This window comes from Dendrobates tinctorius, unplaced genomic scaffold (genome assembly GCF_039654945.1).
Source record: "Dendrobates tinctorius isolate UK_male_01 unplaced genomic scaffold, ASM3965494v1 ptg000038l, whole genome shotgun sequence".
In the NCBI taxonomy this organism is placed as follows: domain Eukaryota; kingdom Metazoa; phylum Chordata; class Amphibia; order Anura; family Dendrobatidae; genus Dendrobates; species Dendrobates tinctorius.
This window is the reverse complement of record NW_027361706.1, coordinates 28,057,971-28,179,866: the sequence shown is the minus strand read 5'-3', so window position 1 is coordinate 28,179,866 and position 121,896 is coordinate 28,057,971. Positions and strand designations below refer to the sequence as shown.

General features: G+C 46.2%; 1 protein-coding gene across 7 annotated transcripts; it reads left to right on the top strand.

The window, feature by feature from the left end:
* The first annotated feature begins 554 nt into the window (after positions 1-554).
* NISCH (nischarin) lies at positions 555-110,829 on the top strand. 7 transcript variants are annotated; one of them, XM_073574323.1, is made up of 21 exons: positions 555-858; positions 3,275-3,358; positions 4,495-4,677; positions 7,312-7,360; positions 10,647-10,810; positions 18,064-18,159; positions 24,210-24,305; positions 25,324-25,476; positions 25,559-25,627; positions 26,196-26,381; positions 26,915-27,043; positions 28,645-28,758; positions 34,083-34,176; positions 58,358-58,470; positions 59,334-59,389; positions 66,708-67,973; positions 82,128-82,299; positions 84,282-84,435; positions 85,489-85,614; positions 88,412-88,573; positions 104,645-110,829. In XM_073574323.1, exons 1-21 carry the CDS (start codon positions 772-774, stop codon positions 105,262-105,264), a joined length of 4,173 nt encoding a protein of 1,390 aa, XP_073430424.1. In that variant the 5' UTR covers positions 555-771; the 3' UTR covers positions 105,265-110,829. The 7 variants fall into 7 exon arrangements, 6 of the variants coding, with proteins under 6 accessions (XP_073430424.1, XP_073430423.1, XP_073430425.1 ...); XM_073574322.1 differs by having other exon boundaries at positions 556-858; positions 82,125-82,299; XM_073574324.1 differs by lacking the exon at positions 58,358-58,470 and having other exon boundaries at positions 556-858; positions 34,083-34,184; positions 82,125-82,299.
* Positions 110,830-121,896: the final 11,067 nt, after the last annotated feature.

Below are 121,896 nucleotides of genomic sequence, written 5' to 3'. Positions count from 1 at the left end.
AGTCCGACGCTGCACACACGCACGGCTCCGCTGTACCCACGTCACACACGCACGGCTCCGCTGTATCCACGTCACACACGCACGGCTCCGCTGTACCCACGTCACACACACGGCTCCGCTGTATCCACGTCACACACACGGCTCCGCTGTATCACGTCACACACACGGCTCCGCTGTATCACGTCACACACACGGCTCCGCTGTATCCACGTCACACACACGGCTCCGCTGTATCACGTCACACACACGGCTCCGCTGTATCACGTCACACACACGGCTCCGCTGTATCACGTCACACACACGGCTCCGCTGTATCCACGTCACACACACGGCTCCGCTGTATCACGTCACACACACGGCTCCGCTGTATCACGTCACACACACGGCTCCGCTGTATCACGTCACACACACGGCTCCGCTGTATCACGTCACACACACGGCTCCGCTGTATCACGTCACACACACAACCCCCACTTCGTCTCAACTGCGCACGCGCACTGCACCACGTGACAACCACTTTCCCCAGAGATCACATACAGACACCTGCTCATTCCAAGCTTGGCTCCGCCCTTACATGTGACATGTGATCACATGACCGTGACGTCACCGGAGGCACCTCACCCGCTGTCAGTGGCACTGTGTTATCTTGTGGACATGTCAATAAAGTTTGTTGAACTGTGATCGCTGCGTAAACAAACATGGCGGCTCCAGCAGTGGGAGAGAGCGACTGACCCGGGGGACTGGGCTCATTCTCCGTTCACACCGGCCACCATGGAGGACAAGGCGGGTTTTACGGAGGATGGCGAGAAGCAGCCTGAGGTGAAGGTCATCGGCTCGGAGTTGGTGGAGAATTACACGGTGAGTGGCCGGGCCCGGGCGTAGTGATCTGTGTGTACGGTGGCCCCAGCTGTGCGGAGTAGTCGTGTATGGGACTATTCACTTAAAATAATTGTGTCTGGCTGCACTGCAAAACTACAACTCCGAGCACTCTTTTAGAGCCAGCGGCTGCCAGGGCATGATGGGAGTTGTAGTTTTACCACAGCTACAAGCAAAAATCAACTGCAGAAACTTTTGGGGGTCAGTTGTGTAGTTTTTCAGTGATATTCCACCTCCCCAGTGTATCCTGTCCTCACAGCGGCAGAATGGGCTCCTATGGGGAACCTGTAGTACCTCAACACTGGCAAACCGAGGACCGAACCCCAAAATTGTCAGTTCAGAGACTTATGGAGAATTGCATGTTAACCCCTTCCCAACTGGAATATTTTACATTTTTGTGTTTTTTTTCTTCCTCTTCTTCCCTAGAGACATAACTTTTTTTACTTTGACATCTACGGAACCATTTGCAGGTTTGTTGTGACACCGTACAATGCACTGAAAAAAGGGAAAATTATACCAAATGAGGGGGAAAAAAATTCCGTCAACGTATTTTGCTGTTTAGATTCTATGGCGTTCACTGTTGCTTAAAAATGACCCTCAGACGTAATTCTCCAGGTCTGTGTGATTACCGCGGTACCAAATGTCAGACATTATGTGTATACCTATATGTATTTGGTTTTAATAACTCTGAACTCTGTGAAAAAAAAAATGGAATTTTACTTGTGACGATGATGGATGTTGGTCGAGCCGTAGCAGGGCTTCTTGTTTGCTTGCCGAGAGGTTGTTACCATTTTGGTGCACATAGAGCCTTTTTATTGATTTGAATTGCATTTTTGAGGGAAGAGGGCGCAGCCACTGGAATGAGGCAATTTTGTCATTTGTTTTTTTTCTACCGTACAGAGTTTATGTTTTAGTTAAATAATATTAGATTTAGAATTTTCAGACCCGGAAATATCAAATATGTTTATTTTTTATGTCTGATTTTTAATGTGAAAAGGTGGGGGGGGTGATTGAAACTGATATATTTAATCTTGGGAACTTAAAAGACGTTATCCACTACTTTAGCATTGATGCTATCCTTGGTATCTGATGGGCCGGGGTCCTGCACCTCCACCAATCAGCTGTTAGCAGCAGCTGGAAATGCTCAGTTGCATCGCTGCTCCATCTTCTGACTGTGGCCGCCGCATGGTACTGTACATCTGTCTCCTATTGACTTGATTAGGGAATCTGTCACCCCATTTTTCGAGTATGAGCTGCCGACACCGCCATCAGGGGTTTATCTACAGTGTTCTGTAATGCTATAGATAAGTCCCCGATGTAATCTGAAAGATAAGAAAAACGAGTTAGCTTATACTCACCCAAGGGCGTTCTGGGTCCAGTTTTGGTCCGATGGGTGTCGTGCTGCAGCCACTATCAGTAGACGGAGCAGCTCCATGAGTCCTTGCAATGGCGGTGAAAGCTGATCTTTCGGTGTCGGACCACGGCCGATCAGGTATTGACAACCTATCCTAAGGAAAGGTCATCAATGCTAAAGTAGTGGACAGCCGTTTTAAATCTATATACTGCAGTGCTTCAGTTTTGTGGCATGTAATGGGAGCACTAAGATGGTTGTGCCAGCCATATATTGAGCGCCCAACATTTGCAATAAAGGGGCCAAGTCCAGAAGTTAGGAGCCAACATTGACATGCCTTACATCAAATGATTTATTCTAGAGGCTACATCTGGGGATGTGTGGGCCTCACCTTACACATCACCTGAGATTTTCCCCCAATAATAAGACGTGAGCTCCCCTGATTAACAACAGTGCCCTTTTTCGCACAATTTTATCTGTACTCACTTAATAAGTAACTTTGTTACACCCCCACTATTACTTCCTGGAAAAACAAAATTAACCCCTGTAATTTCCCCGTTTGGTCTTGGCGGCGGCTCCCTCCCTTCCCCGTTTGGTCTTGGCGGCGGCTCCCTCCCTTCCCCGTTTGGTCTTGGCGGCGGCTCCCTCTCTTCTCCGTTTGTTCGTGGGTGTGGCTCCCTCCCTTCCCCGTTGGTCGTGGCGGCGGCTCCCTCCCTTCCCCGTTGGTCGTGGCGGCGGCTCCCTCCCTTCCCTGTTTGGTCTCAGTGGTGGCTCCCACATATCGCTTTTCAGTTTCTCTGCAGTCTGTGGCCATTTTTGCATGGAGTGATGGAGCTTCGTTCTTACAGTGATTATATAGTGCCATACATTCAGCACCAGCTAGAAACACCCAGACATGGAATGCACGAAGAGCAGGTTTGCCAAGACCAATTTCCTAGTTACCTGGCTATTATGTTGGGCCGGCCCTGATTTATATTGTATGTATGGAAGGCCTATAAATATATTGTGACCTACATTTTCTTACTTTTTGTTGTTTATCTGTCTTAGGTGTATATCATTGAAGTTTACACTGGCATATATAATTGGACTGTAAAGCATCGCTACAGTGACTTTTACGATCTTCATGAAAAGGTGAGTATTAAAGCTAGACTCCTAATTGAGCCCCTGTTTCATTTCTGTGCTTAAGCTCAGGTCTTGGAGACCGTCAGCATGGATGATTGTCTTACAATACACTTATAAAGAGATCTCTGAGATTTGGGGTATATTTCATTCTCTGTTAAATGAGCTGTAATTTCTGCTTGGATTAAGGTCACATGAGAAGACGACTAGGGTTAACGTATAGTTCCATCAAAACAGTATATAGTAAAGCTGGAGTCACACATAGCGACTTACCAGCGATCCCGACAACGATATCAACGTGTCCGGATCGCTGGTAAGTCGCTATGTGATTGCTGGTGAGCTGTCACACAGACAGCTTCACCAGCGATCAGCACAGAGACGCCGCGCGCACGGCCTCGCTGTGTTCGTTAGCGCTGATGCCATATTCATGTCAAAAATAGAATTAAAATAAAAAATATTGTTATTCTCACCTTCCGACGTCCTGCGCAGCATTCCCGACTCTCTCCACGCTCCGGTCCCAGTAATCTTTTGCGAGAATTACCGCGATGACGTCCGTTCTTGCGGGATCGCAAAGTCTCGCCGTCATTCTTGCAAAGGATTACTGGGACCGGGAGCGTGGAGAGAGGCGGGAAGACTGTGCGGGACGCCGGAAGGTGAGAATAACGATATTTTTTTTTATTATTTTACACCTGATCGCTGGTCTCCCGCCTGTCACACACAGCGATGCGTGCTGGCCAGCGGGAGATCAGCGACGAAAAAAATGTCCAGAGGTTTCTTGCAGCGATACCGGCAGGGGGGCCGATCGCTGTCACACACAGCGATCTCGCTGGTGAGATCGCTGTTGTGTCACAAAAGTTGTGACTCAGCAGCGATCTCGCTAGCGAGATTGCTATGTGTGACGGGGCCCTAAGGCTTGGTTCAAAAGAGGATTGTTTGTTTTTTAAGCACAGAAGAACTGAATGTAACTGATCAGTTCAACATCCCATTGATTTCAGTGGCTGGTTGAAATGTTCGGTTTCGTTATGTTAATTTTTCCTTTCCTTTACTTGGAAAGATGGTGCAGCCTGCTACCTCGGAGGACCTGCTCCATGAAATCAAGTTTTACAACATGATTTTTGCCCTAATGTTTATCCTATGTTGGGTTGCAGCTGAAAGCGGAGAACAAAATCGAGTGGAATTTATTGCCTCCGAAAAAGATAATCGGAAAGAACTCCAAAACCTTGGTGGAAAAAAGACAGAAGGATCTGGAGGTCTATCTACAGGCTCTGCTCACAGCATTTCCCACCAATGTACCTAAAGTTTTATCACAGTTCCTGCATTTTCATTTATATGTAAGTTCATTACAAGGTACTATTAAAAAGATCTGCTACTTTAATTCATCTGTGCACAGACATGCTGTCATTAAAGTGAATGAATTCTCTCCTGGAATGGAGAAATTGATGTTTATTTTCACCATTTACATAGGCATTGGATTAAAGTAGTTTGATGGTTGCACATTAGTGATGAGCGAGCATGCTCTGTTAAGGTGTTATCTGAGCATGCTTGTGGGATAATGGTATTCGAGCATGCCTGTGGAGAAACGGGGTGTCAACCGGCGCCCAAGTCTGATAGCCGAAACCGCATGGACCCGGGGTCATACCACTGAACACTCGCTCTATCTCCCGGTGGGTAATACACTACACAGACAACACAGGGTTAGGGTAAAACAGTGTGGCAATATTTACTGAAACACATCACCCAATAGCAAACAAAACAATCCCAGCAATTACCCCAAGATGGTGCACATTACAGGGTTTCACCCTTCCCCTGTCTTGCCGGGATAATGGTAGATGTTACGTCAGATTTCCCAGGGTCGCTATTCCACCTGTGATACACAGAAAAGAGATATCGACAAGCGTAGGGAGGTGACAGAAACAGTTCATGGCGTCCGTACAAGGTCCAAAGCCAGTTGACAGTCACCACCTGGCTTATCCGACCATCTCCATGGAACAAGGCGACCAGCGGGTCCCAAAACCTGGCTTTCTCCAAGCATATCCATGGTTCAGAGATGGTCACTGGATCAGATCTGTGTCCTTCCAACAGGAGCCGAAAACCCATAGGTTTTAGACTCATAGATCCGTGTCCCTTGTGATGGTGCCATGATGAATTGGCTGCAGTCCTGTCTCTCGTCCGTTGAGTGTTTATCAGAATGTCCAAATGGTAGCTACAGCATGTTAAATGGTATGCAAGTCTGTCTTCTTGACCCACCAGATATAAACACTTAAATCCACAAGCCAATATACAGATAAAACGTCAATTCTTCTTGGCTTGCAAAAACATAAGTCATCTGGGTAATTAAAATATACTCTGGTGTCTTCACAATGCCGAAGATACTCTATGTACGACTCCCCGCGGCTGCATGTTCGTGGCTGTTCGACAACCGCAACACATGCAGGGAATGCCTAACAAACAGGCCACCCCTCTGTGTGTTGCAGCTGTCGAACAGCAGCGAGACATGCAGCCTCAGGGACTCGAGAACATTTTTCGAGCACTCTGAAGATACTCTATTAGCATACAAGTATGCTCAGATAACACCTTATCAAAGTGGTCATCTTCCGAAAAATCGTTACCCCATTGCAGCCGCAGACGTTTTAGTCTTGATTTGGCTATTACAGTTGTTCAGCCTGGCACTATGAGCTCTTACACCAGGCAACGACTAAAAATCTGGGTGTAGTATTTTAATGAAAGATCTTTTGTTGAATGAAGGATCTATTTGGCGAACAAAACTGCATTCATGGGTGGCTTTATTTTTAGACACTGATGGTCTATGATCAGTCATCTAAAATGAGCATTTGTTCTTTAGTTCATGAACTCCAACCAAACCGAAAGTTAATGTAAAACTTGAGTCTAATGTCTAAGGGTACCTGTGTAGGATGCAGATTCTCTCATCAGAGAATGAAGTATTGGGGTATCCCCCAATTTCGAGGATGAAGGTGCCAAGCATATATTTGCAGGGGTCCGTTGTAGAGTTTTTTACAACAGCAACTTTATTTTTACTCCTATAACCCAGCATAGAGACAGGTTATTAAAGTAGCAATGATGGAGTCAGACCCCCAAATTCCCTTTTCTTGGCCTGAAAGCATTTTAAACATTATTTTATGGCTTTTTCTGACAGTTCCATTCAGCTCTATAGAGATGGACTGTGAATGCATGCCCTGCTTTCTGCCTCCAAACTGAAATTTAGGGTCCAAGTACAGGACCAAGCTTCCACGTTCTTAATCATAGATGGTTATGAGTGTGGTAGTGCTTGAAACGTGTAGGCCTAATGCTATGTTTGTTTGTTTTTTTTAAGCATTCAAATAAATGATAATCTTAATTTTTCAACTGTTTTTCTAAAAAAAAAAAAATTTTTGCGGAGCTGGACTTTGTCTTTATGTCTACTTACCTGAAAGCATAGCCAGGATTTGTCCGTGCACCGTACGCCTTGTGGATCATTGCCTGCTCTGGTGAGCGGATGTGAACTTTGTTTCTTTCTTTTACTAATGCACAAGATATGCAGGTAGAGGATGAACCTATTGAGGCAGCAGCCATGCTCCGATGTTTCCGTAACCTTCACATATATCTCCATATTTGATTGCACAGAGCTGTACACTTCACATGCAAAGCCAGGTCTCCATTATTTGCCCGGATTCCCTGACTTGCGGCCTCCTCATTATGCTGTTCAGGGGATTGCACAGGGGCCTATTGCACATATCGGGTTGGCCCAGAGTGTACCTAAAATTTCATAATTTGTTTCCTTACAGTACAGATATCAAATTAAAGATGTGGTTCACTCTGATATATATAACTGTTTTTAGAACCACTGGGAGCTTAGAGTCATCACGAGATAACCTTCCATTTCCGTCTGTAAAATTGACGTCTGACCGTCTGCATGTCATGTGCTTGGCCGGTAATAAAGGATCCTTTTTGTTTTTTGTTTTTTTCAGGAAATCCATGGAATTGCAGCTGTTTTGGCTGAGGAGCTTTACCATAATGGTAATTTTACACTTATTAAACTGATGAGAAGATGATCTTCTCAGACATGTAACAGAGTAAATGTGATGGAGAGAACATTTGACTTTGCTGTATGGCACATGGATTGGGAGCTGCAGGAGTTGTAATAAGATCGGGACCTTATTCTTCCTAATCCTATTGTTATTCATAAATACTCTAGTGGCCGCATAATCACTTTTATCTATATTCTTATATCACAGGAGGAGTGCTGCTCTCCAATGCCCTCACATACATTCTCTAGATCTATCTTGGGCATTGGGAAACAACAACTCCTCGATACCTGGGATGTATCCAGAGTAGTGATGAGCGAACATGCTCGGATAAGGTGCTATCTAAGGCCTCTTTCACACCTCCGTTGGCGGCGGTCAGCTGCAATCTGCCAAAGGTGAAAAAAACTGAACCGTCACCGTACAGAGAAGAACGGACAACAGCGGACCGCGGAAGGAGGAAAGCGGCGTCATTTAAAGGGACCGCTTTCAAAGATCTCGCGGGCTTGAATGCATCGGCGCGATATTGCTGGATTCCAAGCACGGCGCGATGTCGCGGGCCTCCAAGAGATCTTCGCCGCGATCTCGCGTGCTGATAGCAACGAGATCCGCGCGATGTTGCGGGCCTCCAAGAGATTTGCGCCGCGATCTCGCATGCTGATAGAAACGAGATCGTCACGATGTCACGGGCCTCTAAGAGATCTTCGCCGCGATCTCGCGTGCTGGCAGAAACGAGATCGGCGCGATGTCACGGGCCTCCAAGAGATCTTCGCCGCGATCTCGCGTGCTGATAGGAACGAGATCGATGCGATGTCGGGCCTCCAAGAGATTTGCGCCGCGATCTCACGTGCTGATAGGAACGAGATCGGTGCGATGTCAGGCCTCCAAGAGATTTGCGCCGAGATTTCACGTACTGATAGGAACGAGATCGGCGCGATGTCGCAGGCCTCCAAGAGACTTTAGCCGCGGTCTCGCGTGTTCATAGTAACAAGATCGGTTGTGTATGGCGAGGGTGTTATGGTTGTCGCAGTTGAAGCCCAGGTGAAGATAGAGAGGGATTTTATCAGCTCCCGGAGCGGCATTTATGGGTTAATGCTGAAATTAGCGGACCGTCAAAGCAAAAAAAGTTGCAGGGTCCGTTCCATCCGCCCGGGAGCCGCTAAAATCTTCGCGGATCAGTAAAAAAAAATAGGAGGGGAGGACGACCGTCAGTCAAGATCCGCCAACAATGTAAGTCTATGGGGGGAAAAAAACGGATCCGCCCCTTTTTTGGCGGATCCGTTTTTTTAAATTTGGCGGATTTTGACTGAAGGGAAAAAACGGATGTGTGAAACAGGCCTAAGCATGCTGAGGGCTAACCGCGTGTCTTCGGCATTCTCAAAAAATATGTTTTAGTCCCCGAGGCTCTTCGACAGCCGAAACACATGCAGGAATTGCCTGTTTGTTAGGCAATCCTTGCATATTTTGAGGCTGTTGAACAATCGTGAGACATTCAGGCTCAGGGACGCGAACATATTATTTGAGCACGCTGAAATCACTCAGCACACGAGCATGCTAGGATAACACCTTATCAGAGCACATTCTCGCTCACCACTAATCCAGAACTTTGTATGTGATGACATTAGAGCACAGCACTCCTCCTTTAATGTCAAATAGGGGTCCTGGAGTGAGTAGATATCATTGTATTTAAGTTTAGACATCATTTTTCCCAAATCATACTGAAAAAGCCACTTCTAACCTGGGTGAGCTCTTACTTTTTTTTTTTTTTTTTTACACCTGTATGATTCTACCTTCCTAGGATGTGGCAGTGCCATACAGGGGAAAAAATAAACTCCCCCAGTGAAGAATGTCCACTATGTTGAAGGGTAAAATAGGCGCCCTACAGTTTGGAAGCCAATATCTGCTCAAAGGTTAAGTTAAAAAATAAAAACCTGTTTTATTTTTAATCAGTTCATCAGTCCCTTAATAATAACATGGGAAGATTTAACCCCCCCCCACTACATCCACCATACATGTATGGGGCAGCAGGAAGTGCGTTCCCCCAAACCACTGTACATTTGCGGCACGATGATCAGAGCTGGCAAAATCATCAACGGTTATCAGTTATATATAGGGCTGGCAACCAGCAGTATCTGGCGCCGATGGCAGGCGGTTTACCCTTCTGATGCCACTGTCAATAGTGACGGTGACAATGATCTGCTTATAGAGGGAGGGGCTTCCTCTTTGCTCCAATCTGCACAACTTGATTGCGATAACTTCATGACGATGGTCTTCATAGTGATGCAGGCCGAATAATGGCTGCGGGGTCACCTAGGTATGGTGTCCTGTAATTTTCTTTCTTCTGAGCCCTGTCATGTGTACAAATAGTAGTTTCTGACCATGTATTGGGCATTGCATCATGTCAGAAGAAATTGCTTTATAAATATTTGGGTCCATTTCTTATTCAATGTGAAAATAAAAATTGGGGCTAAAACAATATTTTGTGGAAAAAATTAAATTTTTCTTTTTCATGTTTCAGTGTTATAAAATCATGTGAATAACCTGTGAGTTTACATTGCTCACCACACCCCTAAATAAATTCCTTGAGGGGTGTGGTTTCCAAAATGGGGTCACTTGTGGGAGGTGTTTGTTGTTTTGGCACCATTGGGGCTCTTCAAATGCTACATGGCGTCCGCAGTCTTTTCCAGCCAGAACTAAATGTCCAATAGTGCTCCTTCATTTCCAAGCCCTGCTCTGCGCTCAAACAGTAGTTTTTCCCCACATATGGAGCATCGACGTTCTCAGGATAAATTACACAACAAACTGGGTGGTCCATTTATTCTTGTTTTGTGAAAGTGAAAAAATTTGAGCCTAAACCAACATTTTTGGTGAAAATATTATATTTTCCTTTACCCAAGACAGCACCACATGAAAGGGCATCCACCCATCAAGGATAGTAACCTACTGAATGAAAGGGTGGCACTTCTCCCCATCATCAGTTTGTTCTTGTCCTTGCGGGATCCTGTATCTGAAGAATCAGGTGCGGAAAGGAAATGAGGAAGCTTACCGAGGCCTGGAGGTTGCCTGGAAGAACGGCTCCTTGCTTGTAGTGCCAGCGTGAAACTGCTACTGGTCCAATGGGGACATGAGCGGCGGAATGTTTCCATGTGTCTTCTGGCCGCCGCATGATCCCAGGTCTGCGGATGAAACTGGGAGTAGCGTGCCTTGATGACTAATGAAGAGATTAATATTGATTTGATGTTATTGTAAAATGGTTATATTGGACTTTGACTTTCGTCCAGGTGAACAGTTACTCGTAGCGGGTGAAGTGTTTCACATGAGACCCCTCCAGTTATACGCAATAACGCAGTTACTACGGCATGCCAAGCCAACATGCATCAACGGAGATGCCAAAACCGACCTGGGACATATCCTGGACTTTACCTGCAGACTCAAGTACTTAAAGGTAAGTGGTATAAAGATGCAACATCTGATTTTAGTAGTACCAGTTGATCCAATTCAGCAGCAGAACCGTATATTAGTAACCAGGTTTTCTCTATCGCTTCATTGGGGGACACAGGAATCATGGGTGTATGCTGCTGCCACTAGGAGGCTGCCACTATGCACAGAAAAAGGTTAGCTCCTCCTCCGCAGTATACACTCCACCGACCAGCACTAATTTCATCAGTTTAGCTTAGTGTCAGTAGGAGGTGGACACGGGTCTTTCATTAGACCCATATCTACCTCAGTGTGCGTCGTTTCTTTTCAGGTTTCCGGAAGGATACAGAGTGAATGGTCACATCTGTAGTCCCACAAGAGACTATGAGTACGGCGTGTACTGCCACCCCGTATCCTCATAGCTCTCCACAACAGGACCAAGAGCCCCTAACACGGATGCGTGTCAGGCGATCCAGACTGGTCCTCGTCCCCCGTCTCCCACCAACTCGCCCACCAGAGCCTGTCGGTTTGGAAGAGGCGTGGACCTCCTTCTACAGGATTCATGGACACCACCTGGATGATGAAGGTACCTCTTCCTTCCCCAGGTTTTTCCTCCTCAGAAGATGGAACAGGCAGAGGGTAAGTATGGGGCTCCTGAGTGGCAGGTCTCCTGAGGCATCACGGCTCCTCTTAGCATTTGCACCCCCCCCCCCCCCCCCCCGGCTGCACTTATCTTGTTCCATCTCTGCAGTCGGGCTTCAGGCAGGGATCCAGTTGGGAGCGGTCGCCGCGGCAGTTCAGTGATATCTCTGCGCCGCCCCGCGCGCCGCTTTTACTCCAGGCCCCGGCTTCAATTTGGGCCTTGCTCTGCCTCGCGGCCACGCCCCCCTGCCTTCATCCTGAGGTGGGCTTCTCTCCCGCCCGTTTTAGGCCCGCCCACCGCTCTCTCTCTGTGTTATGCGCCCCTGGGGCAGCGCTCGGCCAGGGCGGTACGCTCCCACTCCTAGCCTGCCTTTTGTCTGCGGGCGGCGCCATCTTCGGCCTCCTGACGGTGGTTAGCTCCGCCCATCCCTCGTCCTCGGTCTCATCAGGAAAGCGCGTGCTTTTCTACCCTGCTCTTCTCAGGCTGCCTCCATTTTCTCAGCCTGTCAGCCGGACTCCTCCTCTGCCTGTGGCTCTGCAGGTCCAGACGAGCTGTGCAGCATCGCTTGCTGGAAGTATCTACAGGACACCGGACCGTGAGTAGCTCTGCACTGCAGACTGTCCCCCAACCTTCCGGCACTGCTTCAGTGACTTTCCTTCATTATGTCTAACTCTAAGCCTGATCGTGCTCGTCCTCCTGCTTCCTCCACTTGCACTTTAGTCAAGTACTTTAGTACTTTGCATGTTCATCTTGCAAACGCAAACTTCCCTCAGGTCAGGTCAGTCCACTGCCCTCTGCCCCGACTGCAGCAATCCCATTGATCCTGCCGCCCAGGAGCCACCTATTGCTCCACATGAGAGTGAATCCCCCATTCCTGGGTGGGCTTCTTCTCTATCAGTGGCGGATCTCACCAGGGTGTCTCAGTCCCTAGTGGCCGTTCTTGATAAGGCCTCTTTCACACTTCCGTTTTTGACCATCAGTCAAAATCCGCCAGCTTTTGAAAAACGGAACCGCCATTTTTTTTTTTTTTTTTTTTGGCGGATCCGTTTTTTTCCCCATTGAGTTGCATTACCGGCGGATCTTGACGGATGGCCATCCGTTGGATCCGTTTTTTTTGCAGATCCACCAAAATGTTTGCGTCCGCCGGCATGCCTGGGCGGACCCTGCAACGTTTTTTTGGCTGTAGGATCCGCATTTTACAGTGCGCATGCCCGGAGAAAGGAAGTGAGCCGGGGATTTAACCCTGAAATCCTTTCTTGCGGTGGAAAAAATTTTTTTTTTCTTTCTTTCTTTCTTATTCTGCATTCAACGGATCCGTCAAAATAACGGTCCGGTGTCATCCGTTTGCATCAGTTACAAACGGATCCGCTTTCCGCCATTTTGGTGGATTTTAACTGCCAAGAAAAAACGGAAGTGTGAAAGAGGCCTAAGTTGCCCTGGACGCTTCTGCAGGATCCAGCAGGTCACAAAAGGCTCCATCTGAGCCAGCCAGCATTAGCCGCAAAAGGCCCAGGCAGGATCTCCGGCCGGAATCGTCTCCTCGCCACATCTCACCACATAGTCCTTCCCAGCAGTCTCCTTCCCGTGCCTCCTCCCCCGAGTCACGCGAAGCGTTCTCGTATGCGCCATCCGAAGGGATTTTAGAGCTGGATTTGGACCACACTTTCGAGATCACAGACTCCCCTGCAAAACCCTCAGATCAGGAGGTTTCGTTCAGACGGGCAGAAGCACCTTCCAACGTCTTCGCTTCTCACTCTGAGTTTGACAAGCTCCTTACCAGGGAAAGAGAAAATCCGACCAGGCACTTTCAAAGAGGGAAGCGTCACGGCGTGCTGTATCCATTTTCTCAAGAGCTCACCGACAACTGGTCGGCTTCCCCCTCTGTAGACGCTCCTGTTTCCAGGCTATCTAACAACACAGTACTTCCGATCTCAGGTGTGGCATCTCTGAGGGATTCTAACGACAGGATCATAGAACCTTTAGCAAGTCAGCATTCGAAGCGGCTGCGACGGTGCTAAGTCCGGTTTTTGCTTCCACTTGGGTAGCAAAAGCCATAGCTACTTGGGCAGAGGACCTCCGCCAAGGCATTCTTGATGGAGCCCAGCTGGAGTGGCCAGATCTCCCATGCAGGTGAATATTTGGTCTCTGCCTCATTAGATTCCGCGTCTTGCGCAGCTCAAGCGTCCAGCAACTTAGTTGCAATCCGGTGTACAATTTGGCTTAAGGTTTGGCAGGCGGATTTGTCATCAAAAAAGTCCCTTACCAATCTGCCTTTTCAGGGAGCGCGTCTCTTCGGATCCCAGCTGGACCAGATTATTAAAGACGCCACTGGGGGCACAAGCTCTCTTCTCCCTCAGTCCAAACCTTGTAGACCCCCTCCAAGGCGTCAGTTTCGGCCCTTTCGGTCTTTCCGCCGCGTCGCGACGACAGAACCTTTTTCCAACCAACAAAGGCCGCAAGCCTTGGGTCAGGGAAGTTGTATCCTCAGGATACAAGATAGTTTGTTTCTCGGCCCCGGGATCTCTTCTTCGAGTCCCGACCTCCAAAAGAGCCCGCCTTAATTCCGGGTTTCTTTGCATCCATCGCCTCTCTTCTCAGTTCCGGGGTGATTGTGCCCGTTCCCGAAACAGAATGATTTACAGGGTTTAACTCAAACTTGTTTGTAGTGCCGAAAAGAGGCGGCGCGGTTCGACCCATTCTGGATCTCAAATTACTGAACAAAAGGGTCCGCCTGCGACATTTCAGGATGGAGTCCCTTCGTTCAGTAATCGCTTCCATGGAGGTGCAGGAATTCATGTGCTCAATAGACATTCAAGATGCCTATCTGCATGTCCACATCTTTCCCGGGCATCAGAAATTCCTGCGTTTCGCAATTCATCAGGACCACTTCCAGTTTGTCGCCCTGTCGTTTGGTTTCGCCACCGCGCCCAGAGTGTTTACAAAGATCATGGCGGCGTTGATGGCCCTGTTGAGAATCAGAGGTCTCGTCCTCTTTCCGTACCTCGACGACATTCTAATCAAAGCTCCGTCTTTTCCCCAGGCTCTCGAAAGTCTAACCATCGTTCTCGACACCCTGTCCAGATTCGGGTGGCTCGTCAACAAAAGGAAGTCCTGCCTTGTTCCAACACAACGTCTTGTGTTTCTAGGCTTATTGTTCGACACCCTTTCTCCCCGAAGAGAAGATGATCTCTCTTTGATGGGATGTACGATCGCTGCAGAGCTCCCAGCTTCCATCTTTCCGGTCAGCCATGACAGTCTAAGGAAAGATGGTGGCGACGGCCGAAGCGATTCCCTTTGCTCAATTTCACTCGAGACCGCTTCAACAGGTCATCCTGTTTCGGTGGAACAGGTCTGTCTTTTCCCTGGATCGTCCAATTCGCCTCTCGTCCCGGGTCAAACAGTCAATTGGTGGCTGACGTCACCGCTCATTTCCCTAGGCCGGTCATTCCTTACGATTCACTGGCAGATTGTGACAACAGACGCCAGCCTTCTCGGCTGGGGTGCGGTGTTTCGCAGTCGGACTGTTCAGGGTCGGTGGTCGACACAAGAGACAACTCTGCCGATCAACGTCCTCGAGATACGGGCGATTTATCTGTCTCTTATTCACTGAGAAAGGCTTCTCGGGGGTCTGCCGATCCGGATTCAGACAGACAATGCCACAGCGGTGGCATACGTCAACCACCAAGGGGGGGACACTGAGTCCCTTGGCACTAGCGGAAGTGTCCAAGATTCTCCACTGGGCAGAGGTATCAGTCCCAGCGATATCCGCAGTGCACATTCCCGGCGTGGACAACTGGGCCGCCGATTTTCTCAGCCGCGAGGGCCTCGCAGCGGGAGAGTGGTCCTTACATCCGGACGTCTTCCATCAGCTTTGCCGTCGTTGGGGGACTCCGGACGTAGATCTGCTGGCGTCTCACCTTAACAGGAAGGTCCCACAATTCGTCTCCAGGGCCTGAGATCCTCTCACAGTGGGCGCCGATGCTCTGACCATTCCCTGGTCTCAGTTCAAGCTCCCCTATCTGTTTCCTCCCCTTCCTCTTCTTCCCAAGCTGTTGAAGAAAATCAAGGCGGAAGGGGTACCATAGAATCATAGAATCGTAGAGTTGGAAGGGACCTCATGGGCCATCATTCTCATTGCTTCGGATTGGCCCAGAAGGTCTTGGTTCGCGGACATCGTCAACCTTCTCACGGACGCCCCCTGGAAGCTTCCAGACAGAGCAGATCTGCTGTCTCGGTCCAATTTGCCACCCCAATTCTCGGCCGCTCAATTTAACAGCGTGGCTGTTGAAACTGCAGTTCTGAAACAGTCAGGTTTTTCAGATCGGTTATTCACACCATGATCCGGGCTAGAAAGCCATTGTCTTCCAGAATTTATTATCGTACGTGGAAGGCCTATTTCACTTGGTGCGATGCCAGTGCCATTCCGCCCATGTCCTTTTCACTCCCTTCTATCCTGGCGTTCCTCCAGGCAGGCCTAGACGCAGGCCTTGCCCTCAGCTCTTTAAAGGGTCAAGTCTCTGCGCTTTCCATTCTTTTCCAGAAGACGTTATCCTCCCGACCGCAGGTCAAGACTTTTCTTCAGGGGGTGGCTCATGCGGCACCTCCGTACCGCGCTCCCGTGGATCCATGGGATCTCAATCTGGTCCTCGAGGCTCTACAAGGTTCACGCTTTGAACCTCTCAGGGAAGTTTTCCTATCCCTCCTCTCCTGGAAAGTAGCCATTCTGGTGGCCATCACCTTCATCCGGCGCGTGTCGGAATTGGCGGCCCTTTCTTGTCGCCCCCCCCCTTTCTTGGTGCTCCACCAGGATAAGGTGGTCCTGCAGCCCCCGCCTTCCTTCCTAAGATGGTGTCCACTTGCCACCTAAATGAGGACATTGTTCTTCCGTCCTTTTGTCCAGGTCCAATCCACCCTCTTGAGCGCACGTTAAACAAGCTAGACCTGGTCAGGGCGATGAAGGTCTACCTGGCTAGGACGGCTCCCTTGCCGAAGACAGACTCACTTTTCATCATTCCAGATGGTGCGCGGAAAGGTCAGCTGGCTGTTATGAATGGGTCACCGAGAAGGAAAAAAGCAACACACGCTAAGTCTCAGAAAACCAGAGAGGTTGGTAACTATGCAGACTGCAGAGCCCTGATCTTAACACACAACTAGAAGCAGTCGTGGAGCGTGCCTACGGTGGTCCTGGACGCCTCGTCACAACCGGAGAGCTAAATAAGCCTAAAGTAAGAAAAGAGGAAAACTTAACTCCCCAGAGCAGACCCCAAAGGAAGACAGCCCCCCACATGTATTGACGGTGAAGCAAGATGAAAACACAAAGGCAGAAAAATAGGCTGGGGCCAAACTAACTTGAAAGGACAGGAAAGGAAAGATACTGTCTGCAATCTGCCAAAAAACCCTACCAAAAATAATGTCCAACGCTTCTGATAACAAAATTAACCCTGAAATCACTAGACTTCTCCCACTATATCAGCACTCTGGAATATTCTGAGACAGAGCAAAAAGAGGCCAATCTAATAAAGGACAAAAAGGCAAATTGGCAAATACAGATAAATAAGAGTGGAAATTCAGCACAGCCCAGCCGGGCTGGCTGACCACACAAAAACTGAGTTGACCAACAAGAGCAAGTGTGAACATTAGCAAAAAACAAACTTAACTTGAGATGACTGGAGCAGAGCTGAAGTCCAAGACCTGAGAAACAGACTGAATCACCTGCAACAGGATAGGGAGTTGGCTGTCTTATATCCAGTCTGATACTCCAGAGATCCAATCACTATCCTCCTCGTCAGGTGGCAGACCATTACCAATTAAACTAACCTCACTACCTCCTGTCACTACCAGAGGGAGAACAGAAGGAGAACTCCCAGCTGGTGGAGCAGAAAATGAGCTCATAACAGCCGGCCTCCAATGCTACTATTGCTCGCTGGATCAGATCGGCAATTTTGGAAGCCTACCGGTACAAGCATCGAGTGCCCCCTCCTGAAATTAGAGCTCACTCTACCCGGGCTGTGGGTGCCTCCTGGGCGGTGCGCCACAGAGCTTCTGCGCTGCAGCTTTGCAAAGCTGCAACCTGGTCTTCAATCCACACGTTTGCCAAATTTTACAAGGTCCACACCTACGCTTCAGTGGACGCCAGCCTAGGCAGAAGGATCTTGCAGGCGGCGGTGGTGAGTTCTCAGACCTAATGGAAGTTTGCTTCTCCCTCCCAGGGACTGCTTTGGGACGTCCCATGGTTCCTGTGTCCCCCAATGAAGCGATAGAGAAAACAGGATTTTTGGTTGCTTACCATAAAATCTGTTTCTCTGAGCCTTCATTGGGGGACACAGCACCCTCCCATGTTCTGCAACACCTGTTCTTATGTTGTTTGTTGGTTACAGTTGAGTTGTCTGTTCTGTTTCACTCTATTTTGTTACTTCTCCTACTGCTTTCTCACTAACTGACGAAATTAGTGCCGGTCGGTGGGGTGTATACTGCGGAGGAGGAGCTAACCTTTTTCTGTGCATAGTGTCAGCCTCCTAGTGGCAGCAGCATATACCCATGGTTCCTGTGTGTCCCCCCCCCCCCCCAATGAAGGCTCCGAGAGACAGATTTTACGGTAAGCATCCAAAAATCCTGTTTTTTCTTCTGTTCTTCCTCAGATCAGCGGCACCCGAGGTCCTGTAGGAACAAGTAACCTACAAGAACATTTACTGCCATACGATCTATCTGTATTTAAGTCACTCTGTCAGGTACAGGTACGTAGTACTCCATGTAACAATGTTCATAGGGTGTTTCTTTTCTTTTTGAGACCTTGCAGTGCTCTTAAAGGTGCTTTACGACCTTTATAAAAGCTTAGGGAAGCGCCTGCTGTTACCCTAGTGTAAGGCTGGGGAAACTTTTTTTTCTGCCAAGGGCCATTTGGATATTTATAACATCATTCACAGCAATACAAAATTATCAACTTGAAAATGATTCTGGTATATTTGGTCAAGCCATTATTTTACTCGCCCTTAACCCCTTTCCAACATTGGTTGTAATAGTGTGCCAATGTCGGACCCCCTCCATTTGATGTGGGCTCCGGCAGTGAGCCCACATCTTTGCCAGCACATGTCAGCTGCTTTGAACAGCTGGCATGTGCCTGAAACCGCCGTAGGTGGAATCCCTATCCACCCTCGGCTATTAACCCTATAAATGCAGCTGTCAAACTCTGACAGCGGCATTTAACATGCACTTCCGGCAATCACTCCGGAAATCCTCCTATCGGTGACCCCCGTTTCCTAACAAACAGGCAATCCCCACATGTATTCAGGCTGTCTTGCAGCCGCAAATCATGCAGCCGCGGCGACACAATCTAAATCTCCGAGCACGCCCAAAATACTCGAACACCTGAGCATGCTCGGAAAACTCGAGTAACAAGCATACTCGCTAATCACTAGCAGTCAACTCTTTGCAATGTTAATGTAATTAATCAGCAATAAGAGGTTCCAAACACAGATGTATATTACACTGCAGGTCTCATCACAGTGGGAATTTCATCACTGCTCATGTAACATTTATAGAAAGCAAGCAGTGAGGTTTAAACATCACATAGGAGACCCGAGACTGCTGTTGCATCACATAGGAGACACTGAAACTGCTTTATATACATCACATAGGAGATACTGAAATTGCTTTGTATACATCACATAGGAGACACTGAGACTGCTGTTACATAATGTAAGACACTGAAACCACTGTTATATACATCACATTGAAGAAACTGCTTTATACATCACATAGGAGACCCTGAGACTGCTTTATATATATCACATAGGAGACACTGAAACTACTTTATATACATCACATAGGAGACACAAACTTCTGTATATGTCATGTAGGAGACACTGGGACTTGTGCATATACATCACGTAGGAGGCACTGGTGCATATTCATCGTGTGGGAGACACTGGCACTGGTGCATATACATCACATGGGAGACGCTGTCAATGGTGCATATACATCCCGTAGGAAATGCTGGTGCATATACATCACGTATGAGATGGCACTGGTGCTTATACATCACATAGAAGATGCTGGCACTGGTGCGTATGCATCACGTAGGAGACGCAGGTAATGGTGCGTATACATCATGTAGGAGACGCACGCACTGGTGCATATACAATATGTAGGAGAAGCTACTATTGTCTTCATCAGAGGGTCAGAAGTGTAGAGTACACTAATTCCACCCACATAGAACATCCTGACTCTGGCACTGGCTAGTATCAGGATGTAATCCTTCACTGCACGTGCCGCAGCGCTCAGTAGTACATGCTGCCTGTTTACAGTGTAGCGAGGACTTGAAGGGCCAGCGGCTGAAGCACCGCGGTCCCCGGCCATCTGCCCAGAATATCGCAGCTCCATGAATCATGTAGTGCCTGTTCCTGAGTGCTGCAGCTCATCAACCTTTAAGCTGCAAATCTAGCCAGCATGGGCGCTACAAACAGCTGATCGCTGTGGGCACTGGATGTCTGATCCCCCCCCTATTATAAGGATCAATATCAAAGTCCTGAAATAACACTTTAAAGGGGTTTTCCACTACTAAGACAACCCCCTCTCATCTTGAATGACCCCCCCCCCGTAAATATATCACTTCTCGCTCAATCGCCATTCCAGCAGTGTTTGCACTCACATTCCCCGGGCTCTTATATTACTGTCATGACACGGGAGGCCAACGTCCAACCAGGTAAAGTGTCAGGGAGTGGTTTTGGTTTGTTTTTTAAAAGTATATTTGTGTGTGTTTTTTACTTTTTTTACTTTTTAGTACTGCGTTAGTAATGGGGGTGTCGGGTGATAGACACCTCTCTATTACTAGCACCAGGACTTGATGTCAGCTGTGTTTTTCGACATTTCATAGCTGACATCATCCCCAAGCCCCGTTGCCCTCATTGCTACCGCACCATGGAAATCTGGCAACTCTTATGATGCTCCGCTTCTGGGGTGTCAGCGGGCTGGTATTTTTAGGCTGGGAAGGGCCCAATAATCTTGGACCTTCCCAGCCTGATTGTTTAAGCTCGCAGCTGTATGCTTTGCCTTTGCTGGTTTCCTAAAATAGGGGGTAACCCACATCATTTTTTTTCATTTATTTATTAGGTTAAACAAGCCTAAACAGCCGTAGAATAAACTGCACATGAAAGGCACTAAAGGGTGCAAATTTATACTACGTAGGGGGGTTGTGAAATTATTTATCTGCAGGATATCTATCCTCTATATAATAGGTAGATAATGGAATAGATATACCTATTATAAATCTAATATCTTTCTATTAGCGATCTATATCTTTTATATAAGATTGATTTATTAATTGACAACTAAGTTTGAAAATAGTGTTATAATTTGTCAAATATGTTAAAACAGCATGCATACGGATGCTAGACGAGGAAAAAAAATCGCACTTTCACATACTGTAGCACTTACATGACATACAAAATGACATACACATGAAACTTGTCCTACTTTTCGGGATGAATATTGGATTTTTTTTTATATGTGGATGTAAGTGAACCCTTAGGATCCGTAAGAGCTCAATCGTGGGATCTCTCCCCCGAGCACCCCCCCCCCCCCCCCCCCCCGTGATCAGCACTTAGCCTGTGTACTACCCAGCACAATCAGTGTGTTAGTCTGCAGTGCCAGTCGCTGGCTGAGCCATGTAGACGGTGCTGTGACAGCTGCTACAGCGCAGGGGTATGAAGACAACTGCTTGTTGGGCTTACCTGCTGGATTCTGGGCTTTCTGTATATAAAGATACTTTCAGGTTGGGCTCTGTTCACATGTTGCAGTTGTCATCCATTTGTAATGGATACAGTGTATAATAAAATAATTAGAAGTGGAAACCAAAATTGGCATTCTCTAAAGGCTTAGGGTGTGTGCACACGCTGCGGATCCGCAGCGTTTTTGGTCCTGCGGATCCGCAGCAGTGTACCATTAAAATCAATGAAAAATGAAAACCACAGTGCGGATTTTTCCACGCGGATTTGCTGCAGTTTCAAAACCGCAGCAGGTCAATTCTTTGTGTGGATTCCGCTGCGGTTTGGCACCTGTTCCATGGCAGGTGTCAAATCGCAGGGGAAAATCGCAGGCTAAACCGCAGAAAAACTGCAGATAAACCGCAGGTCTTTTGACCTGTGGTTTTTGACAAATCCGCGCAGAAAAACTGATGACCATCCGCTGTTATCAGTTTCCAATAGACTTTAATCTAATATATAAAGCTCAATGTGTGTGTGTGTGTGTATGTATGTCCGGGATTAGCATCAGCACCGTCGCAGCTACAGCCACAAAATTTTGCACAGTCACACGTCTGGACCCAGAGAGCGTCATAGGCTATGTTGTGAGGTGAAATTTTAACCCCGCGCATTCCAATTCACCAAACAATTTTTCCTATTATTCTTATCATTTCTATGGTGTTATCGTCCTTCTGTAAAACTGGAAATAACACAATTTATTACCGTGCCAACACAGACCACCCTCTGACACAGACTGCAGGGGGAGCCCAGTATCACACAGGATAGGATTAGATACACGGCTCAGCAGACAGTATCACACAGGATAGGATTAGATACACGGCTCAGCAGACAGTATCACACAGGATAGGATTAGATACACGGCTCAGCAGACAGTATCACACAGGATAGGATTAGATACACAGCTCAGCAGAAAGTACCACACAGGAGAGTATTAGGTACACAGCTCAGCAGACATTATCACAAAGGATAGGGTTAGATAGACGGCTCAGAAGCAGGATGTGCCAAATGAGAGGACATTTTCATTCCAAGAATTCCACTCATTCCATCTGATTTGTTTTTTGATTTTAAACGCCTCCAGATTCCAGTTCAACTGCTATTTGCAATGTCCATTAACAAGGCTCGGGACAGTCCTTGAAAGTAGTAGGGATCGATTTGCAATCTCCATGCTTTTCTCATGGTCAACTTTACGTGGTCTGTTCAAGAGTTGGATCTGCCAAAAATCTGTTCATCTTTGCACCGAAAGGAAAAACCAAAAATGTTGTTTATCAAACGGCTCTTGAATGAGTTGAAAATAAAATACTATCAATACTTGCTTGGGTAATCGTTTAGTTAATTTGTGCAAATCTGTAGTGTTGAATATATGATGTGAAATATAATCATTATAATTTGTTAAAACTAACCACAGTTGGTTACTATGCCCAGGCAACGCCGGGCTCTTCATCTAGTTTTAAGTATAAAAATTGATCTAGTTACTATCTTTCTTTTTTTTTTTTTTTTACCTGATAAGAAATGTATTCAAATATGTATTTTGTTCTGGTTAAAATAGTATAGCAAATAGAAAACATTTTAGGACTCTTCATTCCCATTTAAAGGGAACTGGTCATGTCATTTTTGGCAACTAAACTGTACCCAGTGTGTTGTTAGTGAATGCAATGTGCATCATTAATGTTTTTTTTTAATCCAAACAGTGCAATAATCGTCTTCAAAAATCACTTTATATAGTTATTTAGTACTTTTTCATTCAGTCAAAGGGGTGGGCTCCATTTTCTTTCAGTCATAGGTTATTCATATTGTCGACACCCATGCGTACTAATTGATGTTCCGGAGTGTGCAGACACCCCAGGAATCTGCTCTAAAATCCCGAGCTTGTGCACTGTTGAGCGGTCTCCCGAACTTGCGCAGTGTTGCCCCACTTTTCAGTTTTTGAATTTCCACAAAAATTTAAAATAACCAATAAATTTCGTTCAACTTCACAATTGTGTCCCACTTGTTACTGATTCTTCACCAAAAATTTACATTTGGTATCTTTATGCTTCAAGCATGATATGTGGGAAAAGGTTGAAAAGTTCCAGGGAGCTGAATACTTTCGCAAGGCACTGTACTACATAACTGTACAAAGTGATTTTTGGAGATGATTACGGCGCCGTTTGGATCGGGGGAAAAAAAAGCGTGTTAGTGATTCACTTTGCATCACTAACACACTGGGAACAATTCAGTTGCTAAAATGACGTGACCGGTTGCCTTTAAATGGGGCCCGTGTTTTCTGATCCCAAAATTGACCCAAAAAATAACCCCTGGACTTGTGTGAACATCTCCTAAGAGAGGCAGCAGACGCTCTGTGCTACGCATAAACTTTATCTAACCTTCCTGGTAATATTTCCCTTTTCCTAGAAACAGTCAGATTTTGTTTTCCCTTGTCTTCAGACAGCACTGATCGCCCCCCGCCCGGTTAATAACGCTCCAGCTCGTCTATCACGTGAAGCAGCTGACAGTCACCAGAATCCCCTGAAGCTGCGTTCTGTTTTATGTAGTCAGCATAGATAATGATTCCCCCCTCCAGGAAGTGCCCGGCCCCCTCTCGTCCTCTCAGTAAAGGGCCTGTCACACTAAGAGATATCGCTAGCAATATCGCTATAACTGGTGACGTTATAGCAATATTGCTAGCGACATCGCTGTGTGTGATACTTACCTACGACCCGCTCCCCCACTGGTTATCGCTGATCGCGCGAGAACGTTCAGGACTGTTTCTCGTCGTCTGCTTCCTGCGGCTCTTCCTGTGGAGAGACGAGCGTGGAGCCGGGCGGGAGGACGCAGGATCGCCTAGTGTGACAGGTAAGTAGCGACCCCCGTCCCCAGAGATGTCGCTGGTGAGATCTGCCTGTGTGGCAGCTCACTAGCGACCACTTAGCGATGTACCGGCGATCCTGACCGCGTCATATCGCTGGTCGGGATCGCTGGTACATCGCTAAGTGTGACAGTACCTTAAGCGCAGTGTTATCACTTATCACGCTGATTATGTTTTTCAGATCTGCCATTCTGATGCCAAACTTATCAAGGGATTCACCTCTTGCAAGAAGACCCTGACAACCATGACGGTTCAGTTTTCAACATCTTCATTAAAGGTGCTAAATTCAGTAAATGCTGATTTTTCCATCAATAGATTTTGTTGTTGTTGCTTTATCTGTTGTTACACAGTACAAGGTTGTTAGTTAGTCATATATTTGAGGGGCACAAATTCTGTACGGAGCCCTGAGAACGGCTGCAAAGTAATTCCCATCCACCGGATTTCTCCCGCACTTAAAGGCCTTATGCACAAAGCTTAACGAGCAAAGCAAGGTGGAAATTCATCAAGACCGATATTTCCTAGGTCAGTCCTGTTCAGAAGCCCACTGGACTCGCATGCTCCAAATCTATAGTGGGCACAATACTTTAAAGGGATTGTCTGGCCTTTGGGTACAAGTCTGCAGTCACAGTGTGCATGCTATGGGGATGGGTCCTGGGTCGACTAGACGTGTCCGGCCTCAATCACGCTTACGTCTAGTTGGCAGGTGACCGCATTATTTGTGGTTACATGCCCACAGCGCGCAGTGTGCACTGGGTATTCACAAGTCTGCAATCACAACGTGTCTGCAGACTTGTACACCAAGGGAAGCCAACCCCTTTAATGAATTTAACATATTTTAACTTATGTTTTTGAGCTATAGTAGATTTCTGCTATAATTTAAGCCAATTATTTAGTACACCTTGATGGTCATTCTCCTTTTGTTAAGCCCACCACCTATTAGATCGTTCAGTCTACAGGTATATAAGGAGAATGGTGGCCCTTACAAAGAGAGAGTTTTTTGTTTTTTTTTAAGGATTTCACAGCTCATAATATAATGGGTGATACCCATTGCAATATAACAAGAAGGCTGCAATGGATCAGTGGGTGATCGCAGTCTGCGTGGCATCAGCTGTGGTGAAACCATCTAGGCATGCTCTGACAGACACTTAATACCCGTACAGAGCCCTAGTATTTGCTTCTTGTATCTTCATATATATCAGGCAAAGACAATATTAAATATTCTTTATGCAACAGGAACATTTTTAAAATGTATTGTGTGATGGCATCTAAAGCACCCAGGTTTTGGCTCATTTCAGGACATCTTGGTACCAGAAGCTCTTGAGTTTGATAACTGGGTGGCAGAAGGCACGTCTTCAGATTGTCCGATCACCGCTGTGGTTCCAAAGTGGAGTGCCCTGACCACGGTGGATATGAGTCACAACCAGATCCCTTCTATAGATGATTCAGTGGTAAGCATTCCCAGGCATGCAATGAGCTTTTAATTATCTATATATTTAGTTTTATGGGTTTAATTGTTTGCTTTCTTTGCAGAAACTGACTCCACAAGTTGAATTTCTGGCTTTGAGTCATAACCACATATGCTCAATAGAGAATTTACAGGTAAGTGTTCTCATACCATATGCACATATCCAGAAAGCCACCAATCAAAATGGATTTCCATAGTCAAGATTAAAAATCTGCGCCTCTAAACCCCATTGACGTCCTCCTCATAGGCCAACAATTTACTCAATCCATTGAGCCATGGGAGTTATGCAAGTTTACACAAAATGATCCACCTGCCATGGGATAGGGGATGTCTTGTTAATTACTGAAGGTCTGACCGCTGGGACCAACAGGATCAAGGCTTTAAAACCCTGAGAATGAGGCTCTGTAGCCTCCTCCTAAATAGAGCGGAGGTGTGCATGCTCTCTCCTTGTCTGCTGAGCTCAGTGCAATTCTGCTTCGTTCAGGATGGGGCTGTCAAGCCCCTTTCTCATTATTCTAAACCCTGGTCTCGGAATCACTGGGGGTCTAACCTCCAGCGAGATTAGTACGTTTATCCCGTACCTTATGAATAGGGGATAATTGTTCTTTTTTTGGGGTGGAGGATAATCCTTTAACATGCAGATTACAGAAGGCGACTTTTCTAACAATAAATGATTGTCTAATATCTTCTCTCTTTATTTAGTACTTGTACAACTTGGTTCACTTGGATCTTTCCTATAACCAACTCTCCCTACTGGAAGGAGTTCACTCAAAGATCGGCAACATTAAAACACTTAACTTATCTGGAAACCTTCTTGAGAGCCTCAAAGGACTAAATAAGTTGTATTCTCTCGTCAATTTAGATCTTGGCAACAACAAAGTCTCACAGGTACGCAAACACATCGCAATCCACTTTGTAGCAAAGGATGCAATAAATGTCAATAACATAATTGTCATAATGACACTAGAAACCCCATATATTTAATCATGTGCATAAACCAGCATTCCTACTTTGTCAGTGCTCACGACGGAGGAGTGGAGTGATAATCCCAGTGCATTGTGCACATATTAAAAGTTGTGGTTAACACAATTACCTTGCAGCGCTGGTATCCTTGGTTCAGATTCCCTCAAGGGTAACGTGCAAGGGGTTTATATGTTCTCAAAAACTAAAGAAATCCAGCTCGACAAACTTGTGAACAAACTTATTTCTTTATTCATTAAAAGTGCTCAGCAGAGGGTAAAACACCATCAGCGTTGACACTTACATGATATGTGACATCAACGCGTTTCAGGTGGCTAGGCACCCTAAATCATGAATCCACCTGACATTTCATACAGCTAAATGGATCTCTTAATTTCAGAGCCAGAAAACCCTTTTTTTCATTATGTCGTTGATTTTTTTTTTTTTTTTTTTTTTTTCAGATTGATGAAATAAAAAATTTAGGAAGCCTTCCGTGCTTGGAGACTGTCAATCTGACCGACAACCCTGTTACCATCGTCCCTGATTACCGGACCAAAGTTCTTGCGCAGTTTGGTGATCGCGCCGCTGAGGTAAGTCCCTACTTGGATGTGTTTAAGTGGATTGTCACATTGTGACTATTCTGCATTTTATTTGTAGTTTTCTTTTTCATTTTTCAACCTTCACCATGCAGGATGAATAAAATGTTCATTTTATAGCACGGGTCATTATTATTGTTTCATTGCCTACTGTCTGCAATATAGTACCGCAGACAGGCGCCATCGATGTGAGCCTGCAATGGCGCTATGTGAGCGCACCTGCACTGTCCATTCGGAGGTGCAGAGGCGCCGCTTCATGGCTGTCAATCAAGATCAGTATGCAGTCGATGGGGCATAACTGTGCACCAAGCTCTTGTCCACGCCAAAGGTGCACCGAAGCCCCTCTTTTGCAAACAAAAAAAGTTGTTTTTTTTTCTGGCAATGAAGCCTCTACAGTCTATACTACAGATATTTTTTTTTTTTTTTTTTTGCAGCAAATTCCTACCCGCATAAAAATTTTAGAGTGACAGACTCCTTTTAATCCCTTTGTATATTGCACGCTGGTGCTTCTGCTTTGACGTTATGCCTGTCATTTTATCATAGGGCTTAGTAGGAAATAGCATGGGACTTTTTTTTTCCCCCTTGCAAAAATGTTGCAATTCTATTGCTGGAAATAAGTGTCCTAATATTCACATTTCTCCGCCGATGGGTCATAGACAGACTTTTTCTTTCAAGACTTTCCAAAAAGCCCCTCTGGAAGATTTAGAGCTTGTGCACACGACCGATTTTTCATTATGAGTGCTATACATGGTTTTCAGGGACCAGCGGATTAAGGGTATGTGCACACGGTGCAGATTCTGCTGCAGATCCTCAAGCAGTGTACAGTACAATGATAATCAATGGATTTTAAAAACCGCAGTGCAAATGTTGCGGATTTTTACACACGGATTTGCTGTGGTTTAAAATCTGCAGCATGTCAATTCTTTCTGCGGATTCTGCAGCGGTTTGACACCTGCACCTCAGGCAAATCCGCAGGTAAAACGCAGGTCATTTTACCTGCAGATTTACCTGCAAATCCGCACAGAAAAATCCGCACCGTGTACACACTCACTCTTAAAGGATTATTCCTAGTGTCCTCCAAGTATTTTAGCGTGCTCGGAGATTTAGTTTTCGTCGTCTGATCTGCATAATTTGCGACTGCTAGACAGCTTGAATACATGTGTGGAATGCCTGTTTGTTAGGAAGTTCACATATGTATTCAGCCTGTCTACAAGTCGCAAATCATGCAGATGAGATGACGAAATCTAAATCTCCGAGCACACCAAAATACTCGGAGGACACCCGAGCATGCCCCTGGAAAACACGAGCAACGAGTATACTAGCTCATCACTAATTATTCCCATTTAAGCAGTTTATCACCTATCCTCCCAATAGGCAACCATTTGCTATCCCACCACTGGGAACCACCACGACCACGAGGATTGGGTAATGAAGTAGAGTGATGGTCGTACATGACTGGCACTGCTGCACTTACTTTCCACTGGGCTGTCAGAAGTCGCCAATCGCTGGCTGTACTCCACCATCTTCAGCGATCTGTCACGTGCAGTATTATTATTCAGTTTTTTGCTGACTTTTTTTTTTTTTTCTTTTTGTAGGTTTGTTTAGATAACACCAGTACAACGGAAAAAGAGCTGGATACTGTGGAAGTGTTAAAAGCAATCCAGAAAGCAAAGGAAGCAAAAAATAAATTGAATAATGCTGATAAAAAGGTATAAATGGGGATTTTAGATCTTCTGAAATGTTTCCCTTAGTATTAAAGTGTATTCATCTTTTTTTCTATATATACATATTGCACATCAGTACACTGGCAGCAATATGCGCCTTACTTTTTACATTTCTTGTTACACAAGTGAAGGTTTTCCTTGTATATTTTAATAAAATGTTACAAAATCGAGAGGGAGAGTCCTGGAAAGATATCCCTGGCAGCGGAAGGAAAAAACAAATTTTAATAGAGATCAATGATGTATTATTTTTATATGATGTAGATGAGTCTAATGACAGTGATTGACTGAGAAGAATGAGAAACGTGTACTTGATCAATTTTATTCTGCGGTAAAATTGCAGCTACATTATGATGGGTATGTCTGGGCCCGGCTGAGTCGGGGTGTCAGGGCCTGTGGCACGGGAGGATTTGGTTGAAGAGGACCTGTCACCTTTTCTGACATGTCTGGATTCACACATCTGCGTATGCTCTGTCTGGCCACGGGCATCCTACACAAATTTGACAGCTATGAGGCTGTTGGGTTTGGATTTGGAACATGAGCATGCTCAGATAACTCCTTATCCCAGCACGATCATCGCTCATCACTAGTGAACACTGATGAATTGGCCCCCAAAAAATCCCAAGATAATTTTTTGGGGAAATGCAAGTGTATCTACAGTCACGTCAGTTGAACCAAGTCCTTCTTAAAGGGGTATTCCCATATCCATCTTTCATGGCGTGCTGTGTTTCTGTAACTCATATAGAAGTGAATGGGAGTTTCAGAACCAGGGTGGTTTCCGTAGTCCCGACCCCTCTGGCCATCACATATAGACTGGTTTAGGAATACACCTTTACTGGGTTAGATTTCTGTTTTCAAGTTCGATATGTCAGTCTCGCCCTGAAGTCACCAAATCTGATTCGCCCCACAGAAATCCCTCATTGGTCCCGACGTGGACAGCCCTATGTAGAGTCTTAAGCCTTTTTAGCCTCCTATATATTGTAGGTTTCGACTCACTCAGGTGCAGCGGGAGACAATTATGAGGCAGGTTTTCCCAAAGTCCATGAGGTTTATTTGCTTCATAAACCATCACTCAGCATATCACCAACATAGCCTCTAGCTTAGTCCAAAAGATCATAAACATCCGTGGCTTCAGTCTCGGACCGAGAGTCTCAGCACGTGCTGGGAGGTGTAGTCCTCCCCATATACAACTAATACATAGGCCAGGGCAATGTCCCGAGCAGCGCTCTATCTGCAGCCGCAGACACAGGAAGGCTTCTCCTTCCTTAGCACACAGGCCACTCTCTGTAGTGTCCCACCTGGACACAGGGAAGTCTGTCCACACTCTGACAGACTCTCTCTCACATGTGCTAAACACCTCAATTACATAGCCCTGTAACCACACCCACAGGTGATCACATGGCTATGACCTCACTAAAGGTTCTATTGCACACAGACACACACAGGCTTCCCTGACACACTGTAACAGAAATATCAGCAGTACCTCTGCTGATCAATACTCGAGCCTGCATCCCAAGGCCACCCACCTTGATACACATAATGGTCATTTAGGACCCTGCTCCTGTTACCACACTGAATGTGCCTGTACACCCATCCTGGGACACCCACACAGCGCCCCCTAGCTGACACAGTGGTCACTACACCACAATATCTATATGTGAATGTGGCTACCAGAAGCAATCATGACCTGAGATTGTCAAGTGCGAATCCTGTTAGTGCGTCTGAATTCTTATGTTTCCGATCTCTCCTGTCGTTTTCCTCTTGTAATATGTTGTGTACATTGACAGTATTAGAGAAATAAAAAAAAAATCTAAAGTAACGTATGCGAGTTTCCGTTTGGAAAGTTTCATTCTTTTGTGGAATAATTATTAATATTGAGTGCAAAAATGTATTCTGTGTGGACCCTATCCTGTTTCATGCCGGCAAACGCCAATGAAAAATAGTTATCAGGGACCATTTTTATGAAATGCCTTTCATCAGTCATCAGCTGGATAAATAAGAAAATAGTTCTCATGGCGCTATGTATGGCACTGATGAGAGGATTGTTACTGTTTTGCAATTTTTTTTTTCCCCTTCTGGTAGCCCCTGCCTCTAATAGTATTACTGCTATTTTATGCTATAAAGGTAAACCCTGAAAAAAAATCAAAATGCCAAAAAACAGAAGAAAAATAAAAATTCTATATAAGTTTGGCATCACTGTAATGGTACTAACCAGGTGAATCATGTTATCGGGTAATTTATACCCACACCCTAAAAATCTATGGAGGAGTTGTGTGTTTTCACCTTTTCACTTGGACATAGTGGTGTCATTCAGTGGTATGACCCAGTAAAAAACAAACCCTTTTACGCAGGGCTGTGGAGTCGGTAAGCCAAACCTGCGACTCCGACTCCTCAATTTCCCTTACACCGACTCCGACTCCACGACTCCGACTCCGACTCCCACACATATTGCTTATATTTAAGTGAAAAATTTATTGTAGTACAATGTGAACATCAGACATTTAATCATTTTTATGATCCAATAATCAAGATATTTAGATAGAACAGAATATATATTGGTGTACTACCCGGTTTTCATTCTTTTTGGTACAGATACGATATGGATAGACAGATATGGATAAATGGATAGATAGAGCAGATTTCTAATCTGTTTTTGCTATTGAAAACATTATCTATGAGCTCAAAAACCTTTCAGGTGATGCAGTTTTTTAAAAAGATGATCAACTTTTGCAGCTGAAAAACGTATCCTCAAAAAACACAGGAAAAACGCTGTGTGTGAATGTAGCCTTAGATCAGGAATAGAACAGCCATTTATAGGACATTTCATAACTTTCCCAAACTCCTATGAAAAAAATATTCAGCACATCCTGCATTGAACTACTGTGCCCAATTTATTATATATTTTAGGAGTCGGTCCATTTTATACCGACTCCAACTCCGACTCCACCAAAATGAGCTCCGACTCCACGACTCCGACTCCGACTCCACAGCCCTGCTTTTACGGTTATGGTAAAGATTACTCTCAAGATTGAATGTTCATGGGATTGCTGATGACTTTTTAATCGTTGGGGATCGACCACCGTAGACTCCAGTGATCCCAAGAATCCGGATTTAAAGAAAAGAAGAGCCCCAGCTGAATGGAGTGTAGGTCGATCATGCGCAACGCTGCTCCATTCGTTAATAATGGCATCGCCGGAGATTACCGAGCACTGTGCTCTGCCGATCTTCCCTACTCCCATGGGAATGAATGATCGACCTCTGCTCCGTTCATCCCTGCCTCTTCTCTGAGTATAGGCGTTATCCAGGATATTATGAACTCTATTAGACGGCCTGCTACTAGAGTTGAGTGAGTTTGTTTGGTTCTGAATACAATCGGCGACGGATATTGTTTTTGAAATATTCGTCGAACACAGCCGAACGTCATTGGAGTCAGTGGGAGTAGAAATTATGGAATATGTTCGGACCCGATCACACATTCGGCACAAATATGGCAAATTCAAATTCGACGACCGAAACTGAATAAGTTCGCTCAACTCTACCTGCTACTAGTCAAAGTAAAATGACCACAATAGTCACCTATTTTACTTGCTGTTGTAACTCGGTGCTTGACTGCAGTGCTGAGTCCTGGGTTCAAATCCCACCAAGGACAACGTCTGCAAGGAGTTTGTATGTTCTCCCCGTGTTTGCGTGGGTTTCCTCCGGGTTCTCCAGTTTCCTCCCACGCTCCAAAGACACACTGATAGGGAATCTAGATTGTGAGCCCCAATGGGGACAGTGATGATGTCAGTAAAGCGCAGTGGAATTAATGGTGCTATATAAATGAGTAAATAATATATGTATAAATGACAGAAAATGACCTTTAAGTTCACGTGCTTACTTGTTCTCTGTTCATTTCTTGCACTACGACAATGTTTCTATATTGGTAACAAATAAAAAATACAGAATTCAAAAAAATCTGACTTGTTCATGCCTTGATTTTACCAGGGGTGTGACCTCCTGTTGCCTCAATGGCTTTCTATGAAATCAGTCAGTGTGTGATAATGGAATTTTAATTGTGAATCCACAGCAAACAAGAAGTGATCTGAGTTCTTAAAATCCATGTACTGTGCTGCCGATCATGACAGTGCTATAAAATCCATATATGCTGATTGTGGAGTATTCTACATTGCATGGTGACCAGCCCACCGTTCATTTTACATTTTTATTTCTAAAAGGGGACCTGTCACCAGCTCAAAAAGTGGCCTAGTTTTGCTTTAATTGTATTCCTTATTGCTTCTTCTCTGATAATTCCATATTTATTTTTGTTTTTGATTTTTTAATCCGACCTATGGTTCCAGAGGAATGGGCTGCCTTATTTAGTGCTAAATGTTGTCTTTATCAAGGGGATGTGGCTCGTGTGGGGTTCCCTGTAGGCATGACTCGTGGGGTTCCCATTGAGGCGTGGCTCATGTGAGGTTCCCTGGATGCGTGACTTATGCTTGGTTCCCTGGAGGCGTGACTTATGCTTGGTTCCCTGGAGGCGTGACTTATGCTTGGTTCCCTGGAGGCGTGGCTCATGTGGGGTTCCCTGGAGGCGTGGCTCATGTGGGGTTCCCTGGGGGCGTGATTTATGTGGGGTTCCCTGGGGGCATGACTCATGCTTGGTTCCCTGGATGCGTGACTAATGCTTGGTTCCATGGAGGCGTGGCTTGGGTGGGGTTCCCTGGAGGCGTGGCTCGTGTGGGGTTCCCTGGGGGTGTGATTCATGTGGGGTTCCCTGGAGGTGTGGCTCATTCGGGGTTCCCTGGAGGTGAGGCTCTTGTGGAGTTCCCTGGGGGCATGATTCATGTGGCTTTCCTGGGGGGCGTGTCTCATTTGGGTTCCCTGGGGGCATGTCTTTAGACTGCTGTACATAATTACCCTGTATAACACATCCCTTAGTAAAGACAACAAAAATTAACACTAAATATAAAGGTGGACCAGCAGGAATAAAATATGGGCAAAAACTGGCAATTTTTTGATCTGGTGACCGACTCTCTTTAACTGGCATTTAGGGACAGTGTTCTTCTGATGAAGTTTCTTAAAGGGTCTTCTTGCTATCCGGTATCTATACACCAGACACATTTTCTCTGTAAGAAGAGAAGATCCAGCCGCTGCCTCTGGGCTATCGGTCATGCCTGTTAACAGGTTCTACAAGCTGAATGCATTTGTTATTTCACTGATGTGCAGCCCAGCTAATGACAGCCGTAGTCCTTCCTGTGATTGTTGTCTTGCTAAGTGTTGCTTGTTCTCCTGCTTATTTCATGCTCTCTTATATCACTTTTATTTGTCAGATGAGTGAGGACGTCCGGCTCACATCTGCCAGCTCTTCTTTTCCTGTAAACGCTTCCTCTTCACCTCTCTCTCGGCCTGTTATCTCCAGTCAAGGTAATCATGTATGTATCTCTTGGCTCTGCCAATTGCCCCTCTATTAGTTCCCTGTCACATTGTGCATGCAGTGCTAGCTAATATCTCTAGGCAAGATGAGCTATAGTCATCCCGTATCACATAGGGTAGGGGATAGCTTGCTGATCACTGAGATCAGCAATCTGGAAACTGGTGGTCTGCAAAGCTCTGTCTCGATTGCTACTGAGGTACACAAGCTCAATCTCCGCTATATTCATTGTCTCTGGGACTGAGGGAAATGGTCGAACGCTGTATGTGGTGTGCACGCTCATCCTCCACTCCATGCCAGAAAAAAACCTTTCCTCCATTCCGTACATGGCTCTGTGGAGCTCCGTTCAAGTTCCAGAGCCCTGATCTCATGATTCCCAGTGGTTGGCACCAGACGGTACAGCAAGTGGGTCCCTATTTTGTGAATAGGTGAAAATTAGTGATGAGCGAACATACTGGGATATGGTGTTATCTGAGCATGCTTGTGTGCTAACAGTGTCTTTGGCGTGCTCGAATATTATGTCTGAGTCCCTGCGGTTGCATGTCTCGCGGCTGCTTGACATGTGCAAGACCTGCAGGGGTTGCCTAACAAACAGGTTAGCATGCTTGGATAACGCACGTTCGCTCATTACTACTGACAATGGGCTATTTTTATTGATCCCTACTCTTTTGACCCTTAGGAGTCCAGTGGGCGGTCTTAATGTATATTTCATTTTAAACCGTGTTTGAAGGAACACTGTTGGTCACTACGTAGGTCCACCTGCTGAGATCGTCCAGATTAGTGCCATTATTCTCCATTATTTACTGTTTTTACATGATATTTCCTCCGGACCCAGCAGTCATGTGATTGCTTCGTCTAGGCAGGAAGCAGCAGCTGATTGGTTCTAAGATACACAGGCAGTTCTGCTATGAAACCAGGAGGATGAATTTCCACTTTAACTGGGGCTACTGTACCAGTTACAGGTAGAAATGTTGTTTAAAAAAGTATTTAAATGTTGAAATGCCCCCACAATGGATTTTTATGAATTTATGTAGGCCACAATATGTGAAATAAATGAAACATAAGATACATACTTGTGCTGAGAATCTGCTTCAGATGTAGAGAGAAGTATGCCACCCTGTGTGCTGGAGAATCCATAGCTTAATAAGTAAAAAAAAAAAAAAAAAAATACATTTGTCAGTGAAGTATTACACAGTAAAAGTGTCACAGCTCTGGACCTCTGTGAAACTTTGTGACCCACCTTCCACCTACCTTGGTTGATGAAATCCGTCTTGTGGTTGTTTTTTGAGTTAATGATCTGCCCGTGACTCGGGGTGGCCTGTGGGGGGTCTTTATGTGGTGCTCTGATTAGGTATTCATAATGCAGACTTCTGACAGGTCACTGATTCCCCTTCTTGTTGGTTTATGCTGCCATATAATAAACCAACCTAAGATTTCAAGAGACAGTGTTCCTGTTTTCTACTTCCGTGTAGCGCCGAGTGAGTGGAACTACCACAACTGTTAAAAGCTATTATTTTTCGCTTTTAGAAAAGTAGATTCCCTACTATTCCTGTAATTAATGTAAAATGACGAACAGACAGTACTATCCATCCCTGCTCCAGTGCAGTCTTCCCACCACTGCTCTGACCTCTGTGTTTTGGCTGTAGTCGGGATGTTGCGGCATACTACCAACCACCTGAAAAAGAAACAAAAATGTTGTGTTTTCTCACCCCATAAGAACCAACCGGGGGCGAACAGTCCTCAGTAACGAGTCTCCAACTAAGCTGCACACATTACTAAACCCAGTAATGAATGGACCCAACGCCTGGACTGACGGAGGGCGACAGAGAAAATCAGCCCTGGAAGGGAAGGACATTCCCGTTACCAAACTTGTCTATCATCCCATAAAAATCCAGTCCTGGAAACCGGTATTATCTAAACCTATAGCAAACGATATTTCGCTAGTTATATCCTGCTTTCCTGCTCTTTCTGGATGACATGTATATTTCCTGGAGCCAAGTATACCAAGTATACATAGCCGAAGAATCTTGGGAAAACCTATTAATCTACACCCTCTTGAACTGTCACTATCTCACACGACCCATATGGTTTTATTATGTAGCAATGCTATGACCCTGGCCGTAATTCTATCCCTGACAATAACCCTATTTGTAATCCTAATTCTAGCCCTAAACCAATCCCTAGCCCTAGTTAGAGATAGAGCTGAGTTATCATTCTTACACTTTTTGAGTAATGAATGAAGATCGTATCCAATCGTGCAGTGCATGATCCTGAGAAGGGACAGAAGGGCTAGTGTAGCACTTTATCCCCTTCCTTCTCTGGAACGGCAGGGCCAAGAGAGACAGTTCCAAAAGATTGGATATGCCATCACTTTGAAACGCATCAGACATGTCCTATGTTGAGCATGAATAAGCCACACAACTTATACAGGTTTGGTGTCCTCAGGACCATGCAAGCAAGAAAAGTGGAACTACTAGAAAGTTTAGTTTCTAAACATTTATGTATTCTAAGTATTGGTCTTCAGTGTGTTTGATCTTTTGGGCTCTAACCCCAAGAACCAAAAGATGATCAAGCATCTTGGTCCATTCATAATGATGAGATTTTTTAAAGAGAACCTGTCAGCAGATTTTTGCTATTTACTCTGACACCATCAGACACCCTGATTCCGGCAATGCGTCACTTACAAGGATATGTTAAAAAATAAAAATCAATGTTTTATCAGCGGGAGATTATCACTAGTGGACTAGGCTTCTCGTGACTCCTGGTCCTGTCACGCCCCCACTACTGATTGGCAGCTGTCAGTTTAAACAGAAAGCTGCGAATCCGGCGTGTGGGAGGGGTTTTACACAACTCAGCATGCAGAGCTCTGCTTGATCTGCAGCACAGAAAACAGTGATTGTATCACAACTGCTGCACAAAGTAAACTAAGTGATATATCCCTGGAATCAGGGTCTCTGCCTCTACATCATGCAGCTGTCAGATTGCATAGCAAAAACATGATGACCGATTCCCTTTTAAGTAATTTCTTGAATTTCTGTTTACTGTGATGAGATAAATTTACTGCATTATTTTCGGTTCAGGACACTTCCCATCCATGAACTAATGACTCTGACAAGTCTGCTATAGTCAGCAGTACTTCTGGCCTTTCCATGCAATGTTTTGATAGGAAATTTCCCATGACAGATACTCATTTCCAGCACATAGATTCATAACCTAAGTTTCCCTTGATGTTTGCTCCTAATGTGAAACTTTAAAATAGACACTGCTTGCCTGGATTGATTATTCTATCGGAAGAGAAGTCCAAAAGTTGTGACCACTGCCTTTAACTAAGCAGACCGTTCTATGCAGTCTTCAATACCTTCTCCAAGGAATCTTTGTATCTAAGATCTAAGAAAAGTCATAAATGTTAGCTTGACACCCTGTAGTAGTCGGACGAGCTGTGTGGAGCAGTGGCCGAGCAAGTACAAGCCATGCGGGCAAACATGTTCCTCGTGTTTAAAGGGCTATACCAATAAGAAGTTATTACCTATACGAAAGAGGAAGCTTCTTATTACCGAAAAAAACAATTTAGGCTGCGTTCACACGTCGTGGTTTTTTTGCGTTTTCGTGGTGGTTTTAAACGCGCGATTTTGCCGCGAAAAATAAGCATCCCATACAATCCTATGGGATTCCGCAATGCTGTGCTAATGCTGCGGATTTTCCTGCGGTGGAATCGCTTTGCGATAAACGCAGCATGCTCATTAATTTAGCGGAATTGCGGCGATTCCGCCCACATAGGAATGCATTATTCTTACTTTCCACATGTGGCTGTGCTCACCATGCGAAAAGTAAGCAGAACATTTGTGGATGGTACCCACGGTCCGGAGGAGAGGAGACTGTCCTCCGGGCTGTGGCTACCATATCCCTGTAAAAATAGAATTAAAATAAAAAATATTATTATTCTTACCTTCCGGCGTCCCGCACAACCTTCCCGCCTCTCTCCACGCTCCCGGCATCTTCCGGTCCCAGTAATCCTTTGCGAGAATGACTGCGATGACGTCGTGGTCTCGTGGGAGAGCGACGTCTCGTGGTCATTCGTGATGACGTCACGGTAGCGCGACGTCCGGAAGATGCCGAGAGCGTGGAGAGAGGCGGGAAGGCTTCGCGGGATGCCGGAAGGTGAGAATAACAATATTTTTTTTGTTATTTTTTCCATCCTATCTTTTACTACTGATGCTGCACTATGTTTGACGAGTGTGACCAACCTGTCAATCAGTTCTCCAAGTGATGCTATAGATCGCTTGGAAAACACTAGTGTTCTGCAAGCTAATTACGCTTGCAAATCGCTAGTTTTTCTGCGGGAAAATCGCGGGAATTTAAAATGTGATTTTTCCCGCGGAATGGAATTCCGGAATTCTCGCGTTATCTTATGCGAGAGTTCCGCTACGTGTGAACGTAGCCTTAAAGGGAAGTCAAAGAATCCATTGATTGTGTATGTGTTATAAAATTGCCCCTACTAGAGTTGGTGTGAATCAATTCACTAGTCCCTACAAACACCGAATCACCTTCCCTAGAAAAATACGTAGATATTTTCCTCTTCGCCACGACAGCACCCACTGAGAGAGGGGATCCGCCCCTAGGAACAGGAAACCTACAGAGAGATAAATGGGGCGGTCCCCCTCGCTCCCTCAGTTTGATTTCCTGTTCCTAGGAAGGAACCCGCAGAAGAGGATGCCTGGTCTGGTAGCCGCCCGCGTGATATGAGCAGCGGGGGCCCCAGGACTGGAAGCAGCGTCGGGTGGAGAGAAGGCCCCCCTGGCTGGCAATGCAGGTGAGGCCGTAGTGAGGAGTACCGAGGCTCACTTTATGGGGCAGGGCCCCCCCCCCCCCACAAAGGGATACGAGCGCATTACAGGAGCGCAGGCACCGGGGATGATAAACCACCACCCCCCCCCCCCCCCCGAAACAGCGAGGCCGGGTAAACAATGAGATCCTGAGCTCGCAGATTGAGGTGCGGGGCAGCACTAATAAGAGCAGAATACCTGGTGGCAGGAGATAATAATAATCTTTATTTTTTATATAGCGCTAACATATTCCGCAGCGCTTTACAGTTTGCACACATTTTCATCACTGTCCCCGATGGGGGCTCACAATCTAAATTCCCTATCAGTATGTCTTTGGAGTGTGGGAGGAAACCGGAGTACCCGGAGGAAACCCACGCAAACACGGGGAGAACATACAAACTCCTTGCAGATGTTGTCCTTGGTGGGATTCGAACCCAGGCTAACCACTGAGCCACCGTGCTGGAGATGTCCGGGGGCAGCGATCGAGCGGCAGGTCGGGCAGGTAGCCGGCGCTCCCAGGCTGAGACGACCCGGAAGTTCTCTAACAGCTTCCCGGGTCAGAGGAGGCAGGCAAGCGCGGTGTCGCAGGAACCGCGCATGTTCAGTAGGAGGCAAAGAAAAAAAAAATGGCCGAAAAATAAAAAAAATTAAAAAGGGGGAAGAGTTGAGAAAGAGAGGGCGGAAACGGTAAGCTGCATAAAAAGCACCGGTAATACTACAGCGGTGCGCAGCTATGTCGTCCACAAACGACCCGGTTTCGCTTCAACTGAGCCAGCCAAACGAGTCCCCACAGGGCAGCAGAAAGAGCCGTACTACAAGAAGGAGCAGCAGTACCATGAGAAGTGGCAGCTCCAGAAGAGAGTCCAGCGGGCATTCCAGGCAGAATGAGCCCACGCAAAAAAAGCGGAAGGAGAAAAAGCCGTCCCACGCCTCGCCTCAGCCTGAGTCGCGAACCCCGCAGCCGGTAAATTGCTGACGAGATTCACGGGTGAGTGTTTTTAGTCAACTTATAGCTAATGGCGTTTCCTTGATCCATATTTTTTTAGGCCAAAAGAACGGAGAAGGCGAAAAATAGTGTGCCTTATGTTCTCAGCCCCTCCCAGATGGCCACCCTAAGAGATTATGCCAGTCTTGTATTGAAAAGACCTTACAGGAAGAATCCTCAGGGGAAAAAAGAGGATATCCGTGCTATAATTAGAGAGGAGCTACGGGCCTTGGGCAGCTCCAGTAGTCTGGGGGGTCATTCCTCCATTAGAGGAATGGTTTCACCGAGAGGAATAGCTTCACCGGCGTCGGGATCACCGCCAGAAACTGGGGAACTAGACTCAGATAGATCCCAGGAATACTTTTCCTCAGAGGAGGAGGAAAAGACTTGTTTCCCTACGGACAGTGTTAATAACCTGGTTAAGTCTGTCCGAAATACTATGGGCCTGGCCGAGGCTAAGGACCCTAAAACACCACAGGACATGATGGTTGCAGGCATTTCCCGGAGAAAGATCCGAGCTTTCCCAGTAGTTCCAGCTATAAAGTTGCTGGTGAGGAGGGAATGGGAGAAACGGGGTCAGAGAACCTTCCTCCCCTTAACTTCAAAACGCAAATACCCATTTGATGACGAGGAGTTAACATCTTGGTCGAGAGCCCCCAAAGTAGATGTGGCAGTGGCCTCTACCTCTCGTCGATCCTCTGTGCCGGTGGAAGATTCAGGGACGTTGGCTGACTCATTAGATCGTAAGACAGACACCTTTCTTAAACGATCCTGGGAGGCGTGCACGGCAGCCTTTAAGCCAGCAATAGCAGCCACGTGCACAGCAAGGTCAATGTTAGTGTGGCTGGATGACCTAGAGGGAAAAAGTAAAAGCGGAGTATCCAGAAACAAGCTCCTTTCCTCTATTCCGTTGATTAAAAGAGCAGCGGCCTTCCTGTCCGACTCCTCAGCGGACTCTCTCCGTTTATCTGCTAGAGCAGCAGGGCTAACCAATTCGGGCCGGCGGGCCTTATGGTTGAAGGGTTGGAGAGGAGATACACAGACAAAGACTAAACTTTGTGCTATACCCTGCCACGGTAAGTACCTATTTGGCACAGAGCTGGAAGAGATCTTAACAGAAGCGGGTGAGAGGAAGAAAGGTTTCCCTAACCAGTATATTCCCTTTAACAGGAGGGCCTTCAGGAAGCCTCCGTTTGGGGAAAAAGAGAGATTTCAGACCTCAGGACCGCTGGGGCAATAAAGATCCCAAGCAGAGGGGCAGTCTGTTTGGGAAACGTCCCTTCAGGGGGGAAAAGATTCTGTTAGCACCAGTACACCGGTAGGTGGCAGACTACAAAAATTCAGCCACCAATGGGGAAGAATTACATCCAACCCCTGGGCCATTAACATCATTTCATCAGGCCTAAAGCTAGAATTTGTTCGGCACCCGCCGAACTCCTTCCTATTGACTTCTATGAAGTCCCAAACACAGAAGGAAGCACTGGAGATGGAGATTGCAGCGCTGTTAACTAAGCGTGTTCTGATAGAGGTCCCGGGGGACGAAAAGGGAAAGGGTTTTTATTCTCCCCTATTTTTAGTCCCTAAACCAGATGGCTCTTTTAGAACTATAATAAATTTGAAAAAGCTCAATACATTCTTGAAGCTGAGGCCGTTTAAGATGGAGTCAATACGTTCAGCAATAAAACTCTTGTTCCCCAGGTGCTATATGGCAGTCTTGGACTTGAAGGACGCCTATTACCATCTCCCCATATACCAGGGGCACCAGAAGTTCTTGCGAGTAGCAGTCTGGTTCAGAGGTCGTATCCAACATTTCCAGTTTACGGCAATGCCGTTCGGACTATCTATGGCTTTTCGGGTGTTTACCAAACTGATGCTAGAGGTGATGTCATATATAAGGCTGAATGACACCCTGGTGGTCCCCTACTTGGATGACCCGCTCATAGTAGGGAATTCTGTTTCCCAATGTGAAAAAAGAATAGCTAATATTGTCTCATCCCTACAGACATTAGGCTGGCTAATCAACTGGGAGAAGTCCAGGCTGAAACCGGTAACCTGTCAGACGTTCCTAGGTCTTCAAGTAGATTCTGTAAGTCAGAAATGCTTTCTACCAGATGCTAAGGCGCAGGCCATTGTTAGTAAAATACAGAAAATCACTGGGAAACCCGTAATATCATTGAGACAGGGTATGTCCTTCCTAGGGTCCCTAATATCATGCATCCCGGCAGTTCAATGGGCCCAATTCCACTCCAGAAAATTGCAGTGGGCTATTTTACAGGAGACAGACAGACTGCGCGGATGGTTGGAAGGGAAGATGTCCCTATCGCCCGAAGTTATTAACTCCCTAGGTTGCTGGTTGGATTCTACCAATTTGTCAAAAGGAGTTCAGTGGTGGGTTACTCCCTCTATAGTACTCACCACGGATGCTAGCCCTTCAGGGTGGGGGGCCCACCTGCAGGAGGAGATGTTGCAGGGCCAGTGGCTGGAGCATGAAATACAAATCTCCTCTAATATAAAGGAACTAACAGCAATTTATTATGCTATATCTCAATTTCTCCCGCAGCTAAAAGGAACCCACGTAAGGATCCAATCAGGCAATACCACCGCAGTGGCTTATATAAACCGGCAAGGGGGAACGCGATCAGGACCGTTGATGTCTATCGCAGAAAAAATCTTAGAGATAGCCGAAGTGCCTCTTCACTCCTTATCTGCACTCCACATAAGAGGAGTGGACAATTCTCGAGCAGACTACCTCAGCCGCCAAACCTTATATCAAGGCGAGTGGGTCCTCAGCCGGCACATCTTCGAGATGATAGCGGCGAAATGGAGCAGACCAGAAATAGACCTGTTCGCGACCAGAGCCAACAGGCGTGTAAAAAAGTTCGCTTCTCTCCAGAGCAGACAACCCAGACATACTAGATGCCCTCCAAGCATCCTGGACGTTCCGACAAGCCTATACCTTCCCTCCAATGGTTCTGTTACCAACAGTGGTCAGAAAGATAAGACAGGAGAAGGCGAGAGTCATCTTGATAGCCCCGTTTTGGCCCAAGAGGCCATGGTTCTCATTGCTGAGAGCCATGTCAATAACCGACCCATGGATTCTGCCGCTACTCCAGGACCTTCTCTCGCAGGGACCCTGTTACCATCCACAGGTCAAAGCCCTGCACCTAGCGGCCTGGAATTTGAAAGGGAGCTATTGAAGCAGAAAGGCTTCTCGACAAACCTGATTAATGCCCTTCTACAAAGTAGAAAGGAATCCACATCAAGAATCTATGCTAAGGTGTGGCGAAAATTCCTGGTCTTTCACCCAGTAAGATCGTCCGGTGAAGTACCCATTAGGGTGACCGGATCTCATATGGGGGGGAAAAAACGTCAGAATCTTGTTCGTCTGGACCCCACAAAACGATTCCCCTTTCCAGATATTGAGAGAGCCAAAATTTGAGCTCGCTCAAACGACGTTAACCCGTGCCGCTCGTCGCTCAAACTTTGAAAAAATCCAAATTGAGGTATTTTAAGATTTAGGTATTTTGCATAGTCTGTTAGACTATAAAGAATGTGACAACAACATTGCAGAAATAGCCCTGACCAAATTTTCGAACCATTTGTGGTATTTGAATGCAGAGTTGGTGGGATTATCGTTTTTTGATCCCACCATTACAGACAATGAAAAGTTGTTAATGGCTAATAAATTGCTCAGTAGCACAGATGAACCATCAGAGCACGCTAACCTACATGAGTTGATAATTTTACATAATTATCTAATCTATTCTAGAGCTTTTGTTTAAAGTAGTTTTTGAAACGTCAGAATATAATGCTCGGCATTTGCTTACAACTTGCAGGACATATTGCTTTTGTTCTTCATCTTTTGTCAGAAGGTCGTTAAAGTCGGTTACTTCCTACCTCTTTTAATTTTTCTTTCCTAACTTTTGGATTTACAGCCCTAGCGTGCTCTGACGGTTCATCTGTGCTACTGAGCAATTTATTAGCCATTAACAACTTTTCATTGTCTGTAATGGTGGGATCAAAAAACGATAATCCCACCAACTCTGCATTCAAATACCACAAATGGTTCGAAAATTTGGTCAGGGCTATTTCTGCAATGTTGTTGTCACATTCTTTATAGTCTAACAGACTGTGCAAAATACCTAAATCTTAAAATACCTCAATTTGGATTTTTTCAAACTTTGAGCGACGAGCGGCACGGGTTAACGTCGTTTGATCGAGCTCAAATTTTGGCTATCTCAATATCTGGAAAGGGGAATCGTTTTGTGGGGTCCAGACGGACAAAATTCCGACATCGATTTTTTTTGCGGTCACCCTAGTACCCATTATGGCCATTCTAGAATTCCTTCAGAAGGGCAGAGAATTGAGGCTCTCAGTAAATACTCTAAAGGTCCATGTATCGGCCCTAGGAGCCTTGTTTAACCACAACGTGGCAGGTGATAGGTGGGTGACCCGGTTTATTTCAGCTTGTGAACGGTCAGAGCCAGTTCATGTTCCTCAGCTACCAGCATGAAATCTTAGCCTTGTTTTGGATGCCTTCACTCAGGCCCCATTTGAACCCATAAATTCAGCATCAATGAAATGCCTTTCATTAGAGACTGCTACGCCAGTAGCCTTAGTATCGGCTAGAAGAGTAAGTGATCTTCACGCCCTGTCGGTAGATCCTCCGTTCCTGTCAGTAACACGAGACAGACTAGTATTGAAGACGGACCCGTCTTACCTTCCCAAACGGGCTACTAAGTTTCATAGGTCTCAGGAGATCTGTCTACCTTCCTTCTATGAGAACCCAACAACACAGGAGGAGGTTAGATATCACACTTTAGATGTAAAAAGAGCTGTACTAGCCTACTTAGATAGGACCAGTCCCTGGAGGCAGAGTAGGTCTCTTTTTGTCTCCTTCCAGGGTAACAAGAAAGGGGCTAGCGTTAAGACAGGCACGTTGTCCAGGTGGATCAGAGATGCGAGCGATCACAATGGCATATTCGGCAAAGGGAGAAGACCCTCCACAGGGTATTAAGCCGCACTCTACTAGAGCCATGTCATCCTCCTGGGCCGAGAGGGCGAACGTCCCAATTGAACAAATATGTAAGGCTGCAACCTGGTCTTCTCCATCTACCTTTTATAGTCACTATAGACTAGATTTATGCTCTACCGAGGATTTTACTTTTGGTAGATCTGTCCTTAACACGGTGCGCCCTCCCAGGTGATTTACCTCTGAAAATCTCTCAGTGGGTGCTGTCGTGGTGAAGAGGAAAAACCGGATTACTTACCGGTAATACTCTTTTGTAGAGTCCACGACAGCACCCGCTCACTTCCCGCCCATAAGATTTCACAAGTGGTTCTCCTTGGTAGTGGAGATTAGACTTAAGGTGTAGATAACTATAGCAGACATAGAAGTATATATGTATAACATAGATGAATTGTCTAAAGAAATTGACTAAAACATGTATGGCGGTTCCTTCGTTGTTCTCTGTAATACAAACTGAGGGAGAGAGGGGGATCGCCCCATTTATCTCTCTGTAGGTTTCCTGTTCCTAGGGGCGGATCCCCTCTCTCAGTGGGTGCTGTCGTGGACTCTACAAAAGAGTATTACCGGTAAGTAAACCGGTTTTTCTGGTGATAAAGAGCTTGTCTATGGAACGGTGCCACCAGCCATTGCCCAAACTGTGCCAGATTGGTGCCATTGAAGTGAACAGGACAACGCTACAATAAAAGGCACGCTCCACATTATGTGTAAGCAGGTGAACAGAGCCTTTGGCGCTGTTTGGTACAACCCTTTTAGTTTCCCGATCGTGCACGATTCCATTAGTAGGATAAGGCGCCTTCTTCGATGTCTTACAGCTGGCAACTACACTATGTGCACAATTTTTAGGCATCTGAGTATTTTGACCATATTTATATTTTTATGCAGATTTTTCCATTTATAAACTTGAATTCTTATGGGATGAAGCGTATAGGTGATGGACATTTGTGTAATGAGGGAGGGTGAGTCCTAAGGCCTGTTTCACACTTCCGTTTTTGTGTCCGCCAAACGGATCCGTTTCCGTTTTTTTGACGGAAACGGATGCCAACGGATCCGTTTTTAAAAAAAACGGATCCGTTTTTTTGACGGATCCGCGGTAACCGTAATGGAAGTCTATGGGACAAAAAAAACGGATCCTGCAAAAAAAGGCGGATCCGTTTTTTTACGGAAAACAACGGATTTTGACGGATTTGAAAAAACGGAAGTGTGAAACAGGCCTTAGGCTACAATGCCCTTTATCAAGGTGTGCAGAATCATTCAGCAGCTTGTTCCTCAGGCAAAATAGGCCAAAAAGGGAATGTAACTGACTTTGAAAAGTCAAAAATTGTTACTAGTCTTACAGAGGGAGTAGCACTCTTGAAATTGCTATGGTATTAGTTTTGTGATTGCACCCATCAAAAGTTTTGTTGCAGATGGTCAACAGAGTCACAAAAAAACGTGTTGAGAAAAAAAGATGCACATTAACTATTCAGAGCTGTGAGAGATGGCCGAGGTAAGGAAGGATGAAACCTGACCACCACTGATCAAGTCACACAAGTGAAAAGGTCAAGACTGGGCCCAGAAATATCTGGAGACAGATTTTTCAAAGGTGTTATATACCTATGACATGAGAAATGACACTTGACTGACCAGACAGATGGGCCCATAGCTGGATTGGTAACCAGTACAGACCTCCACTTCGACTCAAACAATAGCAAGGTGGAGGTGGGCTACTGCAATGGGCTGGGGTCATTAAAGATGAACTAGTTGGACTTTTTCAGGTTGAAGATGGGTCCAATTAAATTCCAAAAGTTATGTTTTTTTAAGCAGTGGTTCAGGAAAAAGTCTGCAAATTTCAAGAAAAGAATGATATTTTTACGCAGGACAAAAGATCCATCGTAGCATCGATGTCTCCACTGCTCGGCTGCCAGTAAAAGCCCTAAAGATGAAAGAATAGTGACATGGCCCCTTCCTCACCTGACCTAAACCCTACTGTGTACTTATGGACCCTTCTTTATCTCTTTACCCCCGAAGGTGGTTTGCATGTTAATGACCAGGCCAGTTTTTACAATTCTGACCACTGTCCCTTTTATGATGTAATAACTATGGAAAGTTTTTTTTTTTCGTGACATATTATACTTCATGATAGTGGTAAAATTTCTTCAATATGACTTGTGTTTATTTGTGAAAAAACTGAAATTTGGTGAAAATTTTGAACATTTCGCAATTTTCAAACTTTAAATTTTCATGCCCTTAAATCACAAAGATATGTTACACAAAATACTTAATAAGTAACATTTCCCACATGTTTATTTTACATCAGCACAATTTTGGAACCAACATATTTTTTTTGTTAGGAAGTTATAAGTGCTAAAAGTTGACCAGCGATTTCTCATTTTTACAACACTTTTTTTTTTTTTTTTTTTTTTTGGGGGGGGGGGGGGGGGGACTACATCACATTTGAAGTCACTTTGAGAGGTCTATATGATAGGAAATACCCAAATACCCAAAAGTTTCACCATTCTAAAAACTGCACCTCTCAAGGTGCTCAAAACCACATTCAAAAAGTTTATTAACCCGTCAGGTGCTTCACGGGAATTTTTGAAATGTGGACTTTTTTTCCCCCAAAATTTACTTTAGATCCAATTTTGTTATTTTGACAAGGGTAACAGGAAAAAATGGACCCCAAAATTTGTTGCATGCCTGAGCATGCCGATACCCCATATGAGGGAGAAAACCACTGTTTGGCATATGGCAGAGCTCGGAAGGGAAGGAGCGCCATTTGACTTTTTGAATGTAAAATTTGCTGGAAAAATTGGCGGATTCCATGTCGCGTTTGGAGAGCCTCTGATGTGCCTAAACAGTGAAAATTCCCCTCAAGTGACACCATTTTGGAAACTAGACGCCTCGGGGAACATATCTAGATGTGTATTGAGCACAATAAACCCTTAGGTGCTTCACAGAAGTATGTAACGTTGAGCCGTAAAAGTAAAAAAAAAAATCAAAATTTCCCCACAAATGTTTTTAGAACACAATATTGCATTTTCATAAGGGTAACAGGAGAAATTGCACCATACAATTTGTTGTGCAATTTCTTCTGAGTACGCAGATACCCAATATGAGGGAGAAAACTACTGTTTGTGTGCACAGCAGGGCTCGGAAGGGAAGGAGCGTCATTTTGACTTTTTGAATGTAAAATTTCCTGGAATTATTAGCGGATGTCGTGTCCCATTTGGAGAGCCCCTGATGTGCCTAAACAGAGGAAACCCCCCCCCCCCCCCCCCCCCTTCAAGTGACCCAATTTTGGAAACTAGACCCCCTCAAGGAATGTACTTAGATGCATGGTGAGCACCTTGAACCCCCAGGTGCTTCACAGAAGTTTATAACGTTGAGTCATGAAAACATTCATATCACTTTTTCCTCACAAAAATGTTATTTTAGCCCCAAATGTTGCATTTTCATAAGGGTGACATGAGAAATTGCAACATACAATTTGTTTGTGCAATTTCTCTTGAGTACGCCGATACCTCATATCTGGGGGAATACTACTTTTGAGGCTCAGTGCAAATCTCAGAAGGGAAGAGGTACCATATTTGAGTTCAGATTTTGCGGGAATGGTTTGCCATGTCACATTGGCAGAGCCCCTGAGGTGCCACAACAACAGAAACCGCTATATGTGAACTAATTTTACAAACTACACTCCCCAAAGAATTCATCTAGGGGGGCAGTGATCATATTGACACCACATGTGCCTCACAGAGTTTTATACCGTTGAGCGGTGAAGAAAGAATAAATTACATTTTTACCACTAAAATGTTTTTAGCCTCAAGTTTTTAATTTTTCTAAGAGCTAATAGGAATTTATTTTTTACAGTAAACTGAGGTCCATTTTTTCCTGAGTGCGCCAATACCCTACATATAATCGGGAAATAGTCACAGTGCAAAGCTCAGAAGGCAAGGGGCGCCAGATTTCACTGTTATGATTTGCAGTTGCCATGACCCACTGGGAGAGCCCATGAGGTGCCAGAACAGCAGAACCCCCATAATTGACACCATTTTACAAGCTACACCTCTCAATGAATTCATCTAGGGGTGCAGTGACCATACTAACACCATGGGTGTGTCACAGAATTTTGTGCCATTGGGAAGTGAAAACAAAATAACTACATTTTTACCACCAAAATGTTGTTTTAGCCAAAGATTTTACATTTTCACACACAAAGTGGGTTAACATGGCACCAAAATTTGTCACCCAATTTCTATTGAGCGTGGCAATACCCCATATGTGGCTGTTAAGTACTACTTAGCCTTACGAAGAGACTCGGGTGGAACGGTGTGCTATTTGCTTCCTGGACTGCAGATTTTCCTAGAACAATTGACGGATTCCATATACAGAGCCCTTAATTGCTAGAAGAACAGAATCCCCTCTCAAGTGACCCCATTTTGGAAGTTATACCCCTTGGAGAATTTATCTACAGGTGTAGTGACGATTTTGACTCCATGGGTATTTCTTTATCGCCTTATTGGGGGACACAGAATACCATGGGGTGTATGCTGCTGCTGCTAGGCGGCTGACACTATGCAAAACAAGAAAATTAGCTCCTCCCCGGCAGTATACACCCACCGACAGGCACCAAGCACCTCAGTTTGTGCTTAGTGTCTGTAGGAGGCGGACCGGGATCTCCCCAGATCCGCATTTAATCCTTTTCTTTTCAGGTTTTAGTTGTGTTTTTTAATGATTTCCCCTTTCTTTTTCAGATACAGCATCAGGAAACGGGATGTGAGTTCATCCTGCTTTTCCTATTAATGCGGCTGAGCAAGCAGTGTGGTGTCACCCACATCGCAACTCTCAGGACCGCAGGCAGGACCTTCCCCTATCACCCTCGGGTGCTATGGGCTTATAACGGTGGCCGGGCCTAGCCGAGTACCCTCCTCACCCCTCTCCCGGGACAGGGCTGAGAGGAAGACGGCGGTCGCCAGCGGTGACGTTTCCCCTACCATGGCCGTCTTCTGCACCATACGGACATAGTGCGGGTACTGAGGATCGTTTCTCCCAGCGGCCTGCTGGCTATCGTGGGCCTCTGCGGTCATCCTCCTCAAGGACGTCAGGTAAGCGGATCCAGATGTCCCCTCCAGCCCCGCTCTCAAATAGGGACCCTAGCCCTGCAGCGTTACAGCCAGTACTGCGCTGTATTAAAATACAGCCCTGCACCACGCTATCAGGATCAGTACCCTTTTTGAATTTCCCGCCAGTTTTCCTTCTCCAAGCGCTGTTAGACGCGCTTATCATCGGGGGGTTCAGCGGTGGCCTCCACAGGCAGCATCCTACCTGGTGGCTGCCCTGTCCCTGTGACTTTCCTATCCCTGTGGCCTCCCGGTCTCTGTGGGTCCTGTCCCTGTGGTTTCTTAGCTCCGGGCGCGCCGTCGCTCATGAGGGCAGAGGGAGCACTTTCACTTTCGTTTAAAAAAAAAAAAAAAAAAAAAAGTTAAGGAAGCTTCTCCCCTCGCCCTGCGCGCGCTTTCTTCGCGCACTTTTACAGCATATCACAGGGCTGCTTTCACTTCAGCCCTGTCAGTGGGACATTTACCGCGCCCCCTCCTCGGTCCTCTTCCAATCAGGGCTTGGCGATTAAGCCCCGCCCATCGCTAGCGTCTCTTCCTGCCTCTCTCTTCACAAGATTTCTTCCTGGGGGGGACAACGCTGGTTTTTCTGCACCTGAACCTCGGTAGGCTCGGCGCTGCTCAGCTGACGCTAGAATTGGCTCCCATCCGCAGTTCCACATCAGGCAGTGTTTCTACCCCTTTGACATATGCCCAATCCTGCAGGGGCTCTCTGCTCTAGGACCCACTGTTATTCACTACGCCTGCGCGCGGCGTAAAAAGAAGTGGGTATCAGGTCAGTCGTCTCCCTTCTGTCTGCCCTGCAGCCCTTCCTCCATGTCTGCCCCTCAGGAGCACTCCGAGCCCCGGGTTGAGAGCACCCCACCCCCTGAGTGGGCCATGCGGTCTCAGTCGGTCTCTGATCTCACGAAAGTGTCTCAATCTCTGGTCCAGGTCTTAGAGCGGTTACCCCAGCTATCTGCAGCCACCTGTGCGCCGACCGCCTCTCACGATGAGTCGCCAGCATCTGACCGTGACCCTCAGACGGACAAGCCGGGTAGGGGCTCTAGGAAGCGGGTCCTGTCTGGCTCTTCCAGTTCGCAGGGTCCCTCCGCTTCTCCCAGGCTACGCTCTTTGTCTCCATCCTCAACAGACGATCCTAGGTCAGACGATGATTCCCAATCTGGATCTGACTCAGAAGCGGACAACATAGCTAGAACTCGGGATATGGTAGATAGTCTCATATCGGCTATATTCCAAACTCTCAAGATAAAGGAGGATAAGGCCACCCCCTCAGGGATGCCCTGTTTCCTTTAAGAAAGCGAGGCCTCCATCTCGAACCTTTCCTAATCACAAAGAGTTCGACACTTCCTTAGCCAATCACTGGCAACATCCTGAGAAACGTTTTTCAGGCCGCAAGTATTCAGATGTACTATATCCCTTCGATGCAGATCTAGTCACGAAATGAACCAAAGCTCCCGACGTAGATCCACCAGTTTCTCGGATTTCCTCTAAGACGGTTCTTTCCCTTCCGGACGGAGTTTCTCTTAAAGATCCAACAGACAGGCAAATAGAGTTGTTGGCTAAGTCAATTTTTGAGGCATACGACGCTCCCCTCTGTCCTATCTTCGCCTCCGCTTGGGTGGCGAAGGTCATTTCAGCTTGGGCAAAGATTCTGCGCAAACGCATTTCAGCAGCAGCCCCTCAGGACGAGCTGGCGGATTTAGCAGACCAATTTAGTCATGCGGGCAAATACCTTTTGGCTGCCTCCTTGGACGCGGCTGGGTGCGTAGCAAGAGCTAACAGCAACATAATAGCCATACGCCGCATTCTTTGGTTGAAGTCGTGGAATGCGAATCTCGGATGCCACTGGTGGAAAGAGCATTTCCCTTCCCCAGTCCCGCCCTAAGAGGTTCTTTAACAGGAAGGCTTCTCGGCCATTTAGGTCCTTTCTCCCCTCCTCTCCTGCAGAATGTTCATCCCAGCAGTAGCGGCATCCTGCTTCCAGAGACCGGAGAAAGCCGCCTTATAAGCCAGCTCCCCGCTGGAGATCCAGAGGTCAGCCCTCCAGGTCCTCAGGCTCCCGATCCGGCAGATTTTCATCTAAGTGACGGGTCACCCCCACCTGGAAATCTTTCCAGGGTGGGAGGCAGACTTTCCTCTTTCAAAGACGCATGGTTATCCATTATCGACGACGCTTGGGTCAGGGAAATCATCACATCCGGATACAAAATCGGGTTTTCTTCTCCCCCAGTCGCTTCTTTCTGTCTCGATCCCCAAGACAGCGATCACAGATTCCGGGGTTCCTTCAGGCCGTCTCCTCCCTCCTTTCCGCAGGGGTCATCGTTCTTGTTCCTGCAAACGAACGGTTTTTAGGGTTCTACTCGAATCTCTTCGTAGTCCCGAAAAAGGACGGCTCTCTTCGTCCAATTTTGGACCTCAAGTTGCTCAATAGCCACGTGAAGATCCGGAGAGTTTCTCTGTTCTGTGGACATACAGGATGGCTACCTCCACATCCCCATTTCTCTGCGGCATCAGAGATACCTCTGCTTTGCGATTCAGGACAATTACGAAGGTGATGGCAACAGTCACGGCCATCCTTCGATCCAGAGGGATTCTTATCATCCCTTACCTGGACGATCTCCTGATCAAGGGTTCGTCCCGCCAAGACTGTCTTCACAGTCTTCAGATAACCTTGGATGCCCTCAGCCGCCTCGGATGGATAGTCAACGAGGAGAAGTCCATCCTGCGCCCTACCCAACGTCTGACCTTTTTGGGCATGGAGTTCGACACGAACCTAGCCCGGGTGTTTCTACCGAGGGACAAGTTTTCAACCCTTTCCAAAAGGATCCAGCCTCTACATCGCTCGAGGATCAAGTCCCTTCGGTCCTGCATGAGGGTCCTGGGGAAGATGATAGCTTCCATGGAAGCAGTGCCCTTCGCACAATTCCACTCTCGCCCTCTCCAACTGTTCCTCCTGTCAGTCTGGGACAAGACCTCGTTTTCTCTGGACCGCCCCATTCTTCTTCCGCTCAGGGTCAGACAATCGCTGACTTGGTGGATATTGCCGGCGTCAGTTCTCCGTGGAAGGTTTTTTTCTCCCGCCTCGGTGGCAGGTCTTCACCACTGATGCCAGTCTCCTAGGATGGGGGGCGGTTTACCATCAGAAAACGGCCCAAGGGCGCTGGAACGCCTAGGAGACTCTTCTGCCCATCAACCTTCTGGAGATCAGGGCAATCCTCCTTGCTCTCCTTCGTTGGCAGCATCTCCTCGTAGGCAAACCAGTCCGCATTCAGTCAGACAACGCCACGGCTGTGGCGTACAAAAACCACCAGGGCGGTACTCACAACAGGCAGGTAATGTCAGAAGTGGCAAGGATCCTGCGCGGGGCAGGGCGTCACGTTCCGGCGATCTCTGCTGTTCACATTCCAGGGGTGGAAAATTGGGCAGCCGACTTCTTGAGTCGCCAAGGTCTAGCGTCAGGCGAATGGTCCCTTCATCCCACAGTCTTCAGTCAGATATGCCAGCGTTGGGGCACCCCGGACGTCGATCTCATGGCACCTCGGATGAACAACAAAGTTCCTCACTTTGTAGCCAGGTCCAGGAATCCTCTAGCCGTCGGTTGCGACGCCCTTGTAATTCCGTTGTCCCAGTTCCAGCTGCCTTACCTTTTCCTCCCCTTGCCCTCATTCCTAGAGTGGTCAAACAGATAGTCAGAGGGCATTCCAGTCATCCTAGTGGCTCCAGACTGGCTGAGACGCCCTTGGTACGCGGAGTTGGTGAACATGCTCGTGGACGTCCCACGAAGGCTTCCAGACCGTACAGATCTTCTCTCGCTAGGCCCTCGTTACCACCAGCATTCTCAGTCTCTGAGTGTAACGGCATGGCCGTTGAGGATGCAATTCCGAAGGATTCAGGGTTTTCCAGCCGGGTCATTCAGACCATGATCAAGGCTCGGAAGCCAGCTTCCTCCCGCATTTACCATAGGTACTGGAAGGCCTTTTTCCGTTGGAGCGATAACGAGGTTCTTCCACTGTCATTCTCCATTCCATCCATTCTTCGTTTCCTCCAATCTGGTTTGGATGCGGGCCTATCCCTCAGTACTCTCAAAGGCCAGGTGTCTGCCCTAGCAATCCTCTTCCAGAAGGATCTAGCTTCCTTACGCAAGTGAAGACTTTTCTCCAAGGAGTCGCCCATGTGGCTCCTCCTCATCATTCTCCGATAGATCCATGGGATCTCAATCTTGTTCTTGGCGCCCTCCAGAAGGCACCATTCGAACCAATCCAGGACATCCCTCTGTCTTTCATGGCAGGTGTCTTTTCTAATCGCCATTACTTCCAGCAGGAGAGTTTATGAGCTGGCGGCCTTATCCTGTCGTTCTCCGTACCTTATCCTCCACCAAGATAAGGTTGTTCTCAGGCCAGTTCCTTCCTTCCTTCCAAAAGTGGTATCTTCCTTTCACATTAACGAAGATATCGTCCTTCCATCGTTTTGTCCTACGCCTGCTCTTCCTCTGGAAAAGTCACTCCACAAACTGGACGTAGTGAGAGCCTTGCGTGTTTACCTTGCCAGGACCGCTTCTTTTCGCCAATCTGATTCCCTGCTTCTCATTTCTGAGGGTTGCCGGAAGGGTTTTCCGGCCTCCAAATCCACAATTGCTCGCCGGATTCGGTCTACCATCCTGGAAGCCTATCGACTTCAGGAGAAACGGCCCCCTCCGGGAGTGAAGGCCCACTCCACCCGGGCTTTTCGGGCTTCTTGGGCTGTGCGACACCAGGCTTCGGCCTCACAACTTTGCAGGGCCGCGACCTGGTCGTCTTTGCACACCTTTGCGAGGTTCTACAGGGTTCATACCCAGGCCTCGTCTGATGCAGCTCTTGGTAGGAAGGTTCTGCAGGCGGCGGTCGCGCACCGGCCGACCTAAGCCCTTCCTTCTGTCGTTCCTTTTATTGCTGTTCCCACCCTCGGGACTGCTTTGGAACGTCCCATGGTATTCTGTGTCCCCCAATAAGGCGATAAAGAAAGAGGGATTTTGGGTTCTTACTGTAAAATCTCTTTCTTGGAGCCTTCATTGGGGGACACAGCACCCTCCCTGTTTAAGTTGTACCGTGCTGGGTCTTCAAGTCCCTTGTTAGGTTGGTACATATGTTCATTGTTTTTGCTTCTCCTACTGCTTTTTCACCAACTGAGGTGCTTGGTGCCTGTCGGTGGGTGTATACTGCCGGGGAGGAGCTAATTTTCTTGTTTTGCATAGTGTCAGCCTCCTAGCAGCAGCAGCATACACCCCATGGTATTCTGTGTCCCCCAATGAAGGCTCCAAGAAAGAGATTTTACGGTAAGAACCCAAAATCCCTCTTTTCCAGAAACAAGCAACAATGAATGTAGCCGAGTGAAAATGGAAAACTGCCATTGTAGTGACCAGTACGTTGCAGTAGCCAATACGTTATGCTCAATCCATGCTTCTGGAGGCATGCACCCGTAAGTTAGGCGGGTTTTTATTACTTCAGCAATCGCAATCGTGGATGTAATATGTGGTTTAGGCACACTGGGTCTCAGATGGGAGGGGGTATTTTGATTTGGGAATGCAGAATTTGTTGAATTTCTTTTGGCGGGTGAGGAACCATTTTGGTTTTCCAGGGCCTTTGTGCTACCCCTTATAGTTTCCTTAACAGATGACAGACCTGAGTGAGGGCTTGCTTTTTTTTTTTGTGGATTGAGTTGAAGCTTTTATTGGGAACATTTTACATTTATCCGGCGCTCTCCGCTGAGCACTTCTTACTTTGGGGCTTCCATCTAAATCTCCGAGTGACGTGATTCGGATGAAACCCCTGATGGATTCATTCACTATAATGAGGCAGCAGAGTTACTCTGGGTTCCTTCTGGCCTCTGTTCAGTGGTGTCCTTCTTATCAGACGTGCACAAAACTGTGGCTAACGGCAGTATTATGCAATCCTAAAAAGACGAACACTGCCGGATCACAGGTCAGACAGCATCCACAGTGGCTCCATCTGCCTCATTATAGGGAATCTTTTGCATGGGTTCCATCTGATTCACGTATTTCAAAGATTTACATGGAAACCTCGGTGTAAGCGCTCAGCACAGAGTGCAGGATAAATGTGCGCCGAGCCTTACTGCGATCTTTGGAAGGCAGAATGAAAAAAATCAGCAGCATGTGAAGAATTTTTTTATTTTTATTTTTTTTACGCCGTTCCTCGTGCAGTATAAATGATTAGGCAACTTTATTCTTTGGTACGGTGCAATTACAGCGATACCAGATTTATATTGGGTTTTTATTTTTGGCTGCTGTCACACACTAAAAGACGCTTTTTATTGCAAAAAATAGTTGTTGCATCACCACATTTTGAGAGCTATAATTTTTCCATCTTTTGGCCGACAGAGTCACATGAGGCCTTGTTTTTTGCGGGACGAGTTGACCATTTTATTGGTACCATTTTCGGGCACATGACATTTTTTTATTTTTTTTTCTGTTCCAATTTTTAGAAGTCAGAATGAACAAATTCAGGAGTGTATTTATTTTTTGGGGGGTTATGCCGCTTCACGTGTGGTAAAATTGATAAGGCAGCTTTATTATTCGGGTCAGTACGATTACAGCAATACCCCATTTATATGTTTTTATGTTTTGGCATTTTTGTACAATAAAAACTATTTTATAGAGAAATTAATTATTTTTCCATCGCTTTATTCTGCGAGCTATAACTTTTTTTTTTTTTTTTTTCCACTGATGGAGCTGTATGGCAGCTTGCTTTTTGCAGGGCAAGATGAAATTTTCAGCAATATTTTTATTTATATTCGTCTTTTTGTATCGCGTTTTGCTCGGCATTACGGTGATAAAGCGTTGTTTTTTTGCCTTGTTTTTTTATGGTGTTCACTAAAGGGGTTAACTGGTGGGACAGTATTATAGGTCTGGTCGTTGCGGACGCAGCGATACCAAATGTGTACTTTTTTTTTTTTTCCTTTCAAATATTTATTTAGACATACAATATCTTTTTGATGTTTAAAAAAAATATATATTTTTACAATGTAATTTTTTTACTTTTTTCTTACTTTTTTACTTTGCCCCACTATGGGACTATCTTTTTTTTTTTTTTTTTTTTTTTTTTTTTGCAGGCTGATCGCGTCTATAGCATGGGGATGCAGCAGCATCCCCATACTTTAGAAACTGTCAGCTCTGCGCTGACAGACAAACTTGCTCATCATGCACTGGTCATGATCAGTACGTTTTTTTTTTTTAGGTCTGGTGACCTGGATATTGTCATGACGACATCGGGTCACCATGGCAACGAACGGAACGCCACGACACGCCGCTGGGTCTCCAATCCAAAGGCAGAGGGGCTTTCAGCCCTCTGCCGACTCCTGGAATGCTGCAATTTCGTTCGATCCAAGCATTTCGGGGATTAAAGTGCCAGGAGCGGTCTGTGAACGCTCGTAGCACTTAGTGCCGGGTTTCAGCTTTCAGAATCAGCTGACACCCAGCGACGATCGCCCGCACACCACCCAAGTGCACGGGCGATCGCACAGACGTAATAATCTGTCTGTGGTCAAATAGGCCCAGGGCACATGGACGGAATATTGCGACTAATGTCAGAAAGGGTTTAAATGGGAGAATTACAGTGAAGGTGAATGGTCATCTCTCTGATCAGTGTCTGGGAGGCTGTGATTGGTACTGCCGAAAAAGTTGATGGTCAATAGATTAAGAATTACTGACTCCATGTTCGGAGCTTATGAATGTTATTGAAAAGAAAGGAGGAAATATTGGTGACTGATATTTTGGGGGAGAAATTTTATTTTTGTATATTTTGAGTAGTTTGGTTATTCTCACTTTAACAGATGAAAATAAACAACTAAGATGGGGAAAAATTCACATGTTTCTTTTAGTTTCCTTATAATTCTGCCCACAGCTAATCTCCTAGGACAAAATCTCACTTTAATTTTCTTAAATATTCAGGCTTATTAACCAGTTGGACTGGCCGACAGCACTGTGGTTGTTTAATAATAAAGTGAATCATGAAATATACAAAGCACCTGATAATTGTGTATAAGGTCCAGCATTTCTTCTCGCGTGACGGAGATTGGGCAGAAGATTGCCGTCAGTGACAATGCACTCTGTACCTTCTATGATACTGCTCTTTGCTGACCCACCAATGGAAAGAAATGACTGCCTGTAAATATATCACCATTTTCCGATTTCTGTTTGGTGTCCAGGATGTGACTCTTACAAATGATTGATCGTTTTGTGTTTCTTAGACAAGTCCTCAATCGGCAAATTCTCCAGTAGCTTGACACACACTGACCGCCCAAGTTCCCAGCAAAAATGCGGAGCTCAGCATTCCTTACATGATGGGGGACAAAGCACAGAGGTGATATTCCGGACACTGTCCATCCTACTAGCAGAGCTACAATACACTTTTCACAACATGTATATATTTTTTTAACTTTGTCTTAATATGTGCATGTCACATGGGAAAAAGTCACAATCTCCCTACTCCTAGCAGTGCACTTTTATTTCTAGGCTTCTGCAGTCTGCTTATCTTGGTTATGTGGGTGGATGCAATCACCATGAGGCTTCCAGCTTTTCTCCTATTTTTCTGTTGCTTTGCATTCTAATCAAATGTCCTAATCGCCGCTGTTTTTTTTTTTTATGACCTCTAAAGCTGGCAATACAGGTTAGAATAATGTTGGCCATTCCAAAGAATTTGGTGGGACTACTTCTCTGACAGCAGATGGGTCAGATGGGGTTAGGCAGTTGGTTATCAGCATGCCCGATCATTTTGTTCACATGCCACAGTAATCTAGCAGTAGCTTACACCCTTATCCCTATTTAGAACACATACATGTTTGACCAAGCCATGTCTTCTTACATATTAAGGCTCTACAGAGAGAGATGTTAGCTAAACAATCTTTTGGATGACTGGTATCTAAATTGTATGGCCAGCTTTAGTAATGAAAGCAATATATTGGACCTGCATGTTGTAAAGGGCATTCAGTGTGTTCTCATTGATTTGTAGGCAACAGATATTTCAATAAAATGAACTACACTATGTATTCTTTCCAGTCTTTTGCTCCAATTTGGGATTTGTGCTTCTAAAATAAATGACCAAACATAGAGTATATAAATATATATCCCCTATTGGGGCCAGATATCACATGATGTTCCTTACTTGTGGGTGATATGCCGTGGTGACTGGCATGATTTTGTTGTTTTGTTTTGTTTTTTTCCCAGCAAACTATATCTGAAGACTCTTTGCCAAACAACAACACAAATCTTAATTTGATCAGGTGAGGTCCTTTTTTTTTTTTTTTTTTTTTTTTTTTTAATACATTAGCAAAAGCAACCATTGTTTAATTTTTATTTAATCAATAGTATGCATAAAAATAAGCAACTTTGTAATATAGCTAATCAGAGCTTACCTGCTGCTTTCAACTCCTGGAATGGTCATTCTCACAATTCTAATGTCACAGGTAAAATCTGTGTTCAGTGAAGACAGATTTTACCATTAGTGAGGCAGATGACAGTTGCTGCTCATAATATTCTATGGAGAGAGGGAGGAGCTTGAGGCAGAGCTCTTCCTATTTGCTTACTCTTTTCTCCATAGAACCTTATGAGCAGCAACTGTTATCTCTTAGCTCAGTAATGGGAAAACGTGTCTTCACTGAATACAGATGTTACTCGTGAGCTGAGAATTTTGAGAAAGTGGGTAAAATATGTATATTTTGTACTATTGATTTATGAAATAAAAAATTAAAATAGTCACTCTTTTAATCTCTTCACATTGTAATACAAAACCTATGCCATCATACATCTATGTCAGATCTGCAGCACGTGAATTCTGTCCGCTTTTTTATTCGGTCGTCCATGACAGCACCACCTGAGAGAGGGGATCTGCCCTTTAGGAACAGGAAACCTACAGATACAAAAAGGGTGGCATCTCTCCCACGCATCAGTTGGTTTCCTGTTCCTAACAAGGACAGAACTCCCTACAGATCGTCCATCATGGATAACTGAAGACCCAGGCCAGCGGACCGGCTCAGGTAGCGGGGGGTTCTCCTACCTCGGTCTCGCTGGGAGCCCTGGATGCGCCACGGTGGGTCCGGGTAGGATTTCCACGGCAGTGGTAAGAGCAGGCGGAGACAGGGTCCGGCGGATGCCTTCTCCATGGGACCGGTGATAAGTGGGGTCCCCCTGTGTCTCCTTCCCCGGAGCGGTCCGTTCGGGCGGGCGCCGCCGGCGGTGTCCCACAAAGGAGCGGACGGTTCCGAGCCGGCGGCGCAGTGCTAGCCCCTTGCTGCGCGTCCCCGCAGCCTCTGTCGCGCGGCGGAAGTGACGCGGCGGAGGGGGCGGGGCCTAGCGCCGAAACCGGAAGTCGGATGCCGGTCAACTTCCGGTTGTTGAGGACACGCGCCGATGCGCGCCCGCCGCCTGGCGGGCCTGAAGGGGAGGGGGAGGATCGCAGAGCGGTCCAATGGGGGGCCCAAACACCGGACGCGGTGCCTGCTGATCCGGAGGGGAAGCCTTCTTAATGCAGAAGGCATTGCTGCGGAGGTGCTTCTGGAGGCCCAGCGATGGACACAACAGAAGCCCCCATGGACCCACAAGAGGTGCAGCCCGTGGCAAAGCACCCCAGTGACCAGCCTAAGAGGCGGAAGGAAGGGAGCCACAGTAGCTCCTCTAGGCCAAAGGATCCTCCTGCAGCCCCCCGTGATCCGGTACCTATCCTCATCTGCAAGGGTAAGAGATCTGCGAGAATGTACCCTGATGCAGTGTCCCTTTATATTTTTTTTGATTCTCAGGGGAAGAAGGCCACAGGGAAACAGAAGCACAAGGAATGTGCCCTCTGTAGTTGCCCCTTACCAGATGGTCACCCTAAGAGATTGTCAGTCTTGCGGGAGATGAGGGGTAGAACGTGAGTGGAGTATCAGACTCTTACACTCTTCCCTATTTATGCAGGTAGCGGAAGAAGCTCCAAGCTTCGCTACGGACCTGAGGCAATTAGGACGGAAATAAAAGCCCTATCAAAAGAAGATTCTTCAAAAAGAGGACGGGCTACTGTTTCAGGCTCAGACTCTTCAGTCGGCCCTAGGAGGGAAGATATCTCCTCAGAGTCCTCGGCCTCCTCTTCTTCCTCCGAAGAAGATTCCAGCCGGTTCTGTTTTCCCTTGGACCATATGGATAAATTAATTAAAACCATAAGGTCAACCATGGGGGTAGAAGAAAAAAAGACAGAACTGTCTGCTCAGGACATTATGTTCGGGGGTCTAGACCCCAGAAAGCAAAGGACCTTTCCGTTAAACGAAAAAGTCCAGAACCTGATAGACAGGGAGTGGAAAAACACGGAAAAAAGGGGTTCTATGCCGCCTGCTTTCAAGCGGAGGTACCCCTTTGAGGACCCAATAGTAAGTCGATGGGATAAGGCCCCCAAGCAGGATGCCGCGGTAGCTAAGGCCTCCAAAAAGTCATCTATACCCTTCGACGATATGGCCTCCCTTAAAGACCCCCTAGATAAAAAGGCAGATTCCTTTTTAAGGGGCACTTGGGAGATGTCAGCAGGCGCCCTAAGGCCAGCAATAGCAGCCACGTGCGCAGCCAGATCCATGATGGTCTGGCTGGATCAATTGGACTCCCAGCTAAAAGATGGGACCTCGCGAGCTTCCATCCGTAAGTCTCTTCCAATTATCCAAAATGCTGCTGCCTTTCTGGCAGATGCCTCGGCAGACTCTGTAAGAATGGCGGCCAGGTCTGCAAGCTTGTCTAATTCGGCCCGAAGAGCCCTCTGGTTGAAATGCTGGCCGGGAGATATCCAAGCCAGGTCCCGTCTCTGTTCTATCCCCTGTGAGGGTGAATACTTGTTCGGCCCCGTCCTAGACGAACTGTTAGAGAAAGCCGGGGACGAGAAAAAGAAATTTCCGAGTCTGCCGAATATATCCTGGAGACGTCCCTTTTCTAGGAAAGGGTATTCCCGCAGGAGGCAGGCCAGAGATCAGAACAGATGGGACAACAAAAAAACCAGAGGTACGGGCTTCATGTTCGGAGGAGGGGGGCGCCAAGAAGGTCCATCACGGGATAATAAGAAACCGCCCCAATGACTAGTGGCTCCGGTAGGAGGAAGATTATCTGCCTCCTACCCGGCCTGGGTCAGAATCTCAAATAGCAGCTGGATACTGGGGGTAATAGCTACAGGACTGCACCTAGAGTTCTCCTGCGTTCCCCAAGACCGGTTCAAGGTAACTCCGCTCAAATCTTCCCCGCTAGAACAAGCTGCCCTGGAGACCGAGGTCCTCGAGCTACTGGACAAAAAAGTCCTGACGAGAGTTCCAGAGGAAGAGAGGGGGAAAGGCTTCTATTCCCCCCTGTTCTTGGTCCGTAAACCGGATGACTCATTTAGGGCTATATTTATTCTCAAAGCCCTCAATAAATTTCTGGTAGTTCGACCATTTAAAATGGAAACAATTAACACCGCAATAAAAATGCTGTTTCAAAACTGCTTCATGGTGGTCCTAGATCTGAAAGACGCGTACTACCATATACCCATATGTCTAGCTCACCAACCTTTCCTTAGACTGGCGGTTCAGTTGGAGGGGTCAATCCAGCACTTCCAGTATGCGGCCTTACCCTTCGGGGTGGCAGTTGCACCCCGAGTATTCACCAAAGTGATGGCAGAGGTGATGGCCCATCTGCGCGAATTAAATATTCTAGTCGTTCCCTATCTAGATGACCTCCTTATAATAGGTAGTTCAGCCGAGCAATGTTTAGAACAGTTACAGAAAACAACGGCGGCTCTAGAGCGGTTGGGATGGTTACTTAATATCAAAAAATCCCGTTTGCAGCCATTAAAAATTCAACAATTTTTAGGCCTAACCCTAGATTCTAAAAAACAGGAATGCCGTCTGCCCCCAGAGAAGCTGCTGCACCTACATGGCCGGGTCCTGAACGCTTTCAACAACCCCTCCATGTCCCTCAGGAAAGCCATGTCCCTGTTGGGTTCCCTCTCGTCCTGCCTTCGCGCGGTCCAGTGGGCCCAAGTTCATTCGAGAACTCTACAGGGCGAAGTTTTGGGGTATCAGAGGATTCTTGGGGATAACTTAGAAGGTCGACTGACCTTATCCAGAAACACAATAGAGTCCCTGGAATGGTGGCTAGAAAGAAATAACTTGTCTAGAGGGGTCCCTTGGGAGTATAACATTACCCGCGTGGTCACCACGGATGCAAGTCCGTCCGGTTGGGGGGCGCATATGGAGGGAATTCTGGTCCAGGGCCTATGGGAACGGGATCAAATACAAATGTCTTCTAATTTAAAAGAATTGACAGTGGTAGCACACGCAGCTAAAGAGCTCCTTATGTATCTACAGGGCCATCACGTACGAGTTCTCTCGGACAATCGAGTGGCCGTGGCCTATATCAATCACCAAGGCGGAACTCGATCCAAAACTCTGATGAATGTGGCAGGACAGTTGTTCCAGCTAGCGGAGCGGCATTTTTTATCTCTCACGGCTCTTCACATAAGAGGGAAAGAAAACGTTGCGGCAGATTTCCTAAGCCGCAATCTGTTAAAACAGGGAGAGTGGACCTTAAACACCTCCATTTTTGTTCAGATCGTACAGAGATGGGGTCAACCAGAGGTGGATCTATTCGCCACCAAAGAGAACTCAAAAACGAGACAATTTTGCTCCCTAAACCCCAGGGAGATTCCTCTGGCAGTAGATGCGCTACTGATAAAATGGGACTTCAGGCTAGCCTATGCCTTTCCTCCCCTATCTCTACTTCCTCTGGTGTTGAGGAAGATCAGGAAGGACAAGGCAAGAGTCATAGTCATTGCCCCGTTCTGGCCCAGGAGAGCATGGTTCTCGAACCTCAGGATCATGTCGATAGACGATCCTTGGGTTCTCCCGGACATCCCGGACCTTCTGTCCCAGGGCCCGGTCTTCCACCCTCAGGTGGCTGGCCTGCATCTCACGGCGTGGAATTTGAGCGGTCACTCCTAAGGGGTAAAGGTTTCTCCCCAGACCTAATTGACACTCTACTAAAAAGTAGGAAAGTGGTGACAACTAAGATCTACGTCAGAATTTGGAAAAGATTCCTCCAAAGCTCAAATATAAATAATGACGATTCCGTCCCTATAGGCCAGATCTTGGAATTTTTACAAAAAGGGCTGGACCTGGGTCTCTCCACCAGTACCCTTAAAGTACAGGTATCTGCCTTAGGGGCCCTCTTTAGCTGCAACATCGCTGCTAATTACTGGGTCAATAGGTTTATCAAAGCAGCAAGTAGGTCCAGACCAATAGTAAAGAATAGACTCACGCCATGGGATTTGAACCTAGTCCTCACAGCTATGACAGAAGCGCCATTTGAGCCCATCTCGTCAGCCTCTATTAGGAGCCTGTCCCTCAAGATAGCTTTCCTGATAGCCATAACGTCAGCCCGTAGGGTAAGCGACATTCAGGCATTGTCTAGGCGCCCACCTTTTCTTCAGGAAAAAGAGGATAGGGTAATACTTAGACCTGACCCAGTGTATTTACCAAAAGTAGCCTCCAGCTTTCATAGGTCGCAGGAAATAGTCCTCCCATCCTTCCTCCCTAAGCCAACTAATGAGAAGGAGGAGAAGCTACACACTTTAGATGTTAGGAGATGCCTCTTAGAGTATCTAGCGGCTACCGATCCCTGGAAGAAGGACAATGCCCTCTTTGTCTCCTACCAAGGCCCTAGGAAAGGTCTTAGGCCGGTTTCACATTAGCGCATTTTATGCGCACGCACGGCCGGGGGTAGCTCCGCCCCCAATCCGGCTCTCTGCCCGGCGTGCCCGCCCCTTCCTTGTAGCGCCGCCTCCTAGCGGACGGCGGCGCCTGCGATCGGCGCACCCTATCTTTAGCATAGGGTGCGCCGATCGTGCGCAGGTCGTGCGCTAGTTGCGCTTTGACCTGCGCTGCGCACTTATGACGGTGCGCCGTGCGCGCCAAAATCCGAAAAGTTCGATTTTGGCGCGCACGGCGCACCGTCAAAAGTGCGCAGCGCAGGTCAAAGCGCAACTAGCGCACGGCCTGCGCACGATCGGCGCACCCTATGCTAAAGATAGGGTGCGCCGATCGCAGGCGCCGCTGTCCGCTAGGAGGCGGCGCTACAAGGAAGGGGCGGGCACGCCGGGCAGAGAGCCGGCTCGGGGGCGGAGCTACCCCCGGCCGTGCGCGCGCTGAAAATGCGCTAATGTGAAACCGGCCTTAGGGTGTCCAAAAGTACTCTAGCCAGATGGATTAGAGAAGCAATCTCGTTAGCTTATACCTCAAAAGGTAGAGTAGCTCCGGAGAAATTGAAGGCGCATTCCACCAGAGCCATGGCGACCTCGTGGGCCGAGAGATCGGAAGTCTCCATCGACCAGATTTGTAAGGTGGCCACTTGGTCCTCTCCGAGCACTTTTTATAGTCATTATAGGCTAGACTTGGGTGCTTCTGCAGACCTCTCCTTCAGTATCAGGGTTTTGCAGGCTGTAGTCCCCCCCCTAAAGTAGTGATTACTCTCTGTAATTCTCTCAGGTGGTGCTGTCATGGACGACCGAATAAAGTCTTAGTTACTCACCAGTTAACGGTATTTTTCGGAGTCCATGACAGCACCCGTATATTCCCTCCCTTAAATTTAATTGGGGTGTGCACGTCTATTTCTTGTATGCTCACTGGTGATAAAAGTTTATAATTATAAAGAATACTGTACATAAATCATGCATTAACCTTGGAAGTCCTCTTGTGATCTGTAATCCAACTGATGCGTGGGAGAGGTGCCACCCTTTTTGTATCTGTAGGTTTCCTGTTCCTAAAGGGCGGATCCCCTCTCTCAGGTGGTGCTGTCATGGACTCCGAAAAATACCGTTAACCGGTGAGTAACTAAGACTTTCAACCATTCCAATGATTATGGATGAAAGAGTGCATAATTTACGCAGCTTTTTACCCGACAACTATCCAGTATTTGCAGCAGATTTCTCTTCTACGTGTGCATATACCCTTAAGTTAAGTTCACACTGGGCATTTTTGCCGCTTTTCTAATGCATTTTTTAATGCAAATTTTCAGCTGCATTTTACAGTACTGAGATTTCAGAAATCTCATGCACACATTATTTTTTTTTTTTTTTTTTGTCATCAGTATTTTGTGCTTTACATGTTTTTTTGCACAATGGAGCATGTCACTTCTTTCATGGTTCTTTCAGCATTTTTCTCCCATTGGCCTAAATGGGTGGTGAAAAAACACTGAAAATGATTAAGCTAGATCGTCCGATTTATGAAGAAACGAGCCTTCCAAGGAAAGCTATTCAGCCAGTGTAACTGTACAACTCACTGTTCATTCACAAAATGAATGGTTCGTTCATTGGTTTTTCAGCGATCTCCCTACTTTTTGTAATGTGAATGGCCACGTGTACTACCAAGCTTGCCCACAGATTGCTGAAAGTGCCGGCAGTAAAATATCCTCTGATCCACTTATCGTCAATGGACCCTTCTAATAAAAATGAAATTTTTTTACAGCCCATAACCTCTGTAAAATGGATATATTTTGTATATGTTGCATTTTTCCCCTCATTTCTAATATTGCATTAATATGTTTTATATTTGGTCCTTCTAGCCACGTAGAAGAGGAAGCCCCATTAGTACCAGATCTTCACAGCTCTCGATTTCCTATCCCTTGCGCTTCCTATTCTATCACTGATGAAGATTTCATCCCTTACCTTTCTACATCCATTGCCCAAGCATTAAAACCAAAGCCACATCTAGCGGGGTTAATGGAACCACAGGATAATCCAAGAGCCGATCCCAGAAGTAGTGAGCCAGGGGATGGTTATTTTGAAATGGGACTCCATGAAAGAGAGCAGAGTTTTTCCAGTAGACCTCTTTTAGAAGACCCTGGTTTCAGCATTATGCGAGTTCTCTGGAACTTCTCAGTCCATCTCCGGCGAGCCTGTGGCATTAGACAATTTCCGTCATGCCTTGTAGTAACTGATACCTTACTTGCCTTGTTTGAGATGCGCAGTGACCAACTCAACCAGCATATTTTCCATCCTTCCATAATGAAACTCGTTGGCTGTTATTATTATGAAGATCTAAGTGAAATGACTTTCCTCATTCCAGGAAGCTGCCTGGCATTGGGTGTAAGAAACAGAGAAGAATTTGTCATTATTTTGGCAGATGCTCCGAATTTGGAAGAGTTTTGCTCTTGTTTGCAGTCACGGTGCGCACAAAAATGTCTGACTTTGCCCCACGACTCTTTTGCGCTGCATGGAACTGGAATCCAAGGGTTTTTCCAACATCTCATTGAGAAACATCAGATTCATTTAGTAGACTGTGACGTGCGGGGATATTTCCCGGTCTGTCTGTTTTACTGTGAAGAGGACCATTCAAGGCTGGAAGGTCTTCCATTTGAGAACACCAAGTTGGGTTCCGATTTTTGTATTAGTTTCACTAAACGTGACATTTCTGAGCAGAATTTGGGCAAGTCGTGTCCAGTGTGGCTGGTTCTGACACCACAAGATATGGTCCTGATTGGAATCAATTTCCATCTGATCTGTCAGGATAAAAGAATGGCTGACTATTCTCACAACTCCTTTAGACTGAGCAGGATTCCTATCTCCTCTGTTGTCGTTCATCCCGCAGACCGATACACTGACGGTGAGCAGTGGCTTCAGGACAGTCACATACTCCGATTCATTTTGAACTCCTTTACCGTCACTGCTTCCTTTGTGTTACCTAATGATAGAAGTAACTTTTTGCCACTCTATAAGCTAATGAGGACTTCAGTTCAGGATGTGAAAAGTATCGTCATTTTAAAGTCCTTAAACAACGAGAAGTCTACAGAGCAAATTCTGGAAAAGAAAACCCAACAGCAGACTCTAAGGTACAGTAGGTAGGACCTTTGTTTTATGTGTGTCTGTATACACAGCAGTGAGGGAACTGTATGTTATTAAAAGGAATCTGTCGGCAGGTGTTTGCTATATCATCTCAGACCAGCAAGAATTAGGGACAGATAACCTGATTCCAGTGATGTATCACTTACTAATTCAGGGGTCCCCAACCTGTAGCTCGGGAGCCACATGTGGCTCCGCGGGCTCATGAATTGTGGCTCATGACTGCTTGTGCATTAGCTCCAGATCTAGCAAACAGGTATGAAGAGTGCATCTGAAAATGATGAATTTTTTGAGCAGCCCTGCACAGAAGAGCAGATATACTGGTCTTAGGGGTTTCGAGATAATTTAAGTATGGTACGCTGGAGACAAGATGATACTACCTGTCAGAGGAGGTGCTTGAAGCTTGATGTGACAGTGTGTTGGGAGTGCTTGATCAGAGAGAACTGAATGGGGGCATTGTGGGAACCCCTGGATCTTGATATACTGCTTTGGAGTAATTTCTGTGGAAAATGTTTGATTACCATTATGCCTGTAATGGGGGCTTTGGTTTCCACTATTGTGAGAGGGGCGGGAGCTGAATGTGGCTTGCGACCCTCTCTCAAGGGTGGATGTGGCTTGCGACCCTCTCTCAAGGGTGGATGTGGCTCTCAAGGTCAGAAAGGTTGGGGACCTCTGTACTAAGCTATGTTGCTGTTTCAATACAATTAGTGTTTTATCAGAAGGAGATTATCACTACCGGACTTGCTGCCTCATACCTCCTAGTCAACTGCTCTGTTAACCCCGCCCCCACCACTGGCAGAGAAAACCTTGATTTTATCAAATTGACAACATGCAGACCAGCAAATGACTCTGTCCCTACATCATGCTGTTTTCAGATTACATGGCAAAAACCTGAATTATAGAGTTTCTTTAAATGCATTATAAGACTCACTACAGACTGTGCGGTTACTTGAACATTTTTTTTTTTTTTTTTTTTCTTTTACATATTTCTGAGTGTAGCAGTCTACAAGCAATATTACTTAAAGAGTAACAATCTTTTATTTATTTATTTTTTTCTTTACGAGTATAGAAAGTTTTTAAACTTTTCGAATCACATTATAAGGGGATTTGTCTTCATTCCTGCAAAAAAAAAAAAAAAACCCCTTCATATTTTCAGGATTTCCTTAGTTGGGATAAGATAAACCAACCAACCAATCATGAGACCTATTAACCATAGAAAACCAGACAGGGTGTACTTAATTAATAATATTTTTATTGTACAAGTGGTTACATAAAAAACAATTAAAAACAAGACAAAAGTGTACGTATAGGAACGATTTTACAAAATTGTAAAATAAAACTGGACCCAATTACATATAAAATATGCATACCTCATATATTATAAAGTGACCATTTTTCAAAAAGATTTTTTTATATATAATATATAAAAAAAATGCAGCTACATAAAATTAATTATAACACAATGACTAAATGAATCACAATCATAAAAAAGTGCAGTGTGCGATGTGCAAAATTTACCACACAGTGATATTATACCATACTCAAAAAAACTAGAAAAAGAAAAAAAGGACCACTTGTGCCTTTAAAAAAAATCCAATGTGTATATCCACAAAAAAAATATATGTGACTCAGGACAATCACATAAACAATATAAGGTGCAATGTGCATGTGCAAATTTTAGACCATACGCATTTATATAGAACAACCTGTGCCTCTTTTTTAAAGTGCAAACAATTATATGTATGGAGGATTGCATAAATGGATCCTATACCTTTTAAGGGTCACCACGTCCCTATCACGCGCTCCCCGGCGAGCGTTTTGGAATCCTTCCTTCATCAGGGACCCCATATAAATGCGTATGGTCTAAAATTTGCACATGCACATTGCACCTTATATTTATGTGATTGTCCTGAGTCCCTTATAAATTTTTTTGTGGATATACACATTGGATTTTTTTTAAAGGCACAAGTGGTCCTTTTTTCTTTTTCTAGTTTTTTGTGTATGGTATAATATCACTGTGTGGTAAATTTTGCACATCGCACACTGCACTTTTTTATGATTGTGATTCATTTAGTCATTGTGTTATAATTAATTTTATGTACCTGCATTTTTTTTATATATTATATATAAAAAATCTTTTTGAAAAATGGTCACTTTATAATATGAGGTATGCATATTTTATATGTAATTGGGTCCAATTTTATTTTACAATTTTGTAAAATCGTTCCTATACGTACACTTTTGTCTTGTTTTTAATTGGTTTTTATGTAACCACTTGTACAATAAAAATATTATTAATTAAGTACACCCTGTCTGGTTTTCTATGGTTAATAGGTCTCATGATTGGTTGGTTGGTTTATCTTATCCCAACTAGTGTGTAATGACTAATTTCACTGGACACTGGTGGTATATCTATTATTAATGATTGATTATTGTATCATTTTATTTTGATATATACTATATCCAGTGTCGGTGTGTTCCTTCTCTCAGGATTTCCTTAGTATTGCAGATTAAGAACTCGGCAACAAGATCTCGGTAGACGAGATCTCTGCAACTGAGATCTCGTTGACAAAATCTCAATCTGAGCATGCGCCGCCCCCGGTAGCCGTTTTCCCGGAGGCCGCCGCATGGCAGTAATGGATGTGCCTGAGGACGGGGCTCTGGGCTTTCACAAAATGCTGGCGGAGCCGTCCCGCACCGCAGCCATTTTCACTTGCGGCGGCGCCCATTGGAACATCCCCTCATCCCAGCCTGCGGACTGCAGCAAAGCGCCACTCTTGCCTCCTCCAGCAGCGACCCTGGGACCCCGCTTCATCGCAGCCACCACCCCTGGTAAACAATAAGACGCATGGACTGTAAGAGGCACTAACATTTTACTAAAAAACTTTTTTTCTTATTTTTCTCCTCAAAATTTGGGGTGCGTCTTATAATCCAGTGCGTTTTATAATCCGCCAAATACAGTAAGTCACTTATTTGACCATATATAAATCAAGGGGGCAGTCCAACGAATATAGGGAACAGGGATGAAGGATTACCTGCAACCAGGCGCAGTCTTTGTCTCTGATGTTACTACTGAACACCAAAGTTTACATGCGCCTCCTGATGAACTTTCACCATGGTAGTGAAATGCGTCGAGGCTTAATTTATACACTTTTGAACTGTTCAGATAAGTTTATTTCTATCACAAATGTTAAATTTCTAAGTTGATTCCCTTGGGCATAGTGCAATAGATGGTTGTCCTATATATACTGCTATGGCAGGATTTTTGACCAAGTACACATGTCACGATCCCGCCGCTGACACCGGTATCTCACTGACGGAGGGATGCGACACACTGCCGACACACGGTTATCACAGGCACAGGGGGGTTTATCTTAGTTGTCTCACCGCTGGTGGGTCGCCCTCCCAGGGCTGTGGGGTACTCGGTACCGGGCCGGTATCAGTGGAATATGTCACAGCAGCGGTGACCCGGACCGTGGCCTTGGGCGCCCAAGTAATAGGGGAAGTTGTGATGGTGGAATGTAGTTAGATGAATAGTTCGTTACGCCACCTGTGGTGTTCGGCAAGGGAGGTGTTAAGCCGACGCTGCATGCAGATCCTCCGGGACAGATGGTGTGGTGCAGCAATGATGTTATAGCCCTCCACAGGCAGGGCTGTTGTCCCAGGGCAGTGTAGATGTGGACACACTTAGACGGTGTAGTGTCCGGCGCAGGGGATGTAGCAGTGCCAGGCGGACGGACGCAGGAAGGAATGGAGGACACCAGGGCATATAGTTCCAAAGCTTTACTCACAGTTTGTAGTGCCCGCTTCTGTGCCGTGTCCTCCGGGTCAGGGACTCAGTCAACCCCCAGGCAAGATGGAAGGCTCCCTTCCACGCTCCGCCAACTTATGTGCCTTTTCTGAACGTCTCCTCTATAGCGCCTTTAAGTGTGAAGATCTCCTAGTACTGAGTTACACTGGAGTTCCTCCTGACAGATGTTCCCAAGAACTCTACTTGCACGGCAGACAGCTGTAGCCTGCTTCGGGGACTCTCTACTCCTGAGTCCCGGCTCTCTATCCGTGTTGCTGTTGTGCCCTCAAGTCTTAGATGGGAGTAGTGCATTTACAGCCCACTACGCCACCGGTGTCCGCTGCAGAACCATTAGTGTCCATACAACCTCGGGGATCGGGCCCCAGCCTTGCGCTTAGAACTTCTAGGCATGGTTCTTCCTCTAACCCACGTCCTCTATGTTCCCTTTTACTCCTACGTTCCGTACTTGTCTTTTCCTTTCTATGGAAGCTCAGGCTTCAGTTCAATGTCTTTCTCCTTCTTTCCTTTCCTGTGCCAGCTGGCGCAGGTCACTGAGGCAGCTGCAGCACTTCTTTCTCCATCCCTCTTCCAGGGATCCCCACTCCTCTCCGAGTGGCTTCCTCTCTCAGCCTCACTCACTGACTGACCTGTAATCCTAAACCATCCTGCTCTTTTATGTATTCTCAACTCCACCCACCTCCAAGCACGTCTAGTGTTCCAAGCAGGGAACCACCAAAGGTGCTCTGCTTCTCTCTAAGCAAGGAGCCGCAATGTGGTTTTGCTGAACTACTCTATTGTGTGGGGTGCGAGTGTTGGAGCGTGGTCAGGAGCCCCCAACTTACCTGGATGGTGGGGCACCACACCTTAGGAGAAGGTGCAGTACCTCTGTGGCGACTGAGCCTCAGGGGCGCCACACTGGCACCATGTGATAAAAACAGCAAGCTAGCCTTGCCCTAACAATTTATCACAGGGGGGTTATTTTGGATGTCCCACCACTGCTAACAATCTTCCACGAACTGCAGGGATTTATGTATATCCCACTTTTCAGTTCCACTTTGGAACTTGCAGCTCTCCGGTGCCCCCCCTTACCCTCAGGTTAGTCAGGGAACTACACCTGGGATAATTGGTCACCGGCCAGCTGCTTTAATGAGATCTGGCCATGCGGCACACTGCAGTGTGGGAATTATAAAATGCTCTGGCTGCAGCCACCCAATTAGCTTATAAAATCCCTTCCGTCACTCTCAGCAGTGCCCGGGGCTCAGATCACACTTTGCTGCCACCAGCTCCAGGGTTTCTCTGATTAAGTTATAAACTTAATAGAGGGGTTAGAAGCCAACCCAATTCAGTAGCAATTATCTTAAAGGCACGTGTTCGTTTTTAGAGCATGAAGACAGACTAATAAAGTTATAATTTATTCCCCAAAAGGGGGGCAGTGATTACACAGATAAAAGATGTTACAAAGTCGAGACATTAGGTATGTACAATGCAAATATAAAATAAATGGGATTAGCATAGAGACCAACACTTACAGTTGCTTAGATGGTCTGTAGGCTAACCATGTGGGGAGGCGGGGCCACACGTCTCCCTGCATCTGGGGTCCTTTTGGCATGAAACTTCCAGCTCGATTGAACAATTTTAGGGAGGGAGTACCTTTATAGCTTTGGGTTTGTGACATCACGAAAGGGGCGGTCTGGTGATGTTCCTCCCCCTGCTCTAGGAGTTACAATACTGACTACAAAACTTATAATGACTATATCTCGCAAAGGGTACCTCGTATAAACACGTACATGGTATCATTCTTTTTAGCCTGTCGAGGAAAATAATTCAAGACCAGACATGCAGTAATTATGTCACACCATTTAGGAGAAATCCAGTTCTCGGTTTCTGTGGGTGCTGGAACCGTGAAAATTATGGGCCAGAACTCTGGTTTCGTGTCCTACACAGATATGTGATTTTTTTTTTTCTCTGTCGCATATCGTTTTCGCGATCCAGTCTCTTTAATATTACCCATACTTATATCCAGCCGCATGGTGCTTCAAATAAAGACATTCTTTCCCCTTAGCTTAATTAACATTCCTTAGCTGGAGAGGAGAGAAATGCTGGCACAGGAAGTGTCTGGTGTCCTGTTACAGATGCAGCCACCAGCTGCAATGTGTGGGAGCTGGGGAGAAAGGAGGGGTTGCAACTTTGTGACAGGCAAATTCTACTGTAGTTTAGAGAATAGAAGATTCTGGAATGTTCCAGAAAAGTCATATCTTATCATATCTTACATTATCATTACAACACCCTTCTGCTGTGAAAAGATATCGGAGTCTTTCTTTGACTACTAAGCTGTGGCCACTGCAGTAATGACGTCATAATATGTATCGGACCCGAGCCTTAAGGGTACATATACACTGGCGAAATTATATCATCCTGCAAAGGAACCAGGGCTGCTATTCCTGTGTATGGAAGCAGAATTCATATGCTTAGGATCTGATCAGATTAAGTTTATCGTTATCATTATTTTTGAATCTATAAAGTTGATTTCCATTGGGTATAGTGCAATAGATGACTGACTCTTGTATACTGCTTATGCAAGATTTTGCATAAAGACAGCACAGTGTATATTAGAATTGTACAGTAAAACTTGCTTCTAATACTGTATGCTTTTAAAAAAAAAAAAAATCAGTGCAGCTTCCCTTTACTATATTTGCATTGCTCAATCACGTTGCACTTTGTACCTTTTAGATGACACAACTTTGGAGTACTCATGCGTTATAAGATCTAGATTCCCTATGGGACATGTTGGGGAGCTATTCTCTTGGTTAAGTGTCACATTTGTTTATTGGTTGCTATAAATTTAAAAAAAAGAAAGTTAAATTTTAATGGTATTCGTTTTTTTGGTGAGCCCCCTTTTTTGAACTAATCCTGTGAATTAAGAGATTATACTTTTTTGAGGACCAGGGATCACTCATTACGGGTGGAAGAAGGCGATTCCGGAACCTTACTAGGAAAGGGTTCTTTACAGTTAGAGCACTGAGACTCTGAAATGTCCGACCGCGAGAGGTAATAATGGCAGACACTATAACAGATTTTAAAAAAGGGCTGGATGATTTCCTCAGTACACATAACATTGGGGGTTATAGATAATTTAGTGACAAAATGAACAATTGGTGGAGAAAGTTTGAACTTGATGGACCTAGGTCTTTTTTTCAACCTATGTGACTATGTAATTATCACCTACCTTAGATGGGTGATAATTTTTGTAATCCAAAACACCCGTTTAAATTAAAGGTGTTGTCTCATGAAGACAATCCCTTTTTATTCGGACTCCCATGACAGCACCACGAGAGAGGGGATCCGCCCTTTAGGAACAGGAAACCTACAGATACAAAAAGGGCGGCACCTCTCCCACGCATCAGTTGGTTTCCTGTTCCTGAAGGGACGGGATCCTACAGAAGACCAGGATCCCAGGCCGGCCGATACAGGTAGCGGGGGGGTCTCCTACCTCGGCCTGGTGCGGATCCCTGGAAGACGCCACGGTGGACCATGATGGGTAGCACGGCGGTGGCGTAGTCAGCAGGGAGCGGCGTCCGGAGGATGTCCGACTCCAGAATAAAGGCCACCGCCGGTGAGTATGTTTCCCCCCGGGGGCCCCCGGATCCGGCGGCGCTGGTGCGGTGGCCGGCGCGCTGCGGGGGACGCTGCGACCGGGGAGCGCGTGACTTCCGGTCGGGCGGGGTCGCGGTGACGTCAGGGGGTGGCCGGAGGAGGTGCTTCCGGGTCGGCGGCACCACTGCGCATGCGCGAGAAAAACAAGATGGCGGCGCCCATCGCAAACGCCGATGAGCGTCGGCTCTCCGGCCGGGTGCGGCGCCAGCTGGGGAAGGGAGCCCTATTAGGGGGGGAGGGGCGCGGCACGCATACTACTGTCCGAAGGAGGGGTATATAGGCAGGACCCGGGCAGGGTGCCTTGCCTTGGCCACATTATTGCGAGCAGTAATGGAGAGCGAGCAGGAGCGGCAGCAGCAGCAACGACGGCAGCAGCGACAAACATCTCTGCCGCCCCTGGATGACCTTCGGCAGGTCAAGCAGAAAAAGAAAGAGTCACGTGACAGTGAACGTGCGGGACGAAATGACCAGTCCAGCCATAAAAGCTCCTCTAAGCAGACAGGAGCATCGTCTGAGAAGAATCCCCCTCATCCTCCGGTACTTGAGAGTGGCACTGGTAAGTGATCTTCGTGAAAGTTCACTCAGTGACGGGGCCCCCCTTCTGTGCTTTATTCTAGGGGAAGAAGGCTTCAAGTAAAACTAAACACAGGGAATGCGCACTCTGTGCATGCCCATTACCGGACTCATGCCCCAAAAGATTGTGCCCCCCCTGTATTCAGCAGACAGTGGCGGAAGAGTCGCCCGCGGTAGCAGCGAGTTTGAGAGACATTGTTAGGGCAGAAATGAAGGAAACCCTAAAGTCACTGTCCCAGCCGGAAACTATAAAGGGCGGGGTCCCGGTGGAGTCCGATTCCTCGGCAGAATGGAGGAGAAGTAGAGACTCCCAGGCTTCATCTCCCTCGTCCTCCTCAGGAGAAGAGGACTCTGGGCAGTTTTGTCTGCCTCTTGACCGGGTAGACAAGCTGGTCAAAGCAGTCAGAGGGACAATGGAAGTAGAGGAGCCTAAGCCCCAATTATCCATGCAGGATGTCATGTTCAGGGGGCTGGAGCAGAGGAAGCATAGAGTCTTCCCGTTAAATCAGAAGATCCAGGATCTAATCCACAGAGAGTGGAAAAAAACGGATAAAAGAGGGTCGCTACCACCAGCCCTCAAACGCAGATATCCCTTCGACGATCCGGCAGTAAATACTTGGGACAAGGCCCCCAAATTAGATGCGGCCATTGCAAAGGCATCGAAAAGATCCTCGCTGCCCTTTGAGGACATGGGATCCCTTAAAGATCCCCTAGACAGGAAGGCAGACACCTTCCTTAAGAATACTTGGGAGATGGCAGCCGGTTCCTTAAGACCAGCAGTGGCGTCAACATGCACAGCCAGGTCCATGATGGTCTGGTTGGACCAGTTGGAGTCACAATTAAAACAGGGTACGTCAAGACAAACAATTCTTGGGGCCCTACCAACAATCCAAGAGGGAGCAGCCTTCCTAGCAGATGCCTCGGCGGATGCAGTAAGAATGGCAGCCAGAGCAGCAGGTCTCTCTAATGCGGCTCGTAGAGCCCTGTGGCTAAAGTGCTGGCAGGGAGACATTCAGACCAGGGCGAAGCTTTGTACTATTCCGTGTGAGGGGGAATATTTGTTCGGCGCAGTCCTGGACGAACTGCTTGAGAAGGCTGGGGACGACAAGAAAAAATTCCCAAATCTCTGGCCTACATCCTACCGACGCCCATTTGGTAGAAGGAGATTCCGTCTGGGGAGAAGGCCCAATTCTTCGCCTACTAGAGACCGTCCCAGATGGGAAGATAGAAGGAGAAGAGGTACGGGCTACATGTTTAGACGCTCGTCTAGAGATCAAAAGAGACAGAATCAATGACTAGCAATTCCCGTGGGAGGTAGACTATCATCCTTCCTTCCGGCATGGTCACAGATTACAAATAGTGACTGGGTGCGCAATGTAATATCCACCGGGCTTAGATTGGAGTTTACCCAGGTCCCGCGGGATACCTTTAAATCCACTCCTTTAAGATCTTCACCCCTTGAACAAGCAGCTTTAGAAGCGGAGGTCTTGAGCCTATGCCAGAAAAACGTCCTGATAGAGGTTCCGGAAGCTGAGAGAGGAAGAGGGTTCTACTCTCCCTTATTCCTGATCCAAAAACCTGATAAGACATTTAGAACGATCATTAACTTACGTTTCCTTAATAAGTTTTTGGTGAACCGTACTTTTAAGATGGAGTCCATCAATACGAAAATAAAAATATTGTTTAAAGGGTGTTTTATGGCAGTCATAGATTTGAAAGATGCGTACTATCATGTACCTATCCATGCAGACTTCCAGCAGTTCCTGAGGGTGGCGGTTTCAATAGACGGCACAGTCCGTCATTATCAATATAGAGCCCTTCCCTTTGGTCTCTCTGCAGCGCCCCGGGTATTTACAAAGATAGTGGCCGAAGTGATGGCGCATTTACGGGAGGTGGACATCCTGATTGTTCCATATTTGGATGATTTTTTAATTGTGGGAAAATCAGGGGGCCATTGTACATCCCAGATAGAAAGAGAGCTAAGTCCAGGTTAGAAAACCTCGGATGGATATTAAACTACGAGAAATCCCGACTCCAGCCCTCAAAAATACAAAAGTTTCTAGGCTTACTATTAAATTCAGAAACTCAGCAGTGTCTGTTGCCATTGGATAAAATGCAAAAGATACAGCAGCAGATTCTTCGGGCGGTTGATAATCCTTCTATGACCCTCAGACAGGCCATGTCCCTGTTGGGATCTCTAACCTCATGCATCCCAGCAGTTAGGTGGGCACAATTCCATACTAGAGCCCTTCAGAAGGATGTCCTATTTAATAGCAGGGCCTTAAGACACTCCTTACAAGGTCAACTGTTGCTAAGCCCCTCGACTGTCACATCGCTTAGATGGTGGCTCGATGATGAGAACCTAGCCTCAGGGGTGCCCTGGATAACGCAGATAACCCGTGTTATAACCACAGACGCTAGTCCCTTCGGTTGGGGGGCCCATATGGGGGACATAGTGGTACAGGGACAGTGGGATTCGGATACGGAGATCTCATCCAACCAAAGAGAGCTATTGGCGATAGAGCAGGCAGTCAAAAAACTCATTATGTACCTACAGGGCCATCACGTGAGGATACTCTCGGACAACCAGGTAGCGGTAGCATATATCAACCACCAAGGTGGAACCCGCTCCGACGCCCTGATGCGGACAACAGAACGTCTCCTTCAAATAGCAGAGGGAAGTTTTCTATCTTTGACGGCGCTCCACATCAGAGGAAAGGACAACGTAAAGGCAGACTTTCTAAGCCGCAAGGCTCTAAAGCAAGGAGAATGGGCTTTGAACAGGGATATTTACCACCAGATTGTCCGCAGATGGGGTTGGCCAGAGGTAGACCTCTTTGCCACCAGAGAAAACAGAAAAGAAAAATCGTTCTGCTCTCTGAATCCCAGGGAAAATCCACTAGCAGTGGACGCCCTCCTGATAAGATGGAACTTTTCTCTGGCATACGCCTTCCCGCCATTAAATCTTCTACCTCTGGTAGTAAGGAAGATCAGGGAAGATCGGGCAAGAGTCATATTAATTGCCCCCTTTTGGCCCAGGAGGACCTGGTTTGCATGGTTGAGGACCATGTCTGTATGCGATCCCTGGGTGCTGCCGAACCTTCCGGATCTCCTCTACCAGGGGCCAGTCAGCCACCCACAAGTAGCGAGACTCCATTTGACGGCGTGGTCTTTGAAAGGTCACTGTTAGAGGATAGAGGGTTCTCCAAGAAGTTAATTGACACCCTCCTAAAAAGCAGGAAATTGACTACCACTAACATTTATGCTAGGACCTGGAAGCGATTCCTGTCCACCTTTCAGTTTGACGCCAGAGACTGAATTCCCACGAAACATATTCTGGAATTTCTCCAGAAGGGTCTCGAATTGGGTCTCTCCACAAGTACATTAAAAGTACAAGTTTCAGCCTTAGGGGCCTTGTTTGCATGTGATATTGCCAATAACTATTGGGTAGCAAGGTTCATCAAAGCAGCGGCTAGATCGAGACCCATACACAAAGACAGATGTGTACCTTGGGACTTAAATTTAGTCCTTACGGCCTTGACAGACCATTTGAACCTCTGGATTCGGCCTCATTAAAGATTATATCTCTTAAGGCAGCTTTTCTAGTGGCGATAACATCCGCACGTAGAGTGAGCGACATACAGGCACTTTCCAGATTGCCCCCTTACACAGAGTTCTTACAGGATAGAGTAATCCTAAGGCCAGATCCAGCATACCTTCCCAAGGTAGCATCACAATTTCACAGGACACAAGAGATAGTTCTGCCTTCCTTCCTCCCTAATCCGACCAACCCTAAGGAGCAAAAACTTCAGGCATTAGATATTAGGAGATGCTTACTTAAATATTTAGCAGCCACGGATCCTTGGAAGAAGGAGAATGCATTATTCCTATCCTTCCAAGGTCCCAGGAAAGGTTGTAGGGTATCAAAACGCACATTAGCGAGGTGGATTAGGGAGGCTATCTCTCTTGCCTACACAGCAGGTGGAGGTCCGGCTCCGCAGAACCTGAGGGCGCATTCCACTCGTGCCATGGCATCATCTTGGGCAGAAAGATCTGGAGTGTCAATTGATCAGATATGTAAGGCGGCCACCTGGTCATCTCCTTCCACCTTTTTTAACCACTATCGATTAGATATGGGTGCCTCTTCAGATCTCACCTTCGGGCTAAGGGTGCTGCAGGCTGTAGTCCCGCCCTAAATTAGTTTACATCTCTGTAATTCGCTCGTGGTGCAGTCATGGGAGTCCGAATAAAGTATTAAGTTACGTACCGGTAACGGTATTTTTCGGAAGCCCATGACAGCACCCTTAGTTCCCTCCCTTATTCACATATAAGGGTGCACTCCTTTAGAAGATTGTCCACAATTTACGGTATGTGGGAGATGGTGTAAAAAAAAAAAAATATATATATATATTTCTGCTATATAGGGTAGATAGGTTGTATATATTATATGCTGTGTACTAACCATGGTAGCCTCTCAAGCTCTGTAAACCAACTGATGCGTGGGAGAGGTGCCGCCCTTTTTGTATCCGTAGGTTTCCTGTTCCTAAAGGGCGGATCCCCTCTCTCGTGGTGCTGTCATGGGCTTCCGAAAAATACCGTTACCGGTACGTAACTTAATACTTTATATACCCTAATGAGGCATATCGGTGTCTTGGATGGACACCGCTCTTCGTTGGCTTCCATGCAGAGCTGCCAACAATCGGAGGCTCTTTGCTCTGATAGGCCTGACTAGCCCATGCACAAAATACTCGGCCAATAACTGGAATGCCAGACATGTAATACTACTACTTTCCCTGAAGGTCTACTTCCACTAAGAACAAAAGCTATAATCCCAAGCCTGCCCTTCTACTCTGTCATGGACCTTTTAGAGCAGGGGTCCCCAACCGCCGGTCCGCGGCCCAGCACCGGGCCGCTGCAGTGCCCTTGCCGGTCCGCGGACACAAGGGGAGCCAGGGGCGGTCAGTGGCATAGCGGGGGCTGGGGCGGCGCGCAGCAGTTCTTAGACTGCTCTCAAGTGTAGCGGCGGCCAGGGAGCGATCAAAGCAGCTCCGCTGCCTGCAAGAGGGAATAGCAGGAGCGGAGCTGCAAGGACCCGTCCAGCTTCCTGCCCGCCGCCTGCGCTTCCTGTCTCTGACTGACACAGAGAGGAGCGCGGCCGCTGCTGTGTCAGAGCGAGGAAGCGTGGGCGATGCTGCGGACAGGTGAGAGGAGAGAGGTGGTGTGTGTGTGTGTGTGTGTGTGTGTGTGTGTGTGTGTGTGTGTGTGTGTATGTTTGTCTGTGTTTGTGTAGGTTAGCCTGGCCCTGGAGGAGATGGGGACATGAGGAGAAGACCGTGATGGGGATAGAAGGCCATGATGCCTGGGGTGACGGGAGAAGGCCATGAGGGGGTAATGGGAGAAGGCCATGATGGGGGTAATGGGAGAAGGCCATGATGGGGGTAATGGGAGAAGGCATTGATGGGAGTGATGGGGAGAAGGCAATGATGGGGTGATGGAGAGACGGCAGTGATGGGGTGAAGGCAATGATGGGAGTGATGGGGAGAAGGCAATGATGGGAGTGATGGGGAGAAGGGAGTGATGGGGTGAAGGCAATGATGGGGTGATGGAGCAGGCAAGGATGGGGGTGATGGAGCACTCATTCAAAACCTATGGTGAGTTGAGTCACATTATAAATGTTATTTAATTATAAGTATGCACTTCTAAACTACAACTATCCATAGCCCCGCCCCCTTATGACCAAAGCCCCGCCCCTGCCACACCTCCATCCCCACCCTGCCGGGCCATGGAAGAATGGTCTTGCTTGAAACCGGTCCCTGGTGCAAAAAAGGTTGGGGACCACTGTTTTAGAGGATCGCGGTCAAAGAGCCAGAAATGTCTGTTACCAGGACGGCCATTCACTTGAAAGGCCCCCATGCAATACGACAGGTCCTCTGAAGGAAAAAGGCTGAATTGCCGGAGCTTGTCCTAGCAAAGTCCGAACCAAGGGAGGTCAGCTCTGGATCGGATGAGATGAGATGTATACCAACGAGGATTTTTAGACTAACTGATGGTAAATGAAGGCATAAATACATTATCTGGATCTATTGTGAGACATAACTGTCTGCTCTGTCCTTTTTGTTTCCAGCAGTCCTAAACCTCAGATGGCACTGCCGACATTATACCCTTCCAAAAGTTTATTTCAGAAATTAGCTGAAGAAAACCAGATTCCATTCCACTTGGCGACATCTGCACATTTCCGCTTTATTTCTGCCCTGAACGGGAGAAGGATTGTGGAGTTCTTCCATAGCAGCATCTCCGAGGTAAGAAGCACCAGAATTGGTTATATGTATACGGTATATACTGTGAGAGCGGGGGCTCATGGAGCCGGAATAAAATTGTCCACCTTGGTCATTGTCCTAAAGGAAAGTGTAGTTCCCTTTTTTCTCTATACTATAATATAGCAAATTCCATTAATGTTCACCCTCCTCGGGCCCATCGCTGACACTTTGTGTCTACATCTGCCGAGCCACTCAGCTCAGTGATTGGCTGCAGCGGTGATGTGAGCTGTCATCGTAAGGTCACCACTGCAGCTAAAACACTGAGACCACAGAGCAATGGCTGATTTTTTTTTTTGTCTTTTTACATAACGTAGGGATTATTTGTGGTTCACTTTTCTAAATGTGTAAAACCCCTTTAAGGGAACTGTTGTAATTAAGTCACAGTCTGATGTAAAAAAACCCGGTAATTCGTAAGGATTAGTGATGAGCGACTATACTCGTTGCTCAGGTTTTCCCGAGCATGCTCTGGCATCCTCCGAGTATCCTGGCATGCTCGGAGATTTAGTTTTTGTCGAAGCAGCTGCATGATTTGCGGCTGCTAGACTGCCTGAATACATGTGGGTATTCCCTAACAAGCAGGCAATTCCCCCATGTATTCAGCTTGTCAAGCAGTCACAAATCATGCAGCTGCATCGACAGAAACTAAATCTCCGAGCACGAGTATACTCGCTCATCACTAGTAAGGATCTTTGTGTTTGAAAGTTGTGTTTAAACTATGTTATTTTTACGAATGGGCGAGAAGACTTTCGTACAGGGGTTGTCCAGAATTAGGGTATGCTTTTCTCTGAGACACTGCGACATTTCAGAGAACACATAGCCTAAATAGATGGTGACCATAGGAATAGACATGACTAGTCCAGCGCCTCCCCGTCCAATGTCTCCTCTCACAGCTCTAGTTGATTAATAGGTCTTTCCTATGTGTGTATATAAGGAGAGACCTGTCAATCACCGGGAGTAGAGTGGGGAGAAGCTGGCTCAGGGTTTTTTAGAATTATGTTTCCTTCGAAACGTCAGAGTTCCAGAGAAAAACCTACGTCGCTGCCATCGTGCTACCAGGCTCTGATTACTTTTGCCCATGGTTTGGTCAGAATCAGTCGAGTGACTGTTACATTTAAAGAGAACATATGCGCTGATTTATGTTGCTCAAACCAAAGGCTGTAAGAATCCGAGACTGGTTTCTGCATTCTTAAATATCTATGGTTTTACTCTGAAATGTAGCAGCTTATCCACAGTTGTAAGGAGACAAGGTGGAAGTAGGAAACATGGTTGAAAGTGCGACTTAGGACAAAGATGTGTTTTCCGTCAGATTTCTCTCCCTGCCCGCTAAGTCGGACTGACTGTTCTCTCTATAAACAGAGACCCGTCAGTCTGAGTGGGGGTGGTCTGCTGTTGGGGACCTGCCTTTTGGACAAGTCACTTCTTCTCCCGCTGCGCTTTCAACAATGATTTTCCCTTCTGCAGTGTATCAAAAGGCTTATACTGTAGGATTAATTTTTAAACTTGGGTTTCATTAAAACTTTTGGACCATTTGGTTTCTACAGAAACATGAGTAACCCACATTACGTAGAAGACGGCAGAATTTATTAGTCGAATCCATCAGTGAGCTGCTCTGCCAAGTCTGTAACCCTTATCTCTCTCCTCCTGAAGCAATGTTTTAAGCTGATTTATGACCACATCAAAGTTCAGCTGTGATCTGTGTTCTCTTAGAAGATTGTGCAGGAGAGGAGTGATAAGGGTTACAAACGCTAACAGAACATGCTCACATATAGATTAATTGTAAGGTTATTCTGCAGTCTACTCTGTACTGTTCGTTAAAGGCTGTATAAAGCAAAGGGTCCAAAAATTTTATGGAAACCCAAATGTAAAAATGGCCTGATAGGGGTTTACGGTATAGCCACGTGATTTGTGACTGCATTTACCAGTATGTGAACATTGTGTCTAACGTCTGCAAACGCTCATCACAGGTTGACAGTGAAGAATTACGGTATCTGATGTGGTCCTCGGTGACGTTGTATCGATTACCAGAAGCAGAAATGACATCTTGTGTTTTATTGTCAACTAAAGCCGTGTATTTTGTGCTGGATGACGCGTTTAAAAGAGTCAGTCACGATCCACAGGGTAAGAGATTGTACGTTGTACGTGTCTCAGTAGATCACAATTTTTCACGTCAACGATAGAGGAAATTGTAACGTTTCCAGCTCAGCTGATCAGTTTGCTTCTTTTATTTTCCAACTAGTAAGAGCTATAAATTGTACCGTGTCTCCATCTTTTAAAATACTATACAAAAATCCAGACTCATTGTATGCCATGCACAATTGTGCTGTGCCCTGACAAAAGCATAAACTCCACTGCAAATGACATATGAAAACAGGAGAACCACAGGAGTTTTTTAGATATAAAATTACAAAAGTTTTATTAGATATCAAAAAGACCACAATTAACACACACAAGCGTAAAAGCAAATGTGCTCAGTCAGACACCACCAAGGGACAATGGGCAAAATTACTTATACATATGTCTTCCTGATACATATATCTCTTGGTATAACATCCCCCCACACCAAGCATGCAAAAGTTAACATGTCCTATGACTGATCCCAAAAGGCACCAAAACTATAATGGGGCCACTTGTTAAATAACAGGGGATGAGGTAACCCTCCCTTTTGTCCGATAATATCCAAACCGGTCCTCTACAAAATATAGCTTATCCTGCCATTATATAGGGAGAGAGAGGGGGGAGAAAGTTTGTTCTTACCAAATATAGTATCAGCGCCCAGTCCTTAACGCACCCCGACGCGCGTTTCGCTTCTATTTCTGCCGCTTTCTAAAGGGGAGGTGTCTTTTCTAACTTTTGTAATTTTATATCTAAAAAAACTCCTGTGGTTTTCCTGTTTTCATACTCCACCTTTTAAAGCCTAGTTCAGCAGACGATCACTCAAAAAAGTCTGCTTTCCATCCGACAAAAACAATTAAATTATTTTTTGGTCACATGGACACTTCTTCATTGTGAAAACATGCTCATGTCTGTTAGTCCATTCACTTACATTGCTCCTGGTATGATCTTTTTGCACATGGATCAGCTGTCGTCTGTACAAGGCTGAAGACTTTTGTTCTATGCGCATAAACTTATCCTTGGTATATATTTTATTATTATTTTGTTTGTACCCGATAGATGACCGCAGCCAGCCCAGATCAGGATCATCGGGCACATTTTACCCTTGTTACTGCATTGCAATTCCATTTAATGACTTGCAGTCTGTGAACATTGGGCTCTTTGATCAGTTCTTTAGAATAACAGGTAAGATTATGTTTTTGTAAGCAGGTTTTGCATAAATGATCATTGCCAAAAATATATTACTCTATATATCGGTCATATGCCTATCACTGAACTCCAGCGACCTCAAAGTCCTTATCATTGATGGCAGTAAGTATAATATTCCTTGTAATACATATCTAAGTGATTGATGTGTAAAAAAATGTCTGCAACATTTCAGGGGCCCAAAACTGCATAATATAGGGCAGCACGGTGGCTCAGTGGTTAGCACTGCAGCTTTGCAGCGATGGGGTCCTGGGTTCAAATCCCACCAAGGACAACATCTGCTTGGAGTTTGTATGTTCTTCCCGTGTTTGTGTGGTTTTACTCCGGGTTCTCCGGTTTCCTCCCAGACTCCAAAGACATACTGATAGGGAAATTAGATTGTGAGCCCCATCGGGGACAGTGCTGATAATGTAATGTGGAATTAATGGCGCTATGTCAGTGAGATAAATAAATATAGCCATGAGACCTTCTACGTCAGATTTTGTATGTACAGAAGTGATTGTCAGCTGATACATTGCCAAAATATTTCCTGTACTGAGATTGACACCATTTACAGTAACCCCTGTCCTCAGTATATCTGCCTATCTACTTTCCATATTTAAAACACACTAGGGTCAAAATTATAGGAAGTCATTTGACCTTTTAGTTTATTTTTCAAGTTGGAGAAGATACCGGAGTATCCGGAGGAAACTCGCGCAAACGCGGGTAGAGCAGGATAAACCACGTGAAGATTTTGTGCTTAGTCAAGCCCAGCAGCTCAGTGCTGAAAGGCAACGGTGTTACCTCAGCTATCATGACACCTATATCCTCATCCAGGAGCTATATACTTCTTGGAGAGAATACCGCCTTACATATGGAGTCTAGAGAAATCTACAATGAAAAATTAAATAAAATTGTATAATAAATCAGAGACTAACAGAGGTACAATATTAGCCCTCCATAGCAGCACTTTTCTGTTCAAATCAGACCCTGAAAGGGACTGTCCACTACTAGGACAACCCCTTCTTGATCTGAATGTTTGGCGTCGTTAAAATAAAAACACATCGGCTCACCTCCCTTGCCGGCGCTGTTCCAGCGGTGTTGACACTCGTGGTCCAGAGTCTCCCGTGCGGTTATTATGACTCGTGGGCCCGGCGTCCAATCAGTGCTGGAGTCACTGTCCCCGCCTTCAGACAAATCGAACATCGACAGGAAGTCGGAGAGCCGCGGCAGCTCTCAATTCCTGTTGATGTTCAATACGTGCGAAGGTTAGGACGTTAATTGATCACTCCATTCATTGTCTCTGGGGCAGACATGCAGTCTGTATCTCCATTCAATCGGGGATGAAAGTGCCCCCCTTCTGCTGATCACAGCCATTCTTAATTGTCGGACTCCACCGATTAATAAGTTCTCACCTATCGTGTTGATGGGTGATACATTTTTTTTTTCTTCCGGCAACCCCTTTGAAAAGTTATTTTTGTCTCAGCCTTTGATGGCTAAGGCAGAATATCGGCGTCCAGTTGGCCACCGCCGCAGGTAGGGGCTACTGAAACAACTCATCGCGGCTCTACAATTTGTCTATACTTTTGTAGCATCTTTATTGCCCTTATGTATGCCCTCATCTAAAATGGCGAAATCAGCGTGTGCGCATGCCGGATGCGGCGGTTCCCATGGTGCATCTCTTCTTGGCTACCATTAGTGACGCGGGGAGGTACTGACGTCATGAGGGATTTCCCTCCTCCTCCCGAGTCACGTGAGCGGCTGGAGGCGATTCATTATATGGGCCTGCGAGTCACCGCGCATGTGCCGGTAATGGCGCTGATTATCAAGACACAGCTGGTATATGGATATAAAGACCCTCTTTTAACACACACAGACACAGCCCCCCGAGGAAGCCCACGCGAAATGCGCGTCGGGGCTGCAATAGGACACAGAAATTGACAGCTAATTATGGGTAAGACTTATCTTTCCTCACTGAGACCTTTATCACTATGATTTATATGAAAGCGCTATTGATTTAATGGCTACTTAGCATTTCACTGATAATTCCCCTATTTGCACTTTACATGCACTATGCACTTTTTGGGATTTATTTGCTATTGGGTCCTTTTTCACGCAAACTCCTAGTGGGTTTTGTTTGTTTATGCCCAGGCTGTTACACTCAATTTTTGTGTCCTTCATTCATGAGCTTTTTGAAGTACGCTTTGTTTGAGCCTGTATACTACTATATTGTGTTTTATGTGGATATATATTTTTAATAAAATCATTTTGATATTTTCATACTTTTGGATGTATTACTCCGTTTGTTAAGTATAGGATCCATATTGATTGGAGTGTCCGGTTCTTATTCCTTGTGTCCGTGGAAAAATGCATTTGTGTATTTTTATAACCTTAAGGAGTGCGTTCCCCGTGCCGCTAACTTCTGCTCACCCATGCCCCTGCACCTTATCCCCTGTATGCTAGACTGACGCCAGCAATCAGCGGCACTGGGGGAACGCACTCCTTAAGGATAGATGGTTGCTCATAGCAGAACGCAGCATTCATATTCAGCATCTACTTAAAAGTAAGTGCCCAACTTATCAGTACACGGTGTGTCATTACGATACAATCACTTCTGCTGCTCAACAATCTGTGTATTGGTTTTTAGGTCCTCCTGAGTACTAGCGCAGTGACTCTTTACTTAGCGTTTTTTGTTTACTTGCAGAACATTATAAAAGTTACCGTAATCTTCTCGTAAGAAAATGTCCAACCTTGAAAAATGTACTTGTAAGTTGGAGCTTTGATTTTTTGCCGACAGGTTCATCTCCAAATCTTGTTGTGACATGTCTGACCAGAGACAGCTACACGACGCACGCATTCATACAGCACCTGATGTCGGCATTAACCTTGCTGAAGAGAACGCCATCTCCAGAACCGATTGAGAAAGACTTCTATTCAGAATTTGGGAAAAAGAAGACAGGTAAAAGGATCAACTTTTTGTTTAAAAGATTGCATTTGTCATGCTAACGCTCCTGATGAGAAGATCCTAGATCTGCTCCTGGTCCGGCCACATTTACCCCACAGACTCAATGCAGTAGAAATGTCTTTTTCCACAATTAGAATTTTATGCATGTAGCACTGTTGATTTATTTTAGCATTTTATGCCCATCTGCTTTAGTAAAGAGACTCCCCAGTTTCCAGTTTGTATCTGATACACCATCTTCTTTGGGTGAAAGGATTGCTCTGTCAGAACTACCTAAAAGAGAATGTATCATCAGAACATGACCTATTGTTTAAATCATGTTTTACATTTAATTTTTATTTTTTATAAAACTTTTTGTCATTTATTTATTTTATGTTGCTAATATAAGAAAATCCTTAAAGGATAGTAAAAAAGAAAACAGAGTAGCTAGATAGGGAAAAGGGATGGGAATAGTAAAATAAAGCCAATTACAAAAGTGGTTAGGGTGTTTAGGTAGATATTTAGAAAGGACATTTTAAGTGCCGGACCAACCTTTTAAATCTTGCAGTTCTCACTTTGCGACTAAACCTGATGCAAATCTAAAGACCCCAATACACATTAGGTAAAAGTCGGCCTAACTTGCAGATTGTGACAGTATAGATTTTATATGTAGTGTGTATGGGGGTCGCCAGATGCTCTTCTCCAACAGATAATTTTAGGGGAGAGAAGGATCGGGCATTGGAATTTAAAAAACTGATCCTTGTGTTCAATGCAGAGATAAGCCCGTGGCCGTAGGAGGCTTAAAGTGGTTTTCCCACTAACAAATTAATTTTAAAGTTGATTTTATTCAATAGATCTTGGAATAATAACTTCCACAATTGGATGTGTTTTAAAAAAAAAAAATGTTCCTGTGCTGGGATAATCTTATAAATATGTGCCTGCTTTTGTACTGTGTAATAGCTGTGACTGTAGAGGGATATGGTCTGATCATACCACATCTCCTGGGCAGAGGAGGAAGCAAAAGAGAATATACAGACAGGACAGCACGGGATCACCAGCTGATTCTTTTTGTGAGATAAAGCATTTTCCTGCCTGTTTTAAAAAAAATGTTCTACATCAAAGAGAGAATTATTTGCAATCCTCTGCTGTTCTGTCTGTAGACTTTTTACCTCTACCCCTGCCAAGGAGCTGTGGTATGATCAGACCATGTCTGTTATGAATGAGTCACTGAAGGAGGAAAAAACAAAAATACAAGCTAAGTCCAGAAAACCGGAGAGGTTGGTAGCTATCAGATTGCAGACCCCTGATCCTATTCACCACAACTAACAGTAGCCGTGGGGGGTTCCTACGGTGCCCTAGACCCCTCGTTCACAGCCGGAGAACTAAATAAACCTAAAGAAAGAAAGGGGAAATCTAAACTGCCCCAGAGCAGACCCCAAAGCAATAGACAGCCCCCAACATGTATTGTCGGTGAAAAGCAGATGAAAACACAGACAGAAAGACAGGTTGAGCAAACAATGGGGCCCAGATAACTAAATAGGAAAAGGACAGAAAAGATGCTGGCTGCAATCCGCAAAAAACCCTACCAAAAATGTCCCAACCGTCTGATAGGGAAAAAGGCCCTGAAGTCGCTAGACTTCAAAATCACTATATCAGTACTCAGGTATATTCTTAAAACAGAGCAAAGAGAGAAACTGATCAGAGACAAAAATGGAGCTCAGCCCGTCCCAACAAAGGCAGGCTGAACACAAAACACGAAGCAAACAGACAAAATCTCATGGAAAAATAAGAGAGCAAAAACTTAGCTTTCAGTAGACAGGACTAACTGCTTGCAAGAGCTCAGAGCAGAAAGGATCACCAGCACCCCTGTAGGGCGTCGGCTGCCTTATATCCACTCAGTGATTCCGGGTGTCCAATCAGGCTCCACCTGTTCAGATCAGGTTCTTCTCAACCCAATCAATTTCACTACCTCTCTTCACCAGCAGAGGGAGTTCATCAAACATCGACGGTGAAGGGGAAAATGAACTCGCAACACATGTCCCTGTATGATCAGACACAGCCATCACACAGTATACAGCATGAGCACATTTATAAGATTATGTGAGCACAGGAACATTTTATTTAAACATATACAAGTGTGGAAATTATTATTATTCCAAAACCTATTGATTAAGGCTGTGTGCCCACGTAGCGTTTTTTAAGCTTTTCCGCGGCGTTTTTAAACGCGCGACTCTGCCGCGGAAACGCTTAAAAAAAGCATTCCATGCATTTGTAATAGAAAACGCACATGTGCCAATGGTGCGTTTTTTACCGCTGCGGAATCGCTTAGGCCGGTTTCACACATTTTGTCATCATCAGTCAAAATCCGCCGGTTTGCAAAATATCTCTCTCCTCACCGCCTGATTGCCCGATCTCGCCGCCAGTCACTGCGACAATGCCCGATCTCTCCTCGCCGCCAGTCACTGCGACAATGCCCGATCTCTCCTCGCCGCCAGTCACTGCGACAATGCCCGATCTCTCCTCGCCGCCAGTCACCGTCGACAATGCCCGATCTCTCCTCGCCGCCAGTCACCGCGACAATGCCCGATCTCTCCTCGCCGCCAGTCACCGCGATAATGCCCGATCTCTCCTCGCCGCCAGTCACCGCGAGATTGCCCGATCTCAAAGATGCCCGTGGCGATCGAGGCCCGCACTCGTTTATGCAGGTACTCTTCCAATCCTGCGATATCGCGGCGATACTTTAAAAGGACCGCGGTCACTTTAATTCGCGGCGCTTTCCTCCTTCCACGGATCCGTAGTCCGCTGTCATCCGATCTTCGCTGAACGGCGACGGATCAGTTTTTTCCCCCTTTAGCGGATTTCAGCTGACCGCCGACTACGGATGTGTGAAAGAGACCTGAGCGGTAAAAAACGCAGCATGTTCATTAATTTTGCGGAATCGCGGGCTATTCTGCATACCATCAATTATATGGGCAAAAGCGCATTGGGAAAACTCTTGTCAAAACGCTTGACAATCGCGTCAAAAACGTGTGTCAAAAAGCGCATGCGTTTTCCCTGGCAAGGGCATGCGTTTCTGCTCAGGAAAAAATCGCTTGAAAAACGCTACATGGGCACATAGCCTAAAATGAACTTTGTTAATTGGAAAAACCCCTTTAAACCCCTTTCTGACTTCAGACGTACTATCCCGTCCACGGTACCCGAGCCCGTATGACCGGGGATGGGTAGTACGTCTAATCGATCAGCGGAGCTCCGGGGGGGGGGGGGGGGGCACGCTAATCGCGGCCAGGTGTCAGCTGGTTATCACAGCTGACACCCCGGCACATTAACCCCTGGCACACTGTGATCAAACATGATCGCAGTGTACAGGTGGCATAGGGAGGCATCGGGCAGGGAGGGGTCTCCCTGTGTGCTTTCCTGAGACCCCGGGAGCAGCGCGATGTTGCGCTGCTCCGACGGTCTCCTTCTCTGCAGGCCCAAGGATCCAAGATGGCCGCGGAAGCCTTCAGGGTGCCTGCAGGGAGGCGGCTTCCTCAGTGCCTGCGGAGAGCAGGGCTGAGAAAGCCTGCAGCATTGCCTGTCTGACAGAGTGCTGTGCAAACTGTCAGATCATCGATCTGACACATTACAGTGATGTCCCCCCCAGGACAATAAAATAAAAAAAATAAATGTGCAAAAATAATTGATAAAAAAAATCTAAATAAATTTAAAAAAAAAATTCTCTAATTCATTTTTTGGAAAAAAAACAAAAAAATAAAAGTACACATATTTAGTACCGCCGCGTCCGTAACGACCTGCCCTATAAAACTGACCCGCTATTTAACCCCTTTAGTGAACCCCTTAAAAAATAAAAATAAAAAACAAAAACAATGCTTTATCATATCGCCGAACAAAAAGTGCAATAACGCGCGATCAAAAAGACTGCTATAAATAACCATGGTACCGCTGAAAACGTCATCTTGTCCCGAAAAAACCAAGCCGCCATACAGTGTCATCAGCGGAAAAATAAAAGTTATAGCCCGCAGAATAAAGCGATGCAAAAATAATTAATTTTTTTATAAAATTGTTTTCATTGCACAAAAACGCCAAAACATAAAAAATGACATAAATGAGGGATCACTGTAATCGTACTGACCCGAAGAATAAAGCCGCTTTATCAATTTAACCGCACCCGGAACGGTGTAAACGCCCCCCCCCCCAAAAAAAAAAAAAGAAATTCATGAATTGCTGGTTTTTGTTCATTCTGCATCCCAAATATTGGAATAAAAAGCGATCAAAAAATGTCAAGTGCCCGAAAATGGTACCAATAAAAACGACAACTCGTCCCGCAAAAAATAAGACCTCACATTACTCGGTGGGTCAAAATATGGAAAAATTATAGCTCTCAAAATGTGGTGATGCAAAAACTATTTTTCTCGTTCGCCTTATTGGGGGACACAGAGACCTTGGGTGTATGCTGCTGCCACTAGGAGGCTGACACTATGCACAAAAAAAGATAGCTCCTCCTCCGCAGTGTACACCCCACCGACCGGCAGAGAATTCCTCAGTTTAGCTTAGTGTCAGTAGGAGGTGGACACGGGTCTTTTATTAGACCCATATCTACCTCGTTGTGCGTCGTTCCTTTTCAGGTTCTACGGAGGGATACAGAGTGAAAAGTCACATCTGTACTCCCACATGGAGTCTGCAAGTACGGCGTGTACTGCCACCCCGTATCCTTGCGGTTCTCCGCGGCAGGACCAGCCAGACGGACGCCGACACCAAGACGTGCCAGCGACTCCAGGGGTCCTTGTCGCCAGTCTCCCTCCCACTCGCCTACCAGAGCCTGTCGGTTGGATGAGACGCAAGACTTCTTCAGACAGGTAACGGATCGTGGATAGGTGAGTATTAGGCCCTGCTGCCCATTCCCGACGGTCACCTCTTCAATGGTCACAGGGGTAGGCGCTGCGGTCGCTCGCAGTCGCCACAAGGCTATACGCAGCTCAATGTTGCTGGGCATCCCCCCCCCCCTTCCCTCCCCCCTTTCTGGGTACAGGGAGCAGGGGGTTTTTTCCCATTGGGAGCGACTTGCGACTGCGGCGTCCCACTTTTTCGGACTTCCGCGCCGACCCCCTGCTGACAGGCGGCCGCCGCAACTAATTTAGGCCCCGGCTTCAGTTCGGGCCTACCGCTGCGTCGCGGCCACGCCCCCCGCCCCTTTCTTCTAAGCGGGCTTCTCTCCCGCTCTTCCCAGGCCCTCCCACCGCCTGTCCTTCACCTGCCCAGCCTGCTATTGGCTAGAGGGCGGTGAATTTTAACCCTGCGAGGTGCTCCGCCCTCCCTCCTCTCCTAAGGCGCGCTTTTTCTCAGGACGGCGCCATTTTCCCAGCCTGTTAGCCGGGCACCAGCTCCTCACTGGACAGCATCTTCTCCAGCTGGTTTTTTTCAGGAGGTCTGTCAGCCGGATTTCGCTCTGACCTGCATCCACTGACAGGTCGCAGAGCATCGCTTCTGGGGACACCGGACCGTGAGTAGCTCTGCACTGCAGACTGACCCTTCTCCGCCCTCTGTCCCCCAACCTTCCGGCATTACCTCAGCTTTTCACTATGTCTAAGTCTGATCGTACCCGCTCTACCGCCCCCCCCCTGCACTTTAGTCAAGTACTTTGCATGTTCTTCGTGCAATCGCAAACTTCCCTCAGGCCAGTCCACTCCCCTCTGCCTGGATTGTAGCAATCCAATTCAGCCTGACGCCGTCCAGGAGCCATCTGCGGCCCCAGGTGAGAGTGAGCCCCCCATGCCTGGCTGGGCCTCCTCGCTTTCTCAATCAGTGGCAGACCTCACCAGGGTGTCTCAGTCCCTGGTGGCCGTTCTTGATAAGTTGCCCCTGGACTCTTCAGCAGGGCCAAGCAGGTCCCAAATTGTTCCATCTGAATCAGCCAGCGGTAGTCGCAAAAGACCCAGGCAAGATTCCCAGCCGGAATCCTCTCCTAGTCCCATCTCACCGCATAGCCCTTCTCACCAGTCTCCCTCTCGGGCCTCCTCTCCCGAGTCAGGGGAAGCGCTTTCGGACAGGTCATCTGAGGGGATTTTAGAGCTGGATTCAGACCAGGATGCAAGCATGAAGGTCACAGTGCAGGACCTCATTGCTGCGATCCATCATACCTTCGATATTGCTGACTCCCCTGCGAAATCCTCAGATCAGGAGGTTTCGTTCAGACGGGCAGAAACTCCCTCCAGGGTTTTTCCTTTCCATTCCCAGTTTGGGAAAATTTTTACCAAGGAAAGAGAGGATCCGACCAGACGCTTTCAAAGAGGAAAACGTCTCGGCATACTCTACCCATTTGCTAAGGAGCTCACGGACAACTGGTCGGCCTCTCCCTCAGTCGATCCGCCCGTGTCCAGGCTATCCAATAACACGGTTCTCCCGCTTTCAGGCGTGGCGTCCCTAAAGGATTCTAATGACAGGATTATAGAATCCCTGGCGAAGTCTGCCTTTGAAGCGGCTTCAGCGGCGGTGTGTCCAATCTTTGCTTCATCCTGGACAGCAAAGACCATAGCCACGTGGGCAGACTACCTTCGGCAGGGCATCTTAGATAAGGCGCAACCGGAGCATTTGGCCAATCTCGCCAATCAGATCTCCCAGGCTGGGGACTATCTTCTCTCCGCTTCCTTGGATGCTGCATCCTGTGCAGTTCAGGCGTCAAGCAACGTTATTGCAATTCGACGTACACTTTGGCTAAAGGCATGGCAAGCGGACTTGTCTTCTAAAAAGTCCCTCACTAACCTGCCTTTTCAGGGGGTGCACCTCTTTGGGTCCCAATTGGACCAGATTATTAAGGACGCCACCGGAGGCACGAGTTCACTTCTCCCTCAGTCCAAGCCTCGCCGACCCCCACTAAGGCGTCAGTTTCGACCCTTTCGGACTTTCCGCCGTTTCAATACGGCGGACAACTCCTCCAGCCAACAGAGACCGCAGGCTCGCCAGGAGAGAAGGAAAGTTTCCTTCAGACCCACTCCTTCCTGGCGACCCCACTCCTCCCAGGGCAGACCGTCCAGATCTAGATCTGGACGGTCTACTTCAGCATGACTATCATCGGGCACGCGAAGGGCCTTTCCAATTGGGAGGTCGACTTCTTTCCTTCAGGGACGTTTGGCTGGCCGCCGTGGAGGACGCCTGGGTCAGGGAGGTCGTATCCTCAGGATACAAGATAGAGTTCGTCTCTCTCCCACGGGATCGTTTCTTCGAATCCCGGCCTCCAAAGGATCCAGCCTTGATCCCGGGGTTCTCTACAGCTATCGCCGCTCTCCTCAGTTCCGGGGTGATTGTGCCCGTTCCCGAATCGGAGCGCTTCACGGGGTTCTACTCGAACCTGTTTGTAGTGCCGAAAAAAAACGGCGCAGTTCGACCCATCTTGGATCTCAAGCTGCTCAACAAGAGGGTCCGCCTTCGCCACTTCCGCATGGAGTCGCTTCGCTCGGTCATCGCCTCCATGGAGGAGCAGGAATTCATGTGCTCAATAGACATCCAAGATGCCTATTTACATGTTCCAATTTTCTCCGGACATCAGAAGTTCCTGCGCTTTGCGATTGGACAGCACCACTACCAGTTTGTCGCACTGCCCTTCGGTCTTGCCACCGCTCCCAGAGTCTTCACGAAGATCATGGCTGCGTTGATGGCTTTGTTGAGAGTCAGAGGCCTCGTTCTTTTCCCGTACCTAGACGATATTCTGATCAAGGCTCCCTCATTCCAACAGGCTCACCAAAGTTTGTCAATCGTCCTGGACACTCTTTCCAATTTCGGGTGGATCGTCAACAGGAAAAAGTCCTGTCTGGTTCCTACCCAACGCCTGGTCTTTCTAGGTCTTCTGTTCGACACTCGTCGGTCAAGGGTCTTTCTCCCACAAGAAAAGATTCTCTCTCTGCAGCAGGAAGTACGATCGCTGCAGACCTCGCGATTCCCATCCCTCCGTACAGCCATGAGGGTCCTGGGAAAGATGGTCGCGGCAATAGAGGCAGTTCCCTTTGCCCAATTTCACGCCAGGCCTCTCCAGCAGGCCATTCTGTCGAAATGGAACAGGTCGCCTCGGTCCCTGGATCGCCCTGTCCATCTTTCTTACCGGATCAAGCGGTCTCTCAACTGGTGGTTGTCGTCACCTCTCATTCTATCGGGTCGATCCTTCCTTCCCATTCACTGGCAGATAGTAACCACAGATGCCAGTCTCCTCGGTTGGGGTGCTGTGTTCCGCAACCACACTGTTCAGGGTCGATGGTCGGATCGAGAATCAGCGCTACCGATCAACGTTCTGGAGATTCGAGCGATCCATCTTGCTCTGGTCCACTGGGAAAGGCTCCTCAAGGGACTGCCGGTACGGATTCAGACAGACAACGCCACAGCGGTGGCATATGTCAACCGCCAAGGGGGAACACGGAGTGTTTCAGCCCTGGCGGAGGTGTCCAAGATTCTTCGTTGGGCGGAGATTTCCGTGCCGACAATCTCCGCGGTTCACATTCCCGGCGTAGACAACTGGGCCGCCGATTTTCTCAGCCGCGAGGGTCTCGCGGCGGGAGAATGGTCCCTACATCCGGAAGTGTTTCATCTGCTCTGCCTTCGGTGGGGAACCCCGGATGTAGACCTCATGGCGTCTCGCCTCAACAGGAAAGTCCCACAATTCGTGTCCAGGTCTCGGGACCCTCTGGCAGTGGGCGCCGACGCCCTGGCCGTTCCTTGGTCCCAGTTCGAACTTCCCTACCTGTTCCCTCCTCTGCCTCTTCTTCCCAAGCTGTTGAAGAAGATCAAGGCAGAAGGACTCCCGGTCATTCTCATCGCCCCGAATTGGCCCAGAAGGTCTTGGTTCGCGGACATTGTCAACCTTCTCGCGGACGCCCCCTGGAGGCTTCCAGACAGAACAGATCTGCTGTCTCAGGGTCCGATTTGCCACCCCAATTCTCGGCCGCTCAATTTAACGGCGTGGCTGTTGAGACCGAGGTTCTGAAACGAGCAGGATTTTCCGACCACGTAATTCAGACCATGATCCGAGCCAGAAAGCCATCATCTTCCAAGATTTACTACCGTACTTGGAAGGCCTATTTCACTTGGTGTGAGACCAATGACGTCACGCCCATGTCCTTTTCGCTCCCTTCAGTCCTAGCGTTTCTTCAGGCAGGATTGGATGCGGGGCTTGCCCTCAGTTCGCTGAAGGGTCAAGTTTCGGCGCTGTCCATTCTGTTTCAGAAAACGTTGGCTTCCCGTCCTCAGGTTAAGACCTTTCTTAAGGGCGTGGCTCACACGGTCCCGCCGTACCGGGCGCCCGTGGATCCATGGGATCTTAATCTGGTTCTTGAGGTTCTGCAAGGTCCGCCCTTTGAACCCCTCAGGGATATTTCCCTTTCTCTCCTTTCTTGGAAGGTAGCCTTTCTGGTGGCCATCACCTCCGTCCGGCGCGTGTCGGAATTGGCAGCTCTTTCGTGCCGCTCTCCCTTTCTGGTTCTCCACCAGGATAAGGTAGTTCTGCGGCCTCCGCCCTCGTTCCTTCCGAAGGTGGTGTCCTCGTTTCACCTCAAAGAGGATATCGTGCTCCCGTCCTTTTGTCCGAATCCAACTCATCCCCGAGAGCGGTCCTTGAACAAGCTGGACCTGGTTAGGGCGGTAAGAGTCTATCTGTCTAGGACGACTTCCTTGCGAAAGACAGAGTCTCTTTTCATTATCCCTGATGGAGCGTGGAAAGGTCACCCGGCGTCAAAAGCCACCATTGCTCGCTGGATCAGATCGGCTATCCTGGAAGCCTACCGTGTTAAGCGTCGCGGAGCCCCTCCGGGTATCAGGGCCCACTCTACTCGAGCAGTGGGTGCCTCCTGGGCGGTGCGCCACAGAGCTTCCGCACTGCAGCTTTGCAAAGCTGCAACATGGTCATCGGTTCACACGTTTGTGAAATTCTGCAGAGTCCACACCTACGCTTCGGCGGACGCCAGCCTAGGTAGACGGATTCTGCAGGCCGCGGTGGTGAGTCCGCTGGCCTGATGGAAGTTTGTTTCCCACCCCAGGGACTGCTTTGGGACGTCCCAAGGTCTCTGTGTCCCCCAATAAGGCGAAAGAGAAAACAGGATTTTTGGGTTGCTTACCGTAAAATCTGTTTCTCGGAGCCTTCATTGGGGGACACAGCACCCTCCCATGTTTTACAGCTCCTGTTCTTACTTTGGTTGAATGTTTACAGTTGAGTTGTCTATGTTGTCAACCTATTCTGTTCCTTCTCCTACTGCTTTCTCACTAACTGAGGAATTCTCTGCCGGTCGGTGGGGTGTACACTGCGGAGGAGGAGCTATCTTTTTTTGTGCATAGTGTCAGCCTCCTAGTGGCAGCAGCATACACCCAAGGTCTCTGTGTCCCCCAATGAAGGCTCCGAGAAACAGATTTTACGGTAAGCAACCCAAAAATCCTGTTTTACAATAGAAAGCGTCTTTTAGCGTATGACAGCTGCCAAACATAAAAACCGCCATAAATAGTAAATCAAACCCCCCGTTATCACCCCCTTAGTTAGGGAAAAATAATACAATTAAAAAAATGTATTTATTTCCATTTTCCCATTAGGGTTAGGGGTGTGTTGGGGTTAGGGTTGGAGTTAGAATTGGGGGTTTCCACTGTTTGGGCACATCAGGGACTCTCCAAATGCAACATGGCATCTGATCTCAATTCCAGCCAATTCTGCGTTGAAAAAGTCAAACGGTGCTCCTTCCCTTCCAAGCTCTGCCATGCGCCCAAACAGTGGTTTACCCCCACATATGGGGTATCGGCCTACTCAGGACAAATTGCACAACAACTTTTGGGGTCCAATTTCTCCTGTTACCCTTGGGAAAATAAAAAATGGGGGCAAAAATATCATTTTTGTGGAAAAAAATGATTATTTTTATGGCTTTACGTTATAAACTTCTGTGAAGCACTTGGGGGTTCAAAGTGCTCACCACACATCTAGATAAGTTCCTTGGGGGGTCTAGTTTCCAAAATGGGGTCACTTTGGGGTTCCACAGTTTAGGCACATCAAGGGCTTCGCAAACGCGACATGGCATCCGATCTCAATTCCAGTCAAAAAAGTCAAATGGCGCTGCTTCCCTTCCGAGCTCTGCCATGCGCCCAAATAGTGGTTTACCCCCCACATATGGGGTATTAGCGTACTCAGGCCAAATTGCACAATAACTTTTGGAGTCCTGTTACCCTTGGGAATATAAAAATTGGGGGTGAAAAGATCATTTTTGTGGAAAAAATATGATTTTTTAATTGTATGGCTGTATGTTATATACTTCTGTGAAGCCCTTGGGGGTTCAAAGTTCTCACCACATATCTAGATAAGTTCCTTGGGGGGTCTAGTTTCCAAAATGGGGTCACTTGTGGGGGAGTTTCCACTGTTTAGGCACATCAGGGGCTCTGCAAACGTGACATGGTGTCCGATCTGAATTCCAGCCAATTTTGCAGTGAAAAAGTCAAACGGCGCTCCTTCCCTTCTGAGCTCTGCCATGCACCGAAACAGTGGTTCCCCCCCCCCCCCCCCCACATATCAGGTATCGGCACACTCAGGACAAATTGCACAATAACTTTTGGGGTCCATTTTCTCCTGTTATCCTTGGTAGAATAAAAAAAATTGGACCTGAATTAATTTTTTTGTGAAAAAGTTAAATGTTCATTTTTTTATTTATTTTTTTGAACATTCAAAAAATTCCTGTGAAGCCCCTGAAGGGTTAATAAACTTCTTGAATGTGGTTTTGAGCACCTTGAGGGGTGCAGTTTTTAGAATGGTGTCACTTTTGGGTATTTTCTATCATATAGACCCCTCAAAGTGACTTCAAATGTGATGTGGTCCCTAAAAATAAAATGGTGTTGTAAAAATGAGAAATCGCTGGTCAACTTTTAACCCTTATAACTTCCTAAAAATAAAATTGTGGTTCCAAAATTGTGCTGATGTAAAGTAAACAGGTGGGAAATGTTACTTAAGTTTTTTGTGTGCCGTATCTCTGTGATTTAAGGGCATAAAAATTCAAAGTTGGAAAATTGCGAAATTTTCAACATTTTCGCCAAATTTGTTTTTTCACACATAAACACAAGTTATAGGAATTAAATTTTACCACTATCATGAAGTACAATATGTCACGAGAAAACAATGTCAGAATCACCGGGATCCATGGAAGCGTTCCAGAGTTATTACCTCATAAAGGGACAGTGGTCAGAATTATAAAAATTGGCCCGGTCATTAACGTGCAAACCACCCTTGGGGGTAAAGGGGTTAATTTGCTACTATAGGAAACAGCCATTAACTTCTCCAGTTTACAGGCTCCCATGTGACTGCTGTCAATGTTCAGAGATGCAATGTACAGAAGCTCTGTCAAGATGTCTGCTTCCACATTCGTGTCCAGAAAATGGAATAAAATGTCCACAGAAAATAAGGACTGGTTATATATGTTAAAGAAAGAAAAAAAAAAAAATGTGGATGCTCCATTGAGCCCAGCGTACATTTAGGTGGAGGGGGTGAAGTATTGCTGTTGACTCTCTTGGGTATATCTAGCAGTTGGTGCCACAAAAGGCAACTTATGCTTAGTTATGTAATGGAGATAATATAAATGTCGCTGCAGGGAAATTTTACGTTAGTAGTTTCCTTTCTGCTCCTACTTGATGAGTTATGGTATGTCCCTTTACAAGGAAGGCAGAGTAAAACAACCATTGACATTATAACACAGGAAGGATTGAAAAAAAACAGGAAAACTAAAGAATGTGGACCATTCATGGCAATCAGAAGAAAGCCGCTTAAGTATGGCCACTCACAGAGGGAACCGATGTCTTTATTATAGACAGCATTCACTTTCCGTTATTAAAGGTACTGCTGCTGCTTTTGAGAAAAAAATAACTCATTTAGAAATTGATGGCAGCAACACATCTCAAAAAAGTTTAGACAGGGTCAGCAGAAGGCTGAAAAAGTAAGTGTTACTAATGTAAAACAACTGGAGGGTCGATTTTTCAACAAGTCACATGACCATGTATAAAAAGAGCATGTTAGAGAGGCAGAGTCTCTCAGAAGCAAAGATGGTCGGAGGTCACCAATCTGTGATAAATGCATCTAAAAATATTAGCAAACATATCTGTCCAAATCACCTTGAACTAGCAAGGTCACACTAATATTATGGCATGTATGCGCAGATGTCCCCATTTAGGATGTACAAAGCATACAAACGGTCTTGTAGCTATTGTGTAAATGAAATACAATAGCTAAATATCTACTGTGAGTTTCATGAGATATTCCTGCAGGGTACAATAGGGTACTATGTATGGGAGAGACCCCAAGAATCTATTTTCCATATATAAATTGACTTTTTTCTGCTATAGACAGTGGTAACTGGGCAGCATCTTTTTATGTCATAAGGCACCATGTACTTCATCATGGATTTTATTCTTCATTATACTAATAAAGAATTGTTTTGACTTTTTATTGAAGTCACTTCTTGACTCTGGACTATTATCTGGTGCCGGTGATTTGTTATATCCAAAAATAGATATATTGCAGTCACACACCCAAATCCACCTGCAGGGCGACCCAGATATTCTCCGTAGAGTCCGGCGTGCCTGGCATCAGTTCTGTTTCCCTGACGCTTGTTTTCCTGACACTACACAATCATATCCTGTTAGTGCCTGCTTTATACAAGTGCAAAGATCAAGTTCATTCTGAAACCTGCCCCTAGAATGACTGAATATCGAACACTACGCATCTCTATATATGTCACGCATCTCATGTATAATCTCATGAGTGCATGCTAGTGATCAGCGAGCGTGCTGGGATAAGGTGCTATCTGAGCATGCTCGGGTGCTAACCGAGTGTCTTCGACGTGCTCGAAAAACATGTTCAAGTCCCCGCGGCTGCATGTCTCGCAGCCGCGGGGACTTGAACATATTTTCAAAATGGGACCCTCATTTATAAGGGAGTCATGCAAACTCCCTTGAGGGCTGCCAAAAAGCAGTTAGGTGTCCTTTCCTGATTCTTTGATTCTGCAATAATGTAAAGAAACTTTTCTGGTGTGAATGTATCAAGAGTTAGTATCCTAAAAGCTGCTTTTTTCCCTATAATATCATCTAGTCTGTGCCAGTCATTTCCCAGACATGATTTGCTTATTATTCCTTGCCTCGTGCATGTATTCATGGGTGAAACCTATCTATTTTCTGTCCACAGGATGTGTTTAAAACGAGGATTATCCATAGTCTTCCTGGGCTACATTGGTAGTGAGCCGTGTGGATGACGTTATGTCATACATATATGTGCCAAGGATGTGAACATGATCTGCAGGTACCGTGCACGTGTCCTGTATAGAGGATTAATAGAGAAGGTCACGTGTACGATACCTGCCAATCGTGGATGTGGTCTTGAGCCTCACACTTCTGCATTGAGAGTGGGGCCAATGGCGTTACCATCCACTTTCACGATTGGCACGTGTCCTGTTCTAATCGGCAGATGCAGGTATTGAAACAGGACACGTGCACAATTACTGTAAGTCATGGATGCTGATCGTATCGCCATTGGCCCCACTTTCAATGCAGAAGTGAGCGGCACTGGAAATCTTCTGTTTAACTGGTGGGGACACCTGCTTTATCAGTCTCATAGAAGTGAATAGAGCTATGGTTGAGCATCTGTTCCATTAAAACATGACATTGGGACCCCTGTTCCTGCAATTGATGGTGGTCCGAGCTCTCGGACTTCCAGGGTTCATACGTTGGTTGCCCCTGTAGCTATTTGATAAATGTATTGCGTTGAACAACCCTTTAAAGCCAATATGGCAGGTCCCCCAAGCTTCCCTAACTGCCTTCATAACAATTTTGATAACTAATCCTTCCTCTTAGTCAAGTCCTCGATGGCCTAGACCAGGGGTCTCAAACACGCGAACCGCGGGCCGCATGCGGCCCCTGAGGCAGTCATCTGCGGCCCGCGGTGCACCACGTCTCACCCCCCTGAGGCAGGTAGAAGGGGGAAGGAACGCAGCCATCCAGGAGTGCGGCGAAGGCTTTGTGTTTTGTGTGCATAGGACCTGTGATGAGGTCACAGGAGGGGGATGAGTCAGGGGTCACATGATCAGGGGCCTCAGTGTATGCAGAACGCTGCTGTCTTTGTCTGTGCTGGTTGTCATGGGGCTGGCTGGGTAAGTTTCTGTGTGGGGTCAGGAGGTGTTTACAGGGTGGATGTAGCGGAGCCACGTGTGTGCGAGGTGTACGGAGCGGGGCCACGTGTGTGCGAGGTGTATTGAGCGGAGCCGCGTGTGTGCAAGGTGTACGGAGCGGAGCCGCGTGTGTGCGAGGTGTGCGGAGCAGAGATGTGTGTGTATTTTGGCATGAGGTGGGCCCCATTTGAAAGTTTGCACCAGGGCCCATAACTCTGTAGCTACGCCACTGCTCACACTAGAAGAGAGGAGGAGTGCGCCACTCCGTAGTGGCTGTGGCCCTGCGTGATGACATCCATTTGGCGCTGTAATGACATCACGCCAGCGCACAGAGAGCGGAGGTGTGACTTCCCCCCCATTGCTGGTTTTTGCAGGTGACTGTGGCTGTGCGTGTACAGCGAGATGATAGCGCCGGCTCACACGCAGAGCCGACACTATCATCCGCTGAGGTAAGCTGTACATCGCAGCTGACAACCTATTTGAACGGCCATGATCGGTATTAGCACCGATCGCGGCCGTTTAACCCCTTAGATACCGCTATTAATTGTCACTGTATTACGTTTGAAAGGAATGCGGCCCGCCAGCTTAAATTTTTTTTTTTATGTGCGGTCCATTTACTCTGCCAAGTTTGAGACCCCTGGCCTAGACAGTAGCTTCTACGTGTGCTGAAGCAGCTTTTTTTTTCCATCCTTAGCATATCTATTTAGATGCTGGAATAACGCACCCAGTGGTTGAGTGACATCCTCCTCTCTGGCCACATCATCTCTGCTGCGCAGTGAGGAGGTCGTCAACGGGGGCTGTGCGGGTGGGGAGAAGATACATTTTCTCATTGAATACTATATCTGTGCTCATTTCACACTGAACTTTTTGTCCGTTTATCAATATTCAAGTTGTAAGTGAAAAAAATGTATATAATTTTTTTCTCTATTTTCAGGAAAAATGGAAAATTATGAACTGATTCATTCCAGCAGAGTAAAGTTCATCTATCCCAATGAAGAGGAGATCGGGGACCTGACCTACATTGTGACCGAGCAGAACGACACTTCTGGCGTGTTACCCTCTCTGAATATTTTACTATATGTTCTGGCATTTCACGTGAATTCTGCAGACGGACCCAATTGTGAAGCTTTGCTGCAGCCAAGGACCCTCATCCTTACAAGCTCAGACCTCTTTCTGTTCAATGAAGATTACATTAGTTATCCACTCCCAGATTTTGTCAAAGAGCCCCCAAAGAAAGATAAGTATCAGTTAATGGATGGGAGGCGCATAAGAGATTTAGACCGAGTTTTAATGGGTTATCAAACTTACCCCCAGACCCTAACATTTGTCTTTGATGACTCCAGTAACCAGGACCTGATGCATAGCTTATCAATGGATCATTTCGGAGAACCTCTAAGCTCATCTGATGATCATAAATCATGTGTCGGAGATAAAGAAGTCCAGTGGTATATCTTCATACCCAGTGCTGACTGCCGCGAAAAGCTGATCTCACTACTCGCACGCCAGTGGGAGATACTCTGTGGTCGGGAGTTACCTTTGGAGTTGACGGGATAAGGTTTATTACCAAAAAATGAAGCCCAATATATGGTGTTAATGCTGCTTTTCCGTGCACATTTGTATTGTCCTTTACAGCATCTGTAGCAGCTGTATGAGCAAATACGAGAACTAATTCCAACTTATGCATAAGCGCCCTGTTTTACAGGGTGGTTCAAATGTGACAGCGGGACAGGAATAAATGATCAGGAACATTATTGCTCAAGATTTCCCAACAAGCTGAGAAAAAATCTCACGACGAATCCATTTTTTTTCATAGAATGTTATAAGGCTGTGTTCACATGGATTTTTTTTTATTTTTTTTTGTAGTTTTCAAGCAAAATCCACATAAAAAAAAAATCCATGCCCACTTTAGTTTTGAGACATTTTTTTGTAGATTTTTCACAACTTCAGTTTTGGTGTAAATTTTACAAGAAGTCCGTATGCAAAAAAGTCACTTTTTTAGTTTTTTATTTTCCTTTTCACATTTTAAAAAAGCCTGTTGCATAAACAGCAATGTTGTTTTTCCACTAAAACAAAGGAGTATTGGAAGCAACATAGCGAAATCCAATAAAACCAGGAGTATTTGAAGCAAAATCCCCTAAAACAAGGAACATTGGAAGCAAAATCCCCTTAAACAAGGAACATTGGAAGCAAAATCCACTAAAACAAGGAACATTGGAAGCAAAATCCACTAAAACAAGGAGCATTGAAAGCAAAATCCACTAAAACAAGGAGCATTGGAAGCAAAAGCCACTACAACAAGGAACATTGGAAGCAAAATCCCCTAAAACAAGGAACATTGGAAGCAAAATCCACTAAAACGAGGAGCATTGGAAGCAAAATCCACTAAAACAAGGAACATTGGAAGCAAAATCAACTAAAATAAGGAACATTGGGAGTTAAATTCACTCCAAAAATCACTTAGAAATACATTTTAAAAAAAAGCTCTGTGAACACATGCTAAGAATATTGAAGTCAATGGCTAGTTAGACGGTCTTTCTTTTTGATCCTAGACAGATGACGTGGTGATAAGTTTAATACAATAGTCCATGTTTTACTTCTGTTTTGCATCATATGCTAATTAGATGCAAAGTGTCGGCTGTTTTAATGTTTCTGTAAATTCTCCATTTTTGCTCTGAATTGGACTGAGTGGTGTTCGGGGTCTTACTGCTTCCTTTCTAAATGCAGCCTATTAGCCATGCTAGGGGAGCAGATGGGATATTGCATGATGAAGACCACTATAGCCGTCACTCAAGGGGCAAAGGTGGTAAAAGGCTTACAGACAAAAACCACGTCCACGGTCAAGGACCGCCTAGCGGACTCGTGGCATCCGATCAGTTTATGGCACACAGCATATTCGCACTCTGTTTTCTTATTTCTGCTACTAATATCACTGGTGGTATTGGTCATATATACTTATTTCCACATCCGCTTTCTATCAATTTTCACATTTGTTGCGTAAAAAGTGCTCACAGATTCCCTTTAGAGGGAGTCTGTCACTCCCAAGCAGCGGTATATATGGGACTTAGCCCCTGTGAAATCACATCAGTAAAAAACAAGTTAGTTGTGTAGTTTGCCCCACTAAAATGTATTTTACTAGTGTGATTTTTGTAGGGGCTAAGTCCCCTACATAGAGGTGTCATTTGCAGTTTTGGGGGTGACTTACTCCCTTTATAGCAGCTCAGCTTGACCATGTAATTGAGGCTGAGATACTGAGCTAGGACCTCTCACACAGAGACTGATGGAAAGCTGGAGACGGACTCGCAGGCAATCTGTAAGCATTTATAGGGATCATGTTAGGACAGACATGACATGGAAGCTGAGTCTGGCCTATAAGTGTCCCTATGCCACTTTTGCAGCCTCCACGATAGCTTATCATTGGCCTGGCAGGCACCTTCCTTACATGCTGACTTTTTATGTCTTCACCACTTCTTTACCCTTTTTAGTAAATACACATGCTAATGAAGGATATTTTTTTTTTGTATGTATTGTATTATATTGTATGTAACCTGTACTACATGTTGCACAAAACCGCCATCTGGAGCCACTCCGCACTTTGTATATATCACTCCTGTAATGTGTATACTAGAACACTTGTACGTAACGTCCATTCTCCGCTGTGAATTATCCAAGCCGAGCTTCTCGCTGTCAGTACATTGAATCTAACGGGACTAATAATAGTCTTATATCTGTATAAACTATGTGTTACATTGATTATTATTATTATTTTTTGTTCTGATGGTGAAGTAAAAGGTTTTTGAGCTGTGGCTGCCATTGCAAGACTAATGTATAGAACAAATATTTTGCTAATTTCCAAAATGATGTGCCTCGTCTCTTTGTAGCTTTCGCATTGTTCATGTCCACAGAATAGATTTAGAGCAGTTGTAAAGCCCGTCTTGTTCACAAGGCTCGTAGTATGCGATGTCACACTTATTTATTCCACTGCTGCCCTTTTTAACTAGCTCCCACAGACTAAGGAAAATTGTGCACTACATTTGAAGAAAATGATTTGCAAGACTCTGGTTCCGCAGCCACGTCAGTAGTCCACGCCGAAGGATCTGAACCCTGCAAACCTCCTCCAGCTTGTGCTTCTTCCGATCAGTATGCTGTCATGACCTCACGGGTGCGTCGTCCTGTAATGTGATAACTTTTGTGGGATCTGCTAATCCAAAGAGGGGAAGCCACAGGTAGGAGGAGGATTAAAGGGCTCTGCTCCTACGTACATGGATAATATGTTCAAGTCCCTGCGGCTGCATGATTTGCTCAACACATGTGGGAATTGCCTGTTTGTTACGCAATCCCTGCATGTGTTGAAACTGTCTAATAGCCGCAAAACATGCAGGGACTTGAACATATTATCCATGCGCTCCAAAGATGCTTGGATAACCCCCCGAGCATGCTTAGATAACACCTTATCCGAGCATGTTCGCTCCTCACTAGTCCACACACATTAAATTCATGTTGTGATCAGCCAACTAATTCAAACTAAGTTCAGGTGCTCAGTGCTTCACAGCAGGGCCAATCATTTCCCATCTGCTTGGTTTCCATCTATCTCCACCCTTCTCTGGTCCTATGAAGCCATAGCTGTCAAAGAAGATGGAGGGTGGAGATTAAGGGAAAACAAGCAGGTGTCAGGGTGATTTTAAATGATTGACCCCCTACCATGAAGCACCGATCGGCGGCATTTAGTTTGAACTGTCATCCTGTTGACATGGTCCCTTTTAAAGGGAACCTGTCAGGTCATATAACACAATAACTTGCAGACTTACAGTTAATCTGTAGGTTAATAGCATTAGGAAGGTGCCAGGCTGCCTTACTGAAAGTGTGGCACTCAGGAGAAAATAAACTTTATTTCTTCCGGAAGCTGCCAGCTTTCAGTCAGAGGCATGTCAATACGGCTGCATACACTGTTCACAGCACTGACATCCGGCTCTGTACTGATTCACTGCATATCCGGCTGTCAATCAGTGCTGGGGCGTGCTTACAGCCGCCACTCAGTGCTGTGAACAGTGACTTACAGCTTCAGCAAAGTGATCAGTGACTGAAAGCAGGCAGCTCTCAGGAGGAATGAAGTTCTTTTTCTTTAGAGTGCCACACTTTTGTGGTGGCCGGGCACCATCTTAACGTTATTAACCTGTAGATTGACCCTATATCTGCAGGATAATAGCATTATTCGACCAGATAGGTTACTTTTAACAAGATTCAGACATTTTTAGATTTCAACGTACCCCGTCCTTTATTCCGCTTGGACATAAGTGCCATATAGTGGCTAATACTCCTGTGGTTAACCTGGCATGTATAGCTGCTCCAGCTGTCCATCTGTATGGGCAGGCTGTTCTCCTGTGTATAACCTGGCATGTATAGCTGCTCCAGCTGTCCATCTGTATGGGCAGGCCGTTCTCCTGTGTATAACCTGGCATGTATAGCTGCTCCAGCTGTCCCATCTGTATGGGCTGGCCATTCTCCTGTGTATAACCTGGCATGTATAGCTGTTCCAGCTGTCCATCTGTATGGGCAGGCCGTTCTCCTGTGTATAACTTGGCATTTTTAGCTGCTCCAGCTGTCCATCTGTATGGGCAGGCCGTTCTCCTGTGTATAACGCTAACTTACTTGAACTCTATTTTCTTATTCAGTGCAGTAAAAATTGTATAGATACAGTATGTCACATTTTTTTTTAAAACACTTCTTGGCTACTTGAAGCCATTGTGTTCAATGTGTCAGCATGCGGTGTGCCCCCTCTAGCACCAGAAGAATTTAGTAAAGATACAATAAGAAAATAATCTGCACAGATTGTAGGACCTAAATCTGATATAATATCAAATAATAAGATAAATGGCTGCACATTTTCTTTCAATACAGTATTTTCTAAGAGAATAGGTATTTATGTATACAATATACCCTAAATGTGTAATGAGTGAAAGCAACGACCAATTCAGCTGTTGGATCTTAATTGTTCCTGGATATTTAGTTTCTTTCTGCACAGAAGTGTAATAAGAAAATGACATGGATTTTCTGCTTTGTGGTTATTGTTCTTCACCTGAAGTTATTATATATTATATTATATTATGGTATATTATATTCATTATCCATTTATTTTGTAATTGAATTTACTGTAGAAGTAACATAAAATTATATATTCACCTTGCAAAAATATTTTAAGAATTAAAGTGGTTGTCCAGTTGGGATAAAAAAAAATCACATTTTCATAATTTAGTTTAAAATGGTAATTTATGCAACTTACTAATGTAATCACTTGTAGGTCGTTCCAGGGTCAGCATATCCTCAGTGCTGGGTGCAAAGGAGGCTGGCTTATTAGATTATTTTAATAACTCAGCTAGCATCCTTCTCTTCATGGCTGATGTAAAGCCAGGTAAGAAGGCTGGGTTTGGTAATGAAATTATCCATTAAGCCAGCCCCCTTCACACGTAGAACTGGATATGTGCTGAGACCGGAAACTGAGAATAGAGGAATTGAAGGAATATCTGAAGATCAGGGCGTTCCTGATGTAGGGGCTGAGAACCCGATCTAGGTGTTGGCACTTGTTGGGCTGCTTGCTGTTATTTGGATACAATCCCTGCTTTTTGTGCTGCAGTGCTCAGAATGCTGAGCTCTATAACCTCATAACCTCGCCCACACCACAGATTGGCAGCTTTCTGTGCACACTGTACATTGACAGAAAGCTGCCAATGAGTGGCGGGGGCGGGGCTGGACTAGGAGGAACAAGACTTAGTCTTATAGTAATAATCTCCTGCTGATAAAACACTGATTATAGTGAAGGCAGCAACATGCAGCCTAGTAATTGATGCATTGCTCGAATTATGCTCTCAGCCCCCACATCATGCAAATACCTGGTGCCAGATTCCGAGTTGGTAAGTTATCTCTTCATAGGCTATGTAATACTTTAATGATTGCTGAAGGCCTCGCCCTAGGAGCGCCACCGATCCTGAGAACAACTAAAGTGATATCTACCTTTTAGCACAGTGTATATTAATAAATATGAACCATTAATTTCTGAATGAATCTTTGAAGACTATTGTTACTTTGATCTCAACGTCTAATTTCAAAATAAATCTTTTTGATGTATCTCCGTGGATTCTGCCTTATTACATCAGCAGCTTTTATACATGATTAATGCTTTCCTTCCCTCTACTATCACAGAACCAAGGGTCTGTAAAACCATGTACACTACATTTTGCAGGCGGCTCTTCTATGGTCTTACACATAGATTTCTATATATGAAAGACCCAACCGTCCCGAAGTAAGGATACATGTCTCCCTGCCAATATAATTGGAAGTACAATATTTGGATAAGTTGGTCATGATCATCAGTGACACTAACACCGCAGGTACGTAGTGTAAGGTGTCAATAAGCAGTGATGGCGGTGCTTCAATTGTGTTTTTTTTTTTTCTTTATTTGTAGGGAACTGTTGAGTGTCTATAGGTGCAAGAGAAAAAAGGTGAATGGGCGCCACAAAAAAATGATACATATACAGGGGTCCTGCAAGCAATGTGGCAAAATACTAATGTAGAATCTACCACTTTCCAAATTATTATGCAAATTATACTTAAGTGTCATAAAGATGTAATTTTTTCATTTTCCAATTAAACTCATGGATGATATTGTGTCTCGGGGCTCTTAGGATCACTGCAATCAGTCTCAAACACCTATGATAATTAGTTTGCCAGGTGAATCCAATAAAAGGAAAGTGATCAAGCAATATGGGAAGGAAAAAGGATCTCTGTGCTGCCGAAAAGCGAGAAATAATGCAATGCCTTAGACAAGGTGCAAAAACTTAAAGGGGATATCTGGGACTTTAAAAAAATATGTGCCTAAGCACTAAATAGGCATGTAGTTGCTAACTGAGATAACTACCTGTTTATTGTACCTGGCGCTGGTCATTGACCGTTCCTGCCAGAAATTCAGCTGCTGTTTACAGAGCAGCGGTTTCTCTTCCTGTTGACAGGGTGGGACTAATGGCATCATGCTGATTGACAGCTGGCTTTCACCAATTAGACAGCGGGGAGCCGGCAGTCAATCAGCATGACACCAGTATTCCTGCCCTGTCAACAGGAAAAGGAACTGGCGCTCTGTTGAAGTGACATCAGCACAAGTCTGTGACCACTCTGTGCCGACAGAGAACAGAGATGGGAACAACGGGCAAGTAAGTAGTTTTTTTTTTTTAAGTTTTAGATATTCCCTTTAAGCATGTTCATCGTACTGCAAAGACATTTGTGGCTGATATGGAGTTTTGTGCCTGACAAATTGATCGGATTAAAATAGCAGCTGCTAAAATACCATTACAAAACAGCAAACGGGTGTTTATGGCTGGTTTTGCTTCTGGAGTCCCACAAACCTCAAGGTGTAGGATCCTCTGGAGGCTTTCATTTGTGCATAAACCTACTATTTGGCCACCGCTAAACAGTGCTCACAAGCAGAAACGATTGCAGCAGGCCCAAAACTCCACGAAGTTTGATTTTAATACAGTCTTGTTTACTGCTGAGTTGCACACAATCCTGGATGGTCCAGATAGATGGAATAGTGGATGGTTGGTAATAATAATAATCTTTATTTTTATATAGCGCTAACACATTCTGCATCGCTTTACAGTTTGCACACATCACACATTATTGGTAGATGGCCACCATGCCCCAACAAGGCTGTGATGTCAGCATGGAGGTGGCAGTCATGTTTTGGCCCAGAATCATGGGGAGAGGTGGTAAGCCCTTATTGGTCCATGAAGATGTGAAAGTAATCCAGGCAAAACATATAGTGTTCCAGACTGACCACTTATCCTTAACAAAATCCTCTTCATGCATGTGACACTGCACCATCTCATGCTGCATAAAATACCTCTGCATATTTGGCCACTACAGGAGAGAAACTCATGGCCACCATCCTCCCTTGACCTCACCCCTGATGACGTCCTACTCATATTGTGTGTTATAACAAGTCGCACTATAAGTATCTATATATATTGATTGATATATATATAGTGAGGTAGCGCTGTCATTCAAGTAGGGGATACTCGCTTAGCCGCCACAAAACCAGATCTGGCACGGGTTTTCCATAAAACAATCATAGTCCCTTCGGTTTATTCAGCATCATAAACCATCACAGCAACAGAAAACAGCATATCAGCATAGCGTCCATTACAGAGTTTCCCTTTGTTATCCTGTAGTCATTTAAGTTATGCACTGTTCAATGTGCAGGCTTCCTAGCCCCAAGTTATCTCACCCACGTCAGGGTTTCCTCATGCTGCTTCACCATGCCGCACACGTTCATTCCCTCCAGGGAACTAACAGGCACACGTCGCCAATACTCACAGCCACTTCACAGGCTGTGAGCCAGGAAGCCCCATCTCAGCGGGACCCTCCACACTGGACCAACCGGGTCCCAGCTTTCACCACATGTGACCTACCCTGGCCACCTTATACAGTCCGTAGCCACGCCTACCGGTTCACATGGCTATGACCTCATCACAGGTCCTTGAACCATTCACAGACTTTTATCACAACATTCTCAAACACACCCCCTGGGTGGGTTTGTACGCAACTGGGCCCGCCTGTCTCCCCAGTTACCTGGAGACTTCTCCCTGACACATTTGAAACAACACCTCAGCGATATCATTTCTGATCAACACACACACATAAGTCTCCATCTCAAGGCCACCCACCTTGAGATACAAAACGGTCCTTAAGGATTCTGCCACTCATCCTCTCTCTTGGGACATCCACACAGCGCCCCCTAGAGGACACATTGGTCACTACACCACAATATATATATATATATATATATATATATATATATATATATATATATGAGAAACTGGGTCTGAGCAGAAAAAGTAAATTAATGTGCATGCAAAATGTAATTGCATATGAACACATGACCTTTACACAGAGAAAACCAAAAGCAAAACACAAAACAAATATCCTGGAATAAAAAAGTAAAAAAATATATTGCAAAAATTGCATGAAGGTAGTAATAATAGTAATAATAAGGGTATTTAGTTAACATAATTTTGATCAAAATAATGTAGAAGCCATCCCGCCACGTCACGGCAACCCTTGTGGGACAGTCCTAACTCTTGTATTTAAAACCTTTCCACTTGTCAAGTGACGTAAATGTGAACAAGGACAGAGGGACTGAACCACCAGTAATAGTATAGGCCAGACAGGATGGATTTTCCAACTCAGAAACAGGGCGGTCACACCCTTATATGCACAGAATGCACAATGAAACAAATGAGAAACTGGGTCTGAGCAGAAAAAGTAAATTAATGTGCATGCAAAATGTAATTGCATATGAACACATGACCTTTACACAGAGAAAACCAAAAGCAAAACACAAAACAAATATCCTGGAATAAAAAAGTAAAAAAATATATTGCAAAAATTGCATGAAGGTAGTAATAATAGTAATAATAAGGGTATTTAGTTAACATAATTTTGATCAAAATAATGTAGAAGCCATCCCGCCACGTCACGGCAACCCTTGTGGGACAGTCCTAACTCTTGTATTTAAAACCTTTCCACTTGTCAAGTGACGTAAATGTGAACAAGGACAGAGGGTTCAGTCCCTCTGTCCTTGTTCACATTTACGTCACTTGACAAGTGGAAAGGTTTTAAATACAAGAGTTAGGACTGTCCCACAAGGGTTGCCGTGACGTGGCGGGATGGCTTCTACATTATTTTGATCAAAATTATGTTAACTAAATACCCTTATTATTACTATTATTACTACCTTCATGCAATTTTTGCAATATATTTTTTTACTTTTTTATTCCAGGATATTTGTTTTGTGTTTTGCTTTTGGTTTTCTCTGTGTAAAGGTCATGTGTTCATATGCAATTACATTTTGCATGCACATTAATTTACTTTTTCTGCTCAGACCCAGTTTCTCATTTGTTTCATTGTGCATTCTGTGCATATAAGGGTGTGACCGCCCTGTTTCTGAGTTGGAAAATCCATCCTGTCTGGCCTATACTATTACTGGTGGTTCAGTCCCTCTGTCCTTGTTCACATTTACGTCACTTGACAAGTGGAAAGGTTTTAAATACAAGAGTTAGGACTGTCCCACAAGGGTTGCCGTGACGTGGCGGGATGGCTTCTACATTATTTTGATCAAAATTATGTTAACTAAATACCCTTATTATTACTATTATTACTACCTTCATGCAATTTTTGCAATATATTTTTTTACTTTTTTATTCCAGGATATTTGTTTTGTGTTTTGCTTTTGGTTTTTTTTTTATATATATATATATGTATATGTAATATGTGTATGCATCAAACCCCACCCACTCCACATAGCCACATTCACTCCACACGCAAAGCCCCGTCCACACTGCCCACATTGTTAGCACAGAATGCTCCTTGCAGCCTTTCTGGGATTGATGCTGTGTGTGGATGGATCCCTGCAACCCGTGATCTGCAATCAAGCACCAGATGACATTGGTTGAGGGGAGGACGATGCCTGGACGGGGGCTATGACACGAGCAGGGTGCCAATTACCTGGGTCATGGTGCTGCAGAGCGGTGCTGTCGACTGACTGTGGTGCTGCAGGTGTAGTGCCAGGTCTGCCCACTCCAGCCTCGTTATGTACAAGAGCGCCACTGCGCATGCCCAAGATTCTCCCCTATTGCTAGCATTACCTGGGAAATAGTGCTGTAGTGTTTAGTTACCCAGAGTGCAAGGTAAAAATGGCCTGGATTCCTCAATGCAAGAGGGGATTGTAGCAGGCAGATGTAGTCTGTGTGTGTAGGTGCAGGCAGCCCAGCACTGATGTCCTCCCTACCTGGGCAGCACGCTGGGTATGTCCCCCTGACTAAAACTGGTAGAAGAGTTAGAGTATTTGGTCAGTATTTTACCTCTGTATTTAATCAGTGTTTTACCTCAGTATTTGGTCATTCGTTTACCTCAGTATTTTAGTATTTTAAGTATTTTACCTCCGTGTTTGATCAGTATTTTACCTCCGTGTTTGATCAGTATTTTACCTCAGTATTTGGTCAGTATTTTACCTCAGTGTTTAATCAGTATTTTACTTTAGTATTTGGTCAGTGGTTTGCCTCAGTGTTTTGTCAGTGGTTTACCTCAGTGTTTTGTCAGTATTTTACCTCAGTATTTGGTCAGTGTTTTACCTCAGTGTTTGGTCAGTGTTTTACCTCAGTATTTGGTCAGTGTTTTACCTCAGTATTTGGTCAGTGGTTTACCTCAGTATTTGGTAAGTGGTTTACCTCATTGTTTGTTTGCTCAGTATTTCACCTCAGTGTTTGGTCATTATTTTATCTCCGTATTTGGTCAGTATTTTACCTCCGTGTTTGGTCAGTATTTAATATTGAGAGAATGATGTGCACTCTGTCTATGACAAAGGATGGTGTTGGCTGAGCACAAAGTTCAGTATAAAATAGAATCAGCCGCACTCAGATGATAGTGCAAAAATAAGTGTCTCCTTATTACTGTATACAGACATCACCAGGTGCATGAATAAAGCGATATAAAGAACTTGCAGACGAAGAGGTTAACGTTTCGACCAGGATCAGTCTTTTTCAAAACCTCACTGAAAAATAAATACACAGTATGCGCCTGCTGTACATACACAAATGTGAACAAATGGACAAGGGTATCTAAAACTAGAAAAGAAATCCCCTACACATATATACAGTACATATATACAATATTTACACCAAATATGATCACATACCAAATATAGCATATAAAACAAAAGGCAAAATATAGATTGGGACTACATGGTCCCTATGGATAGGAACAGCAGCGAAAAGTCCAAAAAATAAAAATAAAAAAATAAAAAAAAATTGGGGGGGGGGGAAATTGGGAACTTACCCGTGACGTGCGGTTTGAAAAGATGATTTTCCAGGACGTCCTATCCTGACAGCACCATGGGGTTGACCTTCCATCCTTTCAGGGACAGGAAATGCACGAGAGGTTAAAAGGTCCCCTCCCACACCACACTCCAGTGTTTTTCCTGTCCCTGGAAGGACAGGCACGGGAGCGCCACAGCCGCGGCATACAGGAAGAGAGAGAGCATCTTACCGGGGCCAGGAGGTGCGGGGTCCTAACCGCCAACTCCTCCGGGTCGGACGATGTAAGCGGCACCCCCCTAAGGGGGGTTCTCCGCCGGGTGTCCCGTGGAGCGTCGCTCCAGGACTCCTCCCCGCTTCCCGAGCGCGGCTCCAGCGAGGCCCAGAATGCAGAGCGGCGGCGCGTCACTTCCGGGCGCCCAGGGATGACGACTTCCGGTCGGGGCACGGAGGACGCGTCACAGAGCGGCAGAAGGAGCGTTCCTGCGCAAGACAAGCTAGGATAAGAGCGGGGGGAAGCGGGAGACCAGCGCACCAGCTCCAGGCAGATTGAGAGGTGACAGACGCCTAAGTTCTGTCAGACGCCGCCAGCTTGGACACTAGGACCAGTGACCAGCCAGATCCAGCGTCCGTGAGTAAGGGGCACAGGGGCAAGATAGCCAGAGACAGGAGCTTCTTTTTAAATGGAGGACTCCTGTCTTTCTAGGATAAAGCGACACCAGCCCCAGCAACAGCCAGGACATCAGGCAAGCCTAAATGCCCCATCTGTGCCAGCAAACTGCCGAGCGCATGGAAGGTACAAGGCCTCCTCCGCTGTCCGCTCGCCCTGTTTTCCTGCCTCTCATCAGCGCCTCCTCTGTTTCCAGAAGCCCCTATGCGAAGATTGCACACTCCGAATCGTCAGAGGCGAGCAGGCGGCCTTTCTCACGGAGATGCGCGCAGTTGTCAGAGATGAAGTTCAAGCCTCGGTCTCCGGAATACTACCTACTCAGTCTTCCGGCCGGTCCCAGTCCAAAAGACCTAGATGGGAGTGCGACCTATCGTCGGAAGAAGAGATATGGGGCACGGACTCGGAGGAAGAGGGCGAGATTACCTCGGAACCCCTAGAAACAGGGAAGAGGTACCTCTTCACATCAGAAAACACGGAAGAGCTGCTCAAAGCAGTAAGAAGTACGATGCAGATCGAGGAAACCCCGAAAGAACAATCCATCCAGGACACTATGTTCGGGGGTCTTAGAGCCAGGATTCGTCAGGTCTTCCCAGTTAATGACCATATCCGGGCAATGATCCTGGAAGAATGGGAAGATGCGGAGAAAAGACTGATCGTGCCACGAGACTTTAAGCTGCGACTTCCATTTAACCAGGAGGACATCAGCACTTGGGACGAGGTGCCTAAGATCGATTCACCGGTGGCCAAGGTGTACTGGAAAACTTCGATTCCTTTTGAAGATTCCACCAGTCTCAAGGAGCCCATGGACAAAAAGGCCGACGTGCTCTTAAAAAGAGCTTGGGAAGCCTCAGCGGCAGTGATTAAAGCAAATATTGCCGCTACATCGGTTGCTAGATCCATGCACTTATGGATCGACCACTTGGAACAACAGTTAAAGGATAAAACCCCTAGGGGTGATATCCTTGAGAGTATCCCCCTGTTGAAAATCGCGACCGGGTTTCTGGCAGATGCTTCTGCAGAATCAGTACGGTTTGCGGCCAGAAATAATTCCCTATCCAACGCGGCCCGTCAAGCCATATGGATGAAAACCTGGTCGGGGGACTACCAATCTAAAAATAAGTTATGTTCCATACCCTTCTCAGGCGGGAAGGTATTTGGACCAGCTTTGGATAAAATTCTAGAGAGTGCCTCCGACGACAAAAAAGGTTTTCCTGAGGAAAAACCAAAAAGGCAATTTCCCTTTCAGAGATCCCGCCCATACCAGAGGCAGGAATATAGAGGAAAAGGGAAATCTTCTCGCTGGGAGTACTCGAGGGGGGGAAGAAGTAGAGCTCCCCCGTCTCGCTCCGGACAAACTTCCAGGAGCAGAAGGCAATGACGCCATGCCAGTAGGGGGGCGCCTAAAACACTTTGCAGGGGCATGGCAGCGCATCTCCCAGAACCCATGGGTCCTCAGTACAATTGCCCAGGGCTATACCCTCGAGTTCACAAGATCCCCTCCAGCACGATTTGTGGTTACAAAACCCCGTTCCGAAGCCATGGTAGACCCTATATGGGCAGACATAAAACTCCTGTTAAAGACGGAAGTGGTAATTCCTGTCCCAAAGGTAGAGAGAGGTCAGGGCCACTATTCTACACTCTTCACAATAAAAAAACCATCGGGGGAAAGCCGAACTATCATAAATTTAAGACCATTGAATCAATGGATTCGTTACAAAAGGTTCCGAATGGAATCCCTGAAAACCGCCATCCCGCTAATAAAGCAGAACGCGTCCATGTGCACTATAGATTTAAAGAACGCATATTATCACGTTCCCATCCATCCTCAATCTCAGAGGTTCCTGCGTTTCGCCCTAGAGAAAAGAGGCAAACACTACCACTTCCAGTTTCAGGCTCTTCCGTTCGGCTTGGCATCAGCACCTCGTGTTTTCACAAAGCTGGTGGCCGAAGTCGTGGCAGACTTAAGACAAAGAGACATAATCATCGTGCCTTATTTAGACGACTTCTTGGTAATATCCCGGTCAGCGTCCGAATTAAAAGAACAACTCAGCTCAATAATTTTCAGCCTCGAGAGCCTAGGTTGGATCCTAAACAGAGAAAAATCAGATCTATGGCCCAGCACCCAGAAAAAATTCCTAGGGGTAATGCTAGACTCCAGAGAAAGGGTCTCGCTCTTGCCAGAGGTGAAGAAGAAGCCCATCATGGACAAGGTGCGGCAGTTCGGCCAACACCAGATTTCGATAAGGACCGCGATGGAAGTCCTGGGCACCCTAACCGCATGCATACCCTGTGTCATGTGGAGCCAGGCTCACACAAGAATCCTACAAAAGGAGATCCTTACGAAATGGGACAGACGGCAGTCCTCGCTGGACAAGAAGTTCCGACCGTCTCCGGCGCTGAGATCATCTCTGAAATGGTGGATCAGCAACAGAAACATCAGCCGGGGAGTTCCTTGGATCCTGTCTCCATGCGTGACCATCACTACAGATGCCAGCAGGGAAGGATGGGGAGCCCACCTAGAAGGAAGATTCTTACAAGGGACGTGACCCAGGAATATCAGCTTACAGTCCTCAAACTACCGAGAGCTGCGAGCAGTCTGGGAGACTCTGAAGAGAAGCGGGTCAAGACTACAGAACCAACATATAAAGATCATGTTGGACAACGTGACCACAGCAGCCTTCCTACGCCACCAGGGGGGCCCAAGGCACGGGAAACTTCAGAAGCTAGCAGCTCGCATCCTCACCTGGGCAGAAAACAATTCTCGCTCCCTATCAGCAGTGCACCTGGAGGGCTCCCAAAACAGGATAGCCGACTATCTAAGCAGACAAGAAGTCCGAACCACCAAATGGGAGCTAAAAGAGGAGATCTTCAAGGATCTTTGCCATCGCTGGGGGACACCCCAGCTAGACCTCTTCGCGACAAGAAAAAACGCCAAGCTGAAGAGGTTCTACTCTCTCAACCCGGCGGATCATCCGGAAGAAATCGACGCCCTGGACCAGAATTGGGGAAAGGGATTCCTATACGGGTTTCCGCCGATTGCCATAATACCGAGGGTCCTCAGGAAGATCCAGGAGGAAGGAGCTCGGGTGATGCTGATCATACCCTTTTGGCCCAGGCGGAGTTGGTTTTCCCTCCTCAGAAAGATGGCTCAGAGGGGGCCACTCCACCTACCAACAATACCAGACTTCCTCTCCCAGGGTCCAGTGTTACACCCAGACCCAGGAAGCCTGCAACTGGCAGCATGGATCCTGAGAGGGACATCCTAAAGTCCAATGGCCTCTCGGACCAGGTGATCTCCACATTGCAGGCCAGCCGAAAACCGGTGACAAGAGCAATATATTGTAAAATCTGGAAGAGATTCTGTACAGAAAGTGGTAGTGCCCCTCTAGACCTATCTCGGCCTGATATCCCTCGGATCCTGGACTTCTTACAGGCCGGATTCGATAAGGGCCTGACCCCGAGCACACTCAAAGTCCAGATAGCAGCCTTGAGTACCTTCTTTAATTTCTCCCTATCCTCCCATCCTTGGATAGCGCGATTTACTAAAGCCACCCAGAGGCTAAGGCCCACATTGAGGAAAACTGTTCCCCCATGGGACCTAAATCTGGTACTCAACGCACTGTGTAGGCCCCCTTATGAGCCAATTTCAGAAATAGACATTTCAAAGCTCACACAAAAAACGGCTTTTTTGGTAGCTATCACCTCAGCTAAACGTTTAGGTGAGATCCAGGCCCTCTCAATCCAGAATCCCTACATTCAGATCTTCGAGGACCACATAACGCTCAAACTAGATCCAAGGTTTCTCCCTAAGGTAGTATCGCCGCAGAATCTAAACCAAGAAATAATCCTGCCCTCGTTTTGTCCAGCCCCAAAGAATGATAAGGAAAAATTGTTTCATTCTTTGGACGTTAGACGCACGGTCGCCCGTTACCTGGAAGTCACCCGGGACTGGCGACAGGACACAAAACTATTTGTCCAGTACGGCGGCAAAAATAAAGGTAGAAGCGCGGCTACACAGACTCTAGCGAGGTGGATAACAACAATAATCTCCTCGGCGTACGAGGCAGAGGGCTTGCCGGTACCTGAAGGGCTTAAGGCTCATTCCACCTGAGCGATAGCGACTTCATGGGCAGAGAGGGCGGGTGCCTCAGTAGAACAGATATGCAGGGCCGCCACCTGGTCTACACCAAATACTTTCTGTAGACACTATAAGTTGGACACTTTATCAGCTAGCCAGGTGACCTTCGGTCGCAAAGTGCTACAAGCAGTAGTCCCACCCTAAGCGAATTCCTACTTTGGTATTCCCCATGGTGCTGTCAGGATAGGACGTCCTGGAAAACGGAGATTAGACCTACCGGTAATGTTATTTCCAGGAGTCCATCCTGACAGCACTGGTAGTTCCCTCCCTATGATTGGTATTGGTATCATTATGCTTGTACTAAATCTAAATAAAATTTAATTGCATCATACTGGTGTGGTACTTTGAAAAATCACTGGAGTGTGGTGTGGGAGGGGACCTTTTAACCTCTCGTGCATTTCCTGTCCCTGAAAGGATGGAAGGTCAACCCCATGGTGCTGTCAGGATGGACTCCTGGAAATAACATTACCGGTAGGTCTAATCTCCGTTTTTTTGCAGGTAGCTAGCTACCTGTTAAGAAA

Excerpts from the sequence above, each read along its gene's own strand:
- NISCH (XM_073574322.1), top strand. The coding sequence starts at position 772 with ATGGAGGACAAGGCGGGTTTTACGGAGGATGGCGAGAAGCAGCCTGAG. Across the intron at positions 859-3,274 it reads AGTTGGTGGAGAATTACACG|GTGTATATCATTGAAGTTTA; the intron begins GTGAGTGGCCGG and ends TATCTGTCTTAG. Across the intron at positions 4,678-7,311 it reads TCCTGCATTTTCATTTATAT|GAAATCCATGGAATTGCAGC; the intron begins GTAAGTTCATTA and ends TGTTTTTTTCAG.